This window comes from Balaenoptera ricei, chromosome 13 (assembly GCF_028023285.1).
Source record: "Balaenoptera ricei isolate mBalRic1 chromosome 13, mBalRic1.hap2, whole genome shotgun sequence".
Taxonomy (NCBI): domain Eukaryota; kingdom Metazoa; phylum Chordata; class Mammalia; order Artiodactyla; family Balaenopteridae; genus Balaenoptera; species Balaenoptera ricei.
The window spans coordinates 1879732-2023910 of NC_082651.1; the positions used below are offsets into that span (position 1 = coordinate 1879732).

The following is a 144179-nucleotide window of genomic DNA, read 5'->3' on the forward strand; positions in this document are numbered from 1 at the left end:
AAAGGGGAGAAAAGAATGAAGTAATTGGGGAGGTTAGGAGATGAAGGGGTTGTGTGTCATTTTATTTTGAGTTGAAAGAGACTTGAGAACATTTAAGTTTTATTGCAAAGTAGCCAATAGAAAACAATATATTGAAATTAAAAAAAGATTTCCTGCTGCAGTTCTGACATATTGAGAGCTTAGAAGTTGTCACTCCTACCCTTACAATAAGAAAAAATGAAACGAATTAGAAAGCAATGACTTTCTTGGATCCAACAAGGATTGAGATCTCAGGGCAGACCCCCCCCCCCCACCTGCCCCAAGTCTGGAGACATGGTTGAATCCAGAGTCACAGCCAAGATCTACTTACCTGGAAGAGAAGCTGTTGGACCCATAAAGTGGTAGGAACACCTCCACGGTTGTTTTGCTGAATTGCCGAGCCTGCATGTAGACTTGGGAAGTGAGAAGCTCACGGACCTCCACCTCGGGGGGCTCCCACACTTACGTGACTCTTACCTCCAGGAACTTATCAGATTTTCATGGTGAAGAGCTGAGTAAGCTCCCCTCCAGGCTTTGGCAGGAGGAGGAAGAGTTCTCCATAACAAGGACCTACTTTGGGGAAAAAGACCTCACTGGAGCCTCATCTGCCCCGGGGGAACGGCATTTCTCAGACTCCAGACCTCTCTTCCTTCCCTTTCTCATATTGGGGGGGGGGGGGAGGGTGAGAGACACTTGTGAAGGTCACGGGACCAATTAAAAGCTGAGATTCATTCATAATATTATAGAACAATTCCCCTCCCCACCCATTATCACCCCATCCGCAATTCTCCAATATAAGAGTGGATTACAGCTGAAAAAGCTGCAAGATGCAGACTCAGCTAAGGAGGCATTCTTACAGAAGCCCCCAAACAACACAGGAGATGAAAACAAGATGCTTAAGTAATTTGAAGACTCTGGCACCTACAACTAAAAATACATTAAATGCAGCCCAACTCTTATCCAGATTAACATAAAACCTCACAACAGAGGACTGTTCTTCTCAGTTTCTATCTGGCTTTTCACAACAACAGCAACAAAAGGAGAAGGCATGATAAAATGCAAGAAAAAGCAGACTAAAGAGACAAAACAAGCATCAGAACCAGACTCAGACATGAAACAAATTTTGAAATTATCATACAGGGAATTTTAGAATAACTATGATTAATATATTAAGGACTCTAATGGAAAAATTAGACAACATGTAAGAACAGATGTATAACATTAAGCAGAGAGATAGAAATCCTAAGAAAGAATCAAAAGGAAATGCTAGAAATTAATGAGAAAAAAAAAAGCTTGAAGATAGGTCAATAGGAATGTCCCCAAATGAGATGGAAAGGGGAAAAAGAATGAATAAAAATGGAACAAAGCATTCAAGAACTGTGCGGTACTTTCAAAAGGTATAACAAATATATAATTGTAATACCAGAAAGAGATGAAAGAAAGTGTGGAAGAAAAGAGATATTTGCAGTAATAATGGCCAAGAATTTTCCAAAATCAATGACAGACACCAAACCAGAGATCCAGGAATCATAAATAACATCAAGCAGGATAAATACCAAGAAGAAGGGACGGAGAGTAGATAGAATGATTTCTGGACATGGCGGTGGGTGTGAACCAGATTACAGGGGAGGTCCTAGACATGAGCATAAGTGTCAGTTCCCATTTTATTGGGGTTGGAGGACAAGACCATATGGATCCAGGAGTCTTGCTTAGGGTTGAAAAGTCCAGGTGATATCAGTCTGAGGCTGGGGTTCCCCCCCCACTGCTCCCCTTCTTCCTCTTCCTCCTTCTTTGGTAGCAGAAATAATTCTGACCGTGTGGTCAGGCTTAGGAGAGAGAGAGGGAGTTTTCTAGTTCAAGAATTATGGTGAAGTTTTATTGAGTATTGAGGCTCCCTTTGAAGGAGAAAACTTTATATTCATCATTCTGTGATTGCTGTTGCTGGATCTCCAAGGTCTGTCTACAGTTGGATGGAGACACAGGACTTCAGGATTCATTAAGGGAGTTCTAGTCGGTCAAACAGCCCAGGTAGTGGCAGAAATTCTGTGTGAAACTGTCTCTTCACTTCCCACCCCCATCTGCCCTGACCCCAGCCTTGTCCTCCTGGACCTTAGCATGAGTGTTCCTTCCTTTCATCCCTCGTAGTATTTATTCATTCTTCTCATGCAACACAGTTTACAGGATCCAGTTGCTTCTCATATCCTTTTTGAGAACAAAATATGGTGTAAAAATAAATATACAAATAAATCAATAATATGCATTATATACAATAACACTTGCATGACTTACATGCCTTCTGTCTCCTGTACTGTAAATGTGGTGGTGCGTATAAAGCAATCATCTGTGGACGGATGTGGGAGTGTTATTTTATTTGCTGTCCTTGCCCCTCATCATGAAGCCAGTCTTCTCACATTTGGTAGCCAGCTGAAAAGGGACCAATGTAATAAAGATCTAAGAAAAAAGACTTGCTTTGATACTTAGTGGGTGAGAATAGACTGGAAACACAATGCAAATGTGTAGGACAGACACCCCACAGGTCTCACACACACACACACACACATACACACACACACAGAGAAAACCAAGTCCACCACTGAATAATCCATCCAGGGGTGGAGGAGAGCATTTTGGGGAGAAGAACGCAGTTGGAAGCAGTAGGGGTAGGTGTCCTCCTATGCTCATATCTTGAGATGAGAGAGCTGAACAGCAAAATAGAATGCTGCTCAGTGCTCCGGAGAACCTAGGAGCACAGGGGACTTGCCATCCACTCTGCAGACAGCAGGCTCACAAATGTGATCGTCTAGCCACCAAGGTACAGAGCAGCCACCAAAGCCCCAGAGCTTCCCTGGCTTCTTGGGAAGCCAGGGATGGAAGACAATCTGTAAATTTCCCTGGGGCCTCAGCAGAGCCCTGAGTCAACGGAGAGACAGAAATGTCTTACCAGGAGCTAAGACAAGGTCACCAGGTAGGAACATGAGAAAATGCATCAAAAAATGTGGCGTGAATGGCCTGTGAGGGATACAGGAGAAAAACTCATTGCAACTTGAAGTATAAGCAATGCTGCCCGCCAGGGAAACAAGGCAGGGGTGGCGGGGGTCAGACAGCCTGCAGAGCCGCCTGGAAGGAACCCGCCTGCCCCCTGAGCGCAGAGTTCAGGCTGGCGGAGGGAGCCCCTCAGGGCACCAGCGAGGAAAGGGTGAACGGGAGATTTCGCTCTCTTTCCTTTCCCCTCCCTCCCTCCCTCCCCTTCCTCCCTCCCTTCCCTCCCTACCCTCCCTCTCCTCCCTCCCTCCCTCTCTCCTTTCCCTCCCTCCCTCCCTCCCTTCCTTCCTTTCTTATTTTCCTTTCTTATTTATCTCTGCTGTAGGACCTCTCCTGAGACTGTAAGCTGTAACCAAGGTGATGGTCGGGGCTGGGGTCGCCCATGAGGGCTCAGCAGGGCCAGGATCCATTTCCAAACTCACTTGCACGACTGCTGGAAGCATTCAGTCCCTTTTAAACTGCTGGACCGGGTCCTAGCTAACTGTCAGCCAACAGCCACCCTCCGTTACTGGCCACAGGGAACCTCCCAAACATGGCAGCTTGCTTCATCAGAACCGACAGGGGACAACCCACTAGCAAGAAGGAAGTCAGGCTCTGGTGATCTAATCATGGAAGGAATATCCCCTAAACACCGAGGTAGTATATGAGTGAGAAGTCAGGCACTCAGAGGAGGGGGTTACATGGGGCAGGGCCTGCAGCAGGAGGGTTCATTGGTTCCGTCTCAGGAGCTGCAGGCCACGTCCTTTCGTTCTGTACTTCAGCTGGATCTAAGGTGAGTTTGTAAATCACTGCATCATAAAATAAAAGCTGATGATCTAATTAATTGTTTTTATACACTGGCGAGAGCATAACCATATGCTATAGAAAGGCTTTCTTTTATGTAGAAACAGGTAACTGTCATTCTCAGGAATTACCAATATTGAGTGTCTTCTTTCTATCTTCCCTGCTGGCTTAGCACAGTCCTTGGAGCCGATCACGCTTCTGTCGGGATGCTTCAAGGAACAGCTAAACATGGATAGAGCTAGAGATTGTCATACTGAGTGACGTAAGTCAGACAGAGATAGACAAATATCATACGATATCACTTATATGTGGAATCTAAAAAAGGGTACAAGTGAACTTATCTACAAAACAGAAAGAGAGTCACAGATATAGAAAACAAACTTATGGTGACCAGGGTGTAACCGGAGGGAGGGATAAATTGAGAGATTGGGACTGACATACACACACTGCCATATATAAAAAGATAACTAATAAGGAGCTACTGTACAGCACAGGGAACTCTACTCAATACTCTGTAATGACCTGTATGGGAAAAGAATCTAGAAAAGAGTGGATATATGTATATGCATAACTGATTCACTTTGCTGTACCCCTGAAGCTAACACAACATTGTAAATCAACTAGATTCCAGTAAAAATTTAAAAAACCAGCGAAACAACACAGCAAAAACCTTGCTTTCCTTTTCTTAAATAGGCAACTCCTTCTCAGGACAGCATTTCAGAATTTCATAGCTCTTAAGTTTTCCTCAGTCTTCCTTTGACTGAGCTGATTCTTCACTTCCGCCTTTATGCAGTCAGGTTCAAATCTGCCCGCAGTGTGATGATTAATGGCTACATAAAAGCACAGCCTGAGTGGGTATTTGCCTGAAAGTGTTGTTTTGAAGTGGCTGCGAAACAAATCAGAATCGCCTTCAGGACTCTTAGAGGGAGGATGCATTAGGCCTCAGCAATGTTACCCTCACCGACCAGGTAAAAACCCCTTTGTTTCCGGAAACTTGACTCTCATTAATTCTTTAATTCTCTCCTCTCTCCCTTTCTTCTATTCACTCTTGCAGCTTTTGCTTTATTAGAAACATGCTTCTCTTCATTTGCTTATATCTTCCGGTCCTAGGAGCATAGTAGGTACATGCATATTTGCTGTATGAATAAATGATGAATCTACCCATCCTTGATGACAGAGTCTTCTAATAATTTGTTACATCTACAAAGACATTTGAAGCTTAGTCTAAAGGCAAACATGGCTAGTTGATAAAGATAATATCTGCCAGCACAGAAATATTATTAAATTAAAAATAAGCTTAGAATGATGTTTTGTGATGAGTTACGTTATCGAAATTAGAATACGTTTTGTAACTTCTCCTTTTCAACTACTTGAGCACTTTTGCTGAGTACTTCTAGTTCTGTTGAGTTTCGTTGTTGCAGATTGTTCTTTAGAGAGTTTTTAATTAGTTTTAATTTGGAAAAAGAACATTTTTGTGTTCTGTGATTAAAACTGTCAAAATAATATGAATAAAGAATATACTTCATTTGTACTCACATGGAAATTCATGATTACACTCATCTAATCTGTAAATAATTTTTTCCCCATGTCACTTTCTAATTATTTTGCACAAAGTTTTACTCATATTGGTAATGATTATGACAGGTCACTTGCAAGTTTATTTGGCATCTTTACTGCATGTTTTGCAATGGACTTTCCTTCCAATCATATTAATTTATTTGGCATAGCAAAAACATGTGGACGATTCCACCATCTTGTAACTTTGTGCTAGTTGGGAGATTATTATGTAATGTACATTATGAAAAATAATAACCTAATAATGTCTTAGGAGTTACTGCTGAAGATCAGGGCACACTTTTGACAAAGGGGAACCTGTGACAGGAGATGGAACTTCTTTTCTCTTCCTGCTCTCTGACTTTCCTGCAATGCTGAAATTCATAAGGTGTCTTAGAAGACTGTCCCACGAGATTAGCAATCAGTTATTCTTGGTGTCAAGCAATGATCAGCCGGGAGCGTTGCCTTATATTTGCTCTCCCTCCTTCTCTGTCTCAGTCATCTTTGCGGTCCTTCTGCTTCCCCATAATTTCATTTCATGATATATTAGTAGCATATAAGCTTTTGTGCTTATATATATACAGAATTTTAAGAATAAATTTTCTAAATTGGTTCTGGGGTTTCTGGAATCTGATTGGATTTAAAGACACTAATGACTCTATTTCCAGTAGTAATGAGAGCACCGATAGCTCATGGCATGGTCTGGCAACAGAGATACAAAGTATCACTGTTGGAGACTCCTAGTCAAACAGCTACAGGAAATAAGAATGTCAGTGAACATGTATATGACACTTTTGAACATTTTTACCAAATTAACAAGTATAATGAGGTTGGCTAGTTACTCCTAAGGTCACTGGACAAAGTGGGGGAAAGAAAGGGGTGGGGTGAGGTATTTGAATACCCAGCTCAAGTACCACAAAAATGACCTGAAAGCTTCTGTGACTACCCTGAAAGAGACCTTCGTCTCCTGTAGCTGCTGGGCTGGGATTACGGAAAATCAAACTCAGAATCTCATCCTGCAAAAGGCTGAATTACAATGCTAGTTGAGAAACCCCTGCATTCTCTCTCTAGCCTCCAGGGCAGGCACAGAATTCAGCAAACATCCCTTGAACAAAATGAAATACGTATTTGAGGTTATTCAAGTTTCCCTTTTTTCCCTCCAGTCCTATTTGGCTACTTCAGGTTTTTTTTTGTTTCCTTTCCCCCGACCTGGGGCTTTTCGGGACCTGCCTGATTCATACAGCTGTGTCTACAGCTGGCAGATGGCCCCGGATGGGAGGAGGAACATGGCACCCACAGCTCCCCTGGGAAGGCTTCTCCTCTCTGGGATTGTGTTTCATCTAGTTTTCTTCAATCCCATAACTATCCCCAGCCTTTACAATTAGACAATTTCTGTAAATTATCTGTTTTTTCCCTAAAGTTTGCAGAGGTGACCCTGCCTTGTGCAACCCACTCTATGCTACCTAGAAGTGGAATCCTTCACAAACACTTTTGCTTAAGCTTTAACTAGAGCAGGTCTCTGAATGCTGACTAGGAAAATAACTTTGGGGTACTATTAGCCTAGTTCTGAAAGTTTTCCTCTAAATATAACTTTCTTTTAAGTATTAAGGGCATCTATTAATAATCTATTTCTTCATTACCAAAATTATTAATTAGGTTTAGCCTCACAGATCCTTCTTTTTTTCTTTCTCTCCTGCTTTCTGCTGCTTCCATGCCAGTTTGGGCCTTTTATCATGGAAAACATATATGAAATAACTTCCCAACAACCCTTCTAGCCGTTAACTTATGTCCCTTGTCACCATGAGTTTTCAAACACAGCTTTCTATTTAGTTCAGCTAAAGACAGAAAGATTCATTAGGACGCATTGGAGAAAAGAAAGATTTTTAGCCAAAAGAAAAGATGTTTCAATGTCATATATTTTCCAACATTTCAAGAAATGTTCTTGGAAGCTGTTGTACTTCTGAGGGCAAAATTTGGGGACCAATTGAAGGTAATCAGGAGAAATAAAATTTCTGGTAATAATAATAATAATAGAGCTCTTAGGAGAAAGGAAAGCTCCCAAAGAAGACTTCACAAGATGCTGATTCTGCCACGAAATGAAGCTTTGCACTCCTTGTTACCAGAATTGTTCCCTGAAGGTTAAACTGTCCATGTCACGTATGTGGCTTTGACTAGAGAGTTACACCAGTTAATCCCTAGGAATTTTTCCCATCTAATATTTTATGACTTAATTAGACACAGGGTAGTGCTAAAGAAAGACAAGGGATTGGACCAGTTGGTGGTGGGAAAGAAGGGAGCAGGGAGAAAGAGAAGCCTCTTCAAAAATGCAGAGATTTGTTGAATATATAATACTTACATTTATAAATATATATTTCATGTTTATTTAATATATACAAATATGTGTGAATGCAGGTATATGTATGTGTGCATATATATGAGCATGTATATAAACACACATATATATATATACCTGTACATATATACATACCTTATATTTTACTTTTATATGTAAAAGAGCTTGGGGTTTATACATTATTATGTAACCTGCTTTTCCCACTCAATACATAGTGTTTCCACGTCATTACGTATTTTTCCATAACCTGATTTTAGTGACCATGAAATACTTTATTGTATTGAATTGGCCATAATTTATTAGACAAGACTCCCTTAATTGGACATTTGGTTTATGTCTAATTTTTACTTTTTAAGGAAAGGTAAAAATTGATGGACTTTATAGAGATCTTTATCCATCCAGAAAGTTTGCTGTTATAGTACAGAGTGTCATGTTCAAACGGCATTGCCCAAGTGGATAATAATGGAGTGTTTTTCACACCTCACTAGTAATTTTTTAAACAGATTATTTGAAAAAGGAGTAATTCTTTTGAATAACATGTAACTGGCAGGCCCTGTGAGATCCGGTTCCCTCGAGACACACCAGATTGTACACACAGTTGAGTGATTAGAGAACAACAGCAGAGCATGCCACGCGGTGAGGCAATAGCCTATATGCTCCCTTTGGGAGGAAATGATACTCAGGGATGAAAAGTTTATGCTATCATTCTACTTACTTAGCATTTACAAAAGCACTTGCTCTACGAAAAGATTTCTAAACATAAATTATTTTACCTCATTCTCATGAAACTATATTATCACCAATGAAAACAGAGTTTCCTACAAACTTATTCCCCTGGTTTAACATGGCATGGAAGTTCTGATGAGTGAAAAGCTAAAACTGTTAACTTTTTTGATTTGGTGCTTCCCTAGTACCTGCCTGATCTTCAGCATTTTTGTTATATTACAGATTCGATCACATAACCCTCCCTAAGACTGATTAGCAGAGCTAAGACCATTCTACAGAAATTAAGAATTGAAACATAACTACAGTGCAGAAACCCATAGTCTTACTTCCCATTTCCTACAAACAGAACCCGAGGCAGGAATTCTTGAGTAAGTAATTTTGGACAGGGGGAGTGAAAGAAGCAAGAGAGGAAGAATAAATGTTAGGAGAATATGCTGTTAGCTGGAGACAAGCCTCCCACTTAGCCTCCGAAAGGCTGTGCAGAATTGGTCCAACCTTGAGTCAAGGTCAAGCATTGGCAAGTGGCTTCTTTAGGGATGAGGGAGGGGACAGGAGCGTCACCAGTGAGGTGGCCCCTAGTCGGCAGAAGAGGGCTTCCCAGAGCTATTAGCAGCAGCCAGCCCCCAAAGCTCACCTGGATGGGGTTCCGACAGCACCTACTATGGTCCAAAACTTGCATCACTTTGACCCACTTCCATCTGACACTGAGTTTATGTCATCCAGATCCTGCCTCTTTAGGACTCTGGTTTGTCATGACTTTTGGAAAACTTAAACGAAGAGGATTGCTGGGACCATTACTGCACTCCTGAGGCCGTAATGCATGTCCTTTATCAAATTCCTCTGCCACCTGCTCTGGATTCCCTTCTCTGGCTAGTTGATCAGTGTGTCCTGCCTCGTGGACCCAAGCTTTCACTCCTGAGAGGTCTGAGTCCGGATATCAGTGCCCTCAGCAGTCCTTGTTCTGGTATTTGCCCGTTTACAGTTATAACAGGATATAGAAATAACCACGTGAGCGATTCTGTCATCTCCATGTTACCGGGGAGCCCAGCTCTGTCACAGCTTCTCCTCCCATCACCGTGTCCTACGGGGACAGCTACCCTTGAGCTCGCAGTGGACGGTGTTGGTGACTCACTCACCTGCACGTGTCTTGTTGCCTCTGGGAACTATTTAGGAAGAAAGGCACCTGGTAGGTGTCCTGAACTTACACCGTAGATCCGTTACAGCGTGCCTACTTTCTGGAGCATTTTGACTCCTTCTTCCACAGTTTTCCATGGTCCCTACTGAATATGGGCTCTTGCTTCTTCCCCTACTGAGCCACCCAGGAGTGTATGAGACCCTTTTCCCGGGGAACTTGCCAGGGTGTTAAGCCCTATGCCACAGTACAGGTCTCCACAGCGACACTCTTGTACTCACCTAGACGTCCACTCAGCCTGCCTCTGGAACAGCCCCTCAGATCCACACCCAGGCCTTCTCCCCTGCTTCCTTCTGGAACGTGTTTTCCAGGGATCGCAGTGTTTTCGGTGCACGATTGCTCTCCCCCGTCAGCAAACAGGCCAAACATTTTAAAAGATTAGTTTTATTGAGTATAATTGACATAAAAATCGCATATTTTTAAAGAGGACAGTTGAATAAGTTTTTTAAGGTAAGAAGCAGATTTAATAATATCACCTGTAAAGAGGTTGCAGGAAAATGGGTTGCGAGAGGACGGTCACCTCCCAGGTCTCGGCGATTCCTGGGTGGGGCTGCCAAGGGAGGGTCCTTGGCTGCGTGCAGGAAAGAATGAAGCCACAGTAAAATGAAAGCAGAGAAGCACATTCCATGGGCAGAATGTGGTCCATCTCAGAAGGGGAGAGCCCAGTTTAATAGGTTTTGACACATAGATAAACCTGAGAAACTATCAGCACAGTCAAGACAGTGAACATATCAACCACACTCAGAGGTATCCCCTCTCCCGACTGTGACCCCTGCCCCACATACTACCTGGCTCCTAGGTCACCACTGTCTGCTTTCTCTGACTGTAGTTTGTATGTTCTACAGTTTTCCATAAACAGAACCATGTAACCTGTACTTCTTTTTGTCCGGCTTCTCTCACTCAGCGTAATTAGTTTAAGAATCTTCTGTGTTGCCACGCGTATCAGAAGTTCATACCTTTTTATTGTTGACTATTTAAGTATTCTATTCAATGTATAACCACTGTTTACACATGCAGAATTGGTGATATTTGTCCCCAAACTACCTTGTGCCTGTAATACAGGTTACCATTTGTATGTATCAATAACCTCATTAGATATTACATAAACAGATGAAATTTAACAAAACAGAAGAATTTTTTTCTCTGAAAACAAATTATAACACCTTGGAAAGAATAGATGAAATAAAGTTGCCTTAAAATATTGCTTCTACATTAGGAACGGGCAGAGGAACATAGCATGCAGGGAACACAGTGTAGGTTTTAGGGTCTCCTCTGCACAGTTTCCTTGCAAGTCTGGGGGAGGCCCAACCAATGTGTTTTTATAAAATTTGTGAAAGTAAAATATTTCAATTTCAGTTGATGAAGGCCTGTGTGTTCCTCTCCACTTTGCCTTCAATGATGCTTCACCTGTAACTGCGAGGTGTTGGGATGGGCAGATACCAAGTTGTAGCTAAGGGGTTGTTGAGTGAGTTGGGGGTGCATTCACTTGGGTTCCATGCAGTATATTTGTGTGGTTTGAAGTCAGATTTCTTTTGTTATTGCGAAGCATCCTGCTGTAAGAATGACTTCCCAGAAGAGCAATACAGTTGTTGTATGGACTCACCAGCCAGGAGCTGGTCTGTAGAAAGTCTTCCAAATCCTTGGACCTGGCAAAACTCACAAAACCCCACAATAACAAGAGCATACCAAAAATCTGGATAATGTGTGTTGTCAATTCAGAGAGTATTAAGGTTAATCACTATTCCAGAAAACTCAAACAATCCATCTGAATTTGATAGCAAACCTAAAATGTTTATGTCATTACCAGTAATGAATTGTAAAGCTAAAAGCTCAATAATAAAAACAAAGTTTCCATCAATAATTCTAGAGGAAAGATAAAGTGATCTTTCTGTTCTCTTTGTAATCAGTGACATTACAATAGTTTTGTCATAAAGAAAAGCAATCAAAATTAGGCAGCCTAAAAGGGAACCGAAAATAGAGTTATGTCAAACAGTTGATTATTAAAAAATTCTATTTGGACAATTTTGTGATTTTGTGGTAGTTATTAGTTCTTTGAAAAATTTTATTTTGTTGTGATTACTTTTCTCCTTCTAAATAAATATGCACTTTCTTACCTAACTTTATCTTCACAAATTTGTATTGTTTTTCATAAATAGATCACACAATTATATCATTTTCAGAACCGCAAAACTTACATTCACTCTGTGAACAAGACAGCAGTAAATGTTTGGAGAGAAAAATTATAACATTTTGAAGGCACCTGTATTTAGTGAACAGGTCTTTAAAATTCTCATTCCACTTTAGGTTTATACCATTTTGATCAGCAGTGACACTTAAAGAATAAGCCTTGACACCACAACATAAGATTGGAAATGAATGTGAAGTAGTATCTTGTCATAAAACAAAATGTCTAAAGTTGTGAGTGTATCATTTTTAAAGATTCCCTGCTTTAATTAATATTAATTTATTGATTCAACTGATGATCAATATCACCTTAGATAAGAGCACATCTACTACAATACAATCGTGGCGTATTTACCATGTGATCCTTCCCGGCCATTTGACATTCCCCTCCCCCTCAGTCTCCATCCATCTCAACAAACTCCCTAAGTAATCTAGGTAACTGTAATCTAAACACACACACACACAGAGTTCACGTCAAGTGTGGAGCTTATGAATTGTCCTTCTTACGCTTCTGCTATATAGAAATTTGGAAACTTCCATGGATTTCATTCCATTCCATTTTTATACAACTTACCCAAACTCAGGGTAGGTGGAAAACAGATGAGCTGGAATTCAATTCCAGGGCTGTCTGACCCAAACCCCATTCTACTCCTGAGGGTCTCCAGCCTTCTCCTAGTAACGTCCATCACTCACTCACCTTTCAGCATCCTTCTAACCTGTTCACCATGACTAGGTTTCATTCTTAAACATGCGATGAGTTTGGTGATTCTAGATAAACTGTGTTTTAGTCAGTTGGGGCTGCCATAACAAAGTATCATAGACTCAGTGGCTTATCAACAACAGACATTCATTTCTCACAGTTCTGGAGGCTGGAAGTCTGATGTCAGGGTACCAGCATGGTTGGGCTCTGATGGGGACCCTTTTCCGGGTTTACACTGCTGGCATCTTGTACCCTCACAGGCAGAGAGCAGAGAGAGGGGTCCCAAGTATCCTTTTTTTATAAAGGCACTAATCCCATTCATAAGGGCTCCATCCTTATGACCTAATTACCTCCCAAAGACCTCACCTCCAAATACCATCACAATGAGGATTAGGCTTCAAAATACTAATTTTTAGGGACAAAAACTTCAGTCCATATCAAGCCTTAACAGCAAAATTGATAATGTAGTTGATAACCTACCGATGACCATCCTCTGCTAGGTAAATGAGCTGTTGAGTTTTAGGGAGGAACTTGTGTTTCAATGGAAAACTATGCAGGTTATCTTGATTCTAGCCTTTTATTGCCTTTGCACTATTTTACAGCTCTGTAAGTTGTAGATGACTGATAGCAATGCAACCTCTTGTCCGTAAACATACAGATTCATTCTTCTTCTTTCCCCATCATGAAGAGGCTCCTTTTGTATCTACCAAATTTATTTCAACATCCCTTTACTCCATTTTCTCTTATTCCTTATGATCCTTTGAATTGGATGCAACATTTTATCAATCCCTTCATTATTGAATTAAATAAAACATGTAATATGTGTTCATTTTATATGAATGATGACATCACTTCTTTTTGAAAATTATCCTTTAACAAAATATAAGCTAACCTGTGTGTCTTAAAAAGAAATTTTATAAAGTCTTCTTTCTGACCTCCGAGTTCTCTCACGTCCTTCCACCAGTCTGTATAATTTCTGTGTCTAAATGCAGCCTTATTTTTCTCCCAGTTCTAACTCTTGGATTGCACTGTCTCTCCTTTCTGTCAAAGTCCATGACTTTGTGACATTTCTCGTTCCTGTTTGGAGAGGAGAACTTTTCAAATTTACTTTGCGGTAAACAGCTGGACTGTGTTATGCACTATTTAGTTGTACGTAAATATATGTAATTACTCACATCTTGCATATTGAAAATTTCATATTGTTCTTTGAGATAAGAGCCACATAGAATATTTAAAAACCTTGGGGAATTCTGTTAGATCCAGGAATATGCTGTGTGTGGTTTGAGTGACAGCTTGCTGCCTGACTAACAATGGGAACAGTAAGATAGGTGTCAGACAGGAAGCAGTGAGAACAGTGGCAAAATTAAGTGTTTGATTTAAGGAAATATAATGTGTCTTTGTTAACAGACTGGTAGTTATTTAAACCGATTTCCTTCAAAGGCTGCCTAACCAACTGAAACAGAGAATGAAAACTGCACAAAGTGTCCTTTCTATAGAAGGGCTAAAGGTAGCTGAGAATGAAAGGAATTCCAGTTCCCCCATATACACGCTTATTTTTGTTAATGGCCAGGGAAGAGCCTCTAAATGTATTATATTAGCAAGAGCTACAGGGTTTTTTTTTTCCTGGCCAATTCCTGCTGCTTTTAAGGGGGTGTCAGTGTTCCCCCTTTTGCTCCTTCTCCGTTGTGCAGGCTGTCCGCACCTTGTCCACACCCTATCACTGCTTCAACGAAAAAAGTTACCCAGGGTTTTTTAAAAAAATGATGTTGTAGAAAAGTTTTTTAATGAAGCAAGCTCTCTAACAGAAATAGACTTTAATACCTTGAGGCTTTGAGCCAAGAAGAAATGGTGAGATGTATTTTCATGGCTGGTTGGTTTCTTATTCTTTTTTTTTCTTTTTTTTAGTCAGATGTGCCAGTAGGAAATTTAAAGTGTTCCTCTTGATGTAAAAGCCTATAGCATAAGAAGCTATTCCTACTTTGTGTGCAAGCCATTTCTTTTTCTGAGAAGTCCATAAAATCAGGCTGATAATTCACTAAGTGCTCTGTTTAAATTGAAGTCTTCTGCTTTAAAGAACATCATGTCCCGGACATTAGTCTTACTTTCTCTGAGTTCAGTGACAACCCCTCTTTTATCTCTGGTGTTTGTTAAATAACAAAAATTCAACTGAGTAAATTTTAAAGATCTAACTGGCTTTTTGGAACAATTCATGACTTGGGCATCATCCCATGTAGCAAGTAGAGAGGAGCTCACAGAGCTGTAGCTTGTGTAGGCAGGAGGGGAGGGAAAAAGAGAGAGGGTTTACCTCCCTGGCTCTGGGGGAAGGGAGGGGCCACGTGGCCTATCACCTCACTGGTGCTGACCAGAAACTTCCGGACTGATGGTTAAGACTGCATTCCTGGGGGAGGCTTAAACTGCAATTAGCTTAGGTATTGAGTTTCAGTTGTGATGTGGGCTTAGCACAAGTGACTCCATTTTGGACCCGTTGTCTCTTTTTTTAACCTGTATTTGTAAAGAACTCTGAGGTTGGTGTCCAAAATATCCAACCAGGTATCTGAGAATTTGACTTTTCCCCTATGGAGGTGAGAAATGGCTCATTGATTGGGTGCAGGTGAGAAAATAGCTTTTGAAAGAGAAGAAGGGAAGCTGCAGGTGGAGGGAGAGATGGGTCTGGTTCAGTGAGAGGAAGGAAGCTCAAAGGAAACAGGCATACCTGTATGCTACATCACCAGCGTAAACAGTCAGGAAATCAAACTCCGCTTTCCCTTACCGAAAGCACTGAAAGGTGACTTTTGTCCATTTCTGTGTCATCAAAAGCATCAAGAAATTTGATTTTTCAAAGGAAGCTAAAACAAGCTACTAAAGTCTATGACCATATTTCATGAGTATAATTTGATTTGTTCTATTTTTAAAATAATTTGTAACACACAAACCAGTTTTTGCAAAATGAAAAAAAAATCAACTCTTTGTTGTGAACAGGCTGTTTAACAGAGTAAATCCATTAAGGTACCTCACTATAGACCACTGTTCCCCTGGAAAAATTAAGTGATACCAATAGGAAGAAGTTCTCCATTAGAAAATGACATGTTACATAGATATGGATAAAATTCCAGAAGCAAAGGACAATATAGCAATTTAGGAAAGGTTGCTTATAATGCCCTGCAGGAAATGTTAACTGCCTCAATATTGGACTTCAGTCTTAGCTCATCAGATGTACTCTTCCTGGGCTCCCCTGGTGGCGCAGTGGTTGAGACTCTTCCTGCCGACGCAGGGGACACGGGTTCGAGCCCTGGTCCGGGAAGATCCCACATGCCGCGGAGCAACTAAGCCCGTGCGCCACAACGACTGAGCCTGCGCTCTAGAGCCCGTGTGCCACAACTACTGAGCCCGTGTGCCACAACTACTGAGCCCGTGTGCCACAACTACTGAGCCCGTGTGCCACAACTACTGAAGCCCGCGTGCCTAGAGCCCATGCTGAGCAACAAGAGAAGCCACGGCAATGAGAAGCCCGCACACCGCAACGAAGAGTAGCCCCCGCTCGCCGCACTAGAGAAAGCCTGCGCGCAGCAATGAAAACCCAACGCAGCCAAAAAAAAAAAGATTTACTCTTCCTTGCTTTTTCATTTTGCATCTGAACAGAACTTCAAGGGAAGTTAAAAAGCAGACACTTTTCACTGCATGTGATTTGCTGTCCTCTGTATACAACAATAGAGCTAAGACCTTTCTTTGCCTCTATTTTTTCCCAAAGAAGAAGTGAGTATTTTTTCCTTTGTCACTGGAGCTCATAAACTGAGTCAGCCGTCTGCTTTAGAGAATGGGAAATAAGACAGTGTTAAAATGTGAGCATTTTCTCCTATTTTCTACTCAGCCACGTAGTGTTAGCTTGGAAATAGGGCTGCACCCAGAGGGGCCTCTGAGACTGTCTCCTAATTGTAATTGCTTGTGGATGTTGGCTGTGTGTGTCTCTAACCAACTCTGTGTTTAGAAACTGGAATTTGCAGCTTGAAATTGGCCGCGGTGAAAGTATTTATGCCATAGACATTGACAAATGCTGCAAATCAGAGATTACCCTCCCTGCAGTGGCTTCCCAACATACTATAGCTGCAACCAGCTTTCTCTTTTAACTCAAGACCTATCTCAGGTGGAAATAGTCTATTTTATGCAAATAGGTTTCTATAAACCATAGTAATTCTTTTTATAAAATTCTCTCATTCCCTTTATTCAGAGGCATTACTTCTCAATTTCTTTTTGGCCCTTCCCAATTTTAGTCAGTTGGCTGTCTTTTCTTTTTGTTTACTTTAATCTCCAATAATCTTGCCTGTTCAGACTTTAGCCGTATGTTCCCATTTCAAAGAAAGTTAAAACAAGGTTTCCACACAAGTGGGAAACCAAGATGTCCTTCTCAGAAGCTGGGAATTTTTTTATTGGCATATGAAAATTGATTACTATCGTGCTTTCACCATCAAAAACTTATGATCTTGGTCTTTCCTCTTGCCTTTGGATAAGGCCAAAAGAGAGACATTGGCTACTTTGACAACCTTAAAGCAGACTCCAGGAATGTCACCAACAGCATGACCTCTGTGACCAAATCCAGCAACAAGATTGGAACAATTTGAAACAATTCTCTATCATTCTTAGCTACTTCTGCCCCAGTTGTGTAGAGAGAGAGATTTTAAGAACTGAGTTATGCAATTGTGAGGGCCAACAAATACAAAATCTAAAAAAGACCTTCCCAGGGACTTCTAGACTGGTGTTTGACAACATAGCTGGGTGCCATGGCCAAGCTGACACTTGTAATTAACCATCACAGTAGCTACTGTTAGACTATGAAGAAATATGTTTTGTATTTTAAATTTTCATTCCTCTCTTAAATACATGGAAAACAGTCTTACTGCTGTGGGAAAGGAATGATAAGCTGTTTGTCCTTTATAGGAGGTGCTCTGGGACCCAGAGTCGTCCAGTTCAGGTCTTTCCTGACTTATGGGGACTTTGCAGGGATCACTTAACTTTCCTGTGCCTGAGCTTGCTGATTACCCAAGGGGACCTCGCTGAATGTGGTCTGAGGAAAAGAGAAAAACTGCTACTCGGTGTTAATGGAGTCCATGATGTCTCTTCACACTCCTTTGAAGAAAGGGGCTATGAGAACACAAATGTGATTATTATGAGAGATTTAACACTTCCGTTAAGATAGGAACAGATATTTCTGAATTTCTTCTGAGGGCATTCAAATTAAAAGCATCTCTGAGCTACTTGAAGTGCTGTGTTGGGAATAATTACTGAAGTTTTTCTTTAGCCAGCCACTTATACACTCTCATAATTACTATCATTTTTCTGGCAAAAATTGACAATCAGATACTGAAAAAAACATACAGGACAAGATTTTTGATTAAGAAATAATAAGCTTGACAAATGTTACAACTAAATGTCTCCTTTTGTTTCTGATCCAATTTTTTTTTTAATGTGCTTTTTTTTTTTTCAGACATGGAAGAATAATTAGGGGAAAAATGTTGAATCTTAAAATTTCGTATGTTTGTGTTACTGACCATAGAAAATATAGTATTTAAGGCTTATTGTGATGGTTAACCTATCTAGTGACATTATTCATTTTATTATATACAGAATCCTATGTTGCTTCATACCAGGAAAAGTGGCTAAAATAATTGTCTGAATAATTCTATAAAAACAGATACCTATTTTTTTTTCAAATTTCCCCAAGTATCTAGGGAGGTGGGGGAACTTGAATCTAGAACCCACATTTTCAATGTGATTACTCTAATTATTCATGTAGACGTGACTTAGTTTCTTCTTATGGCTAACAAATGTAGATATAGACTTTTATTTCCCTGTGGTGAGAGATTTTAAATCTCATTCTTAAACAAGCTCTCATAAGAGCTTGTGTTTATCTGACAGCCACTTCTGTTTCGTTCTATGGAGGAGACTGTGGAAAGTTAATTTCTCACTGCCATTAAGTAGCAATATTAATTTGGTCTTAATTATACCTAATTTTGTATAGACATTGAGAGATTCGATGATCAGTTTATAAAATGAGCCTTCTTATATTTGATGCGTCCCTGAGATTTAGAAAAATACCCTTCCATTCTTACAAATCCAAAGAAATGTGTAAAGTCTCCTCACTAATAAAATTCGAAGTACCTTTGATGATTTTGTTTACTCCAGGCTCACATAAATGATGACAAGATGATTGCCTTCAGTCTTGTCAAACCAATTCTCCTTACAGACTATGAAGTATATTCCAGACTGTAAGGCCAATACATCTTGCTCCGTGGGCTTTTTACAACTTCTCCTCCTGCACTTATTCTCATTATTTTCTAACTTCTCATGCTAACATCCTGTATTACTCCACTCTACCGATTCTTACAATGGCTGACCTAAGACCTTTAACATTCTTTTTCAGGATTTAGAAATAATTTTTAATGGAAATAAAAATTACCATAAAATTCACTCAGAATATGGAAATTAAAGCTATGGAAAGAATGTTACAGATATTTAACTCCATTATTTTAGAGTTAAAGGAACTGAGATCAGGAAATTTGTTAAAGATTTCTCCAAGGACAAATATTTAATGTCTCATTTATTTGGACCCATGTTCCAGTGCTCTTTCTACTATCCCACCGAGACAATAAGTAGATAGCTATTTATCAGTTACTAATCAATAATAACTTATCACATTATGATCTATTCTGTTCAACAATCTATTCTTAAGTTCAGTTGGAAAGTGAGTGTTTAAGAGAAAATGTTAGGGAGTGTTTGGGGAGAAAAATATTAGAGGAATGAGATATTTAGTGTAGAAATTTGAATCTTGTGATTGAATAAATATATTTTATAAATAAATCAGACCAGGGATCAAATTCCAGCCTGACAGTGTGATGTGCTTTGCTGACTAACTCTCCAGTAAAATTGGTGAAAATTAGTTATTAGAAAGTCAGACTCTGGAACTGGTTCTAAATGCAAACAGAAAGTGAAGCAAAATTTATTCAAATATATCTATGAAAATTTGTTAAGAAAGGCAAGAGTCTGCGGTGTTTGACCCAAGATTGCTCCCTCCCTGTCATCTCTCCTCACCTCAGTGATACTGAGACTCCATTCCAGACTGCTGTAGTCAGGAACGCAGGCTTCTCTCTCCTCCCAGATCCAGTTTGGAGGGCTTTCTTCCCGGAAGGAGTAGAACTTTAACTCTTCTCATCCCGTCCCCAGCCACCTGTTGCCGAATCTCAGTTCAGGGAAAGTGCAGTTGAGGGATAAGGGCGTCCTTCCTCTGCCCTGCCCCACTCACTGGACAGGGGCTCTACCTTGAGTGCAGCTGAGATCCTGGGGCCAAGCTGCACTTTCGCTGGCTTATGAGGTGGTGTTTACATTCCAGGAGACAAGATGAGAGGATCTCAAGCTGCCGCCCCCTCCCACTCTCGGCCACTGAACTACGGCTCCCAAAACAGGGGCGTCACTCAGAGAGAACTTTGCCATTGTCCTCACACTAGCTCCAGACTCTTGGCTCAGACTTTATGCTAAGGGGGCCAGGGAGAATCAGCCCATAAAACAAATAGAATCTTTTCCCATCAGAATTGATCTCATTTACAACAGAATGTGGAGAATTTAGAACCTAAAGCACTGTCAAGAATGCTGGAGGCTGTGGTGAAAGACAAATGAGGGGTTGTTTGTAGACTGAAGACCGTACAACCTAGATTGTGTACCGGCTACTTCGGAGGATAGAACTAGGGAATAAAGAGCCCTCCTAGCGTCAGAGCAAATATAAAAAATGGACCTTAGAAGTTAATCCCTTAAAGATGCTGCAATTTGACTGGATTAGCTTGTAGAGCAGTTTAGGTCTCAGAGAATTTCTGAAAACAGTAAAACAATCAGCAACAATTAGTGGAGTTCAGAAGACCTCATGCTATACTTAGAACTTCCACCTTGTCCTGGTCTGTTAGGTGACCACTAATTTAAAAACAAAACTGATCTTAATCAGCCTTCCCTCTCTCTACATGACCCTCTCCAGAGGGCTTCCAGCACTGATACCAGTAGACCCCAATGATGAAAACACGGAGGCACTTCAGGGGAGTAAGAGAGTTCTTACAGATGAAGGGTCAAGGGCTTCCTGTAAGTCACTCTGTTCTGACAATAAGTAGAGTACCCTGTGTCATTAATGAATTTTTGAGATAAAAATAATGGGTCACTGCTTTATAAATGAGAACCAAAAATGTATTTCCAATGTCAGCTATCTTCTCCTTAGCAGGGCGTTTTTTTCCTTCAAAAAAATTCCAGTTTTACCTGAGTATTTAGGGCAACTGCAGGTGGGTCTTTTGCTAGTGTTGTTTATTGGTGCACATCGGTGAAAAGGAGCATAAAATAACAGAATATTGAAATGTAGCGACATGAGTGGCAGACACTGAGCAATCCTTGTGCAACGCAGGAAGAGTTTTTGCTGCTGATTTTATTTTATTTTTTTAATTTTTCTTTTTTTAACATCTTTATTGGAGTATAATTGCTTTACAGTGGTGTGTTAGCTTCTGCTGTATAACAAAGTGAATCAGCTATACATATACATATATATATCCCCATATCCCTTCCCTCTTGTGTCTCCCTCCCACCCTCCCTATCCCACCCCTCTAGGTGGTCACAGAGCACCGGGCTGATCTCCCTGTGCTATGCAGCTACTTCCCACTAGCTATCTATTTTACATTTGGTAGTGTATATATGTCCATGCCACTCTCTCACTTCGTCCCAGCTTACCCTTCTCCCTCCCCGTGTCCTCAAGTCCATTCTCTACATCTGCGTCTTTATTCCTGTCCTGCCCCTAGGTTCTTCAGAACCATTTTTTTTTTAAGATTCCATATATATGTGTTAGCATACGGTATTTGTTTTTCTCTTTCTGACTTACTTCACTTTGTATGACAGTCTCTAGGTCCATCCACCTCACTACAAATAACTCAATTTTGTTTCTTTTTATGGCTGAGTAATATTCCATTGTATGTATGTGCCACATCTTCTTTATCCATTCATCTGTCAATGGACACTTAGGTCGCGTCCATGTCCTGGCTATTGTAAATAGTGCTGCAGTGAACATTTTGGTACATGACTCTTTTTGATTTATGGTTTTCTCAGGGTATATTCCCAGTAGTGGGATTGCTGGGTCATATGGTAGTTCTACTTCTAGTTTTTTAAGGAACCTCCATACTGTTCTGCACAGTGGCTGTATCAATTTACATTCCCACCAACAGTGCAAGAGGGTTCCCTTTTTTCCACACCCTCTCCAGCATTTATAGTTTGTAGATTTTTTGATGATGGCCATTCTGACTGGTGTGAGATGATGTCTCATTATAGTTTTGATTTGCATTTCTCTAATAATTAGTGATGTTGAGCATCCTTTCATGTGTTTGTTGGCAATCTGTATATCTTCTTTGGAGAAATGTCTATTTAGGGCTTCTGCCCATTTTTGGATTGGGTTGTTTGTTTTTTTGATATTGAGCTGCATGAGCTGCTTGTATATTTTGGAGATCAATCCTTTGTCAGTTGCTTTGTGTGCAAATACTTTCTCCCATTCTGAGGGTTTTCTTTCGTCTTGTTTATGGTTTCCTTTGCTGTGCAAAAGCTTTTAAGTTTCATTAGGTCCCATTTGTTTATTTTTGTTTTTATTTCCATTTCTCTAGGAGGTGGGTCAAAATGGATCTTGCTGTGATTTATGTCAAAGAGTGTTCTGCTTATGTTTTCCTCTAAGAGTTTTATAGTGTCTGGCCTTACATTTAGGTCTTTAATCCATTTTGAGTTTATTTTTGTGTATGGTGTTAGGGAGTGTTCTAATTTCATTCTTTTACATGTAGCTGTCCAGTTTTCCCAGCACCACTTATTGAAGAGGCTGTCTTTTCTCCATTGTATACTCTTGCCTCCTTTATCAAAGATAAGGTGACCATAGGTGTGTGGGTTTATCTCTGGGCTTTCTATCCTGTTCCATTGATCTATATTTCTGTTTTTGTGCCAGTACCATACTGTCTTGATTACCGTTTTGCTGCTGATTTTAAAAACAGAACTTTCCTCCGGGTAAAATGAAGGGCATTCTCCCAAGTTGCTGTAAACACTTCGGAAAAGAACCGAAGGAAAGGAAGCAAATGCGATGACTTTGCTTTAAACCCAGTGGCCTGAATGTCTCAGCAAGTCGTCCCTGCAACATGGGTATTTTCATATTCAGAGACACAGGCTCAGTGCCAGACCACAGGTAAAGAGCCCGAGTCTCTTTGGCGCCCACTGTGTGCCAGGCGGGGTCCTAGGTGCCTGGCGCGCCCACCTGCACCCTCCATCACGGCAGGTGCACAAAGGTGCCCCCTCTTCAGATGAAGGGAGGAGCTTGAGGGTGGGTACCCGACGTTCTCAAGCGCACACAGCCAGGGAGCGTCGTGTTACTTCATTTGAATCCTAGTGAAAACACTTCACGTGGTTGTTTCCGTGTGATTTTATAGCTGAGGAGTCGTGTCAGGGAATTCAAGCGGCTCATCCGTGGACAGGTTTCCAGCAAGCGGCGGAGCGAACTGATGCGCAGCGTCTGCGCGGTGACAGGCGCCCCGTGACGCTCTGCTCCTCAAGGGGCGTCCAGATGGGCAGCGAGGTCGCACCTGGGAGCGTGTTAGGAATGCAGAGTCCCGGGCCCTCCCCAGACCTGCTGCGTCCCATCCTCATTTTAACAGCGCCCTCTCTGCCCCCCTCCCCCCCCGACCCCCAGGGATTGTGCAGCACACGAACCTTTGAGAATCAGTCCCCTCATCCTCTGCTCCCCTCAGATGCACAGCCTGGAAGCACGTCGACTACTTCAGGGTTTCACCTGCGCTTTCCAGAAGCCCCCTGAGATTGATAGACACTCCTTCCCTGTCCCCAGCCACAGCCCTGCCGGCCCCGCCCCCAGTCCCCACCCAGACAGCACCCCACCCCCCATCCCGTGTACAGAATCCCCGGCTCCAGGGAGAGATGAATCAAGTTGAAAGTTCTCTTTTCAACTTGACCGCGCGAAGCAGCATCGCCTGGTAAAAGCTACTGCTGGTTCCGCTGCGAGAGGCGCCCACCCACTTCCTCCCGGAGATGCCCCCAAAGAGCTCTTCAGTTCCAGACGGCGTCGGCAGGGCTTATGTCTGGGCTGTTCCATTGATCTCTATTTCTGCTTTTGAGCGTGTAGTCTGGCCCTCTGCGCTGTGCGCCCGGAGGTGTGCTGGACAGAGTTTTTAGTGGAGGTGGCCCTTCTCTCAACCTCATTGCCTCGAAATGTGCTTGTTTTCATCTGGATGAGAACTGATTGCAAGGCTGCCTGCCCTTTCCTGGCGTTTTCTGTAATGTATATGATATGACACGTGAATATGATTGGGCGTGCCCTACCCCCCCCCCCTCCCCCCGCCCCATGTCTGATCAAACCGTGGAGAAACACGCGTGCTGCTGCTGGGACGCGGGAAGAGCATCTCACAGGGGGCCCCTGCGACGGGGAGGAGCGCGTACACAGTGCAGTACACAGGGTATAACACTTTAAGGCCCCGCAGGATTGTGCTTTTTTAGATATGAAATAGTAAATTCTCCTTTAGCACTTTGTACGATGCAAAGAACTTTCTCATTGTCAGTTACAGCGTTCTTGCGATCTAATATGTCTACCTTCATTATTCTAGGGGCAGCAAATGTCACTTATTAGCATAGTTTCATTTTTGATTTTCTTAATGAGTCTAAGGGTAAAAATGTTTCCCTAATGGACAGAAGTGGCTGAAAATATACGTGACTCATAGTTTCTGCTCTGGATTGGTTAAATCATAGTGGTTGGACCATAAAATCTGCTTTGATATTGTCTCTTGATTTTCTTTATATTACTGAAGTTATATTTTGGTCTATTTTAGTGGCTTCATCTTTCATTGTCTTTTTGGCTCAATGTAAAAAATATCATAGACACTTTAGAGGCATTTCATTCCAACCTCCTCAGTTAAACCTCTTGTCCAGATATTGTAAACAGATAGTTTATAAGTTGCTCCAGTTATTTAGAGGCTGCTCTTAGTCAGATTATTCAGCGTTGCCTTACTGAGCAATTTCTGCAGAACTGTGGCTCAGTTATAATTCCAGGCATAAGAGTAGATTGTTATTCTTCTACCTTTAAGCCAAAGCCATTCTAGCTACTTAAAAACATAATCATAAATAAATAGTACACTCCAAAAGGATAGGGCTGTATCTTCAGTGCACATAGCCTGTCTAGCAAGTAGTGTTTTTTTTTAAATTATTAATTCATTCAGTAACTATTTACTGATTATCAGGCACTACGATAGGTTCTAGAGATACTATGAAAACCAAGATACATACTAATCATTGTCTCTCCTACCAAAATGTGGGCGTTACGAGGGCAAGGACTTTTTGTCTTATCCATTGCTCGTTCAGTCCTTGCACCCAGAAGAGTGCTTGGTACATAACTGTTCTCAGTAGTTCTGTTGAATGGGTGGGTGAAGTAAGGGAGTAATGCCAGTGGTCCAGTGTAGGAGACAAGTAAACACAACAAACATATGACACTATTTCACATCATGATAATGGCTCTGAAGGAAAAAAAAAAACTTTTGTTCTTTGTTTTTTAACATATGTCATAACCACTTTTGAGAATGTCTTTCTTGTTTCACTATGGCTATGAAAACACCAATGCCATTTATTTATTTATTTTTTTTATGGAAGAGAACATTTCTTTTTATAATTTGAAACAGTGAAATAGCTAATTGGAGCAGTTAAGGTGTGGTCCTTTAAGAAATATGGAAGAGGGCTTCTCTGGTGGCACAGTGGATAAGACTCTGCCTGCCAATGCAGGGGACACGGGTTTGATCCCTGGTCCGGGAAGATCCCACATGCCACAGAGCAACTAAGCCCGTGTGCCACAGCTACTGAATCTGCGCTCTAGAGCCCACGAGCCACAACTACTGAGCCTGCGTGCCACAACTACTGAAGTCCGTGCGCCTAGAGCCCGTGCTCCACAACAAGAGAGGCCACTGCAATGAGAAGCCTGCGCACCACAACGAAGAGTAGCCCCCGCTCGCCGCAACTAGAGAAAGCCTGCATGCAGCAACGAAGACCCAACGCAGCCAAAAATAAAATAAATAAATAAATTTAAAAAAAAATATGGAAGATTCATTTAGTCAACGATATTTAGTTAGTGCCTGCCAGGCACCAGGCACTGTCCAAGATTCAGGAATTCCAGCAATGGACACACAAATAAGGGAGATTCCTGGGCTCCTGCCTGCTCTGGCCGTCTCTAACTAGACTCTTAGGGTGATCCCAAGGTCACTTTGTGCACGTGTGTGAATCAGGACAAGCACAGGTCTAGAACTGAGTTCCCTTAAAGGGTCAGGGCTTCAGGCAGATACCTGGTGAAAACTCTTTAGGACACATTCAAGGTCCAAGTTACCCCTCAGCATGATAATAACAATTCAAATGCTCGCCTACAGCTTAGGGACCTAGACCAGTCCTGTTTTTACACTATCATTTAAAATCTCTGAGTTTTACTTTCCTAGATGGCAAAAAGGATGCCTAACCCAGTGGTCACCTAGAGATTCCTGGGTACCTAAGTGGTTCTTCTGCACGGGTTAGCAGTATGATGCTTTAAACATCCCTTTCTTGCATGTAATACTTAGTATAAATATCTAACTTATGAATGAGGCATAGCTTAAGTTCTGAGGGGGACAGAGAGAGTGCACATTTCCTAACTTCCCACAGGCTCCTACACGACACTCTCCCTTTTATTTCCATCCTTATTAACCTCTCTTCTATCCTCTCCTGCCTCATTCTTCTGCTCCTCTTTCCCTGTCACACTCGCGCCTTCTGTTAAGCACACATCCCCGGAATCCCATTTCTCCTCTTCCTCTTTCACATAATCTTTTTAGCATCCTCAAATTTTTAATTCACTATTTGTGTTTCACACAGATCAATTTTTAATACGCCTCTTCACAGTACTAGGTGGATGAAAGTCCCCCCTCCTCCCCTGCAAGGGAGCTTTCTCTAGTTTCCTTCCTCTATAAATCTATCATTTAATTCAACAATTATTGATTAAGCATTACCACATGCCAGGGACAGGGTATATATTGGTGGGCACATCAGACACAGCCCCTGTCTTCCCTGAGCTGATAATCAGAGGAGGAAGACATACCATAAATGCTTAGGGACACAGAAAATTCATTGAGATAAGTGCTCTGAAGAAGATGAACAAGGTAGAGATGAGCAGACCGGTGGGGGAGTCTGCTGAGTGTGTGTTGTAGAAGCAGACAGTGAAAGGCTGTGAAGAAGGTGGCCGCGGAAAGATCAAACCTAAGTACATGCAAGGCAGCAATGCCAGTCTGCGCGAAAGCTTTGGGGTAGCAAAGACAGGTCTTTTTAAAAGAACTGTCTACTGTGTCAGATTTTGAGGGGCAAATTAGAAGAAGAGAAATATGCAGAAATGCCTAAGGTATGAGAAATTCTCTCTCCTGGGACTTTACATCTACATTTCCCCGAGATGGTAGAGTCACATCTACACTTACAGCCCTGACCCTACTTGGGTCCAAGACCCATATCTTGCATCTGGGTTCCCTCCCATCATCCCCAGCTAAAATCAGCCTGTTCAGACACAGGTTCACTGTGTTCCCCTCACCAGCAGGCCTTTCCTCCAGGTGTCTCTTGCCATAAATAAGAAAACCTCCAATCTGGACACTTCCTTTGGGCCCGACTTCACCTCTCAGCTGCCTGTGTCCAGTTTGGCCTCAGTCTTGCTCTTTGAGTTCCTGACCTTAGGCTCTGGCGTCTTTTCCTCCACCTGTACCTCCTCTGTGTGGGGTCTGGTACCAGCAGCTCTCGCCTGGGTCACTGCACTGAGGCACTAGCTGGCCTTGTCTTCCATGTCTTTCTGCTTCAGTCTGTTGTCCTCGTGTTGTCACCAGGGAAATCAGGTGGCACCGTGCTCCCAAGCGAGATCACTCCTCAGAGGGACATGCAAGTCACCTCTGAGTCTTCCCACCTGCTTTCCCAGCATTGGTCCCTCCCCTGGATTCCCTTCATGCTCAGACACAGTGTACTTCTCTGTGGCCTGGGCACCCCGCTCTCTTTAATGTCACCATTCCTTTGCACAAACTTTTCTATTTTAACCATCTGCCTTTTATTTCTCTGCCAGAGGAGTGCCTAATCTTCCTTAAAGCCCCAGCTGAAATGTTTCCTCCCCTGCAAAGTCTGCTTTTGACCCTCTGCTAATTGTCAGTGAGAATTCCTTTCTCCCTTATCTGTACTTAAACTCTGTTTTATTTATCAAAGCAGTTTACGTGACCGAATCTTTCCCAATAGACTCTATAGTCCTGGAGAGCAATGCCAATATGCATTTATCTTTTATACCAGCACCTAAAATAGCGTCTTGTCTGAACTAAAACTTTTTTTTTTTAACATCTTTATTGGAGTATAATTGCTTTACAATGGTGTGTTAGTTTCTGCTTTATAACAAAGTGAATCAGCCATACATATACATATGTCCCCATATCTCCTCCCTCTTGCATCTGCCTCCCACCCTCCCTATCCCACCCCTCTAGGTGGTCACAGAGCACGGAGCTGATCTCGCTGTGCTATGCGGCTGCTTCCCACTAGCTATCTGTTTTACTTTTGGTAGTGAACTAAAACTTAATATGTATTTATTATATTAATAATATAGGATTAGGCTGTCCGTAGGAAACAGAAATTCACTGGAAAATCCCCTCCCAAACTGTAATCCAGGTAGAAGTCAGCCTTTCTTTATGGCATTATGAAATGATACAAAGATGTAATGATCCTAGAATCATTACTAAATGATTACTAAAAAGAAAACCTAGAACAAGTATTTTGTCCCTTAGGTTATAACCCCAGAAAATGCTGAGACTCCTTGTGACTCAATCTATTCCAGGACTTGTATACAAGGAAGCACAGTACAGAAACACTAAACGATGAAATGGCATCTATGCTAACCTGTAGCTGAAGCTCTTAGAGACCAGAGAAAGGGTTGAATTCATAGTAGGGCTACGTTTCTCAAATCCATGTCTCTCCTTCCCAAATATCCCCACCTTGGTCCTCCACATACTCTGTCCACTTCTATCCATTTTTAAATATTTATTCCACGGAAACACCTGCCGCCTCTCTTTAGACCTATTTGGTAGAGAACAACTTTGCCTTTTTAATGCCTTCCACCCATATCTATTTCTTCCATCTTCTCCTGATTTAAATTGCATGCAATCTTGGAACCAAACCAGCATCAACTTTCCATTATGTGGGTGAGAGCTCACAAACACGTTTGCCCAACTCCTATATTCCTTAAGCACTGCAAATTAAGATAGGTGCTTGCTTGGCCGAGTATAATTTGATTTTTTAAAAATAGAGTTGACTAAAATTCCAAATGAGAGAAGGGTAAAATTCATAACACATGTTGACTCTGATTTCTTTGTTAAATGAAGACAATATTTAAAAAATTATTTGACCATTTATATCCCTTATCCTAGATTTATATCATCTCACATAAACATTTGGGGGCAAGTTTTCAGTTATTTTTCTCTGATATGATGGTGTAAATCTGAATAGAAATTTCTTTGGACATTAATTTTCTCTTGCAGTAGGGGGGTGGATACACTCAGTGAATATGGCTTTTTACTTGTCTTATTTATCTTTTTGTGTTTTGTTTGGTTTCTTTTGTAACCAGTGGAAAGCAAAAATCAGGAGCATTTTTTTTTTTCTATGTTTGGCTAACCCCCATCTTAAAAGTCCTTTCATACAGCAGGTCATTTAAGAAAACAGCAAGTAGACACTTAAAAATCCATTGATAATTGCTTTCAGCTTTGTGACTCACACCCCACCCGCCCCCCAGGAAGTGCTCTTTGTGTTTGGGTTTTAATTTTTGGTTTTTCAAGCTGCCCTAAATACTCAGAGGCGAGCAGGAGGAAATGGCTGTATGTGGCATGTGTTTGAAGCCATCTGTTTGTATGGAATAAAAGATAACTCTTGAGGTGTCACTTTCATCACTGTTGATGGGCAGGGTAGCATTTGTTCTTCCCAGGCATCTCCTCGCACTGCATTTTCCATCAGTTCCCCCCATTCAGAGGATGATCCAATTAATGTCAGGGGTGGAGGGTTTGACAGCTTGCCAACACAAGTGTGATGCAACTACTCTTCTTTCCTTTTTATTTTTCCTTCTATCTAGGGAAAGAGGAAGAGTGCATTTTCAATCATAGAGAAAAGAATCTGCCAGAATATTTCTGGTGTCTTTTTGGAAAAATAAAGCTTGGGGACACATAATTTTTAGCAGTACTTTGATTTTTAAGGCAAGTATTTATTTACAGATTCATTATCATTTCTACAATTATCATTATTGGCTAATCAGTTGAATGATACACGTGTCCTAGATACGTATTATTTTTCTGCAAATGTATGTTGTACCAAGGATCAAAGATGAGTAAGACCTGTCTTTGACTCCAAAGGGCTCACTGACCAGTGATGAAGACAGAACTCCATAAACAGCACATAACAAACATGTTTGGAAACGTAACAAACATCATAACATACGTACTATAGAAAAATGTGTATGATATGCTAAGGAGGTAAGATGGGAGAAGCCGTGTGCTCTATCAAGGGTGCAGAAGAGGTGTTGCTTGGTGGAGATGGCATTCTGCTTGGCTGTGGAGGAGGTTCAAGTAGAGGAAGCTGGCATTGAAGATATTAAAAAACAGCTTGGGCAACATTGAGAGACATAGAAGGGCGTAACAGACTTAGGGCAGAGATTATTTTATTGAATCTAGGGCTGGGAAGGGGTGAGAGGTAGGACTGAGAAGTAGCATGAGCTGGTGGAGACAATTCTGTAACACGCTAAGCAATTCACATTTTCTATTGAAGGTAATGGAGAACCACCCAAGGTTTCTGAAACACTATCTGAAAAGTTCTAGTTTAATAGAAAAGTGAATGCAAATGAAGTGAGTTGTGGTAGTAGAGATTTGGGAACATGGAACCGGATAATGAGATACATCAATAGAGGACCATAGGTTTATTCTACAAAATACTTACTGAGCACCTCCTATGTGACAAATGCTGGGGATAACAAATGAATTTAACAAGGTTACTTCCCTTGAGAAACTCACAGCCCAGTGGAGAAGCTAGACTTTTAAATATGAATATAACAGTACAACTTGGCAATTCCTTGCTGGGGTTTTTTAAAAATGCCGAATAGAGAGCCACTGATTGCTATGAAGTGACTGGGAAATGTAACACAGGGGATAATATTTAAATGCTCCAGGTCAAATAGAAGTTTTCAAATGTAAAAGCATTGGGGTGGGGGAAGTAGAATGGGAGATTACAGTTCAGCCAGAATGGACAAAATGAAAAATAAAGACCAGAGATTCTGTCTTGAGAAATACGGCAGTTAATTTATGTTAGTTAAAAAGAATAAGAAAATGATAAGACTTAATTGCAGCAGGAAATATTAGTGTTATATATGTAAGAAAGAGCTTCCTGGGAGTAAAACGATACCCCACAAAGCTTACAAAATAATAATAGTAAATGGGAACTGAGTCGTAGCAAAAGGGCAAATGGGCCACGATTTTTACCTGTGTCCTTGAAGAGTTAACTGAATCACAAAGACAGAAACAGAAGGAATAGGTTGAGAAAGAAGAATGACTCACTGAAGAGGAATCCTTGGGTTCTGATCATCTTTTCTGGGTCTTGATACAAACTTTTATGATGTATATTTGTAATTCCTTCAATAGGCAAAAGTTGTCATATGCCTCATAATACATTCTTTGCATCACCCACTGAGATGGCACTGTACCAAAAGATTGTGATTGTTTATATGCCAGTCTCCCAGCTAGACTGTAAATTCTTGAAGAGAAGAAACACCTTCCTCACTCACATCTGCCATTGTAAATAGCTGCTCAGAATAAGCTATCAGTAAATATTTGTTGGATGCAGAGATTTGTTAATGAGTTAACTAATTAATTAAGCACTAAAACCATTATTCAGCTGGATGATTTTGTGTGTACTCTCCATGATGTGTGTGTAAATGCACAGTGTGAATTCAGGATTTCAATAAATCTAAGTTTTATCAGGTGATGATTCATTAGAAGTCTTTTCCACTGTCATCCATCTTGGGGAGTAAAAAACCAAAGTCCTTTTGTTGTTCTCAAGTGTAGGTTTGGGAGGTGAGCTGTCCAAGGTCTCATTGTGCAAGAAAACAAAGTTATTAATTTTCTCCACGTGCCCCTGCAATGATGTCGTTACTAAGGCTACGTAAAAAACTAAATCACCCACCAGACATATCTTACACTTGTCTCCTTTGATTCTTTCCTGCCAAGTGTTTGATGTGAGAGTTCCATTTTGCCAACAAATGGTATCTATTACCCTGAGACGGAGTTAATGATATACTAACCAGTTTAAAGCAAACTTCTCAGAGAAGGATGGAAATTTTATTGGAAGAATCTGTACCTAGAAAATTGAAAACTGAGAAACACATTGTCAGATTGAAGTTGGAACTTGCCTATGATAATTCCTGCTTGGGGGAGGATCAATAAGGCTGCTCTGCGTGTGCAAATTCATAGTGAAGAACAGCCACAGAAAATCACTTCAAAATTCCCATAATATCCCTCCTTAATGACTGGATTCTGCCATTAACGGTTCTCATCACATGGAGAAGTAAACACAGTAACTGCATCTCACATGAATAGCCAACCAGCATCAGAGCGGCAGAGTCATTATCTAAATGTATTTCGCATCGACTGGCAGAAGATCCTCAGTGACTCTAAGGATGATGAATTCTAACTCGGTTAAAATCCAAGGCAACAAAGGCTCTGAAGGTGGTCCTCAAAGACTCCTGTAGGGTGTAGTCATGTCTTGAGAAGTGGAATTAGAGATTTTTGAGGTATAGATGAAGAAGAAACCCCAAAGTGAATGTATTAAAGTCCTTGCACCTTGGTGAAATCTTAGTTTCAAGCCAGTAGTGTTCTCACGGTTTGGTAGTTGTTAGATCTATAAAGGGGAAAAAATTGAATAAAATTTTTTTGCCTTCAGCATTGCTGAATATGTACTGTTAGTCTCTCCAGGATGAGAGACATTTCCTGCATGAAAAACTTACTCATTTTCAAAATGAATTGGTCACGTGGAGGACACTGAAAACTGTACTCTTCCCCCCCAAAGCTGTCAGGATGGTGACATGCTTCCTGACGTCGATGTCATTTAGTTCAGATAAGTTTCTTGTTATAATTAGTAACACTGTACGTTTTCTGAAGAATTCACCTTACAAAACGTTATCCCATGCATTGTTATGCTGAAACATAACCACAGTCCCAGCTGTTTTATACTCCATTTAGCACATGAGGAAGAAAAGGTTTAAGACGGACCTACACCACGTAGGATAGGAGAACTGTAAGTGTGAGATCAGAGCCTCGTCAGAAACATGCAGAATCCATAGGACTTTCTCCTTCCTTGGTGTAATTTACCTGTTATACGTGTGTGGCTTGAAGACCAAGCAGAATGGGGAGAGGCTGGGCTTGCCTTTCAAACCTCCCTCTCCTGGTCCCTCTGTTACCGAAAGTGGGGTCCGGCTGCTCGCCGCTCAAAAGCCAATACTCAAGAGGCAGGGTTGGTGGAAAGGAGAATTTGCTTTATTTCGAAGGCCAGCAACCTGGGGAGAAGGCAGACTCATGTCCAAAGGCCGAGTCCCCCTTGACAAGCAGTGGGTAAGGGCTTTTAAAGGGGAGTTTCAGGGGTGTATAGACAGAGGGAGGGGGCTCAGTGCAGAAACAGCACAGGCAGCTCTGACAGGCATCTTGAAACTGATCATCGGTGGTCTGACCAGCGTTCTCTTGATGGTTTTAGGTACCGTTCATCTTCAGTTCCAGGGTCGGTTTGTTCCCATTTCTTTGGGGCCAGTTCTCAGAATTGTGGCAGCTCATGTCATGGCTACAGTCTGGTCATCATGTAGTTCACTTCTTCCAGCAGGTGGAGGTTTCAGTATCTACAAGACAGCTCACAGGATATGGCTCAGAATATTATCTAGAGCCCTAAAGGAGGAACTAGATGTTCTTGATTTTGCTTAATGACTACACTGTTATTATTTTGGCCTGTTTGACTGTTTTCTTTTGCTTCTATGTTTTCTCACTTCTCTGATTAAACTTACTCTTTGGCTAAAGTTTTTCTGCAGCAAAAGGCAGGCGGAGGACATGGGGTGGGGGAAGGACCCTAGCGTGCTGTTCCATTTCACCTCTGCTTTGACAGGCCATGAATTCATCCACAACATGGGTGTTGAGAGCCCCCTGGTCAGCACCCAACCCTGAGTTAGACCACCTGCCCTTCTCTCCTGGACCATTCTCACCAACAGCTCCCAACCGCAGCTGCCAGGATGATCAAATTCCCGGACGTCCCCTGGTCAGCCGCATGCTGGACCACACGCGTGAGGAGGGTACGGGGAGCTACCAGAACAGACCCTGATCACCTCTTGTACTGGTCACTTGTTAGCTCTATGGTCAAAGGCACTTAGTTCACACCTCTGAGCTGTGGATTCCTGATTTGTAAAACAGAGATTAAAATGCCTATGATGCAAGGTTTTTGTGTAGATAAGAGAATAATAAAGCAAATCACCTGTGAGGTAGAAAACATGTATTGGTCTCTGCCCTAGTTCCTGGCAAGGAGCTCCTGAAGCCTTCATAATTGCCTAAGCGATAAAATCACTGCGAGCATCTTTTGTTTTACTGTTTGGTGGTTGACCCCATTTCCTGCCACAGGGCGCCTGAAACCCTTGGAATTTCCTGGGTGATATTTTGTCTTTTGATGAAAGTGTCTTTTGTCCTAATGAGGAGACTCTGGGTGGCCTCCTGGGGGGCCCACTGGAAAGAACAAGACATGATTAGAAGCTTGCAATTTTCAGCTCCACCCATTCTCTTGAGCAGAGAGAAAGGCTGAAAGCGGAGCAGTGACTGATCATGCCTACGTGATAAAGCCTTCTTAGAATTCCCAGAAGTACAGGGTTCAGGTTGGCAAACGCACCCACATACTAGGAGAATGATGCAGCCCAGCCTCAGGGGACAGACGCTCCAAGGCCCAGGACCCTCCCAAACCTCACCCTACGTATCTCTTCATCTGGCTGTTTATCTGTGTCCTTTGTCAGATCCTTTAATAAACTGGTAAACCTAAGTGCTTCCCTGAGTTCTGTGAACCACTCTTGCAAACTAATTAAACCCCAAGTGGGGGTCATGGGAGCCTCAGATTTGTAGCCGATTTGTCAGACTCTCAGGTGGTAACCCAGACTTGCAGTTGACATCTGAAGTGGGTGAGAGCAGTTTTGAGGGACTGAGCCTTAACCTGTGGGTCTCACGCTGTCTCCAGGTAGTGTCCGAATTGAATTAAACTGAGTTAAACTGTAGGACCTCCAGCTCATGTCACAGAATTGCTTAGTGCGGGAAAAATCCCACATGTTTGGTGACCAGAGTGCCAGAAGTGAAGTGTTTTGTGTGAAAGTAAAGGACACACAGGAGGAAGACTGGTTTTTCAACACATTGCTGAACCACCGCCCTTGCGCTGCCATTGAGAGATGCGGGCTGATTAACCTCTAACTAAAGACGCATAGCTGATAAGAATCAAAAGGACGGCCTTCCTTCACTTCAGAAAGGAATCTTGAAGTCTTCAAAGAAATTTCAGCATAATTTCACTCTCCGTGGTAGGACTGGGGCCTCTGATTACGACTTCATTCCCCTTAAAAAGAACATGTTGGGCACCGACCGCATGTGAGGTTTCGGGCTAAAGAATAAGATATGGAGCCTGACTTCGGAGAGTTCATTGCAGCAGTTTTTCACCCATCGGCCGTGGAGCGTGGAGACCAGCTGTCCCCCAGCCTCACCACCTGGTCTCTCCTCCTAGAACTCCTCCCCCTGCGTTCTCTGATGAGAGAGGTCATCCTTTAAAGATCACCTGAGAACTCACCCTCTCCAAAAATATTCCATAACAGAAGCTTATTGGACATAACCCCATCCATACACCTGCTGCCCCAGAGCACACCGTGATTTAATTATACCCACTCACGTTACCTTTGTACATCTTCTTACACGTGTGTGCCAGCCCTACCGCGAGCTCACTGCTTCCTCCCATCACCTGGCATCGTGCTGTGCCCTCCTCACCAGCAAGCACGCAATTTTCGTATTGAATTAAGTTGAATTGGGCTACATGAAGGTGTGCGATATTTAACTTAGGTTTGAGACATTTCTAGTAGGAAAAACTGTTAAAACCTTGAGACTGACATTACAATCAGGTCACATAATCGGGTCCCCTTGAGAAGAATCCACCTTGAGATGCTTTAGGCGTGAAATTACACAGTAACATGGGATAAAGGTAGACAAGCTCGTGGTACACTTTTTATCTGAGGGAAAGGTTTTTTATCCACCAGCCCCTGTTTGTTATTGCCTTAACAGGAGGAAAACAGCTACAGATTTTGTGAGAGGCTGGAATCCTCAGACCTTAGTAATAGAGTTGGTTTTTTAAAGTATAGTTTTTGAAGTAGAGTTAATTTACAATGTTGTGTTAGTTTCAGGTATACAGCAAAGTGATTCAGCTTCTTGATTAACCAAGATGGCGGAGTAGAAGGACGTGCTGTCACTCCCTCTTGCGAGAGCACCAGAATCACAACTGGCTGCTGGACAATCATTGACAGGAAGACCCTGGACTTCACCAAGGAGGATACCCCACGTCCAAGGACAGAGGAGAAGCCACAGTGAGACGGTAGGAGGGGCGCAATCAGAGTAAAATCAAACCCCATAACTGCTGGGTGGGTGACTCACAGACTGGCGAACACTTATACCACAGAAGTCCACCCACTGGAGTAAAGGTTCTGAGCCCCACGTCAGGCTTCCCAACCTGGGGGTCAGGCAACGGGAGGAGGAATTCCTAGAGAATCAGACTTTGAAGCCTAGTGGGAATTGGATTGCAGGACTTTGACGGGACTGGGGGAAACAGAGACCCCACTCTTGGAGGGCACACACAAAGTAATGTGTGCATCAGGACCCAGGGGAAGGAGCAGTGAGCCTGGGGGAGACTGAACCAGACCTACCTGCTGGTGTTGGGGGGTCTCCTGCAGAGGCGAGTGGTGGCTCTGTTTCACCGTGGGGATAAGGACACTGGCAGCAGAGGTTCTGGGAAGTTCTCCTTGGCGTGAGCCCTCCCAGAGTCTGCCATTAACCCCACCAAAGAGCACGGGTAGGCTCCAGTGTTGGGTTGCCTCAGGCAAAACAGCCAACAGGGAGGGAACCCAGCCCCACCCATCAACAGTCAAGTGGATTAAGGTTTTACTGAGCTCTGACCGCCACAGCAACAGGGAGGGAACCCAGCCCCACCCATCAACAGTCAAGTGGATTAAGGTTTTACTGAGCTCTGACCGCCACAGCAACAGTCAGCTCTACCCACCACCAGAGCCTCCCATCAAGCCTCTTAGATAGCCTCAACCACCAGAGGGCAGACAACAGAAGCAAGAAAAACTATAATCCTGCAGCCTGTGGACCAAAAACCACAGTTACAGAAAGATAGAGAAGATGAAAAGGCAGAGGGCTATGTACCAGATGAAGGAACAAGAAAAAACCCCAGAAAAACAACTAAATGAAGTGGAGATAGGCAACCTTCCAGAAAAAGAATTCAGAATAATGATAGTGAAGATGATCCAGGACCTTGGAATAAGAATGGAGGCAAAGATTGAGAAGATGCAAGAAATGATTAACAAAGACCTAGAAGAATTAAAGAACAAACAAACAGAGATGACCAATACAATAACTGAAATGAAAACTACACTAGAAGGAATCAATAGCAGAATAACTGAGGCAGAAGAACGGATAAGTGACCTGGAAGACAGAATGATGGAATTCACTGCTGCGGAACAGACTAAAGAAAAAAGAATGAAAAGAAACGAAGACAGCCTAAGAGACCTCTGGGACAACATTAAACGCAACAACATTCGCATTATAGGGGTCCCAGAAGGAGAAGAGAGAGAGAAAGGACCAGAGAAAATATCTGAAGAGATTATAGTCGAAAACTTCCCTAACATGGGAAAGGAAATAGCCAGCCAAGTCCAGGAAGCGCAGAGAGTCCCATACAGGATAAACCCAAGGAGAAACACGCCGAGACACATAGTAATCAAAGTGGCAAAAATTAAAGACAAAGAAAAATTATTGAAAGCAGCAAGGGAAAAACGACAAATAACATACAAGGGAACTCCCATAAGGTTAACAGCTGATTTCTCAGCAGAAACTCTGCAAGCCAGAAGGGAGTGGCATGATATACTTAAAGTGATGAAAGGGAAGAACCTACAACCAAGATTACTCTACCCGGCAAGGATCTCATTTAGATTTGATGGAGAAATCAAAAGCTTTACAGACAAGCAAAAGCTAAGAGAATTCAGCACCACCAAACCAGCTCTACAACAAATGCTAAAGGAACTTCTCTAAGTGGGAAACACAAGAGAAGAAAAGGACCTACAAAAACAAACCCAAAACAATTAAGAAAATGGTCATAGGAACATACATATCGATTATTACCTTAAACGTGAATGGATTAAATGCCCCAACCAAAAGACATAGACTGGCTGAATGGATACAAAAACAAGACCCATATATATGCTGTCTACAAGAGACCCACTTTAGACCTAGGGACACATACAGACTGAAAGTGAGGGGATGGAAAAAGATATTCCATGCAAATGGAAATCAAAAGAAAGCTGGAGTAGCTATACTCATATCAGATAAAATAGACTTTAAAATAAAGAATGTTACAAGAGACAAGGAAGGACACTACATAATGATCCAGGGATCAATCCAAGAAGAAGATATAACAATTATAAATATATATGCACCCAACATAGGAGCACCTCAATACATAAGGCAACTGCTAACAGCTATAAAAGAGGAAATTGACAGTAACACAATAATAGTGGGGGACTTTAACACCTCACTTACACCAATGGACAGATCATCCAAAATGAAAATAAATAAGGAAACAGAAGCTTTAAATGACACAATAGACCAGATAGATTTAATTGATATATATCGGACATTCCATCCAAAAACAGCAGATTACACGTTCTTCTCAAGTGCGCACGGAACATTCTCCAAGATAGATCACATCTTGGGTCACAAATCAAGCCTCAGTAAATTTAAGAAAATTGAAATCATATCAAGCATCTTTTCTGACCACAACGCTATGAGATTAGAAATGAATTACAGGGAAAAAAACGTAAAAAGGACAAACACATGGAAGCTAAACAATACGTTACTAAATAACCAAGAGATCACTGAAGAAATCAAAGAGGAAATCAAAAAATACCTAGAGACAAATGACAATGAAAACACGATGACCCAAAACCTATGGGATGCAGCAAAAGCAGTTCTAAGAGGGAAGTTTATAGCTATACAAGCCTACCTAAAGAAACAAGAAAAAGCTCAAGTAAACAATCTAACCTTACACTTAAAGAAACTAGAGAAAGAAGAACAAACAAAACCCAAAGTTAGCAGAAGGAAAGAAATCATAAAGATCAGAGCAGAAATAAATGAAATAGAAACAAAGAAAACAATAGCAAAGATCAATAAAACTAAAAGTTGGTTCTTTGAGAAGATAAACAAAATTGATAAGCCATTAGCCAGACTCATCAAGAAAAAGAGGGAGAGGACTCAAATCAATAAAATCAGAAATGAAAAAGGAGAAGTTACAACAGACACTGCAGAAATACAAAGCATCCTAAGAGACTACTACAAGCAACTTTATGCCAATAAAATGGACAACCTGGAAGAAATGGACAAATTCTTAGAAAGGTATAACCTTCCAAGACTGAACCAGGAAGAAATAGAAAATATGAACAGACCAATCACAAGTAATGAAATTGAAACTGTGATTAAAAATCTTCCAACAAACAAAAGTCCAGGACCAGATGGCTTCACAGGTGAATTCTATCAAACATTTAGAGAAGAGCTAACACCCATCCTTCTCAAACTCTTCCAAAAAATTGCAGAGGAAGGAACACTCCCAAACTCATTCTATGAGGCCACCATCACCCTGATACCAAAAGCAGACAAAGACACTACAAAAAAAGAAAATTACAGACCAATATCACTGATGAATATAGATGCAAAAATCCTCAACAAAATACTAGCAAACAGAATCCAACAACACATTAAAAGGATCATACACCACGATCAAGTGGGATTTATCCCAGGGATGCAAGGATTCTTCAATATACGCAAATCAATCAATGTGATACACCATATTAACAAATTGAAGAATAAAAACCATATGATCATCTCAATAGATGCAGAAAAAGCTTTTGACAAAATTCAACACCCATTTCTGATAAAAACTCTCCAGAAAGTGGGCATAGAGGAAACCTACCTCAACATAATAAAGGCCATATATGACAAACCCACAGCAAACATCATTCTCAATGGTGAAAAACTGAAAGCATTTCCTCTAAGATCAGGAACGAGACAAGGATGTCCACTCTCACCACTATTATTCAACATAGTTTTGGAAGTCCTAGCCACGGCAATCAGAGAAGAAAAAGAAATAAAAGGAATACAAATTGGAAAAGAAGAAGTAAAACTGTCACTGTTTGCGGATGACATGATACTATACATAGAGAATCCTAAAACTGCCACCAGAAAACTGCTGGAGCTAATTAATGAATATGGTAAAGTTGCAGGATACAAAATTAATGCACAGAAATCTCTTGCATTCCTATACACTAATGATGAAAAATCTGAAAGAGAAATTATGGAAACACTCCCATTTACCATTGCAACAAAAAGAATAAAATACCTAGGAATAAACCTACCTAGGGAGACAAAAGACCTGTATGCAGAAAACTATAAGACACTGATGAAAGAAATTAAAGATGATAACAACAGATGGAGAGATATACCATGTTCTTGGATTGGAAGAATCAACATTGTGAAAATGAGTATACTACCCAAAGCAATCTACAGATTCAATGCAATCCCTATCAAATTACCAATGGCATTTTTTACGGAGCTAGAACAAATCATCTTAAAATTTGTATGGAGACACAAAAGACCCCGAATAGGCAAAGCAGTCTTGAGGCAAAGAAATGGAGCTGGAGGAATCAGACTCCCTGACTTCAGACTATACTACAAAGCTACAGTAATCAAGACAATATGGTACTGGCACAAAAACAGAAACATAGATCAATGGAACAAGATAGAAAGCCCAGACATTAACCCACGCACCTATGGTCAACTAATCTATGACAAAGGAGGCAAAGATATACAATGGAGAAAAGACAGTCTCTTCAATAAGTGGTGCTGGGAAAACTGGACAGCTACATGTAAAAGAATGAAATTAGAATACTCCCTAACACCATACACAAAAATAAACTCAAAATGGATTAGAGACCTAAATATAAGACTGGACACTATAAAACTCTTAGAGGAAAACATAGGAAGAACACTCTTTGACATAAATCACAGCAAGATCTTTTTTGATCCACCTCCTAGAGTAATGGAAATAAAAACAAAAATAAACAAGTGGGACCTAATGAAACTTCAAAGCTTTTGCACAGCAAAGGAAACCATAAACAAGACGAAAAGACAACCCTCAGAATGGGAGAAAATATTTGCAAATGAATCAACGGACAAAGGATTAATCTCCAAAATATATAAACAGCTCATTCAGCTCAATATCAAAGAAACAAACACCCCAATCCAAAAATGGGCAGAAGACCTAAATAGACATTTCTCCAAAGAAGACATACAGATGGCCACGAAGCACATGAAAAGATGCTCAACATCACTAATTATTAGAGAAATGCAAATCAAAACTACAATGAGGTATCACCTCACTCCTGTTAGAATAGGCATCATCAGAAAATCTACAAACAACAAATGCTGGAGAGGGTGTGGTGAAAAGGGAACCCTCTTGCACTGTTGGTGGGAATGTAAATTGATACAGCCACTATGGAGAACAATATGGAGGTTCCTTAAAAAACTAAAAATAGAATTACCATATGACCCAGCAATCCCACTACTGGGCATATACCCAGAGAAAACCGTAATTCAAAAAGACACATGCACCCGAATGTTCATTGCAGCACTATTTACAATAGCCAGGTCATGGAAGCAACCTAAATGCCCATCAACAGACGAATGGATAAAGAAGTTGTGGTACATATATACAATGGAATATTACTCAGCCATAAAAAGGAACGAAATTGAGTCATTTGTTGAGACGTGGATGGATCTAGAGACTGTCATACAGAGTGAAGTAAGTCAGAAAGAGAAAAACAAATATCGTATATTAATGCATGTATGCGGAACCTAGAAAAATGGTACAGATGAGCCAGTTTGCAGGGCAGAAGTTGAGACACAGATGTAGAGAATGGACATATGGACACCAAGGGGGGAAAACTGCGGTGAGGTGGGGATGGTGGTGTGCTGAATTGGGCGATTGGGATTGACATGTATACACTGATGTGTATAAAACTGATGCCTAATAAGAACCTGCAGTATAAAAAAACAAACAAAACAACTAATACTAAACTTTCATTGGGTTATTTGTATGGAAACATGTTAATATAAATGTTTCAGACATTACATGAAATTTCTAAAAATCTTATATTTGTATTTGTATGGAAATATGTATGGAAATATGTTAATATAAATGTTTCAGACATTACATGAAATTTCTAAAAATCATAAAAAAAAAAAAAAGTGATTCAGTTATATATATATATATATATATATATATATATATATATACTTTCCAGATTCTTTTCCCACATAGGTTATTACAAGATATTGAGTAGATTTCCTTGTGCTCTCCAGTAGGACCCTGCTGTCTACCTATTTTATATGTAGTAGCATATATATGTTAATCCCAAACTCCTAATTTATCTTCCCTTCCCCCACTATCCCATTTGGTAACCATAAGTTTGTTTTCTACCTGTGTGAGTCTATTTCTGTTTTGTAAATAAGTTTATCTGTATCATTTTTTTAGATTCCACATGGAAGTGATATCATATGATATTTGTCTTTCTCTGACTTACTTTATTTAGTATGATAATCTCTAGGTCCATCCATGCTGCAAATGGCATTATTTCATTCTTTTTATGCTGAGTAATATTCCATTTTATATATATATATATATATATATATATATATATATCTCACATCTTCTTTAGCCATTTGTTTTTTAAAGAAAAATTTTCCACTAAGTTCTGAATATATTAGATAAAGCTATTGTTTTAGTAATATACTTAATAAGATAATTGCTTATCTGTGACTGTGAAAGGAGCAATTTTTCTAGCAACTTCTTCCTGACTCACCCTTCAAAAGATATCAGGTGCAAAGTTTAGGACCATCTTGCCCATTTTCAGGTATTCGTTTACACCAGCCTTCTGAGTGCCACTATGCTGCGAACAGATTTTGAAGAGAACATGTAGGCATGTCTCTCATAGCTAGTACATCTCTCTGCTTAATTAAGAGATCAAAATAAGAACGAGAAAATAATGAACTATTTTTCAAAAATTTTTCAGGAAAAAAATACAATAATGAGGTCTTGCCGAAGTGCGTAGTTGACAGCCTGGGTGCCTCACTGATAAAGTTATTTCCTTGTCCTTTCACAGCCTTTCGCTGATGATGGTGTTTCTTGACCATTACAAACATTTTCTAGGTCATGCTGTTCATTTTGTATAATATTCTGAAAGATCAGAGAGAGATCTGCCTTAAATGAGGTCATGAAACATCAAGAGGAGACTCGGGAATGAGAACCCAGGGCATGGTGATGGTCACTGAGCAAGCGTAACAAGCTCTGCACACCCACCGCTCTGTGACATCCGACCCTTTACAACTGTTTATGGACGTGCCTCTAAACAGAGTGGGTGTCTCAGAAGCTACTCTTGAATGTTCTAAAGAGGATACTTTCTTCCACTAAAATAAAAATAAATCAGTGAAAATAATTTTTATTTCATCATTCCCAGGTGTTCCAAGTGTTTTTGAAGATGATGTCCTTGACAATGAGGGTCCTTTTGGTTAAATATGAGCTATGTTTATCACACACTATAGGAAGATATTGCAGCAAAGATATTGCAGACTCTGAGTGCCATTGAATGAGAAGCGAGTTCCATACCTCCACTACTAAGCTTTATAAACCAAAGAAGAAAAACTTACCACAACTTTCTTGCAGTTTATTGTACTAGCTAATTTCATATTCCTGAAATGCTTAAATCGGCTTGTCTGCTCTCATTTGCCTTTTTCCACTGATGCTCGTAATTCACCTTGTACCTGGGTTCACCATAATCAGACCATCAGCAAGTCTCACAGAACATTAGTGATGGATGGGTGAAAGTACCATACAAATCTGTCTCACTTCCAACTTCACCTTTTTCTCTATCCATTTTTTACTCTGATGTGATTTTGCTCTTACCACACACAACTAGAGAAAGGTCAAGTTAGAAACAAACAGGTCTTGAAGGAAGGTACTCAAAAACTGAACATATTTTAAATGAACAGGTTGAATTTGTTTTTTCTATGTTGACTCACATTCTTAGGACAATTTGTATGAACATGTATCTGTTACATTTGAATTTCAGATGAGAGGTAATTATAGGACCAGAAAGGAGACAATTTTAAATCTAGGTTAGTGGGAAGGTGAAGGGGGTTCAAATGAAAATTATTTTCTGATTGAAAATTAGATTAAGATTTAGTCTAGAAAAACATTAGCACTTAGCTTTGGGTATTAAGCTGATCAGATAAAACATAGGTTGTCTGATAAAATACAGAATGCCCAGTTAAATTTGAATTTTAGATAATGGTTTAGTATCAATATGTCACAAATATTGCATGGGACGCACATATAATTAACTTTTATTTGTTATTTATTTGAAAACCAAATTTATCTGGACTCCTGGTATTTCATTTGCTAAATCTGGCAGCCCTAATTAACATACTGAGATTTAGGCAGCTAAAGGAAACAGGCTGAAACTGAATTCAAGGACTTAAATTTTTTTGTGGTTACTCAGTAAATATTTGGTGAATAAATTAACATATTTAAAATGTGCAGGAGACACCCTGAATTTCAGAGGAAAGATCAATAGCATTTAAAGTTCTCAAGACTTGGGCTGGAGAAGTCGTTTCCATACAGGAAAGGTTACTCTTGAAAGGTTACTCAAATAGGCTTTACTTCAGGGATTTCTAAAATTGGGACCATGCTCCCCTCCACGGGGGAGGGGTGAAGAGTCACCTTGGCAAAAAGCAACGGATGATAAGCATTATAATAGAAAATATATAACCGAAGTAGGCCTGAAGGATGTGAGGGGTGAAATTCAAAAGCCTCATGCTGAGTGGAGAAAATAAAGGGGATTCTGCTAAATAATTCAAGCTCAGTGAAGCAGATGAGACTCCACTGACGATCCCTTACCAAGAGCCACTGATGTTTTAGACACATTTAGCCTCCACCTTCTTTCTGAGACTTAACGGGGCTGAGCTGGCCAAACAGACCCAGAGGTGACCAGAGACGCGGGGGTCAGGGCACCCGGTCTCAGGCTGCAAAATAACACCCAAAAGTCAATGCACATTCCTAGCTCATTGAGGCTGGATGACATGGAAAAAACAGCTAGGTAAGGAGTAGGACTTACCAGTCATCACACAGTCCCTGGAGCATCTTTTTTAAAAAAACAAACAAACAAACAAACAAAACAAAACAAAGTGCAGAATTGAAGAGCCCACATTATTCTGTTTTAGAGTTTAAGGGCTGCAGAGTCCGGTTGTCCTAAACGCTGGTGGAGGATGTGGGCACCACCCTCAGGATCTGTGGCCCACTCATTGTATTCCGCCTGTAACTCCAGGGAGTGTTCAGATACTGAAGCTTGTTTTCCTCTGTCCTGCCCTCGCTAGACCCTAAGGGGCATTACTGGCCTTTCCAAAAGTGACTGGTGTTCTTTCTTGCCACCCACGTAGAGAGCTGACCAAGGAAAATCATTTAGCTCTTTCCATTTCAACTCTTAACATTAGAGGGTTTTGTCCTCATGGGTTCCAGCAAGACAACTACTGAACAAAATGCCACAAGATAATGAATTCACAGTCTTAGCAGAATCCTTTATCATTAAAAATTAAAAATATCAGGGACCAAAACCAACCCTTAGGTACTGCTTTCTGGAGAGATGGGTAGTATTGAACATTCCGTAGTTTTAAAGTGTTCGCTTGAAAGGTTTGGAGAAAGTGAGATATTTCATTGCCCTCCGTACTTTGTTGCTACCCCACTTAACAAACCCTAGTGTCAATAAATCACAGAAAATCTCTAGTCCTCTACCTCTGAAAGGTATTGTACTGAGAACAGAAATCCACAGAGCAGTAATTACAGAGCAGTAGATGAAGTGGACTTTACAGGGGGACTCTTTGGGTATCAGGATTAGTAAGAAGAATAATGATAATGACAGCATTTATTGAGCGATGTTTATGGCAATCTATCAATGAGTACTTCCAACTATTCCTTAATGAAGTTACCTATTATTATTCCCATTTACCTAAGAGAAAACAGGCTTACAGGGAGGAAATGCTTCACCCGTTTGCAGCTAGCCGAGTCACCAAGACTGGCATCTTGACCTTTGACTCCAGACTGCGTGGTGGCCACCATTCCCACTAGGTCCCAAAGATGAAAGAAATGCCAGAGGAACACTCCAAAATGTTTATTGTTTGGTCTACCCTGATGCTTACTTGGGAAATATTTTCCAAGATGTTTAAAAAGTCAATAACCAGTTCATGAAAAAAACAAAGAAAAAAGAAACCTTATTTTGACTTAAGCCCATTATATATGCAAGGATAGACAGGAATAAAAGCTCACTTTGTGGATATCGAGGCTGCTTTCGGCTTAAACACAAAACAAGGCAACGCAAAACAAAAGCTGGCAGAGCCAGCAGTGAGTTGCGGGTAAGCTGCAGGGGATGGGGCACAGAGGCAAGGCAGAGGTTAAAAGGCTCTGACAGGCAGAAAGCTGGTGTCAGCACGAAGGGAGAGGGCTGCGAATCGATACTGAGTGAGAGGTTCCCACTGTGGAGCTCGTGTCAGGGTCCCCTCGGCCCACTCGGTGCCGGGTACCTTTGCCGAGCTCACCTGCTCACCCTCTCATTTGCCCTGGGCTCTGCCAGCAAAGCAGGGTCCCTTAGACGTGGGGACGCTGATGAGAGAGCGGAGCAGTAACGCCACCTTCAGCAACACGAGGTCCTCGATGATCAAATGCTTCCACCTGAACCTCCATACCCCCCAAATTGGCATGAATTCCAACGCAAAATCCTCTTGTTTATTAAAAATTGAAGGCAAATTCCTAGTCTCCTAAGAAGCTATGATTCTAATGACTTCACACCACTTTTACCAAGAGAATTCCCTGACAACCATACCTCGAGGGTTTCCTTGAGTTTTCTCTTTTCTGCCACCATTGCCAAATCAAGAGCTGTTTTGAACTAGCTGGGGGCTCTTTTTTTTTTTTTCCATCTCGCTTCTCACCATTTCACATCCCTGGGCTTAATGGAGACTTCCTTAAATTTAGATCTAACTTAGATCACTAGTGTCTATAACCTATATAACTCTTACACTGGGTTGAGCCATATGAAATTGACAATATTTGACTGTTTTTTACCTACAGAAATGGTAATAAGATTTAAGATTCAGGTTTCCCCTTTCTTTCACTTGCTAATTTCGACACCGCCAGGCTGCAGTTACATAAGTCAATGAGAAAGTCTCTGTCACCTTCCAAATCAATCCCTAAAATTCCCTAACATCCTCCCACAAAATCTTCAAGGACAAACTGCCTCACCCACACTCCCTCTGTTCACATTTTAGGGAATTTATTTATTTTCAGTCATTCGAGGCAACTTTAACATTTGAGGTCTCTGTGCCTGCAGCAGGAACCTGTATACTGTGCGTGGACACGAAGGTCAAGGTGAGCCGTGAGCTACTCAGGGATGCCATTTCAATCTAAAGTAGAGACACAAGCTTTCTCCATGAAGCCAGATGCTGCATCCCAGCTCAGCATCTGCTAAGGAAGGAAAAGCCCCAATGGGTCCTGTTCTCGGAGAGTGTGCTCGTGAGCCTGTGCTGCTTTTCCTCTCAGCAATGCAGGCGGCAGTAGGATTTAAATGCAGGGCTGTGGCCGGGAATCAGCAGTGCAGGACCTCATGGGGGGACAGCCGGAGAGCCTGTCCCAGAAAGCTGCACTTCATCCATGGATCCATTCACTTGCATCATCCTCTGGCACTGCCAGGGACATCCCAGCCCAGCTTTCTCTTACCCACACGCCTCCTCCCAGCCAGAGTTTTGCTGCAGTAGCTTTTGGAGAGAAGCCAGTCTACGCATCCATAGGATTAGACAAAGCAGCCCGAGTTAGCAGAACCAACGGCACTGTCTCGGGCCTGTGTTCAGAGATAAGAGGAACACAGCTAGACAGGGAGAAGCCACGTAAATATCCTAAAAGACCGTGGTTATTCGGATGAACATTTTAGGGGTATATGAACAGAAGAGATTGGAAAACATTAATAAGAGCTGGACCTTGAATCTGCTCCGCAATGGAAAACACAGGTTTAACTTTGATCCAGTTCAGACCCAATACCATAAGAATGTCACTGATCTCTCCTAGGTGGGCTCTGTAATTTATTGACAAGGACAGAAAACTTCTAGATATGAAACAGCCTTAATGTAGGACTAGAAATATTCCAAACTGGATTTTTTAAAATGTATATTTTAGGACACATTTGTCTGAGAAACACATCTTAAAATCTTAGAATATATAGTATCCTTGGAATGAGTTGTGCTAATGACATTTAAAAGCTTAGGCTTTCTATTTCTTTTTGAGTCAATCTTGATAGGTTGTATATTTCTAGGACTTTATCCATTTTTTCTAGGTTGTCCAGTTTGTCATTGTATAATAGTAGTTCATAATAGTCCTTTATGAGCTTTTTAAAATTTCTGTGGCATCAGTTCCAAGGTGTCCTCTTTCATTTCTGGTTATATTTATTTGAGTCTTCTCTCTTTTTCTTCAGTAGTCTAGCTAAAGGTTTGATGATTTTATTGATTATTTTGTGAAAAATCAACTCAGTATTGTCAATTTTCTATTTTCTATTTTATAGTTCTTTTATTTCCTATCTAATTTTTATAATTCGCTTTCTTCTACTAACTTTGGGCTTAGTTGGTTCCTTTTCTAGTCTCTTGAGGTGTAAATTTAGATTGTTTATTTGAGATCCTTCTTCTTCTTAAATTTAGACATTTATCACCATAAACTTCCCCCTTAGTACTGTTTTTACTGCATCACATAAGTTTGGTACATTGTGTTTCATCTTTATTTGTCTCAAGATATTTTCTCATTTCCCTTTAGACTTCTTCTTTGCAGTGGTTGTTGAAGAGTGCCTTGCTTAATTTCCATATATTTGTGAGTTTTCTCATTTTCCTTTTATTACTGATTTCTAGTTTGATTCTATTGTGGTTGAAAAAGATACTTGAAATGATTTCAATCTTAAATTTGATAAGACTTGCTTTGTGACCTAACATATAATCCAACCTGGAGAATGTTCTGTGTGCATCTGAGAAGAATGTGTATCATGCTGCTGTTGGGTGGAATATTCTGTGTATGTCTTGTTGGTCCATTGGTCTAAAGCATTGTTCAAGCCTGTCGTTTCCTTATTGATTTTATGTCTGGATGATCTATCCAATATTTAAAGTAGTGTATTGAAGTCTCTTAATATTACTGGATTGCTGTCTATTTCTCCTTTCAGATCTGTCAAGGTTTGGTTTATATATTTAGACAGTCTGATGTTGGGTGTAGATATATTTATAATCGTTATGTTTTCCTTTTAAGTTGATTGTTTTATCATTATTTGACTCTTGTGACAGTTTTTGACCCCGTGATCTTCCTGGAACGTAATTCTTATCTCCAGGATTCCATCACCAGTCTTTTTCTCTAATTCCCCAGTTATCTCACCTGCTTCATGACTTCAAATGCCATCTACATACCAGTGACTCCTAAAGCTGAATCTCTAGCTCTAATCACTTGTATCAAATTTATTGTTCTACCACCTTTTGGCATAAAATTTAACCCATTATATTTCACCACTTTATCTCCAGGAACAAAAATATTTTGCTTCCTATCTTGATTAATGATACTACCATCTACCCAGCTCTTCTGTTTATATGACTCTTGATATACATGTAGTCAGCCATCAGCCCTGTCCATTCAACATCCGAAACGTCACTGAGATCTTCTTCACTCTCATTTATGCTGCCTGGTTGATTCCGCATCTACTCTTGCCTAGACTGTAACAAATCAGTCTCCTGACTGACCTCCTGCCATTAGTACCCTGCCCCACCATTTGACACACTACCGCCAGAGGTTCTGTCCACAACACCTGTCTGCTTATGCCATCTCTTCACCTAGGTGGCTCTGGAGAAGGTGAGAGGCCAAGGTGGCATCTGTGTAGGCAGCTTTGATGTCTCCTTCCCCCACGCCAGGTCAAGAAACATGTTTGAAGGAATTATTTTGAGTAGGGAAAAAAATCCCTTTTTTTCCTGTATGAGTCTTTAAAACACATAGAGCCTCTTTAATAGAAGATTTGGTTTCAGCCATTGACATTGGAATCCTCTCTCCCCAGGTCCTACTCTCTGGGTCCTATGTCACACAACCCACCCAGCCCTCCCCCTGTTAGGGACACTCCATCAGCCCCTCGTGATACTGACGCCCAGACTGTAGTCTAAACCTGCTACCCAAAATAGCAGGTACCAATACATGCTAGAGGAAAGAATATAATTGCTAAAAATTGTCACTAACATTGGAAATCACTATATAGTCACTAATATTGCAAATATTTTCTACTACTCTGGAATAAATTGAGTATTTTTATGAAAGTAATAAAAAATAAAGCCAATTAACGTCTTGGATACATGCAAACTTTCTAAAGAAGACTAAACCATCTAATACTTTGATAAGTAAAAAGAAGCTAATTACAAAAAGTAGAAAATATAATTCTAATTTTGTAAAACGAAAGAACATAGAGGGTGTATTTATGAGTCATTGACTAAAACAATATAAACAAAATGTTGAGATAATTATCTCTGTGTGATGGGGTTATTATGGCAACTTTATTTTCTCTTTATTATTTTGCTGATTTCTCTAAATGTTCTACAAAACTGTGGTAATTGCATAATCTGTAAAAAGAAAACAATTAATGTAGAAGAATAATACATGATCCTGTGTTACTCATACAGTGGTGATTTATGAGTAGTGGGGTTGTGGATGATTTATACTTTCATTTTTATAATTTTGGCAGTGGTCTAATTTTAATTGTTTATGAAATAAGCTACTTATAATTCATGGAATAGATTTCACAATATAATTTAAATTTAAAAACAATAAATATTATTTTTATACAGAATGTGAGAAGTGTGTTATTCAGGGTTTCACTGAAAGGTAATTGCTGGGCTAATGGGACTACCTAAATTGCTAACCACCTCTTCTATTCCCTTAGAATTTTCTCTCCAGATCAGTCCCTGGGAAAAAGCCGAGGAACGATGAACAGGAAGCAGAATGGTGAATGCGGGGCTGGCTGGGGAATACTGAGAGTCGTGAGACCCCAGTGGGTGTCTAATATTTACCTTTTCTCACGCACTGTGCTCTTGCTGTGCTACAATGCCTGAGGGCTCACTTCTGGAAACTGGAAAGTGCGCAGCTGGCCATTCTACGACTGCTCTTCCATTCACCTGCCAATGGCTCTTCTCTATCTACCCTTCAGGATGAAGCAGAAAAGTAGAAGTTTGCAGCCTCTGGATGTTCCCTAAGCTCGGATCCCTCCCTTATGGCAGCACTGCCAGATCGGAGGTGGGAGATGAGGCAGTATCTCAGTGCCATTCCTCGTGGAAAGGACAGGCAGTGCTTTCTGCCTTGTGACCAGTGACCCAAGAAACAAATCTCATCCTTTGGCCCATGGCGCCCTTTTCTCCTAATTGCTTTCAGGCTTGGCAGAGCATGTTCAGATCTTACACATAAATCTTTTCTTGGTCCAGGACACAGGGAAAGTGATTCCCTTTGGTGCCTTATCCGGGCACATGGTCATCCTAGCCTAGCTTCCCCATATCACTAAGCACGTTTGTCAACTATCTGCCCCAAATCTGAATTGTTGAGTGATCAAGGAATGCAAATCAGTCTTGCTGTCCAGCCTTAAAACATAACTAGAAAGGTGAGTTGGAAAGTGCATCAATATATGTAGACAACATATATTCAAGGAATAACACGTCTTATGCACCATCATCAGAAAATTCACCCATCCTCATAGATTAATTTTCCTATACCTGAAGATAAAGACATTATGAGCATGGGAACTTTCATCTTCAGCATTTTTGTTGACCAGAACACATTACCCTGTACCACAGAGCACAGAGAGGAAGTTAACCTTTTAATGGACATAAAAGCATCATGATGAACATCAATTCCTGGGCTAAGCTGGGGTGCGATGTGCCTCCTTCACGGACTGTTGAAGAGGAAACACTTTCACTTACCACCTCTGCAGGTTCTGGGGTTTCTCGGTCGTGTGTGTGGTTAGGGTGAAGCAGTGGTGACCGTGAGCCCTGCTACGGGGATGCTTTACCGACTGGCCCTGACTGCGCTGCGCTTTTGAGTCAGTGCTGACCGGGGTGTCCAGCCGTCCTGACTGGACTGCTCCTGCGTTGTTTCCGTGGATACAGGACTTCCAGCGCTGAGACCGGGACATCCCAGGGGAAGGGGGAGCTTCGTCACCCAGTGCAGCCCGGTGATGCGGTGGGGGGATGGGGGGGATGGCAAGTATCAGTGCTACTTGCTCCCGTCACGTAGAGCTGTGGTAGTAGATGGCTGTTAGTTACTTAGTCGGTGAATTTAAATGCTTTTCCTTTCATGGGCAGTGCTCTCTTCCTCCACTGCCATGTCTTGCCGTTGCACTTCCCAACAGCTTAACCTACCATCTCCTCTCCTACTCGCTTTCCCTTCTGCCCTCCATCACCTCTGCTCTGTCTCGCTTTTCCTTCTTCTCTTCCTGCCGCTTCTCCACACCCTCCCTCCTGTTCTTTCCTCACGATGCTCATTTTGTGTGTGTGTGTGTGTGTGATTTTGTGTCGTATTCCCTTAGTTCTTTTTTAAAAAATTTATTTATTTATTTATTTATTTTTGGCTGCGTTGGGTGTTCGTTGCTGCGTGTGGGCTTTCTCTAGTTGCGGCGAGCGGGGGCTACTCTTCGTTGCGGTGCGCGGGCTTCCCATTGTGGTGGCTTCTCTTGTTGCAGAGCACAGGCTCTAGGCGTGTGGGCTGCAGTAGTTGCGGTGTGCGGGCTTCAGTAGTTGTGGCACGTGGGGTCTATAGCACAGGCTCAGTAGTTGTGGCGCACGGGCTTAGTTGCTCCGGAGCATGATCCCGGACCAGGGCTCGAACCCGTGTCCCCTGCATCGGCAGGCGGATTCTTAACCACTGCGCCACCAGGGAAGCCCATGATGCTCATTGTTATCCATGAGACTTCTGCTGTCTCAGCCTTCCCCGAAGTGAATCAATTTTATATTCCTTTCCTGCCAGAGATATTCCTTTTTTCTTAACTTAGTGAAACTAACACTGATGTCACATCATGTGCTCTTTGGCTTGCTGCTATTTTTAACCTTAGTCACTGCTTGAAGGCTCTCAGTTATGCTTCCAAGGGTGTTGCTGTTCTAGTGGTTGAGATTCTCAGGTCTGACCCCCAGCGAGGGTGTTCTCCAAAGTGTGGCCAATGACGTAACATTAATGTTTCACGAGTCCTTGTGGGTGTTACAGAGAAAAGTGGATTCATCATTGAGTAGGTTTGGGAAGCATGAGATTAAGAGCATGGAAATGGGTGTGTTCTGGGAAGTTTCTCGCCCCTGGGGTGTCCACTGTGGATCTCCAACCCGCATCACGGCGCTTCCTGACGCGCAGTGGCGAAGGGCACCATTGGACATCTCCGGGGCACGCCTACTGTGCAGTCACTGAACACAAAGGGTATCACGGAGTTTTTCCTGGCAGAAGGCAATACAGTGCCCTGAGGAAGCAACACCTTGTGCTAAATTATGGAAAGTCTTTGAATCAGGTAGAGGTGGAACTAAAGCAGCATTTCCAAACTTCCTTTATTCCAGGAACATCTTATGCAGAGGTGTTCTGAGGACAGCAATTTGGGAACGTGGTTGTAAAATATTTCAAAGCCTACGTAAACATTTCCTTCATTATCTGGTCACTGCTAGCATCTCCTCCTTCAGTGTTTATGTATTTTATAGGCAAATAAGAGGCTGAGCAAAATGTGCCACGTGCCATGTCAGTCGCCGCAGGCGCGAGGAGACGTATATCTAAACTCTCCCCTGTCCATTATCTGCTACCAAATTTTCTACGACTTACAATGTAAATTTAGATGACCAAGCAGCACTAAAAACAGGCAATACGGGCAGACCACGTGACCTACACTCCCCCCTCTCAGAGGGTCACAACGCACACAATCTGTGTCACAGGTTCTGGGGTGTCTGCAAAGCCTCCCATTTCACTGGGTCTGACCCTGTGCTTCCCAAACTTGTTTTACTATGAAATACTGCTCTGTTTACTGTCTAATACTTCATTATAATCTGTGGCATTAATGTCATTTTGGAAGCATTGGTTTAATATATTTTGCCTTCTTTCAAATTTACTTCCTCTAGGCCCATTGTCTGCAAAATACCACCCTTTCTACTGCCTGGCGGCACTTCAGGACACTTTTTTTTGTACATAAGAAGACACATTTGCTCCTTACTGGAACAAAAAAATACTTTAAAAATTGATTAATTAATCTCTTTCCAGAATGATGTGAGAACAGTTCTGCCTGGTGTAGAGTTGTTTTAGTTTTTATATCCAGATCTTTTCAAGTCCTTTTGTTTTATGGTGAGCTGCTTGGGAAACACTGGAGCAAATTGCTGAACAAAGTTTGTTTATGAATGTGATAGGCATTTATAATTATTGCAAGGAAAAACATATCTCTTCAGAAATAATACTGTCTGAGAACACACAGGTGGAAAACGTCTTGACTACACAGTGGAACAGATGGGTCGTCAATATTTCATAAAGTACTTTTCATATTCGAGACTTCAAATGCTTTATAAGTATTAGTGCTGTCTTCACAGTATCTCTCGTAGATAAGGCAAGTACGACTTAATAAGCCATTTCACAATTCGGAAAACTGAGTCACCTAAAAGCGTATTCTTTGACTCTTATTTGTTGAGAAAAATTAGTTGCAGGGATGAGCTTTGAACAGAAAGTGAGGTGCGGTCCATAAGGGAGAGCTGAAGAAGGTTCCAAAGAAGGAGAACGAACACGCTCGGGAGAGAGTGAGGCCCCTCAAGGAGGCCTCAGGTCCCAGTCACCTGGGAGCTTGTGGAGATGCGGCGCCTTTGATCGAGCCACCCAGGATTGACGCACAGGTTTGTGCGTCACCTAGCAACCTGCTGATGAAACAAGCTACTCGTGCAACTCCCCAGCACCCTGAGGTTTGAACACCCTGCAAGGGAGAAAGGGGCCAATGATCTTGGTGCTTCTGTTAAGTGTTGAACTGGGATGATGACCTGACGTGGCATCACAACAGAAGAGCAGCAGGGGGCCTTACCTGCGTTCTCTGAGGTGATGACAGGCCAGGTTTTGGTGGGACCATTTCTTTCCTTCCATTTATAGAGAAGAAGGAGGTGAGAACTAAGGATAGAGACTCCTGGAGATGATCCAAATGGCTTTAATGTAAATGCTGACATAAGAGGAAGACAATGAGAAAAAACACACGACGTGCTCCTGGATTTGGAGTCCATAGAAAGGTCAGCACCAGGGACATCTTCCTGAAAGTGAGGCCCAGTGAGGAACACGGACCCTTCAACCCCAGACGTGTTCCCCACTAGCTTAGCTTTTCCCAGTGTAAATAGTCATCCACGTGTTGCCTGGATGAACAAGGTGTTAAAAATGAGAGTCTTTCTGAAGCAGCCAAGGTCCAAGTACACAACAGATGTGCTGCCTGATACTCTGTCATCTAAGGTGAAGTGTCAGGTCACTATCAGGGCTTGTGACCTTCGGCCCAACATGTATTTCAAAGTATAAACTCAAGGACTGTTTTTTAGTTCTTAGAGCGCCCTGCCTCAGATAAAGGAGAAGGGTTTCGCGCTGAGGCCTGGACCCAGGTTTCTTGAAGCTTTTGCTGGGGCAGGCTCCTCAGTAGGGAAGAGTCTGGGGGGCACGCTATGCTGTGAGAACTGTTCTGAGGAAGCAGCGTGGACGGGGCAGCTGCCTTGGAACTGGGGTCTGCATTTTGCACGGATGGGTCAGTTCTTCCAGACTCCGGGCTTTCTGCAAGATTCTCTCTTCTTGCTACATGCTGTACAGACAAAGCCAGATGGCCTCCCCTGCGGGCCTTGAGTCAGGCCCGTGGGCTCCTGTGAGGTCAGTTCCCACCTAGATTCTTGATCGACTCCTTTCCTTCTTGTTTCTGGCACCTAAAAATATCTTTTTTTTTTTTTTTTAACATTGATATATATAGAAATACTATACACAGTTGTAGCTAAAGTTCAGACTCTGACTGTTATCATTCCTCTGCTTGAATCTTGTTCCTGACATTCACTTGTAATATTTTGGACAACATAAAAATATCTCTATGCTTAAGTTTATTCATTGTGGGATTACAATGACAGATCATTGCAAAGACAGTACAGAGAGTTCCCTGACACCCCACATCCATTTTCCTTAAGTGTTAACACCTTACATTAGAATGGTACATTTACCACAACTGTTGAACCAATAGAGATGCATTGTTATTAAGTAAAGACCATATTTTATCCAGATTTCCTTAGTTTTAACCTAATGTCCTTTCTTGGTCTCAGGATCCCACCCAGAGGACTGTGTAATGTTTAGTTTTATGTCTCCTGAAGCTCCACTGGGCTGTGACAGTTTCTGAGATGCTCCTTGTTTTTGATGACCTTGACAGTTTTGAGGAGTGCGGGCCAAGTATTCTGTAGACTGTCCCTCAGTTTGGGTTTTGTTGGATGTCTTTCTCATCATTAGATTGGGGTTTGGGGAAGGAAGACCACAGGGGTAAAGTCCATTTCATCACATCATATCAAGAGTACACACTATCAACATGACATCATTGTTGTTGTTGACCTTGATCCCCTGACTGAGGTCGTGTGTAATGCAATGTGGTGGCCTAGATGGGATTCTTGGACAGAAGAAGAACATTAGAAAAAACATAAGGTAATCTGAATAGAGTATGGGCTTTAGTTAATAATAGTGTATCAGTATTGGTTTATTAGTTGCGATAAATATACCGTACATAAGTAAGATGTCAGCAATAGGGTGTGGGTATATTAGGTCTCTTCTGTATTATAGTTGCCATTTTTCCTGTAACTCAAAACTATTTTAATTAAAATAAACATTATTTATTTATTTAAATAATTAAATAAAATCACGAAGGAAAAGAAAATCACCTGTGCTTCATGTATTCAACGCTTTGCCCTGACAAGCACTGATCTGTTTTCAATCTCCATGGCTTTGGTTGTTATGAAATGTCACGTAGTTGGAAACACGCCGTATGTCGCCTCCTCAGACTTGTTTCTTTCACTTAGAATGATGTGAATTTAAGATTCCTCCACTTTGTCGCATGGGTTGACGGTGTATCCTTTCTTAGAGCTAGATGATGTTCCATTGTACAGATTCTGCTTGTTCACCTACTGAAGGGCATTTTGTCTGCTTCGAATTTTTGATGATTATGATTATGGCTGCTATAAGTATTTGCACGGAGATTTTTGTGTGGACATACGTTCACCAATCAGTTGGATAAATACCTAGGAGCATAATTGTTGGGTCGTATGATTATACTATGTTTACCTTTGTAAGAAACTGCCTTCTGAAGTGACTGTACCCTACTGCGTTCCTACCATCAAGGAATATAAGTTCCTGTTGTTCCCCGTCCTCTCTAGCGATAGGTTTTTTTGGGGGGATTTTAGCTCTTCTAGTAGGAGGGTAGTGTATTTCACTGTTATTTGCATCACAGACTTTTTGTGAGAATTAAATGAATGGTTGACATATAGTTTTGTATTGTTATTGTATTTTATCCAAGATTTCTATGTGTTTTAGTGGACTGAGTCTTGTGCACCATGTACATGTTTCCTTCATGTAATTTTTTTTGCCATTTAGCACGAACTCAGGCAAGGCCGCTTGTCACGTCTCTCTACAAGTTATTGTTTCACTGACAGACATCCCCCAAATTAAACCTTGGGGATATTTTCTACTCCTATGGTACCCAGTTCTCCGAAAGCTCATCAGTACGTGTTTGCTGAGCGATCCGGTTGATGATCCGTTTTTTTTCGTTCTTTCATTTACCCCATCTTCGTTCCTCAGCCCTCTGTTTTACACTGAGTAGTTCGAAGGATTTAGGATTCTGAAGATTATTCAGGTGAATTACACACACACAGATGAAGATTGCTGGCACCGTCAAATCTGCCTGCAGGCATGCTGATGCCGTGCATGTTGCCCTTGTCTTTTGCTAGTTTGTGGTGAGTCACCGCCTGCCTCATCATGACAAAATGACGAGTTTGTTAAATATGCCATCCTGTCTCTGAAGTTTTGATTTATTGTAGCTGGTGCAATGCATCACAATACCTGTTCATCCCTTATCGAAACTGACATCGACACACTATCATAGTCTTTTCTGATTTTATTTAAAAATGCAACAATTATTAAAAAATGCTTTCTGTCAAGCAACGTTTCAATTAACCACTCCAGAGCTCTGCTGAGGGTGGTAGAATTTAGATTTTTGTCTACTTACATTAAAGAAATGGGAAAATTGTGACAATGTGAAGTCTTCAAGGTAAAACAGCACAGTGTCCAAATTTATTCAGCAAACAAGTATGAACGTTCCTTATCCAAAATACGAGACGTGGAAGCAATAGCTAAATAACATTAGCGGCTGCTGTTAGCCCTGGCAAAGCAGTGGTGTGGGAAATTCTTGTCGACTTCTCACGGGGGAAAATTAGATGAAAGCAATGCTCTGATTCACTGTAGCCAAATAAACTTGGAACATTTTGTGCACTCCTATAGTTAATGAGAAAGCTAGCGTTTCCTGCTATGTCAAGACAGACCTGCAACAGGGAGTAAAGGCTAAATCTAGAGTCTGCCGGGACTTTGTATCTGCAGCAATTCAAACCTTCTCTTCATTAAAGTCATAGAGATGTGAGTTCTCAGTGTTTCAAAGAACTTATAGAAAAGAGCAATAGAAAATCAGGTTGGTTGAACTATGGCCATTACATCATGGGTATTGGAAAAGCACTCCATCCCAGGTAAGGAGATGAGCTTCATTCTATTAAAAGATTGAAGCCGAGAGATAATCTAGTCAGAAATAGTATATAAAGGAATTATTAGAAAACAAAAGACAAACAACAAAACATCGATAGAACTACCTCATCTGTTATCCACCTGAAACAGCAGCAACTCACATAAACTTTTTAAAAGTGAATAGATCAAAAGCTGAAAATACAGAGGAGGCTTTTATTCCAAATAATGGTGTAAGCTGGGATGGAAGAGATTAACCTATTATGTCTGCAGTAAGATCAAAAATAATTTTTTATACATGCATTTTCTGAATTAACTCTGATACTGCTGAGATATTAAAAAACACTTTGAAGAAAGCAACCAACATTTCTGTGTTTAGTTCAGGTGACCTACTTTGGACCCAAGTACGTGTATAACAAATGAAAAAGACAATACATGAAGGCAGCATTATAGTTGAGATTTTGTACACACAAAACCCCAGAAAATCAAATTTGTGGTTCCCATGGCAACTGTAACTCTGCCACACTGCACGTTATAGTAATCACTGCAGTGAGCTCAATAGTTATAGTTGCAAGATATTTTGGGCTGTAACTCCTTATTTTCCAATGCTTGCAATAATTTTTAGAAAAAATTCTCTTTCAGGGCTCTAACTTTTAAAGTTTGTCTCTACTGAACAGTGCACAATATTAGAAAGTTGTTGAAAGACTCCTGTGGAAGAGAAGCCTGGAAGTTTTCTTTTTCAAATGTATATATATTATATATATATTAGTTTATATATATACTATATATATTTGTGTATATATACATATATATATAGTGTTTGTGCCTTTTCCTTGCAAGGCACTGTGTGAGCACAAATTGGTAGTATAAACAGTGTTGTCACCCGGTAACACAGAGTTTATATATATGCTCATACAAGAAATACACAGAGGCAAGCCCCTACACCTAGAACATGAAATATAGTAGGCAAATCCATGTAACTTTGCTGGAATAATAAACAAAGATAATTGCATACAAAAGTGTCAGAGGAGTGCAAAGAAAGATGATTTTTATCTACATCTTTATAAAGAAACTGGATGTCATGTTTGGGAAGGTGGTGCTTGATTATGACGGTAGATTGCAGGCTTCACTACCAACTAGACTCTGAACTTGGCTACTCTATGGACACTGCCCGTTGCTTATCCATTGCCCATCTTTTCCTCCCTAACAGAACACCAAATGTGTCTGGATCTCTAGCTTTCTCCAGCGGATCCCAGATGACACTGACTCACCCCCAGCACTGGGAGAGTATCCGTTTAGCTGAGTCAGCCAAGCTATCCCATTCTCTTGCCCTCAAGTGTTCTGGCCTTGGACACGTGACCCAGTTGTGGTCAGTGAGAAATGAGGTCAATCTCAGGGGGAGTTTCTGGGACAGGTTCCTTGACCCTAAGTCTTGGGCCAGGAGGAGATAGTCTTCGCCCTTGCGCTGGCCATTGCCAAGTCCAGCTGGACTGCCTGAACCAGCCTGAATATCAAGGTAGAGGGTCCAACCAACACCAAGAACGTCAGAGGAGAAAGGGAACGAGGGAGGGTGTTTAAACTCATCATGAGGGACACGCACCGTTCTGAACCCTGATTTTCCCTTTGGTGTCCCCATTACAAAAGATACTAAACTCCTTATTTTTAAGTCAGCTGAAGTAAGGGATTTCTATTATTGGCTGCCAAAATCATCCTTCTTGATACCATAAGTCATTAAATTCTCTGAGTTTTAATTTCCTCATTTATTAAACATCAATAATAATATTTCCGTGTCTTCCAGGAAATCTGTACAAAATACTATGAATTGAAAGGCATTATACAAATGGGAGGCCAATTAAATTGACCTTTGTACATACATTATTTATATCCAGTGGTGTGCTAAAGGCAGCTTGTACCAGCTCACACAAGCCAATTTTCAAATTTTTAGGAATTGTGAAAGCTAGTTGACATCACATAGGTTAAAATCAGCTATGATGGGCTATTTCTATTACAGGAAAATGCTACATATTAAGGCTCTTCTTTGTTTTATGTTTCTTTACTGCGGAGAGCCAGTTGTTAAAAATGTACCAATATGCCATTATTTATATCTGTCTTGGAAACTAAAGGGTGACGACCTGGGATGTCTTGAGTATCCCAAAGAGAGTGAGAACTTCTAGTTTTAAACCATGCTTAGTTAAAGGGTAGTCAATTTCCTTTAGCATCTGTCCTCTGTTCAGAAGTCCCCTTTCTTTCTATTTTTCCAAGACCCTGACTCCTTGATATCATGCCAGCCATTCATGCCCTAGCCCAAAAGGAAATAAAGGGAAATATTAACAATAATGACTATAGGTAATTCCCATCTTCATCTTCATTCATCCACCAAATATACACTGAGGTCCTCCTACAGAGGGCCCTGTAACAATGGGCTGAACATCTGGTGTAAGATAGAAAGTGTTCAACACCTGTACTCAAGGAACTCACATTCCTACAGCAGAAGACACATAATGCAGAAGTTGCTTTAAGAACACAGATATTTCAGAAACCCAGCCAGAAATGGTCAGGGAGGCTTCCTGGAGGAAGGAGAGTTTAGTAGGTTAAGAATAAAGCAAAAGGGGAGAGAAAGCAAGACATCTTCCATTCAAGAAATTCTAATTTATCAGCTGTCTGGTGACCTGGACACATATAACAGATGGTTGAGAGAAGAGAAAACCAACAGCAGGACAGGAGTGGCAAATAGAACCAAATTTCACATACAGTATAATAAGCAGTGAAAATTATCTATGGGATTTATTACCTAGGGTGTCACCACTGATCTCAGAGCAGTTTGAGGGAAATCATGGGCATGAGAGTCTCCGTCACGATAGATGGTCATGAATTAGACAGGGAGTTGCAGTCTGTGCATATCTATATGTATATACATATATACGTGTGTGTGTGTGTGTGTGTGTGTATATATATATATATATATATATATATATATATATATATATATATATATAAAATCACAAACCATGCATATGTGTGTGTGTATGTGAGAGACAGAGAGATGGACCTGGGAGATAAAGAGATAGAAGTAAGAGAAAATAATTCATAGGATAAGAAGAGGAAGTTTGAGCAGGTGGCAGGGATGTGAAAGGCTCAATCTTAAACAGAGAGAAGGATATCTTTTTCTCCAGGATGCAAAAGGAAATGGTAAATTTTTGTGTTGACGTGGATATATTTGTAAATTAGGTGCGTAAGGTGTTGGGGAAACCAGAGATAAAATCACCTAGGAAAACATGTAAATCCAGAACGGTAGAGAACTAACATAAAACTGAATCAAATGCATAAAATGCATCATTTTCATCACAGGCAAGGGGGCAAGACTCTTTTTCTTCTTCTTTTCTCTGTTTTATAGGATTGGTTTTGTGTTTTGTTTTTATTTCATCCCTACCACTTGACACACGCACCCGTTCACCCATATTCACTCTTTTGAAAACATACACACTCTATTTCTGTCTTAGTGATTATCATTAAAATTCTTATCATCAAAATCTCATAGTTATTTCAAGTCTAATCAGTATCTCCAACCTGCTCTAGAACAATAGATGTATTTTAGGACGTTTTAACTTTGGTCAAACACTTTTCCCCTTACATTTATTGTTGACCAGTATTTTAGTTCTATCTTGTTTATTTTTATTTTTTAAATTAATTTTTATTGGAGTATAGTTGCTTTACAATGTTGTGTTAGTTTCTGCTGTACAGCAAAGTAAATCAGCTCTACGTATACATATATCCCCTCTCTTTTGGATTTCCTTCCCATTTAGGTCACCATAGAGGATATGTTTATTTTTTAAAATAAATTTCACTGAGGTATAATTTACACACAATTTAAGTGCACAGTTTGAGTCTTGACAATTATGCACAGCCGTGTAATCACCAGCCCATCAAGATACAGAGAATCCCCAAAAGCTTCTACCTTTGAGCCCCTCCCCAGGCAAACTCCACCCCGTCCCTGGCCCCAGGTGACCACCGATCTGCTTTCTGAAACTCCACGTTAGATTTCCTTCTTAGACTTTATATAAATGGAACTCATCCTTCATACAGTACATACACATTTTAGTTTGACTTCTTTTACACACTATAATCACTGTAATGTTTTTGAGGGTTATCCACATTTCTGCTTATAACAATAGCTTTTCCTTTTTATTGCTAAACAGAATTCAGTAGTATGGATGCACAGTAATTCGCTTATCCAGTCACCTGTTGATGGATATTTGGGGTGTTTCCAGTTTGGGGCTATTATGAATCAAGCTGCTATGAACATTCATGTAAAAGTCTCTGCATGGACACATGTTCTCATTTCTTTTCAGTAAAAACTCAGAACCTGCTGGGTCATATTGCCAGTCTGTGGTTAACTTAAAAGAAATTGCCAAACTGATTGCAAGATGATTGTACCATTTCATACTCCTCCCACCAACACGTGAGCACTCCAGTTTCTCCATATCTATGCTCACATTTGGAATTTTAATTTTTAATTTTAGCCATTCTACTGAATTTTAGTGGTACCACATTTGGGTTTCTATTTATGTTTTCTTAATGCTACTGAGCATGTATTAATGAGTCCATTTGGCATTCAAATATCTTTGAATGTTCAAATCTTTTGCCTATTTTTTTATGGAGTTGCTTGTCTTCTTATTATTGAGTTGTGAGAGCTCTTTATGTATCCCTGATACAAGTCCTTCCTGAGATGATATATATTGCAAATATTTTCTCTCAGTCTCTGGCTTGCCTTTTATTTTTTTAAATATAGTGTCTTTCAAAGAATAAATGTTTTAATTTTGATAGGGCTTATTTTATTGTTTTTCTTTTATCATTCATGACTTTTAAGTGTTGTCTATGAAATCTTTACATACCACAAAGTTACAAAGATTTGTTGTATTATTTCCACTACTGCAGTTTAACTTTTATGGGTAGGCATATGATCCTTTTTAGTTAATTTTGGCATATGGCGTGAGGTAAGGGTCAAGGCATACTTATTTATTGTCTGTACAGATGTCCAGTTGCTCCAGGACCATCTGTTGAACAGATGACCTTTCTCCACTGACTCATAGCACATAGTGAGGACCAAATGAGCTAACACATGTGAAGTGCTTAGACAATTGCCTGGTACATAGTAATTGCACAATAAGCATTTACTACGGTCTTTGGTGTCTACATTCCGTCTTGCAAATTCAACCTTTTGTCCAGCGTTGCACACTCTTCTCCTGAAATACTTTCTTTACAAAGTCCTTTAGAGAAAGTCTTTTGATGATCTGTTTTCATTAGTCTAAAAATGTCTGTATTTCACCATTCTTGCAAGACTTACTGTGAATAGAATTTGAGGTTGACGGCTGCTTTCTCTCAGCACAATTGAAGATACTATTTCTCCATCATCTGAAGCATCTTCCAATATCTGACGAGAAGAGCAGCAAGCCTTTCCTTTGTGGTAATCTGTCTTCTCTCCCTTGTTCTTTTATTCTCTCTCTTTCTCTCTCTGTCTTCCTTGTGTGGATTTATTTTTATCTGGAGTCATTAGACTTTCTGGGTCTGAGGAACAGGGTTTTTTTTTTTTTCCTGCTTTTATCTTTTAAGTGCTTCCTCTCCTTTATTCTTTCCATTTTCTTTATCTAGAATTCCATTTAGACATATATCAAACCTACGCATTTTATTTTCCATTTCTCTCTCATATTTTCTCTCTCTGTCTCTCTAACCTGCTTTATGGGGAAGTGCTTCACATCTAACTTTCAGTTTACTACTTCTTTTATCATCTATGTCTGATTTTAGGTGTACTTATCCATTGGGGATTTCATTCCAATGGAAATGTTCTGTTTCCAGAAGTTGTATTTGAATCTTTACCAAGTTGCCTTGGTTATTTGTGAGAATAAATTGTACCTTGCTCATATATCCTATTTTCTCTTTTACAGCTTCAAACATTTAATCCTACTTCTTTTATTTAGTATCACAGAGTTCCGAAGGCTGAATCTCTCAGTTAGTGAAGATCTGACTCCACGACTGTTTGTTATTTCTTTTCTCACTCATGGTAGTTTGTTTCCTTGTGTGTGCACAAGTGTGTGTGTGTGTGTGTGTGTGAGAGAGAGAGAGAGAGAGAGAGATTTGATTAAGAGTTCATCATATTCTGGCCACTATCTGTGAAGTGTTGTTTTGAGTTGAGCATGCAAATCTACTGAGGTTTTGCACCCTTCCAACCCAGGAACATGCTGTGATCAGAAGGCATGTCAGCTCAAAATTTAAAACCACATAAAGTAGTTGTGGCTATAAATGAATTCTCAGGTAGATTTTTCTCGCCAGAGCCAAACCCAGATGGATTAATGCCATTTGAATCTCCCCACATTGGCAAGAAGATTTCTTTCTAGTCTATTTTTTCACAGAAGGTGTAGCTTATCAAAGTTCCTGGCTCTTTGTGTGAAGTTTCCCTTCTAAATCCCCATTTTTCTGTGTGTCAAATTACCGTCTCCTCTGCCCTGCGTGGACCTTAAAGCCCAGTCACCTTGGATCACAGCGACCCTCACACATTTGAGGGTAGCAGAAGCTTCAGTGGTATTTTGTGGCTTTTTTGTAGCAAAAAAAATGTTCTCAATTTCCAAACTTGCTCTGCCCTTATTGTCTCCAATCCAGTAAGTTGAGTAAAGCCTCCAGCATACTGAGCCCAAGTACTAAAAATTATAACTGATTCACATCTAAGTGGTAACAGCTAGTAGCTAGTCAACCTTTCCAGAAGCATTTGGATCTTAGACTAAGAGTGTCTTAGCCTGAACCAAAAAAAAAAGGTCTCTAATGAAGACTTTTCTATAGATACATTCGAGGGGAAGGAGATTTCTGGAACCCACACGTTTTACCAGCTAATCCTTGTTGTGCAAGGAATGTTTCATCGGAGCCATCGCATTTCTCCTTCACATGTGCTGTGGTGGAGATCATGGCACCTCTCCTTCTAATGTTAGTTTCTTCACTAATCTGTTCAATCAGTAAATATTTATCAAGTGCCAGCTCTGGGCCAGGCACTGAGCTGGAATAGTGATGAGAAAAGTAGAGCTTGGTCCTTTCTCTAGTGAAGACTATGGCCTCATGAGGAAACAAAGAGGCTGATAATCACCTAGATATGAAAAAATGTAAAAGGACCCCTGAGAGATGCTTTGAAGTAGACGCACCTGTGCTAGGAGAGCCGTGATGACAGATCCCAGGGTCAAAACCAGCTCCTTGGGCAGTGACGCCAGTGGCAACATGGGAATAGTGAGGCAGTCTGGTGAGCGCGTACAGAGGTGAGGGTGGCTAATGTGAAGGGAAAAGAAAGAGTGATGGAAACGATGCAGCCAGAGCAGCTGGGTCACGAGGGGAAGACGTTCCTCTATTTTCAGTCTCTTCTTAATCAGAAGACGAGCATCGGGCTCTACACTAGAGAAAAGGGCGAAGGGAAAAAAAACCGTCATGGTTAATGTCACCAGGACTTTCTTTCCCGTGAGAATAATTTAGTTGTCTTAGTCATGTCTTAGCCATGGCTGTACCATGACACCCCGTCTTCCTCTCTTTTAAAATATTAAAAGACATTGTGAACCTGAAATTAAAGGAATCTGATCAGTGAGTCAAAATCCTTTCGTATTTTCTCACATGCAAATTCTGCAAAAGCAGCCAACTGAAACTTTGCAGGGAAAAGCTACTTGAATCCATTTCATTCCTCAAAGAATGTGCAATCAAAGGGTCTGTCTCTCTCATTCAGCATTAGTCCTGGTCCAAATGGCAGCCGAAACAGTTAATCAACTCGTCCACTGGGAAAAAACTAACATTTAAGGATAAAGGAGCACCAATTTTACAATAATCGTGCATCTATCCACTCATTTAGTTAGTGAAAATTGTTCAGCAACTACTATGTGTCGGGCTCTATTCTCTATCCTAAAAAGGAAAGTTAATTAACTTCCAATAGTTTTATTTTTATTAGCAAATTTGTCAAGGTCTGCCAGAGCTGTCATCCCTCCAATAACAGCTTGTACCAAATTCCTTTCACCCCCTGTTTAGTGAAACAGCAAACTAATGGACACCAAGAATACAGAAGCCAAAGCAGAGATGATTGCTCATGTTGAATTGTGTTATTCTGAGACAGATCAGGGACATTTCAGGCCAGCACAGGGGTAATTAGTGGCTGGTCATGGACACCCGGGTATTGTATCAGTCTGAGTTCTGTGCTTGTCTCACTTTTGGAAATGGCTCAGAAACAACCTGCATGCCTGTCAATGCTCTGTGAGCAAAATTTTGTACAGGGGAAGAGGAGAGAGTAAATATCACAAAAGTGGTCACTTCCTGGTCCACAAATTTCAATAAGTTTCCTCCAGATGGACTCCAGCCTCACCTTATTTTTGTACAAGAAGTTAGCTGAAATTAATATATGGGCTGACAGTTCAGCTTAAAGTCAAAAGGAAGAGATCCCAGGAACAAATACTGGCTTAAAAAACACAGAAAGAAACGGTTATGTCTCTACATTCCTACTGCATTTTTCTATTTTCTGTACCCAACCAAGACAAAGAAAGTGTGTGCATTACAGGTGTGGTTCCACTACAAAAGCATATTTGGATTTACCCACTTATTTTTCAGCTGTAAGTTGCCTAAATTCCAACATCTGCAATCCTGGCTATTGATTGGGGCTGAATGGGCTCAGCTTTTATAAGGAGAAGTCATTTCTGTCCATGACAATCTTATGTTATCTTACAGTTAAATCTATCTATTTTATTTTTCCCTTGGCAATAAAGAGAAATCATGAACGCATCATTTCTGATTGTCCTCAGGCAACGTGGATCTGACTGTTCCCTGGAAACATTTAAACAGAGAATGTTCTCATCTGCAGTGAATCGTTTCTGTGGAGTCATCCCTGTATGCTGGGGAAGGGCTTGGATGACCCCCTCGAATCCCATCCAGCAGCAACCTTCCTGGTAAGTCTAATGGAAGCATCTTTCCTCTGAGCTGCTTTGTGAGAAAAGCAATAAGCCGTGACTCCTATGGTGGTTCCAGAAATGGAATTGCTGCCCACAGAGCACTGTTTTCTGTCTCTCTAGGAGGGTAGCCTCTCGCCTTTGTAGGAATTTGCAGTAATGCAGCTAACTGCAAAGAGGCAAATGCTTACCAGGATTTTCCCTGCCACAAAGCCCTGGACCTTGGCAAGATTATTTTCCTCCCACAGTGATGAAATAGAGTATTAAATGCATATCTCAAAATGAAAAATGCGATAACAATCCCTTCTTAGCCGGTTGTTTATAGAAACTTTTCATTCTGGGTTCATTACTGATCTTTTTCTTTTAATTGAAGGCAGATAAAATTAGAGATGCATGACCCCATGGCAGAGAAGGTCTCTTTCTGTGAAAAATGGGAGATCTAAAACTAATATCAAATAGAAAACACTTTCAGATCACAGATAACATCTCTTACCAATTTGTATCTCCATAAGCTAAAAGAATGGCTGATATAATCACATATAAATGATATTGACCAGTGGACAGAAATGTTATTAAAGAAAGACAAAGAAAAAAGTTTGGGAGAGATGGAGACACTTTTCACTCTGTAGCTCGTATTTGACAAGAGTCTCTAATATAACACTTGTGGCAGCAGAAAGGCAGAGCTGTTCAAGTGCCCTCCCCAGGGCAGGGCACTGCCGAAGTTGCCTGCAAGGTGGCTTTGACCATGGGCTAAGCAGCTGGTGTGAGTGTGTGCATGTGTGGATGAGAGAGACGAGGCAAGTCACTTAGGATTCGTTTTAGAACTTTAAAAATATGGACCAGGCTTTGGGTTGTGTGTGTGTGGTTTTTTTTTTTTTTTTTTTTGAGCCTTTAAAAGCCCAACAGAAAGTATTGCCAAGGGCCCTCTGCTCTTAATGCTGAGATAGGAGCAAGCTTACAAAGTAGCAAAAAGCCAGAGCTGTGCTGGAGGGGAGGGGGCTGGACCACCTCCCGAGGTGTCGATGTAGTCATTTGAAGTGTCCAGTCCTTGAGACATGTAAAATCATAGAGAAGCAGATTTTGGTAGGAGTTGTGGAGGAGTTAAAAAGCCAAAAGCTCAGTTTTGCAAGTTAATTTAGAGACGTCTATTAGCTACACAAGTGGCGTGGGCGTGGTTGGAAACAGGAGCTCTGGGGAGAGGGCGAGGCTGGGGATACAAATCTGGGAGTTGCTGGTGTGTAAAACGCACTTAAAGGTGTGACCCTGAATGAGATCATCTTAGGAAGGCAAGAGACTACTTAAAGGAGACGGGAGGTGGGGACATTTATCTCTGAGATGAGGAGGAACTGGGGAAGGAGACCGAGAAGAAGCATCAGCCAAGGGAGGGAAACAACTAGGAGAGATTGAAGTCAAGACAAGAAAGAGTTTCAAGAAGCAAAGAGCGACCAGCTGTGCCACGTGCAGCTGAAGATGAGTGAAGGTGACCCTTGGCTTTGGAAAGGTAGGGCTGGCTGGTGGTCTTGCTGAGAAGTGTTTTTTCACTGGCACGCTGGGGACAATGCCTGACAGAATTGGAGGCGGAAGACAATAAAAGAAGAAGGATGGAGACGGTTGAGTACACATGGCCATTTCAATAGGGGACCCAAGCAGGCAACCAGATGGACACACTAAGTTGGCCACAGATGAACTATTCTTGTAGAAAATTGACCCATTGGAAATTGGTGATTCAGGAGGTCCATTTGATTTGAAGACACAAATACTGTCCATGAGGAAACGGGTGGAGAAGTTCTCCAAAGAATTATTCAGTATTATTGCATCTGAAACACAGCCATGGTGAAACCAACCACAGACAGTAGGGTCGAGTAGAGGGTCTCAGACATCAGGATGTAATATTCAGATGCGGATAGACACTCAGCTGAAATGATACTAAAAATGAGTGAAAGCAGAGAAGTTAAGCAAGATGGCCGGGGCAAAGTGAATTTGTTCTGAAAGAAATTTCAGTGGGGCTGAGTTCTAAAAATCAGGGCCAAATTTGTACTTCCAGTTCTGTCAATGTTAAGGAAACATGAATCAAAAAGTTAAAATTTTGGTGTGATACTCCCTCTAAAAGGATAAGCCTACGTGGGGCTACAGAAAGCAGATGCCTATCAGATGAGGTGGAAGGTCGTAGGGCAAGATCCTGCCAACAAAATTTCCAGGGTACTGATCATAAATGTGAACTTTGACTCATTTATTTTTCTGGACTTTGAAGCACTTGCTGGAAGGGTTAATACCTTAACCTCTTACCAAGTAAAATCTGAGTGAGGGTTAGTCTTACTCTGGTGGGAACTTTTTGTAGCTCATACTAATTACCTGGGAAGACGTTAATCTGGAAGGAAAGAGAGGGCAGAACCGGAATCAGCCAGGTCTCAGTGTTGCTGAAGGCGGGTCAGTCCTCCCGCGGCTGCCCCCTCCTCAAGGTTTGGATGTAACGGGAAAGCAATGAAGCAGATAGTCACCAGGGAAGCTGAGTCAAAGCACAACAAAGTCACCAGGGATTTCAGTGAAAAAATACAGGAGCAAGAAATGTTGTTTGTTGTGTCGTGAAACTCACAGCCTTCCATCTGGATAGCCCCATGCTTTGAAACGAAGTTGCCAGGAAATAGTTAACTTTGCATATCATTGAATTAGATGACTAGGGAATCTTCACAAATAAGAAATAGAAGAATAATGTTGTTCATCCTTTTTTGTTTGTTTTGCTTTTTAAATTGTGATGGAATTTTATTTGAGGCTTAGGAAGAAACCTTGAACCAGAAAGAGCTAGCATGCAGCAGGTATAACGCCTTTCAGAGAAAATCTAATATCCCATACCTCATAATAAACAAATACATTTTGCTTCTAAAGGGAAAAAAAAAACCCTGAGTTGTTTATTTTGTCTATGGGGATGTTCAATCCATAGACCCATTTTTCTTTGAGCATCTGTGTTTTCCATCACCTTCAACACCCATCTTGATTTTTCTCTTTGACTTCAATGATTCTTCCTGGTTTTCCATTACTATATCCAACTTTCACTTACTTTTCTGCATTCTGGTTTCACCCTAAGCCTCTGATGCTACGTCACCTGGTTACACTAACTGTAAGATATGCTCCCTGCTCACAGCAGGAGCTGCAAACAACACTTCTATCCTGTTTATACTTATTTTGATCTATGAGGCAGGCAGTTTCATTACTTTGTTTGTATAGAGTGTCTATTAAAAGTCTACAGTACTTAGATTCCTCTACTCTACCTTGATGAAAGTACACTTTGGGGGTAATTCCTATCCGTATGTTTCTTTCATTTTATGGGACTCTTTCTTCATATAGGAAAGATTAAATTTACATCAAAATGTGGGAGAAACAAATCCTTTAAGAACAGCAAAAAACAAAAGCAAGACAGTATGTCTGTATCTTAGAAGAGTCAACTATTCCTATATTTTAATTTCACGTCTGGTTTTTTACCTAATATTTTGAAGGGTAAAATCTACCCTCTAGCTTGACACTCTAGTTTCCTTTACATGTTATGGTAATTCCTTCTGCTTCCACATTGCTTTCCGCATTTTTCCTGATTTCTTCATCTTCTAAAAGGATGCATTTTACAGTTTTGTTATCTTAAAGGTTTCTTTGTGTTTGATAAGTTTTCTTTCAAGGTTATCATCTGTCTCTTCCATCTTGCTGGTTTCCTGTGCAGCTCTCAACACACGTGTTCCTGTAGGAGCTTTAGAGCCATAGTTTTACATTCTGTCTGGACTTATTACTTGGACACCCAACAGGCTCAACGTAGCATGTCCGAATGATATCATCATTTGACTCCCAATCTAGTCACTCACGCTGATTTCCTTACATCTGTCAGTGGCCACACAGGGAGTATAGCTGGGCCAGTGCTGCCATAACAACCACCAATGAGATACACACACTAAAAGCAGTGTTTGCCTCTGGGATGAAGCAAAGAACGCAGCCTTCAGAAGCAGGAGCTCTTGATCTGGGGTACTGTCTTAGGTAATGTAATACCATGGGAGGTACGGGGAGACTCCCAACCTAGAAAATAAACTCTAGGTGAATTCCAACTTAATTCCCATCCTACTGGTCTCCTGAAATCACCAAATGTGACATTCTTAATGTGAATCTTCATTTCTTTCCAAGAATCCTTGCTGTAAATGAGAAAACAGATGACACCTAGGAATTTATCCACCTTAGACTCTTATCTACAGACATTTACACACAGGAATCAAAGCCTAAGAGCAAGACGTCAAATAGAAAAAAACCCTATGGAAACAAAATTAATAGAGTGGAAAAGAAAAACCTTGAAATAAATAGTCCTCATCAAAAAGTGAGATATAATCCATTAAAAAAGAAACCAAGGAGGAGGAGGAGCAGGAGGTAAAGGTAGAAGAGAAGGAAAAGAAGAAATAGATGGGACAGAAGTAGTTAATAGGAAGGAAAGAAATCTCTCAAGGGTTCTTGGAGCTCTAAAATATTGTTGTGGAAACAAAAGACTAAAGATTTAGTGAGTGGATAATAAAGGGTCTTGGTGAGAAAATAATTTGTAAGGAGGAAACGTGTGTGAAGGAAATAAAAGGTGGGTATTGAAAAAAAACATTGAAATATGGACAATAAATTTATAAGTTCTAAATCCACCTCTAGGAGTTCTAAAAGCCGGGAAAAAAGGTATGTAAGTGATGAAAACATCACAGAAACTTATAGAAACATAAAATAAAACTTAAAAGTGCAGAGGAACGAAAGGGTCCACAGGGTGCAGAGCAGACTAACTAAATTCACATCCTCTGTACAGTCTAACTATATGGCAGATAGTAGGATTATAAAACATAAAGCAGCTGCCAAGAAATTATTTCTGAGTACTCAGAGGCCTAATGTAAAAATAATTGTCATCTGGAACTAAAATTCCACTGGATTTTAAGAAAGCACAGGAGGTGGCTAAGTTGGAAGGAAAAGTAAAAGCATGTCAAAAATAGAGTCTTTCAGTGTGCATTGTGGAGAGACACAAAGGAATATGTAACCAAAACATATTTTGTATAAAGCTTCTGAAAATAATAAACAAAAGAAAAACAACTCAATAGAAAACAACCAGGCAAATGGTATAAAATCACAATTCACAAAAGTCCAAGGGCCAACAAACAAGTAATTAAAGAAACAAAAACCATATAAAAAATGACGAAATAGTACTTTTTGTTCTCCAGATTTCAAAACTTACAAATTATACTGCTTAACACATATTAAGTGCTTACTGTGTACGTGGTCCTGGAGTAAACGCTCCAAAGACATGACCTCACTCAGTGCCCATGCTAAGCCTGTGTTATTTATATTAACATCCTGTCTAAGATTGTGGAGATTTTCCACTCCTCCAGAAATCCTGTCACCTCCTCTGCACAGCTGAAACTCTTGGAAGCCAACTCAGAACGTGTTACATCCACTTCCTCACCTCCTTTTTCTTCACTCGTCAACTTACAGCAGTCTTGTCTCTACCTCCAGTGAAATTTTTATTTCCAAGCAAACCACTATTTTATTGTTCTGATTCCTACGTTTCAGTCTCATCTTTACTGGCATCTCCAGATGTTTGACATTGTGTTTTTCTTGAAGGACCTTCCTCCCCGACTCTGTCCCAATGTTTGCACGTTTCTCTTGACCTCCTCTGCTCAACCCCTCACCCCCCCTTTCTCTCTTTGCCTTGTCCCCTACCTCCCAAGCTCCACAGTGCTCTCCAAGTATTAGTTTTAAACAACTTTCCTTAAAATATACAGACTCTTTCAGACAAACATATTATTACATCTAGATATAAAATGAATATGCACAGAAGACAATTACATTTCTTAAGATAAAAAAATAAGTACGGCAGCTATGACCTTAGCCCACAAAATCAGACTATCTCGTATTACACTTGTTCATGTTCAAAAATTATACTCTTAACTATGATGGTTGTTTTGGTATAAATGGGGCTAGAAAAAGAATACAGCACAGTAACTTCCTGACTTGCACCAGGATAATAATCTAGTAAATGCTCCAAGAGAAAGAAACTAATAAAGAGAAACAAGATTTTATCATTAAAATCATGAAACACTCAATTTACCTCCATTTTTTTCAAAACTGGTCATGGAACTGAATCACAGTCTTTTAAAGGAACGCCTCACTGGACCATCTAATACTATATAGTGCATCAAAAGTTCAGAAATAACAGAAGTAAAAACAATAAATCACCAAATAATAGTTAATAAAAGTTTACTGTGCACACACCAAAGAGACGGTTTGCATCCTGGGAGCACACCAACCAAAACAAGGAAAGAAGCTCTGGGATATATTGTTATAAAGCAGCTTATATAGTGAAAAGCAGTGACTGCTTATTCTTCACAGTGATTGGTTATAATATTAGAATTTTCTTAAATGATAGGAAATCGGTTAGTGTTATCTCATATCAACCTTGGGGAACACAAGTTTTCCTCATGATTTACAGAGGCATAAACAAGAAATGACCCAGGTCAAGGTAGTCTTGCAAAATAAGCTAAATTAAGCTTTGTTTGTATGACTAAAATGGTATTGTACACTCAGGGAATTTTCAAGGCTGGTCGTCATTTGTTTTTTATTTTAACACCTGCAATCAAGCATTCTTGAATGCTATCTGTATAGGTAGCAAGCTTCAGAGGCTTTAGAATCTTGTCATAAATTGTTGACTTGCTTAGATCTATATAATTGAGATAAATAATATCTCAAAACAAACACAGCAAAGGGCAATCATTGCTTCTGTCATTGATTGAAACCCAGGTTAACGGTTGAAAAAAGTTTGAGAAATATTAGACTCTATTGTTCCAGAGATGCCTACAATAAATAATTTCTTACCGTCAAACTGCAGATTCTATAACTGTATTTAGTGTTTTTAAATCTCCAGTATTAAATATGAGGATTCAAGGAAGAGAAATTAAAATTCCCAGAAATTCTTAATATTAAAAGTTACTCTTCATTTTTTGTAACTCTTTATTTTTGTATTTTAACATAACAAGTGACTGTGATGCTAGGCATTACATCGTATTTCTGTGGCAGAGTTTCACTAAACCTTTTAGAGGTTTTCTTTAAAAAAATTATAACTATATATAATATAATAAAAGCATGGCTTATTAACAAATATATTTTGATGTATTTTAAAATAATAAAAACCAGAAATATTCAAAATATTCAAATAGTAAAAATATTTGGAAATACAGAAATGATCTCTACTTGATAGAGACATTGTTTGGCAATAAAAGCAGTAATAGCAGGGAATATTGATACTAAAGACAATTTTGTAAAAATTGAAAGATAATACTACAAATATTTAATATTAGAAGATTTCATTACCTTAAGTACAAAGGATTAATTGCCCTATCCTATAATGTTGATCTTTGTTTCATGACAAATATCCCAGATATAGAAAATGCCCCATTTTGTGTTGAAGTTGGTCTCGTTGTTAAATGCGTCCCAGAACATCTTCACATTGAGCTTTGCTGTCTTGCTCTAATACTGGGTTTTTGGTTGACATCACTATCGCTTTTTAATTCAGATTTCAGATCAGTTTCTAACTCCATGTCACAATATTTCATAACCATATTATTATTTTTTTTATCTCTTCTGTTCAGTTATTGACAGAGAACTGTAGCCTATAGCTAGCAAGGTTAATAGCACTCCACGGAATCTCCTAATGAAGTCGCCAAATTAAGGACTCTTTTTCTTGCTTCCAAAGCTTGCTATTCGTTGGAGCAGTACTCACAAGAGTCGTACAAAATATACTGTGCATATAAATGTATTAATATCTGTTTTATTTGCAAGAATGCTTCACCATTAGCAGTACACAGAGCCAGAAAACACATAATATGGTGACAACTACATGAGAGACGAATTAGAACAGGATGTCTTCTCTCTCTGTGTTCCTAACCTGGTCCACGGAAATGTTGACCTTCACCGTCAACTGAGTATCAGCTCTTGCTTTTGACTTGTTGTCAATAGATCCCCCTGAACAGGTAAAATCTCTATGTCGCTTGTTAAGTTTTATTTTTTATATGAAAATTATACTGCATTTCCTGTTTTCCTGATTTATTGAAAGATTTCTCACAGGATTTGGGATTTGAAAAAGCAAGATCCCAGAAAATTCTGGGAAGGAATTTGGACACAGAAGCATTTAACTATGTTTACACATATGAGGACCATCTGTTTTATAACATAATATTTAACTTGAAAATGTTTATTGTAAAAGCCAGTAGTCCTTTCTTCTTCTTTCTCAACAGGTATTTATCAAGTGCTTATATGTAGGAGACATTATCCTAAGTACTTAGATGAAGGAAAAAAATAGAGTTGTATGGAGCTTTGAACTCTGGTGGCTCCAAGGAGGCAAGGTGGCTTAGTAGTACATAAATTAGGACATAAATTAATATAAGAAGAGTCTTAGCAAAGAAAGAAGTAGAGATAAAACATAATAGGATATCAGTGGAAGGTGAGTTATCACAGCTCTATCTATTCCATGTAGATCCAAGTATCTATTCCAAATGGCACCTTTAGATAAGTGATAGAAATGGTTTAGAACAAGTTCTTAGCTCTCTCTGTCTCTCTTTCTCTTTCCATTTCTAATCCATTTAATATTAACTCTTAAATGTCAGCCCTGGGTCTGCTTTTGTGTCTGCTATAGTAGCATTTAGCAGACTAAACCTCCCAATGAAAACAATTAGAAAGCGCATAAAATCTCACCTAATCTCTGTCTATAATATTTTGTATAAATGTATAAATATAGTATAATGTATTATATGTACTACTATATAATATACAATACTGTTTACAATATTGTATATTATTACATAAATAATACAATATATCATATATTATGTATTATTATATATTATATAATATTATTAGCTATGTATCTCCAGACTAGATGGACAAAGATTGCTAAGAGATGAGCTCACATTTCATAGTTAATTTTCTGTGGGGGCCTTTCCTGATTGTGAGGTTGGATCAAGCTTTGCCCAGGTAAAGGGTCACTACTTGGTAGTGGAAAAGATAGGTAAACAGGCAGAGTTTGGGCAGTCATGAAACTGAAAAGGAATAAAAAATGGAGAATTGTCTGGCTAAGATCCTGTTGACCAGAGAAGGGTGGAGAGCTAATCTTGACACAAGACAAAAACAATTTTTCTATATAATATCAGCAGCCAATTGGAAATGCCAATTTTTAAAATGCCATTTTTAATAGTGTAAAAATCATAAAATACTTAGGAACACATTTTGCAAAAGAGATATAAGAACTCTACACAAAAAAATTAAAAAGAAACATTGGTGAAAGAAATTAAAGAAGATCCAAATAAATGAGGAGCTATATACTATCTGACTTCAAGACAATATAAAGCTATAGAAATCAAGACAATGTGATTTTTCAAGCATGAAGAAGAACAAATAAATTAATAGAACAGTATAAACAGGACATAAAGCCCAGAAATAGAAACAAACTTAGTCATTTGATTTTCAACCAAGGTGCCAGAGCAATCCAAAGGAAATTGAAAGTCCGTTTAAAGATGGTGATGGTAAATCTGCACACCCGTAGGAAAAAAAAAAAAAACAACAAACTTTGATCCATGCTCCACCATGTACACAAAATTATTTTGAGCTTGATTACACAACCTAAATATAAAAGCTGAAGTTATGAAGACTTTAGAGGAAAACACAGGAGAACTTCTTCATGACATGGAGGAGGAACAGTCTCTTGGCCAGGATACAGAAAGCAATAAACATTACAGGAAAACAGTGACAAATTATACTTCATCAAAAGTAAAAGCACCAGCATATCAAAATACATCCTTAAAAATACATGGCATGCCATAGAATGAGAAAATATTTTCAAAAAACATGTCTGACAAAGGATTGGTATTTAGAAAATATAAAAGTTTCTTATAATGCAACAAACAAGCAATTATAAAATCTTAACAAAAGATTCGGACAGACACTTCATACGGAAAGAAATACAAATATCCAATGAGCATATGAAACATCAGAGAACATTAAGTAAAGGGGAATGAAAATTAAAACCATAGCAAGACTGTTGGCAGGAATGTAAATTGATACAGCCACTATGGAGAACAGTATGGAGGTTCCTTAAAAAACTAAAAATAGAGCTACCATATGACCCAGCAATCCTACTACTGGGAATATACCCTGAGAAAACCGTAATTCAAAAAGAGACATGTACCACAATGTTCACTGCAGCTCTATTTACAATAGCCAGGACATGGAACCAACCTAAATGTCCATTGACAGATGAATGGATAAAGAAGATGTGGCCCATATATACAGTGGAATATTACTCAGCCATAAAAAGAAACGAAACTGAGTTATTTGTAGTGAGGTGGATGGACCTAGGGTCTGTCATACAGAGTGAAGTAAGTCAGAAAGAGAAAAACAAATACCGTATGCTAACACATATATATGGAATCTAAAAAAAAAAAAAAAAAAATGGTGCTGATGAACCTAGTTGCAGGGCAGGAATAAAGAGGCAGACGTAGAGAATGGACGTGAGGACACAGGGTGGGAGGGGGAAGCTGGGGCGAAGTGAGAGTAGCGTCGACATATATACACTACCGAATGTAAAATAGTTGGCTGGTGGGAAGCAGCCGCATAGCACAGGGAGATCAGCTCAGTGCTTTGTGACCACCTAGAGGGGTGGGATGGGGAGGGTAGGGAGGCTCAAGAGGGAGGGGATATGGGGACACGCGTGTGCATATGGCTGATTCATTTTGTTACACAACAGAAACTAACACTGTATCGTGAAGCGATTATACTCCAATAAAGATCTATTTAAAAAATAAATAAATAAGTAAAATGGATAACCAACAAGGACCTACTGTATAGCACAAGGAACTGTGCTCAATATTATGTAACAACCTAAACGGGAAAAGAATTTGAAAAAGAACAGGTACATTTATATGTATAACTGAATCACTTTGCTGTATACCTGAAACTATCACAACATTGTTAATCAATATTTGCAGGGCAGGAATAGAGAAACAGACGTAGAGAATGGACATGTGGACACAGTGGGGGGAAGGAGAGGGTGGGACGAATTGGGAAATTAGGATTGACATACATACACTACCATGTGTAAAACAGAGAGCTAGTGGGAACCTGCTGTACAGTACAGGCAGCTCAGCTCGGTGCTCTGCGGTGACCTAGAGGGGTGGGATGGCGGAGTGGGGGGAGTGGGAGGGAGGTCCAAGAGGGAGGGAATATAGGTATACATATAGCTGATTCACTTCGTTGTACAGCAGAAACTAACACAACATGGTAAAGCAACTATACTCCAATTAAAAAAAAAAACTATACCCCAATATAAAATAAAAAGTTAAAAAAAATAGCTCATGGTATGTGCTGATCTTGTCTATTACATAACCTCTCTTGACTTTGTTTTCCCCATGGTGTCTATTTCATAGGGTTGTGGAGAAAATTAGATAAGGTGCCTCATCCAATCTTAGGACAGGTGAACATGCACACGTGCTAAGATCACTGGGCATTAATACCATCTCCATGACCTCAGAGAGCTCTTCCATGAAGACCAGCTCAAACTCTGCGAAATTCTTCATAAATATAAAGTGTAGATGTTGTTTATTAATGCTTGTCAAGCCAATGATCTCTTGCCTCAATGGCAATCCAAACCGAGGCTTGTCAAGCACGGGGACTGAACGTGGAAAAGAGAAGAAAAAGCAGATCAGATGTAGAGTTTAGGCATCGCCTGGGTTTCAGAAAGTAAGAGCTCTCTCCGGGAGCCGCCCAGGGAATGAGGTGACCCTCTATTATTCTACATTGTATTTCATGGCGTCATTCCTGAGACTAAAGTCTCTAGTGACATTTCATTTAGAAAGCAAGTCGCCTGAGCTGAACCTCGTCCATATGCACGCATCTGGCTTCAAAGAACACGGCCCCTTATTTACACTTTCCAAGTGACTGACCAGGTGGCTTTAGCACAGGCCACAGAACTCCTGGAAGTTACAAAAGCTGCCTGTGCTTCAGACAAAGGCAGCTGCCGAAAGTTCTCGGGTTTACGCGAACTCTCTGCCACTGTCGGGCCTCCTCAAACAGACAATATTTAGTATGCAAAAGGTTGCCTCAAAATAAGCACTGCTTTTACCCCCAGCAGTGAAGGACAGGACCCCCACGGGAGGCCAGCGGCCACAACGATGTTCTGTCTGAGCCCAGATCACTCTGTAGAAGGTTGCAGTCAAGACTGGTCTGGGCTGACATTTCAACACAAGGGACCTGAGACACAGCTACCTTTCTTCCTTTACAGAGTGTAACCAAAGTATACTCGCTCAAGACACTGCTCTGAAGACACCCAGCAGACATTTTCCCGTTCCTTTGGCGGCGGGACACTATGATAAAGCGCCCCCCGCCCCGGTTCTGTCTGTGATCAGGGGTCAGCAGCCGGGGTTTAGCCCTGTGCTGTAAGGATGCCCAGCTCCAGGCCCGTGTTCCGGCTGGGGGGAGGGGGAGGCCTTGCTGTTAAATCACCCATCCCCCCACGCAGGCCTCTCCCTGCGCTGGGTGCTTGTAAGACACCAGCCTCGGGGGGTATTAGGGTGCTGCACCTGGGGCTGCAGGTGCAGGATGGGACACTTCTGTCAGCAGACTTTAAAATAAAGACGAAGACACAGCAGGCCTGTCTGTCCACCGTTTCAGGAGAGGAGATAAAGCTGTCCTGTTCGTGGTTTAGTGGAAAATGTGTGACATTAACCGTTGGGGGTGTGATGAGTGCAGGCTCCAGAATGTTCTGTGCAAACCCCTCGGCCTTAGTACACACTTTCCCTCAGAGTCAGCGGTCCCAGGGGAGATTGCTAACGAGACATGAAGACAGGTCTTACGCTGTCATCTATGGCTGGCAGACTCTGACGTTACCTGGGTTATTTTCTGCAGGAGTTCTCAAAGCCTTGACAATGCTACGTACAGGGTGCGGCCGAAAGGCGGTTGTAGAACATGCAGTGCCACTGATGACACACGGTCCTCCCCACAAAGCATCCCGTGTGGTCCTCAAACAACACTGTGGACACACAGACTCAGGGGGACCCTGAGAAAACACATGTGGGGTAGCTGATAGAGTCCCAGTAACAGAAACAGGCTCCAGTCAGCTGGGACAATTGAGAGCACAGGCTTCAGGCTTAGTCCCCAGATCCCAGGTGGGAGCTGTCTCATAATCACGGGGGATGGGAAAAGCCAGTGTCCAGATGACTGTCCTTGGGTGGGAGTGAGGTCACGTCTCCCTGGATGTCCAGGGAGTTAAGCCTGCGGTTGCACTAAGCACACGGGTAAAGAGGAAAAGGAACTGGGTTCTGACCCAGTCCCTGAGCCTGCCCTGCCTTGCAGCTGCCCACAGGGCCCCAGGCCCATGGGTCCATTGTCTGTCCTGGTGGGAGGGATACTTCTGACTCCCTGGATAAAACGAAGTGCAGAGAAACGTTCAAAGGAGCCAGAGAAAATTAAATTCTCTCCTTGGACTTCTGGCTATGTGATTGGAAGGACTCTGGGCTTGGTCTTAGGAGACCTACATGGTCATTTCCTGATCTTTATGATGAGAAGATCACTTAAGAGAATCTCCAGGGTACCTCGAAGGTGAAAAATCTAAAGCTCTGTGTCGGTATCAGACCACGTGTGCTTACCTTGCCTACTCAACCTCGTTGCTGTTTGTTGAGTGATAGTTACCCTGTGGTCCATTAGGAAAGGAGAAAAGGAAATAGAAAGCATGAGTTTTACAAGGAATTTCCAAGCTTCTCTGTGCAGTGCACCGTTCAGAGAAAGCTATAGCGATGCTGGCGTATTCCCCGATGGCGTGCCATGGGGTTAGCACAGTGGCACTCACACCATCACCAACTCTTGTCTACAGCCATCGCCCTTTGGGGTGCTTAGGGAACAAGTAGGAATTCCCCCCTTCCTTCCCTTCCTCCTTTCCTCCCTTCCTCCCTTCCTCCCTTCCTCCCTTCCTTCCTCCCTTCCTCCCTTCCTTCCTTCCTTCCTCCCTTCCTCCCTTCCTTCCTTCCTTCCTCCCTTCCTTCCTTCCTTCCTCCCTTCCTCCCTTCCTCCCTCCCTTCCTCCCTTCCTTCCTTCCTTCCTCCCTTCCTCCCTTCCTTCCTCCCTTCCTCCCTTCCTCCCTTCCTTCCTTCCTTCCTCCCTCCCTCCCTGCCTTCATTCTTCCCTGCCTTCCTTCCTCCCTCCCTGAAATAAAATGAATTAAATGAATTAATAAGATAAACCTATAGGAAGTAATCAGTTTCTTTCAGGGCATGATTATGAAATTTTGTATGCTCTTGATTAAGGCTTGTGTCAGATTTCAATGCGAGTTGAAGCTTTGCACTCATATACTGTAGAGAAATAGGAATTATTACCCTCCTGATATAACCAAAAGTACTGGACTGAGTATTCTAGGATTAGATTTAAGTGTGGCAACGGCACGCGGCCTTACAGCTTCTTGGTAACCGCCACGTCCACGGAAACACACGAGGAAATTTACCCAAACACTGCTCTGTGCTGCTGATAACAAAAGTTGGTGTTTCAGAATCACCTTTCATCTTGAGACTCAACTTCCTGTGAAATCTAAATAGCCCCTACACTCCCAAATGGCATTAGTGCAGCAGGATTAATACATCACATGCTATTCTTTGCACTGTGTTGGCAACAATGTCCTCAGGCAGTTGAATTGTTCATTTTGCTAGTTAATACAATTGTGATAACCTTCACAAATAGTGCATCTTACAGGATGCTCCCACCACTTTACATATTCAATCTTAATGGGTCTGACATTCTATTTTGTAAAGGGTTATTTCCAGTTATTAGCAAAAAGAATTCTATTTAAGCACTTGATATCATTGCTGAGATGTGCTTACGAGGTGATAAAATGGGCATTCTATTTCCCCAACAGTCTCTCTGAAGATGCTCTGTAATAAGACAGCCATTTCTGAACGGGTGTGCTCTCTGACTGGCTCCGTACACCCGACCCACTTCAGAAAAGCAAACTGAATGTGGTTCACTCATCAGGGAACAATATTCTACAACCTGTCAGAGAATAAAGCGCTGGAGTCATTGCATTCTGCTGCCAGAATCCAAATATCAGGACTTAGCTGGTGGAGAGAGCAGGTGTCACTTCTACGCGGGGACTTGAGGAAATACCAGATGCCCCTGATGCCTCTAAAATAGCCAGGAAATAATAAAAACTCTCAAATGACCTTCACCGTTTGCTACGGGATATGAGTTCACATTAGAGGTTCATTCTGTGGGATGAAGGTCTCACGCCTTTGGAAGGGCTCTACTTACATCAGATCAGCCTTGGGTACCTGACACTGAATGAGGTCAACTCTCCTGAGAAGAGCTTTTCCTGGAGGAAGTTCAGGAGAAGCATGGGGCTACTGGTGGGTATCTAAGGACCCAGAGCTCTCAGACCCAAAGGGAAAGGCCACTCACACCTTCTGACAGGATCCCACTCTCATCCAGGGCAGCCTTACCAGGGGCTTTCCGCGACTCGCTGCTTTAATCTGAGGGCTTAACAGCCCCATGGCAGGAGTGCCTTTTAATGCGAGCCACTCCAAAAGCACTTTAAAGACCTCTTTAGAATAAATACTATAGAGCTGAAGTGGCACTCAGTCCATCCCACACAGCTGCGTGTACACACACACACACACACACACGCACACACGGTTATTCACCATTGTCCCTATAATCAACCTCAGTAGTTGGCAAACTGCTCTAATAAATGCTGATATTTGTCTACGCCCACGCTGCTTGGCTCATGGCACACGGTTCTGACTCACCACTGCGCCCCTGAGCCCAAAGCACCCACGTTTGCTGTGCAACCTAGAGGTTAGGGTCTGGGGCAGGTGGGCAGCATCTTGGGATACAGGAGCACATTGTGATGTGAGGGTGGGGGAGGGGAGGTGTAAGAAGAGCAAATAGCTGACCAGAAGACCTCCTTCTTGATTTTTGTTTGTTTGTTGGAAAGGAACCATTAGGAAACATTTTAGCGGGCTGACTTCAAAGATAGATTTGGGAAGCCAAAGGCCACTCAACAAAAATGCAGAATTCTAGACTAAGCTAGAGAGCACAGCTGCGCCTCCTCCCCGGTCTCCTCACTGATCCTTCCTCCCTGGTCCCCATAACACTCCTGCCTCTGCTCCAGGGCCCTGTGTCTGCTCCAGGTTACACCAGGAACGGCCAGCGGTGTTTCATGCCGGGGCCCTGGCTCTGCATCTTTTGGCGAGCTGAGGGTATCGGAGCGCGTGACATCTGTGCTGCATAAACAGCACTTCTTCTCATCTCACGTCCTTCTCTCAGCTCTGACCTCTTGAGCCAGTGGTCTCTTAACCACGAGGAGCCCACCTGTCAAGTCAGAGCATCACCCAGGTGCCTGGCCTGGTTCTCAGAGCCGGGAGCTCAGGACAAGGAGGCCTGACCTTACTGCAGGTGACAGCCCACGCGCTGTCCACCGAGAAGGCCAGCACGCCCATCGCAAGCCCACCCTCAGCTCTGAACTTCCGGGGAGCACGAGGGATCCCCAACAGCCTCTAACCTGGAGTCCAGGTGCTGAAAAGAAAGGATGGGCAGTGAAGCGTAAACACATTGCTGTTACTACAAATGCAACCCAAAGTCTATCTCCTGTGGGTGGCGTGTCCCACTGAGGGATGATCTTGGCTGTGGTTGAAAGTAATGTGCACTTCCTAACTCATTCCAGGAGGCGAACATCATGCTGATACCAAAACCAAAGCCATTCCAAGAAAGGGGAACTGCAGGCTAATACCTTTCATGAGCATGGGTACAAACATCCTCGGCAAAATTCTAGGAAAAGAAATCTAACAATGATTAGAAAGAATTACACAGCACAACCAAGTTGGATTTACCCCAGATGTACAAGGCTGGCTCAGCATCCTGAAATCAACTCTTGTAATCCATCACATCAACAGACTGAGGAAGAAAAGTCACGACTATCAATAGATGCAAGACATTAATAATAGGGGAAATGCAATGGAGTACGGGGAAACGTTTGAAAATATAGGTTTTATTGTAATTTAGATAAAGCAAGGCCAACAGACCAGGAGACGATTGCCAGTGAACCATAGTCTGTTACATTTCCCAAGAGCAGAGGGTGCTTCTCCTCCCTGAACCATGGGAAGCACTGGGGTCTGTGAAGACGCCGGAGCTGCCAGCAAGGGGCTTATTACAATTTCCATACGAAGGAACAACAAGGCAGGGTAGGCAGGCTTAGAATCAGCTGGTCTCAGTGGTTCCGGTAGGCTCTGGGTCGTGGGACTGTCCCTAGCTGTGCAGGACCTGCCGCGGTGTGATGAACTGTCCAGAGCGGGGAGCTCGGCAGAGGAGAAGGTGGGTCGGGGTGTGGACCCTGGACCGGGGGTTTGCATCTGGAAGGAGTCGTTTATTCTCCAGAACTGACCAACGCTGGTGGGGGGGGGGGGCGGTCTCTCCAGGGTCAGCCAAGCCCCTGATGCCAGAGCATCAGATACAGGAAACAAGAGACGCAATCGTTAGAGGAACTCGCTGTACTTTCCACTTATTTTTCTGTCAACCTTAAATTGTTTTGAAAACAAAAGTCTATTTAAAAAAAAAAAGTAATGTACAACGAAAGACACATTTTAACAAATTAGTCTGGAATTTCCTATGTGTTTCAGAGCTAAAAGAGGCACGTCATGCCTGGGCCTTTGGGTTTAATCCTCTCTCCCACATCTCTTTAAAGGGTGGTTGCTAGACCACGTGCCAAAGCAAGAATCTACCCTACCCTCCCTCCAAACTATGTAGGAAGGACTGAAGGGGCCTTTGATCCTTTGAAAGATATAAGCAAATAAAAGTGTGGACTGAACCGGTTCATCTGTACCATTTTTCTGGATTCCACATATATGCATTAACATAGGATATTTGTTTTTCTCTTTCTGACTTACTTCACTCTGTATGACAGTCTCTAGGTCCATCCATGTCTCTACAAAAGACCCAGAAATAGAGACACAGATGTAGAGAACAAACGTATGGACACCAAGGGGGGAAAGTGGTGGTGGTGGGATAAACTGGGAGATTGGGATTGACATATATACACTAATATGTATAAAATAGATAATAAGAACCTGCTGTATAGCACAGGGAACTCTACTTCGCTGTACACTAGAAACTAACACAACGTTGTAAAACAACTATATACTCCAATAAAGAAAAAAGGAAAAAAAAAAGCGTGGACCGAGCGTGTGGTGTGGTGATACGGCAGCACTCGGGCTGCGTCTGTAAGGGGTCTTCACTGGGATCCGCGATCAGAGAACCTCAGTGCAGCTCTTACAGGAAGGAGCAGGGGTGGGACACGGAGAGGGTGCACCCCCTGCTGTCCCGGGTCTCCTAGACAAATGAGCTTCGCTCTTCCTTCTCGAAGTCTTGCTAGTTAATACTTCCGGTAAAATATTCAGGCTCGTACACACTTCGCAGCTTTAAGTACATAGCCTTTCCCCTCTTCCCCTCCCCTGCAGAGAGAGACGGAGACAGAGAGACAGGGGATGGTATTTCTTTCCTGTGATTCTCGGCTCTGGTTTCCCAGAGTTCTTAAAATCTCCTAATCTCTTGACATTAACTTGGAAACACTTTGGCTGGCAGAAATCCCTTTTCCGATGCCTTTCACATAGCTCTGCTCGCGAGGCAGGAAGAGGGGTTAAGATGCTGGCTGACAGGCAGGTTCTGTTCTGCTGGGGTGGAATTTTTTTCCATTAGCTTGTTTTTGTTTTTAGAGAACATCATTGGAACCCGTGAGTAAGACAGCTGTAATTCCTTCTTGGAAAACTACATCTTGCCGAAGGAAAATGACGGAATCTATACAAGCCTCGCTCCTTTCTGCTCAGAGAAGCCCTTGTCCCCGAGGGAGGAAGATGTGGGTGTCTCTGAAGGGAAAGAAGGAGAAACCCTTAGCTACACTGCACCTTAAGGCAGGCTGTCTTCCTCCCAGTGGCTATAGGGTCCTGAAAGCCTTTGTGTGTAAAAGTCCCTGAAAACACTGACAGTCTCCAGTTCTGGAGGGATGATTAAGAGGAAAATTGAAATAGATATGGAAGGACAGGTGGGGAAAGTACAGGTCTCTTGTTAAAAACATCTTTTTAAAAGATCAAGAAAAGAAGGGGTTCCAGGAATCAGGGCCCCCAGGAGGTGGGCTCTGGTGTCTTGCTGGGGCAGGAGAAGGGGCGGGGAGAGGCCCTGGTATTGTGCAGGTACACGGGGGCTGCTCCCTCCTCTGGCCTCCCCTCCACTCCCGTTCATTGCACAGCAGGTGGAGGCACGCCCCGGTGGTGGAGATGTGTCTCTGAGGACGCCCCAAGCTGCTAGGACGCGGGCTCCCTTTTCCCCGCAACGCATTCTCGGTAAAGGGCGCCTCCTGTAATCAGGAGCATGGGCTGGGCTCAGAATCCTATCAGATGGCAGCAGGCTCTTAATCCGTGTCTGGGGCTGAAGATGAATAACATTACAGATGCCTGTGTTACGGCCCCCCATTCGCTTTCCCTGCGTTTGCTTGTCACGCGAAGACCTTATGAGGAGCTTTCCTTCTCCAGGAAAGCTCAGACCCCAGTGCCGCAGGGCTGGGTGGTTTCTGGGTAGGTGCTGTTGCCCAGAAACAGGTGGTGGCCACTCCTCACGCCTGCAGGGACCTTTCCTTTCCTTCCGTGAAGCTCTTCTATCTCCTGGAGTCGTCTTCATAGGGTTAGATGCATTCTGTGTTCATCATTCATGAAATTCAGAAGGTGGAAGCCATCTTCGTGTCTTGGGCTACCCTGAAAGCAGAGGTGCTGTTGCTGGGCGACCAGGAACCCAATTCTTGGCTCCACTGATGGAAGGAGACACGGATGCCGTCCAGTGTACACGGGATGGAAAACAACCCATGAGAACATTGCAGAAGGGGGCCTGGCCACGCAAGAGCCGGGGAAGCTAGTGAAGGGAACTGGGACCAAGATGTTTGCAGCAGGGCCCTGGGGGCTCTCATCCAGCTCTTATTTTTGTGTTTTGTTTCCTCTTTTGATGGAAGAGAAGGATTTGAGAGAAGGGTAACTCCAGGAAGCTGCTTTTAACAAACTCAAAACTGGAACACTTTCCCAGGGAGTTACAAGATACTTCAGGAGTTCCTGCTTTCGCCTTTATTTTTGCTTTTTTGACATTTAGTCTCATTTCAAAAACGTTCAATTAAAATACTCGGCAAAGACATTCTGTTCATACATCCCATCCCCTGTGATGGCAGGTCCCAGCTTCAGACCTGCAAGCTGAATTTTTCAGCAATCATTTTGTCTCCTAACAGCATTTAGTTGCTTTTATCTCCTTACTTTTGATTAAAAAAAAAGAATGTTTCTCTTCCACGTGAAACTTCATTTCACAAAAAAGACTGACGGCAGATGTTGAATCTGGAAGCTCTTCCACCAAGAACGACAAAAATAAAGAGTGGTGCTGAAAGCTGCGCTGCATGAAATCCTCTCTCTGCCATACTTTCCCCAAAGCCCTAACTGGCTCTAAAAAGATATTCTGAGAACAGAAATTGGGCATCGCACAGACAGGCTTTTATGCAACGATCAAGCGATACCTCACCTCCTGTGTTTTCCAAATAGACAGCAGGGCTGTTTTCTCCAAAGTGAAAGAAAATATTGGCAAAAATCTCACATTATCTGGTCATTTTCAAGGTCACTCACAGCCCTATTATCTACTGCTTCCTAGTAGCCCGAGGCATGGGCTCAGAGGGCAGGAAAATATCCTTTAACCTTGGTCTGTAAAGGCATATTGCTGGACTTGGCCAGGGTAGAGACAGGCAACCACAGACTTCTTTCTTGATGCAAATAAGGGGAGTCAGTCCCTTTGTTACCAGTTGGTAGCTGACATTGGCATGTACAGCAGCAGGTAGGTGCTGGCACAGAGCAAACAAAATGGCCATTTTAAATGTTGTTGTTCCGTTGGGGCGTGTCCACAAATTGGAGTAGCGAAATCAAACCTCATGCATAGTAATGAGCCCGGAGGTTGAGTTTAGAGAGAACACCCTCTTGTGTTAATGCAGACGGGCAGACATGGGAATGACCTTGGATGCAACACAGAGATAGTGAGACAGAGAACAGTGGTGAGTGCAGGGGGCTCCTTCCAAAATGCTCTCACCCACTGTGTGTCGCTATCTGTGATGGAATGAAGGACAAGTCAGAACAACTGCCTGCACTTCTCTTTGCCCTGATTACTTTCACCAAGGATGGAGAAAAATACGCTCATGGGAGACCTTGAGGGGCGGGGAAGATATCTCCTGATCGACACGGATGATGATTTCACAAATGGAGACCCTAAAATGTCCCCTGACAGTTGATAATTCCATGAAAGTCTGTTGTCCAGGAACACTGAGACCGACCTGGACCTGTGGGACCGATCATCTCATGTTCACATCACAGAGTGTGACAGCGGCAAGAACGCATGCGTAATAACCTGGTTTCCATAGTAATCGAGGATTGGCTCTCAGATCCTTAATTTAAAATAATAATGGCCAACAGTTATTGAGCCCTCACTGAGTGCCAGCTACTATAACAGGTACCTTATGTATATCTAATATCACAACATGACCATGAAGAGTAACTATTTTTATCTTCATTTTAGGGAATAGGAAGCTGAGACCTGGGAGGGTAAATAAACCACACAGCTAGAAAGTGATGGAGAAGAATTACAAACCTAAGCAATTTCACTTTAAAACTCATGCTGTTAATCACTACGTTAAATTTGCTGTCATCACAACTTTACAAACGTCCACAAATATATCTAAAATTACAAAAATTTGAAATGCTTTGACTTTGATTTTCCAGTGTTACATTCTGATTTGATAAGTCTCCAGATTATCTTCATTACTTAATTTGACTACGTTGTGTTAGACGTTCATGAAAATTGAAGAACGCTAGAACCTTGCGTTTCTTAAAAGAAACAAGTGAATACCCTCATTGACATCATCCTAATCCTTCCTGAGTATTGACTGAGCTGAAAATATCTGAGTGCTGGTCATGAAGACCTCACAGACCCCTTGCTGATGGAGTTTATCCACTTCTGATGCCACTTCAGGTGTGAAAATGTGAAAAGTGTGAATCACACAAATGGAAGTAAGTTGCTAGAGACCAGGCTTATTTCACCAGCCGTACTTATGCACATGGCCCGAGCCTTTTAAAGATGGTACGAGCTATTTCCCTTAGCATTTCCCAGCCCTAATACCTGAAATGTGCTTTCCACAGAACTGCACGCTTAATTGACTATGAGCTACATGGAATATTTGTCCTTCCTTGATAGAGGGAGTCCGGTTACTCCACCATGTGCTTGTGGATGGCTTCATTCATCCTGACCTTGTACACTATCAATGAGACAGGGGTGCAGAGCTGGGTGATCCTCTGCATAACTAAGGACAAATGGAGCATTTAGGGTAGGGGTGGCTGCTGTCACCAAGGTGTGAAATGACTGAAGCTTTGGTGTGATTTGCGTAGCTGGAAAGAAGCAAAATGGAGACCGGAGCAGTAGCCGTGAATCGTAGTTGATCTTTTTACTGATGTTGGTGGCAGATTTGCAATTCTATTTTCCATTCCATATAAACTAAAATAAAGGGTTTTGCTATCAGGCGTCAGGCAGAGGTGCTCATAGACAAACTGAGCTTGTCTTAGTGATTTTGTCTTTTTCTTGCTATTTGTGGACCAAAAAAGCAATATTTAAAAGAATATCCATAATATCTACTTACCCGGGAATTTCTGTACCAATGTATGCTAGGCACCAGCCACTAAAAAGGGGGAAGAGGGGGAGGTTATTAGGTCATGCAAATCACTTATTAAATCATCTTATTTCATCCTCTTGACAACCCTAAGAGTATGTAGTCCCACTGCCACCAAGTACAGGCAAGGAAACTGACCTGCCCGAGTCAGTGACCTGTCCGAGTCCCATAAATAAAAAAATAGCATAGCGGACCTTAACACCTGTTTTACTGGCCTCAGGGCCCACTCATGGTCCTGAGCACTATTGCCCTGGTTCCATAAAACGAGGAATTGACCCTGCAGTGGACGACAATATGAACTGAAGGATTTTTCAAGGCTAAGGATATGTTTACTTATTAATTAAAAAAAAAAAATCTATCTAGATGCTATCACATGCAGGCCATGTGCTGCAAGCTGAAGATATACAATCACAGCATCAAAAGTAGTTCATAGTCATTGAGAACTGACTACGGGCCAGACACTTTAATTCTCTATCTCATTTAAATCTTATAACAATACTGTGTGGTAGTTACTGTTATCTCCCAAACTATTTTGTCTTTTTCAGGTAAAGTCTTTATAATTAAGTTTAAGAGAGAGAGTAATAAAACATAATTTAACTAGACACAGAAACCTGATGGTGGGATGTCCACAAGTATAATAATTAATTTTATTAATAATTATAATAAATAATATATTATTTATTTATATTTATTATCTATAAATTATAATAATTAATAATATTAATAATTAATAATTAATTTTCCATTGACTTGATTCCTTTAATTAATAATTTAGTCATTACAATTATAATATTTATTCTGACTTAATAGGATTAATTTGTAAGATTCTGACATTTTTTGGACGCTCAGTCTGAGGATCACATCAGTTGTTTTTATGGTTCTGATTACTCACATGCTTGTTTTCACAAATTTTAAGATTCCCTGAACTAAATACATTCTTAGTGTTGTGGACATGATATTTGAATAGAAGGCACACATGTTTTCTCTCCACCTGTAGATATATTAGACGTCATCACTGTACTGAGAGAACATCGCTCCTGACCCAGGGAGGTAGTGACGAAAAATAGCAATACAGGACTCTTTCAAGGCCTCAAACAATTTTGTTTACATATAGACAATGGAATATTACTCAGCCATGAAAAAGAACGGAATAATGCCATTTGCAGCAACATGGATGGACCTAGAGATTGTCATACTGAGTGAAGTAAGCCACACAGAGAAAGACAAATATCATATGATATTGCTTATATGTGGACTCTAAAAGAAGCGTACAAATGAACTTATCTACAAAATGGAAATAGAGACACAGATGTAGAAAACAAATTTATGGTTACCCAGAGGGGAAAGGGGAGGGTTAAACTGGGAGATTGGGATTAACATATACACACTACTACATATAAAATATTCAATAGATAACTAATAAGGACCTACTGTAGAGCACGGGGAACTCTACTCAATACTCTGTAATGGCCTATATGGGAATAGAATCTAAAAAAGAGTGGATCTATGTATACGTATATATAACTGATTCACTTTGCTGTACACAGGAAACTAACATAACATTGTAAATCAACTATATTCCAATAAAAATTACAAAAAAATTTTTGAAGATAAGATAGTTTGGTCACTTGCTCAAGGCCAATGAAGTTGCAAGTGGCAAAGTCAAATCTCTGCGAGGCCGGAATCCAAGGTCTTCAATTTCAAATTAACAAAATGAAAACTCAGGAAGTGGCATGAAACTGGATGGGCATATCGAGAATGACTAGTGTCAGTGTTGAGACCTGAGTCTGATTCAAAGAGAGTTTATGCTGTGATACGGAACCATCAAAGGATCTGCGTGCAGTGTAGATACATTGATAAGGTCTATGTTTTACTTTTTTATGCTATAGGCTTATGGTCAATACAGCCTAAATTTCAAGTTCTCTGTTCAATGGTGGTAATAGATTTTTATAACTCTCCACTCCTCAACCAGTGATCCATTTGTACCTGATTCTTCTAGCTGTTTGTAATATGAATCCCCTCAAACCCACTTAAACTGAGAAGAAAAATAGACAAGCTCTAGATCCCACATCACTGTCTCTAGATGCTCAAAAGATGCCCTGAAAATATTTCTCTCATGCACTCCATCTCTTGTCTCTACTTTGCTCTTCAGGTGACGGCAAAGGTGATTCACAGGCTTACCTGGTCCTTGGTGTTCATGACCAGAATGAGATTCGCTTCCTCTTCCTGGGCTCGTATGTCTACCCGGTGAAGTGGTCTGCTTGGGTCACATGCCCACCCCTGTTCCAGTTCCCCGGGCAAGGAGGATTCTGATTGGCCAGGAGAGGAGGACCACTTGGTGGTCCTGCCACATCAGGGAGGGGTAGTTCCCAAAAGGAAAAATGAGTATTCTCTTCCTTCACCATGGAAACAGATGCTGGGTGGGCAAAAAGTAACAGACGTCCTCTATCAGGGCAGATGCCTCTATGACCAAATGGGAACGGCAAGGAAGAAACCCCATTGCTCACCCCTGATTCCCCACACGACCTTCCTTGGGCACAGGAATCCCACGGTTAATGACTCCTTTGGGATAGGACATTGAGGGTTCTTTTTAAAACGACAAATACGTTATATGGGAAGGCAGACACAGTAAGGCATTATCACCCACTACCAGTTTATTAGGAAAGAGCTTTTCAGATTGTCCACTGGACCTCCTCGTTTTGCCCAGGGCAGGCTCTCACGTTCCTGAAATGGTGGGGACAGTTACTAGTCGAAGAAAGAAACAAAATAAATTGACCTTTGAGGAGCTTCATTGTGCGCCACGGACTCACTAGCAGATGGCAGTGAACTGAGAAATCTTGGCAGCATTTTACCCCTAAGTTGTAGGATGGCCTCAGGAAAGGAGTGTCTGGACATGGGAGGTACCGATGCTGGCAGCTTCATATTTAATACCATGTACCCAGCACGATGTTGGGCATGCTGCCTAAATTATCTAACCTGACGTGCTCAAGAAAACTGTAATGCACACACTTCCATTATCCCCATCTCATGATGGAGGAAATTAACTAACTCAGGCAACGTCATGCATCTATTAAGTTGTGCAGCAGGACGGGCCCCCAGGACTCCATGACTTCAAAGCCACGTTAATGCCATCAGGCTGCACCAGTGCAGATGCTATGAGAGAGATGCGTCCATCCAGGGAGAGTCCCCATAGACAGAATCTGGGTGTCCTTCCAGCCCGGAGGCCCGTGAGTCTGTGGGGTCTTCAGAGATTTTTGTGGGAGAAAGTCATTATTTGCATGGTATGTGGCTCTCTCCACTCTCCTTTATCCTCATCACTGGAGATTACATGTGTTAGCAAGTTCCCTACGGGAATATTGTGTGGGCGTGAGAACAGCATAGAGGAAAATCACCAGAAGTTCATCACCAAGGCCAGCTGAGGGCTGGAGCCTCATCCCCTGGCTGTATTGTCTTTGCGGAGCACTCACTGTGGTCATGATGCTACAGGCCAAGCCCCTGCATGAGGGCTACGACCAGGTAGGTCACTGTGTCTCCAAGTGGAAGAATAGCTCTAGCTGCTGGACCCGCCCTCCCATCCGTGGGAAAGCTCTACTGAGATTGCACCCTGTATCCTACCCTACCTGTACTGCTAGTCTTAAGGTTAGGGAGGACTTTTTGTAAAAAAAATACGATGATAGATGTAGGTGTATTGACCTTGGGAATCTGGCTGAAAACCTATACACTTGCATCATCTGAAAAGCCTACACCCTGTATTTGCAAGTTAATACTTTTTATATTTTCTTAATGTCTACCTACACCTGCCCAAATTCCCATTTTTCACCTAGATCTGGAATCCTGGACAATTTTCCTATAAACTAGTAGGTGATGTTTAGCAGCTGAGTAAGTTTTATGTCATAATTAACCTGGGGTTCACAAACCACATGCTTTTCAAGCAGGTGCAAGCACCCAAATGCACATATATATGGAGATGGACAAAAAGTTTGCACAAAATCATCTGTAGGAAATATACATTTAAGACACGCAGGGTAACTAGATCCCTACCTCACTCCTTAACACACACAGAATAATTCTAAACAGATTTGAGATTTTAACATTTTTGTTAAATTCAACAAGTTTTGAATGGGAGTCCTTTCTGTGGGTGACAGAAACTCAAGGACCCACAAAATAAATGATTGATAAATTGATATGATAAAGAAAATTCTAAATGGAAAAAAAACACTAATAAAGCAAGACAAAGCCAACAACAGAAAGAAAGAAAGACAACACCTTTTTAAAATAGGCAAAAGTATTTACAGGCAATTAACAAAAAAATAAACATCACTGATTACTAATATTAAAAATAATTCAACGGAGGGACTTCCCTGGTGGCACAGTGGTTAAACTCCGGGCTCCCGATGCAGGGGGCTGGGGTTCAATCCCTGGTCCGGGAACTAGATCCCACATGCATGCCACAAGTAAGAGTTCACATGCCACAACTAAGGAGCCCGTGAGCCGCAACTAAGGAGCCCACCTGCTGTGACAAAGCCCCAAAGCAACCAAATAAATAAATATTTTTTTTAAAATGTTTTTTTAAAAAATAATTCAGCGGAATACTACTTGGCAATAGGAAGGGGCAAATAGGTTGATGCATGTATTAGGCACCACTGTATGACACAACATAAGGGCATTCATTATGCTGAGTGAAAAGCTGATGTCTAAAGGTTACATGTTGAATGATACCGTTGTTATAACATCCTTGGAATGGCAGAACTGGAGGTGGAGAGTGGCTCAGTGCTGCTGGGAGGGCAGGGATGGGGTGGGGTGGAGGATGTGATCAAGGGGGTAGGGTGACAAGGTTCTCTGTGCTTCTCTGCCTTGGCTGTAAGGATGGATGCACAGATCTGCACACGAGATCCAAGCACATGCTGGAAGAGAACAGTTACCCATACCTACCACACACACAAGGTACGTGTGAAAACTGACGAGAACAGTGTAGGATCTGTAGTCTCGTCCACAGCATCATACCAGCGTCCGTTTCCTGGGTTTAATATTATACTGCAGTTCTAGAAGACGTCACTTTTGGAGGAAGCTAGGTGAAGGATTTACAGGACTCCACGCACTATTTTTGCAACCTCCTTGTGCATCTGTATTCATTTCAAAATAAAAAGTTTACAAAATTAAATAAAATACTCAAATCCAACTTGAAATGGAAATTAAAATCGTGAGATGCGGATTTTTACTCACCATGTTGGGAAAGTTTCATAATAGTCCCCGTTGGGGGCTGCTATGGCTGTATTGAGACCCCACCACACGGTGAAGCCCTAAACCCCCAGGACCTGCCAACGTGACCTTATTTGGAAACAGGCCCCTGCAGACGATCAAGGTAAGATGAGGCCCCTAGGGTGGACCCTAGTCCAATGGGACTGGCATTCTTATAAAAAGGGGAAATGTGGGCAAAAAGACATGTAAGGGGAAAAACACAGGGAGAAGACAGCCGTCTATAAGCCAAGGCATGTCCCAGGTTACTGGAGCTGGGAGTGGAGTCTGGAACAGACTGTCCGTCATAGCCATCAGACAGAACCAGCCCTGCCAACGCTGATCTCATACTTCTACCCTCTGGGGCTGTGAGGCAAGGCATTTATACCGCATAAGCCACCCAAGTTGTGGTACTTTGTTACAACAGCCCAGATATCTAATACAGGAGGAGTACAAGGAAACAGACCTTTCATATACTGCTAGTGAGAATATTACATTGGTGCAACTTCCTTGGAAGGGAATTTGGTGATATTTGCCAAAATGTAAAATCACATGTCAATTGACTTCATCTTCAATATCGATTCTACTTCTGGAACTTCATCCTAAGGGTATATCCTCGTATTTCTCCAAAGATGCATTTTTTAAAATGTTCATTTCAGTCCCGTATTTAATAATAAAATCCCTAAAATAACCTGAGTTCCATCCATAGGAAAATGGATAATAAATCTAGTGACTCCAAGCAGTGTGATACCCATCTATATCAGCAATTCAAAAATCCAAACATTCTGGACACTGAAGTTTTAAAAAGAGGTTGCAGTGTACACATTTGTTGGTGAATCTGTTCTGTGTTGTTGATAGCTTTTATTCATTCCAGTCAGTGTAAATTTGTTACACTGAAGAAATATCAGTATGGTTGAAAAAGAAGTGCCTCCCCAGACCTTTCTGGGAATTTATTATAAGGAGTATTATCTTTCCAAACTTTGAAAAATTGTGACTACTGAAATACGTCTGACCCTAAGGATGCGGAATAGGGGACTGTGGGCTTGTATTCACAGCAGTTGAAATTTATGAAATAAATATATGTGGTGTTGATGGGATATTATTACCTGATAAAAAGCAAAGATATAAAATAGTGTGTATAAAAGTTCTTTGGGTAAATGCTTCTATGTGCATAAACATAACTGGAAAAATATATAAAAACCTAATTCTGATGTTTTACTCTGGGAATTGGGATGGATTCCGCCCTAATTCTCTGCCAAAACTGCCCTCGTTAACTACGCACTGAAGTAAAGCAGGTACGTAGCTCCTTGGGTTCTGGCTTCGGCACGAGGCTTTTAGTGGTTGAGAAACTTGCTCCCTCTGCTTGACCCTGGCAAAACTTAACCCAATTTATCTGACAATACATACTTTCTAAAATAATGCCTCCTGGGTATTAATAAGTTGCCTTCTTTGGGGATTAATATACATTAAATAAGCATCTCTAAAGAAGTTGATAAATAGTATTAACATGTAAAGGAAAACATATTAGCTTATTAAGCTCAATATCACCAAAAAAATAGAATACTTAACAAATACTACTAAAAGAGGAACGTTGACAATAGCAAATACACACACACACACACACACACACACACACACACACACAGCCCAGGAGGTTGTAAGAGCCCATTAGTAACAATGGAATATCATTTCTTACTATTTTGCCTTCACATGTAGTAGCTTGACAAGGACTCACTTTAATTGAATTGAGCCACTGAGCCCTTAGAGACGGTCCATTAAGAATGCACACGATGGGTTATTAAACAGGTGTAATGAGGGAATTCCCTGGTGGTCCAGTGGTTAAGACTCTGCACTCTTGCTGCTGAGGGCCCAGGTTCGATCCCTGGTCAGGGAACTAAGATTCCACAAGCTGCGAGGTATGGCCAAAACTAAAAAAAATAAAAAATAAAACAAACAGGTGTAATGATGCAAATTCACTCTTGGAGGTTTAGATCTTAGAGATAACAGAGGTCAACCCTCTCAGCTTCAGGATAGGGATTGTGTTTGTTTGTTCATTTTAACTTCCAACTTCATTCCGGGATCTGGGACATTGCAGAGGATGAGATTATAATCTTACATGGAATAATAATATTATCTGGCTGATATAGAAGAAGAAGCCTTTACCTTATTCTGACTTTTTCTGGACATAAACTAGCTATTGGCTCAAAGCCATCTTTCACACTTCCTACTGGTGGTCCTCTTCTTTATCCAGGAAGCTAATTATATTCATATACTTGCTCATGGTTTGGCTTTAAAAATCTCCATTTCTATGCTATGTCATTAAGATACTCTATGAATCCTTAATCCTTTCCTCACTGACTTTGATATGATGTCGTGTTACATCCAGTTACGTGTTTCTTTTTTCTTGCTTTATTCTTTATTCTGGTCTTATGCACTCCCAGACCCATCTCCTGCCCCATGTGGTCAGTGCCTTCCCTCCCCCTTCCCTCCCATTTCTCTCCCTCCCTATCCACATCCTGCCCCGGCCACACCTGTGCCCCCAGGGCCCACCATGCCCTTGGCCCTGACCTTCCCTCTAGGAATTTATAAGGGAGACATTGACAGACCACAGCCTGTCCTGGCTCTGCTCCTTCTTCTGTTTCCCTATTTAGTTATTTTACAAGCAGACTTCATAAAATCAGCTAAAAATTCGCCTTTATTCTTTCATAGATCACACAAAATTCCTAAGTCTCTTTGTTTGTATCATCCGAATGTTTAGATTTTCCTACAGTGCCACGTGATACTTTTCTGAAAGAACCAAACTGGCCTGTAAACTTTTTTTAGGAACATTGCCGCTGAAAGCATCATTGTGACCACGGGGATCGCCTGAGCTGCCTGCCTCCAGCTAATTCCCTCCGGACACGCCAGCATTTCCCCAAATTTTGTGAAAGTTGTATTTGAGAACCTGAACACTACACAGCATTACAGACACATCAGACGCTGTACATGCTTTGGGACTATTCCTCCCTTTTCTCACAGCTGTGTGATCCGGAGTAGCTAAGGGGCACTGCTGCAACCGCAGGATCCTGTCAGAAACACCGTGGTCCGAAGACAGCATTTCTCATCCTTGGTTCTTCTTTTTCTCTGCCAGCTAGGTTCCTGCGGTCCCTGACTGTAGCACAGCCCATGGGGCATCTGATCAGCTCTCTGCCCAAGCTCTTTCTAAGAGGGTCAGGCTATGTGGACTTGAAAGTCAAAACACTAGACTTTATACCCAGCCTGTCATTGTTTCCTTCTGGGCTGCCAGACTCTGCCGATGTCTGAGTTCCTGTGATTAGGCTTTTCTGCGGTAAAGCCCACAGAGTCCCTAAATGAAAGGGCTGTCTTAGCTGTTGTAAATGAGAACCCCCAAGTTAAAACGCCTAAGTCTTTTCCCCTGTTGCCTCTTCACCTATTTTCCCATCTCTTTGAAGAGCATCAGTGTCTAGGCATTGAAGAGAAACCTGGAGAGAATGCAGACAAATATGGTGAGTTTGTGCGATTTGGGAAACAGGCCAAATACAAAAGGAACTCAGGTAGATTAGCAATACCTGTACGAATGAATACGTGTAATCATTTCATCTTAAAAGTAAATAAAGCTTATTCGTGTGATTGTAGGTTAAACATCATTATAAAGGTATTTTGATGAAGTTGGTAATGTCTAATGTTGATGAACTTGAAAGGAAGCCTCGGATGTTCTTATACAGAGATTTTGGGGGATTTATCAACTCCAGGGGATCTTGATAAAGTCCGCTGGTCTTCAGCCCTTTTTGTCAAGGAGCGAACAGGCCATCCACAAGACATTGGGAAGTGTGTTCAATGTGGCACTTGGCCTGCCATTCGTCTGATTAGCTCTTCTGGAGAATGGTCGCATACTTCATTTCTTAATGTAAAATTGTAAGGTGGTATACAACATTAATTCATTTTGCAAACGTAGAGATCTCCAGTGCAATGCGAGCCCTCACTGTACTGGAACCTCAGGGACATTTCTGCAGAGCCATTCTGGACTGACCATAATGCCCAGTACAGCCCCTTCTGCCCCTGGACGGGTCCTCACACATCCTGGGACGCAGCCAGAGCAACTGTGACTGTGGACATGTCCGTCTCCTACTTGGACTGTTACTGGGGGGCTCTGCTTTATTCCCAGCGTCTAATGCAGTGCCTGCCACGCTCGTGTAATTCCTTAAAATGAAGTATTTACTGAATAAATGAAGAAACGCTTATTCCAGGCAAGTGCCTCTTAGCAGGTCAATACCACGGCTCAGCTCTTTAGGAATTGTGGGCACACAAATGAGGTACGTTCCTGGCTCAGCAGCTGTTACATCCCTGGGTGCTTTGACAGAGATACCATTTCTCTGGTCCAGGCAACAGGATATGAGGTCTGGGGGCAAGTCAGTGCCACAGAAGCCACACGCAGTCAGTGAAAGGCTGTGAAGATAAAACTGCAACCAGACTTGGCTTCTGGGGGGCTTGTGGGGAGTCTGCTGGGAGGTCGTTGCCTCTTTTCTCAGTAATGGTTTATTACATAGAAAACATGCAGGAAGGAGCCCAGTTTTCAATCTCAGTGTAACCACTTCGTGGGTCTATCACCTCATAAGTCACTTAACCGCTCTGAGTCCCCAAATCCTTATATGTTTTTATAAATTTATTTATTTATTTGTATTTTTAATTTATGGCTGCGTTGTGTCTTTGTGGCTGCGCACAGGCTTTCTCTAGTTGCGGCGAGCGGGGGCTCTTCTTCGCTGCGGTGCGCGGGCTTCTCATTGCAGTGGCTTCTCTTGTTGCGGAGCACAGGCTCTAGGTGCGTGGGCTTCAGTAGTTGTGGCACGTGGGCTCAGTAGCTGTGGCACGTGGGCTCAGTAGCTGTGGCTCGCGGGCTCTAGAGTGCAGGCTTAGTAGTTGTGGCGCACGGGCTTAGTTGCTCCGCCGCATGTGGGATCTTCCCAGACCAGGGCTCGAACCCGCGTCCCCTGCATTGGCAGGTGAACTCTTAACCACTGCGCCACCAGGGAAGTCCTCCTTATTTGTTTAAAAAAAAAAAAAAAAAAAAAAAGTAGTAACTGCTTTATTTATTTATTTATTTTTAAAATTTATTTATTTGTTTATTTCTTTTTGGCTGTGTTGGGTCTTCGTTTCTGTGCGAGGGCTTTCTCTAGTTGCGGCGAGCCGGGGCCACTCTTCATCGCGGTGCGTGGGCCTCTCACTATCGCGGCCTCTCTTGTTGCGGAGCACAGGCTCCAGACGCGCAGGCTCAGTAGCTGTGGCTCACGGGTCCAGTTGCTCCACGGCATGTGGGATCTTCCCAGACCAGGGCTCGAACCCGTGTCCCCTGCATTAGCAGGCAGATTCTCAACCACTGCGCCAACAGGGAAGCCCCCATAACTGCTTTATTTTTGTCATTAAAAAAATAAATTTCATAACTGATTGTTGTAAGGATTAAACTTCATGAAGTATGTGAACATTCTTAAAATAATCGCCAGACATTTTTTCATTGCTCAGCCAATAAACATAAATAGAATCTGAATCTGAATGTTGCGTCTGGGGAATTTATAGTTTCTTTATAGGAATATAACGGCCTCAGGAAGGTCCGTAAGAAAAATATGATTTGTTTTGAGGAAATATGCGTTATAAACAATTTAGTGGAATGCACCTTTTCTATAAAAAGCATCATTTAGTGATTGTCCGCTACGCAAAAGAGGCAACTGTTTCTAAAACCACCTGTGCTTAGGAAAAGGAAGTAAGCTTTGCAAGATCACGTCAACTGGTGACCAAATCAGGAAAGTAATTTGAGAGCCTGGATTCATGGACATGTGTTCAGCTGTTTGATTTATCCTGGAGGTGAAGCTGGAGCCAGTGGGGATAAGATGGTTGCTTCTATTTTTCTCAGCCCTGGAAGTGGATGCCGGAGCTATGAAACACACCGGTGCTTGTCCTCTTTATTCATTGCCTTTTCCTTGTTTTGCTCCCTTTGAAACATTAAATCTGTAATTTTTTAAAGTTGTTATTATAATATGAATGAAAGGCATTCTCTCTTCTCCATCTTCTGATTGCTTGAAACCACATAAAAGCAAGTGAATATGATGGGAATTAAGTCTTGGCAGTGGGTATTAGGTTGATGTATTGATTTCAAGTTGCTATTAAGGAAATAATTAAACCATGATTTTGTTGGTGATTTTATTTGTCTGCTGTGTGTGAAGGACATTTATTCACATTAGTAGAACATTAATTAATAAATTTCTATGCTGTTATATAAACTGGGGTCCATCTAAGCAAAAAAGGATAGATTTGCTTATCTAACTAGATACTATTAATTTAAGGGGAAAAAAACAACAACAGCAAAATTCCTAATCAGCAAATAATTCATTTCAAGCCAATGAGTTCTAAAAGGCCAAACGGTTGCTTGTGTTTTCTTTCTTTCTTTCTTTTTTAAATAATTTCAGCATTTAAATGTTTTTTCTTCTTTTGCCCTTACATTCTCATTGGAGTGTGTTTATTTTATTATCATGGGGCCTGCAAATATTTATTTTTAATACTCTAGTCTTAGAATAAGAAATGATATTCAGCACCAAGGCATGCACACTTACTTAGCATAAGAATGTGTTCTGCTTTAAAAGCAATTGCCTGGGAAACAGCAGTGCCAGAGCTAGAACAATTTATATTGGGGAAACTTGACTACATGAAGACACTGAGTGCTGAATTATCAGAATAATCCTGAGATCAGGATGGTGTCTTCCTATGCTTGCCTTTCCTTGCTTATCTCTGCCATGGTCATGCTGTAGTCATATTTTGATGATTTTGAATTTTCAACATCTTAGTGCATTTGCATTTTCCCTATTTTCAAGATAGAGATCGTGCTGTGTTATAAATACATTATAATGGTAATGTCAGGGTAAAGAAAACCCCCCTTTTTTTTTAATCTTGACAAGATTTTTGTCTTTCAAGTGGGGGTTGAAAGAGTAAAGATGGATTATAATTCCTTTTCTTAAAATAATGAAGAACATATTTTATAAAAGGCATTTAGAGCTGCAAACTAGCATCTATAGCTACCATTTGACTTTTTTAGTGTATTAAAAGTAGGATTTTGGGGAGAGGGTGAGAAAAGCTTAAATATGGAATTAAAGAGTTCAGTGCAATTTCAAACTATAAAGAAGAACGTTCTTACTGTTTCCAAGAAAGAAGATGTCATTTTCTCAAGATTCCACTTCTTTCTTGTATACAGCTTTCCTCTAGTAAACTATTCTTTAAACTTTCTATTGGAGGATAATATTCATTATATCAGTGAGCATGTCTGTGTAACCAGCACCCAGGCACAGGACACACCTGTATCCCAGGAGTCCCCGTAAGCTCTAGCAGTCACTACCCTCCCCACAGTAACCACCACTGACCTCTATCAACAGACTGGTCCACCTGCTTTCCTACTTTACATTCAAGGAGTCCCACAGTATCTACTTACCACTGACTTTTTAAAAATTGAAGTATAGTTGCTTTACAGTATTATATTAGCTTCAGGTGTACAGCATGGTGTTTCAGTATTTTTATAGATTATACTCCATTATATGTTATTACAAGATAATGGCTATGATTCCCTGTGCTGTACAATATATCCTTGTTGCTTATCTATTTTATACATAGTAGTTTGTACCTCTTCATCCCCTACCCCTATCTTGCCCCTGCCCCTTTCCCTCTCCCAACTGGTAACCACTCGTTTGTTCTCTATGTCTGTGAGTCTATTTCTGTTTTGCATATACATTCTTTTGTTTTATTTTTTAGATTCCATATATAAGGGATATCATACAGTACTCGTCTTTCTCTGTCTGACTTATTTCACTAAGCATAATAATCTCTAGGTCCATCCACATCACTGCAAATGGCAGAATTTTTTGGTTTTTATGGCTGAGTAATATTCCATTGTACATATGTACCACATCTTTATCCATTCATCTGTCGGTGGACACTTGGGTTGCGTCCATATATTGACTATTGCAAATAATGCTGCTATGAACATTGGGGTGCATGTATCTTTTCAAATTAGTGTTTTCATTTTTTTCCCAGTATATTCCCAGGAGTGGAATTGCTGGATCATATAGTAGTCCTATTTTTAATTTTTTGAGGAACCTCTATAACATTTTCCATAGTGGCCGCACCAATTTACACTCCCACCAACAGTGAACAAGGGTTCCCTTTTCTCCACATCCTGGCCAACATTTGTTATTTGTAGACTTTTTGATGATGGCCATTCTGACGGGTGTGAGGCAACATCTCATTGGGGTTTTGTTTCGATTTCCCTGACGAGTAGCGATGTTGAGCATCTTTTCACGTGCCTGTTTACTATCTGGCTATCTTCTTTGGAAAAATGTCTCTTCAGGTCTTCTGTCCCACCTCCCACCCACTATGCAAGGAGCAAATCTCGGAAGCCCCTCCCCTCAGAGGCAGGAGCCTCCTTTGAGCTGAGCCTCACCCCTCACCTGGCAGCAGGAAGATTTAACACCCGAAGGCAGCCAGGCTACTCAGCGCTCCCCTCCAGCCCTCCACTCACAGTCAGTGACGCCCAGAGGGAGGCTGAACCCTCTCACCTTCACGGCATCAGCAGGGGGAGTCGGGTTGGCGGGGGGCAAGGTGTGAGGGCTGGGACTCGGTGAGGCTGCCCTGCCCCCCCTCCTCCCCTGGTGTCAGCGGGCCCCACTGAGGAGCTGAGCGTCCGCCTCAATCCCGCAGCTAAAGAGAGTGTTTTCTGAGTCAGCCCTCAGCTTCCCGTCCCTGGCATCAGTGGGGGGCCCAGCGGGGAGCTGAGGACACACACCCACTGGGAGAAAACCAGCAGTTCAAGCAAGTGCTCACTTTCGCTGGGAAGGTTAGGCATCAGTGGGGCCCGTCTGTAAGAATTTGGACAGAAGATTGTATATCCCGAGTTAGATGACTGACATAGATTTTCTTAGATTTAATGTTATTCCAATAATGTGTTGCATGTAGAAGTATTGTGACATTTCTTAGAAAGGATATAATTCATTTAAAAATAGATAGGATAATTAGCCAATAATTATTCTAATGTGTTTAATACTTACCCCAGTTTTTTGGATATTAGATTGGCGATTTAATCCATGAGAATACATTAAGGTTGATTGAGGAAAAGGGCAAGGATGAAGGGCGTGACCCTTCAATAATGAAAGTAGAACAGGTATGAATATTATACCCCTCTGTAATATCATGTTTTATGAGAAAATTGTACGTATTTGACTTTTGGAGTTTTCTTTAGGGAAGAACAATTATTCCCTTTAGGAATTTTCACCTCATCCAAGTTTCAGTTTGAGTTTAATTAATTCACTTTTGGAGACAATTCAAAGTAGAAAATAGAGAAAACTATACCATCAAATATGAGATATTGAATAGAAAACTCACAAAGGAAGATACACAAATGTCTGATAAACACCCAGATCTTGATTTCTAAATATCATTCTCCAGTAAAATGAAAAAGCTTTCCTTGGATAAATGAGGCCACAGTTGGGACAGGGAAATTCTGAGATGGTCCTGGGACATCTTATTGCACCAGAAAATGGAGAAATGCTGAAAGGATAGTGGGAGGAGGTCATAGGTCACAAGGTCACAAGGTCACAGGTACTAACATGAACAGGTTTGCCCTGGTCACTTTTGGGACAATCTGAACGTAAAAAGAAACAATTATAGTAATGGATTAGCACCCACTGAATAATAAAAAGTCATTAATACATGACGATATAAACAAGGAAAACAAACAACCAGATAATAAAAAATGAAGAACAGTAAGCTCCTCCTCACAGTTGAGTGTTAATATAAAACGAACGGTGGACTTGGAAAATTATCAGTGTGTTTCAAAACTAACAGGTTATTTAATGTAGAATTGGATATTTACATGTTAAAATGACCTCCCCACAAATTATCACCACAAAAAATTACCTAAAAGGGACAATAGTAACATTATTGTAGGGAAACCTGGCAAACACCATCTTAAATGACATCATGTGCCCCCTAATAGGATGTTCCGGGAAGGATGTAATGTCACCCTGATGCCATTCCTGCCAAAAGACATCACCTAATCATGAGGAAGCGTCAGACAAATTCGAATTGAAGTACATTCTAAAAATCATTGGTCTGTACTCTTACAAAGTATCAAGGTCAGGAAAGATATAGAAAAGCTGAGAAACACCTCGAAATTAAAAGAGACATGACAACTAATTGAGCTGTATGATCCTGCATTTGATCCTAGACTAGGAAAACAATAATTAAAAACCTATAAACTATAGTTTATCAATAAACCATAACTATGGGGACTAGTGAAAAACTAACATGGACACAATAGATTAGATCATTATATATTAATCTTTCTTAATTTTGTCAATTTTGCCAACGATATCAGCATTATATAAGAGAATGTCCTCATTCTTAGGAACTACTTACTCAACTATTTAGGAGTAAAGGGACATGATAATTCCAAAAAGTAATTCAGAAGAAAAATACCTATCTATATATTCATATGTAGATATAGAGAGAGAAATTTATAATACAAATAGGGCAAAACAGAAACACTTGGTGAATATGGGTAAAGAGTATAGGAAATATCCTTGTTTTATTCTACCAACTTTTCTATGTTTTAAATTCTATCAATAGAAAATTTTACCAGAAATGAAGGAATACAGCTAAAAGCTAGAAAAAAACTACAACGGTAACACTTCAGTCTTCATCTCACTCCACTCGTCCCCAGCCTTTGACACAGCTATCATTCACATCCTTGAAATTTTCTTCACTTGGCTTCCACAAACCTATATTCATCTTCTTTCCCTCTTCTTTCTATGGATGCTCCTTCTTTGTCTACTTTGTCCTTTTCCTCATCGCTCCAACCTCTAAAATTAGGTGCCCCCGACCTCTGCTCGTTGCTGTCAACGCCCATGTCCTGTATGATCTCGTCCTGTCACATGGGTCCCCATGCTGACCACCCCAAATGCAAGTCCCTGGGCCCCTTACCCAACATTCACACCCGTCCATCCAGCTGCCCACTTGACCCACCTGAGCGCTCAGGAGGCTTCAAACTACATGTCCCGAGTTGCGTTTCTGCTACTCACTTTCCCTGTACCACCCTGATATCTAGATTGTTCTCCTCTATCCTTCCAGCTGTTTAGAACAAAACCTGAACGTCAGCCTTGATTTCTTTTTTCTTTCATATCACATCACAAAATCCCCTTGGAATCTTATTACCTTCTGTCCCTTCGACTACGATATACCATCCTTCAAGCTACCACCATCCATGCCTAAACTCTTTCAATATATTTTTTTAATTTAATATCCTTTCTCGTGACATTGACAATGTATTCTCAACACGGCAGCCGGAGCGATCCTGTTAAAATACCAGTTATGTGACGTCATTATTCCCTCAATGTCTCCTCTCACTCAGGAACGAAGGAAAGCCCTCACTATGGCCAGGAAAGTCCTCCAGGATCCAGGACCTCACCCCCTTTTCACATGCCCCTTCATTCTGCTCTAGCCGGCCTGGCCTCCCTGCTATTTCTAGGACACCTGGGCATCCTACTGCCCCACAGCCTGTGAACCAGAGCATCCTTCCCTCAGACACGTGCACGATCACCCCACACTTCCCTCGGGTGCTTGCTCAGAGGAACCTCACGTGAGGCTCCCTGGTCACTGCGCACCTAGCCCTCTCCCCTGCCGCATTTGTTGTCCTTAGAATTATGTAGAATGTGGGTGCGAGTCTCTCGTCTTCTGCCTGACTCTCCCACTATAACTATTTACAGAGGCATCTTTATGTGTTCCCTCACTGTTTATGAGCTCTAGCACATAACAGACATCGAATATTTATTGAATGAGTGAATAAAATCTTCAAACTTAATTTTACCTTTTAATATTGTGAAACTGGACTATTGCAACAAACTCCAGCTTCTAACCTCCTCCAGTTAACCTATTACCAGATTAATAAGCAGACTGGGACCCACACTCTTCAAGAACCCTTCCGTGATGACCTATTAAAATAATCCAACAGCTAATTTACATGTGTCTCCCACGTGCCAGACACTGGCTAGACACTAGAAATAAAATATGTCCAAGACTCTGTCTTTGTCCCCAAGGACTTCAGAGTGAAGTAGTAGCAGATGAGGCTGTTAAGTAATATATAGCAAAAAAATAAATAAGAAAAACCCTCATATAGCGGGGAATTGGATGCTGGGTCCTTCAGTGTCAATGTACATCGTGTCCAGGTTTCCACTGCAACTGGCGATGGAAACAGTATCACTAGAGTTCAGTTCCTGCTCTCATTTTCCACAATGATGCTGTGGGGTGTGAGATGGTGAAAGAGGACCCAGGAAGCCATGGCTCAGGAGCTGAGAGCAGCAGATTGTCTGCAGGGGGAAGGCGTAAACAAAGGATGAAGGGCATCGCTGAGTCTGTGCGTAAGATCCAGCCAAAAGCCTTGGCATTGTCAAATGGGAGCTACGGCAACAGTGTCACACGTGTATACCCTTTCCAGTCCTTAAAATAGCAGCTATCTACAGGAGCTCAGAGGCAAATGGGCTAGGTCTCTTGGCCCCCGATCTACATTCCCAGGCTGTTTCTTGGCCGAAATTCCCCCGAAGGTCACAGGCAACTCGACTCTGTAGTGGCAGGTGGAGATCACGCGACATGAATTGTGACTTTGATGTCTTTTCTTTGGGTTTTGTTCTATGAGCTTTCCAAGCAGAACAGAGTTGAAATGATCAAACCAGTGGATTCTGTAGTGTAGCTGCTGTTATGGAAATAAACACATGAATATATATATATATATATATATACACTTGTACACACACGCGCGTGCACTGAAGAGGCTTCCCGCTCTGCTCGTGGGAACCGCTAGAGCAGTGAGAAGCTGTCTATATGGAAATCCTGACGTCCGTGCAGCCACGTGCTGCACCTTGCAGGTGACCCAGTAACAGCTGGAAGTGCAGGAAAACCCGAAAGTGCGTGGTGAACAAAGAGGAGTGCTGAAGAGAGGTGGGAGAAGCACAGCCCTGGGTAATCAGCGCTGAATTACCTGGGGTGTGTTTGCACGCAGTGCTGCCGGCAGCTCTGCACGGCGCTGATTTAACACTGCTTTACTCTCTGATCCCGGCTTTTCCGTTTCTGTGGCTTCTGTGTGCCATTGTCCAACCTACAGAAACTTTCCTCATCTCCGGGCAGCTGCTTTTCCAGGTGGCGCAGGTCGAATTATTTTGGAGCCGAAAAGTGTGCACGTTTCTGTTTCGGGCCGTCAGGTGCCTCCCAGCCCCCAGTCCCAGAATGGCCTTGACTCCCAATGTGCACAAATAGAGCAGCTCACGCGAGATGGTTGAAACCGCACAGTTGGCTCCAGGGCCAAAAATGAAACTCGGTCTCCTTCTGTAATACGTCTATTGTCTTTTATTTACCTCCCGCTTTCCTCACTTTTTCCCTCCTGAATCCTGGGGCACCCTGAGCTGCAGTCGGGGGACAGCTGTGGCACGTCTATTAACTTCGCTGGGCACTAACCCACAGGCGGTCCTGGGCTCACCGTCTGCCGTCTGCTTGAACTGGGAGACCCTCTCCTCTCTCACTGGCACAGGGTGTACCTATGGGGCTTTACAGAAATGAAATGAAAACCCCATAAACATAGTCTAGCCTGGAGGCTTATATACCATTCTAACAAAGGGCAATACATTTGTGGAGAAGTGAAAACACACAGGAAAAGGGTTTCGAATTTCTAGGGGCAGTAAATTGCGGGAAGGTAAACATATGGGGAAACTAATGTAAGATCAGGGTTACTTTTGTAAGGTTTATCTGTACAGGCCCGTCTCGGTGCCAGCTTCCTGTCTTCTTCGTGGATTTAAGGCACTCCTCATTTCTAGAAGTTCCTTTCTTAGTCCAATAAGGGAAGCTCCAAGGAGGCTTATTTCTGCATATGTTGATTCTCAATTGCTTTCAGCTCAAAATAATCCAAAGTGGCATACTTGAGAGCAGTGTATTCTGGTCCCTTTCGCTGTCATGTGGAACTGAGAAATGGAGAAACAACCAGAAAGAGCCGTAGGATGAAGGAAGGGCTTGTGTATTAAAGGTGAGAAATACTGCACCATAATGGCAATAAATCAAGAAAGAGGAATTGATTGTGTAAAAGACAATAATAATAAGATGTAACGCAGGAGCGAAGCCCACGAGACGGTGCTGGGGTGGTTTCCCCCACAGTGAGGAATGGCAGGCACGTGCCTACTTTGTCCCTCTTTACAGGAGGGGAGGGGATGCAGGAGGCTTGGTGGACTTTGTGGAGGGAAGATGAAGAAGTTCCCCTTTCGGTTGCTTCTGTTTTCTTGGTAGAAGACAAGGTTCTCATCTGAGAGGGGAGCATGTGGGCCTTACGCTGTGATGACCCAGGGGTGCAGCACGAGCGGGACACACAAGAAGCCTCTTGGTTGTGGCTACGTTAAGTGACGCTTTTTATATTTAGCCTGAATTGTTTCCTATCACTATCCACAGCCCCTTCCCAAATACACACGTACACACACGCGCGCGCGCGCACACACACACACACACGCAGCTGCCATTTTTCAATTCAGGCTAACCTGAGGCTCTGCCATCTGTGGGGAGATGCCATGAACAGCCTTAGCAAGAGATCGTCAAGCCTTTGCCAATTTTCTGCTTAATAAAATCTACTCATCTCCCTCCCTCTGTCTCTCTCTAAATGGTGCCTCTGGTTTCACATATAACCTTTTCTCTTGCAATAAGTTGATGGTACAGGTGAACCTCCTTTTGTGGAAACCAACCGTGGCACCCCTTCTGAGAGGGTTTGGATAATAATTTTAATAAAGAGCAACAAGCAGCCTTTGTGCAGTTTCTCAGAGGAGGACTTCTGTAACCCAATTTCTAAGGAAAATAGCTTAAATCGACTTGGTTGTCCAATTATTCTGGGTCTACCCTAGTCTCTGGCTGCTGGTCAGGTTTCTACAGTTTTGACATTTGAATATGTCACCCTGTGACGAGTCAGAGACCAGACCTGGTTCAACCACAGGCGAGAGAGGGATTGGTATGAGTTCAAGAATAAGGTAAAACCTGCTCTGTGGACAACCACCATGGCTTGTCCTTTGGGTTAATCAGTTCGACTGTGCCTCTTTGAGCTCCTGTGTGGGATACACAACATTATGGAAAATCAGCATAAAGTCATTTCCTTTCTGCCTTGTTACAAAATTCCTGGAATCTTCATCTGTTTCATTTTGGGTCTTTTTTTTTCTTTTTCTTTTGTGAGAATCAGCATTCTCAGCTAAGGGTGATAACAGCTTCATAATGCTTTACCTAACAGACTGGTTCTGACTGAAAGACACATCCATTTCAGCCACAGATTTAAGAAGAATCCATTTTTTTCTTTTGGAATTGCTTTTTATTTCTCCATTTTCTGTTGCACCTACCAAGACCTTGATATAAATGTCGTGAATCAGGCACAGTTTATATTTGCCTACCACCTCCCATTGAATGAATTTCTGAATGAGCTTGTCCTTTTTTCCATTCCTTGAGACTGCCAGTTGACATAAGACAATCATGGTGGCATAGAATAAGTCTTTCTATTCCTCCTGATGCTCTGGTTGCCCAGATACCCATTCCCATCTCATTTTGTTCCCTACTAGTCATCTTCATCTTCGTCTCTTCTTGGTACTTTACTAGAGAAAGTTGCATTTTCCTGATAAATACGTTTTACATTTTAGCTCTCTTTTTTTTCCCTGTGCTGATTGGCCAAAAGGAAAGTGAAAGAGGGCTTGGGGCCAGGGGCCCAGCTGCCACCTGACTTCACCCACAGCCCTGCTAGCTTTTTTCATGTAATATAGTATGTGATATGTCATGATACAGTAGAATAGAATAGAATAGGATATACTGTGATGGACTTCAGGGTATGCTTGTATTTGAAAGAAGTCATGATATACCCAGGTCATCTCTGCTTGGCCTTTTCTGGCTCTGAACTTCTGTTCAGAGACCCTGGGTTCTGACCCCTTTGACTATGAGTGCACCACCCATCAGACTGGCTCCCATGCCCTGGAGGGAGGCCTGGCAGATAGAGACATGAGCTGGGAGTGAGAAGTACAGACAATGCGAGTTCTGACCTGTCACGCCCACCAGCCAGCTGGGAGACTATGAGTAAGTTATTTATCCTGCTTGACCATCAGCCAACTTAGGTTTAGAATGAAAGATGGATTCTAAGGGTCTTTTAGACTCTTCCCTCGTAAGGGCTAAAGGCCTGGAAAAATAATGTGTTCCAGGCAAGTGTTCACTAAGTGTCCTGCCAAGATGACTGGCCTCTGTTTCTACTTGTCACGCCAGAAATATCTGAGCCTTAAAAGTCCACAATGTTAAGAGCCTAAGCATTAACCTTCTGATATAAGTTAACCTCAAGCAGCACTGATTTCCATAGACTGACAACTGTTTAGGTCAGGAAGAACTGTTCCATAATTCATAGCATTGGCAAACTCAACCTGGATCAGATTCTGTAAAAATATTTCAGCCAATTATGATGAATTCACTGAGGGAACTCCTAAACACACCCAGGACAGTGCATGCCTTTCAAATGAAAAATAAATGAAAATCTCTCCTTCAATGAAGAACTGGATTCTAAGTTTTAAACTAGAGAAAGGCAGCACTGTTTAATAATAGGCTGTAATTAAAGAGGCTGCAATGGCACAATTTATTAATGGTAAAAGCAAATTGTGAGTGGGTAAAAGTTTACTTATTCAAGGAACTTTTGGTTATTCCCAAAGGTTAGACATATATCTGAAAGTTTTATTTTTAAAAATATTCTTTAATTTGGGATTGAAAATTCCCCCCCTGAATCTCTCACCTGTCCCCTCTACTTCTCATCTCCAAAGATGTCTGGATGGAATTTGGGTTCTTCAGTTACAAAATATTTGAAAGCCACAAACCTGCTGAGCCCCGTTTTTAAAAGTTATTTCTGAAAGGAGCCATGCAGCAGAAAGTCTAAGGGTGCATCTATCTCATATATACACATATCTGGCTAAGGAAATGGTATTATTGTGGAGCCCAATTGAGACCATCAGGTCTGAGATTATAAGTGCAAACCTCTTCCTCATGTATGGCAGAGGCGTTTTTCACTTAAAAACAAATAATCAAAGAAAAATTTTAAATAGATCCAACCAAGCCTCAAATCTATACCTGTGGTTTACAAATGAGGACAATATTGCCCTGTACTGGACATCTGGCACCATCTGGGGACAGTTTGGTTGTTACAACTGGGGTTGGAGGGCAGGTGGAAATCTAATGGGTAAAGGTTAAACATTCTGTAATTCACAGGAATTATCTATCAATATGTCAATAGCCAAATGTCAATAGTGACACTGTTGGGCAACCCTGATCTACACACATTGCTTGTGACAGTGGGTTGGTGTCCAGATACCTGGAAAGTGACTGAAAATTTAAGAGAATACCAGCATTAGGATGTTAAAATCTGATGTGTCATGATGGGATTGTGTGTACTAATCTCAGAGGTAAATTTTTGCTCTCTAACTTTCTTTTTATCTTTTCCTAATGGAGCTTCATAATAATTCTTTCATACTCCATGCAACCAAGAATCAACAGCAAAAGCTAATCAGAGCGCCTTTTTCAAGGGATCTTGAAACAATCCAGATAAAATCAATTATATGCTAATGTTCCATTCAGAGTCTTATATTTTTGCAATATCTTGTCACCCATCTCATCACAACATTCATCTGAATTTTATACCAAGCTGAAGTAATCTTCCTTGGTTACACACAAATAATTTTTTAAAATGAAAAACCCATAATCTAAGTGAGAAGACAACTAACTCAAGGTTAGTCAGAAGACAACTAGCATGGTATTACAGATTAACAGTTCTGATACTACTACACGTGTATAATGGATTTGAACAATTAAACAAATCAATGCCAGATGGAGGGAGTTGGGTTCCTCATTGTTGGAGTGTGAAATTTCTGTTAAACAAGGGAGAAAAACTAGAATGAATCATTTGTTCCTAAACTAGATGCAGAGGCATCAGTATGAACTCATGTTTAACCTAATATAGATACAGATGAATAGATTAAATAATTTATAGATATGTGTGTACACATGGGTTAGTAAACATACATGTATTTTCTAGTTCTGTCCTCTGAGAGAGCCTAGACACAGTGACACTGCATTAGAAATGAGCACAGTCCTTGGTTTCTAATGTCATTCTCCAATAAAGGGAACCAGGGCTCCTTAGAGAAAGCTGCTTCTAGGGCTGGAGAAGGAAATGTACAAGGTGAACTGGGGATCTTTGTGGTTCTAGGAAGTAAGAAAGTCCTCAGCAAACAAAATGATGGCAGCATGTGAAAGGGACACAACAGCTAAACTGAAAGAGCTTGCAATGACCAAAGCTGGAACAATCTGAACAGCAAAATACAGTAGTCCTGGATTGTAATGCAAAGTATTACATAGATATCCACGAGTCCATACTGAAATGGATAGGAATCGATGTCAGCATCGTATAGCCTCTGTCCTCAAAGAGGAGACGCACTAAAGATCAATGCACAACAGCGCTAAGGGGAGCAACTCAGGAACAATCGTGTGTTAAACAAAGAGAGAGGAATAAATAACGGGATTGCTCTTATGGCAAAGAAAAAAAAATTCAAAGTGTAATCCATGAGAAATGAGTCGTAGGATTGTCACCAATATTATTTTACACACAGTAGGAAGATCCTAAACAGGGCTTATTAATTTTAACCACAATTAAGGTAAGCATTCTCTCATTTCTCATCCAATAAATATTCAGTGAGCATTAAATATGCAACAGAGGATAAAACAGGTAATCATTTTCAATATATTTTGACATTTTATGTACACAACTCTCTGCCTATGAATATACGAGGGCAAGTTTGAAGAAGCTGCCTTGACAGTTAGGGGTAAATTCCCGCTCGTGGGAGACTCATAGTGATGATGGGGGTCAGATCGAGGCTGGTCCCGCCGTCCTTGACGTGTTTACATGTTTGCTTCTAAGTAAGCAAATAAGGTCATGGTTTCTCTAGCCATTTAGCTGGTTAAGGGGGAAAAAAAAGATCGTGGCCGCCATCACTTCCTCTCACTTTCTAGGACAGAACTTGAACATTTGGCCGAATCCATCAGCAAGGGCAGGGGTTGGAGGATTGCGGGGGAAACATGGTCTCTGGCTGGAAAAAGATGAGAATGAGAATGGATTTGGAACCATTCTTGATACCTAATATGATAGATGCATTCTGGTGTGGACGGCTTGAAGTCCGCACCACAGCGCATCTGTCATATTAGGCATCAAGAACATGCCTTGGTTAAAATGTCTCAGTGAGTATGGTAACTCCTTTACTTTCTGAATACATTATTTGAGCAAATTAACCCCTTTAAACCTGTTTCTTGTCTGTCTATCTATATCTATCTATCTATCTATCTATCTATCAACATCTGTCTATATATCATCATCTATCTCTATATTCATATACTTTAATATTTATTTGATTTAATATTTAATATATAATTATATAAAATGACATTTAATATTTAAAATTTATTAGTTAATATATGTTAAATCATCACATTAGGTACCTTAAAAATCACATTGTACAACCTAAATACATACAATTTTTATTTGTCAATCATACCTCAATAAAGCTGGGATAAAAAAACATAGAAAAGTAATAAATACAAAAATAAAAATAAAACGGGACTAATAGCATTCCTACTGTGCCAGTTGAATTTACTGCTCTCAGCTGGAAATCCATCCTTCAGTACCTGCTCTGATGTAATGGACGTTTCCTTTGCGGTTAGCACAGCGTGAAGCGTTGAGTGTGGAGAGAGCTGGGGAGACACAGCAGAGGAAGGGGCTCCTCTTCCTGGTTCCTGCGCAGAGTTTGCTCTTTTCTGTGCCCGTGGCACTGCCAGTTAGCTCTGCATGTCTGCGCAGGCACCCTATTCACGCTGCCCCTACCGTGCCCTCAAGCAGGTAGCCTCTCAGGGACCGCACAGCCCCACCTCGGCTCGGGAATCACGGGCTCCAGCTCACAAGTCGTGGACACACCAGCGCCGCTCCTATCTTGTCCCAGCAGTGGCACCCCAGCTCCATGTGCACACATCCCACCTGCCTCAGTTCACCTGTTCCCCAAAGGGTGCTAGCCGGGGCCCTCGTAAGATGGACACTGTACCACAGTTCCCATGGCAATGCTGCTGTGACCTCGAGCAGGACTCTCTCTGCATACCTGCCCACCACCTGCGCTCCCATGTGCCCGAGATGGTGGCGTCCTTCTGTCCTGTGACTCTGCTTCGACTCTGGCAACCCAGCAACTGTTTCCACTGTGCAGTGGGCTCCAACCCACTGGTCAAATGAGGTCTGCACCCCAGGCTTGAGGTAGGCAACCCTTCCAAGTTTTCCTTTCCTTAGATGCTCCCCCTCAGCTGTACACTACTTTTTAAAGTTCCTTCTATATCTTTAGTCCTCTTATAATTGTTTTAAAATTCTTTATAGTAAATTTCTATTCAAATTACTGTGAAGTTTCTTTCTCCTGATTGGACCCAGACCAATGCACTCAACTTTTAATGATTCTGTGAGTATTTAATAAATGCATTCAATCTAAGCCCCTACCACAATCCCTGGCCTTTATTTAGTTTCTGATAACACCATCATCACCATCATTATCAACATCATAAGCCTTATTTTCACCATCATCAAGAGCTGCAGAAGTGGCATGGATTCCTTTATTCAGATTATTACTTATGGTTTTAAAAAAGGTGTTTGTTACAGACATAGAAGGCAAACTTATGAAAACTAAGTATTTGGTACTCCTAGTTGTCAGTTCTGAGTTCCTAGAACACTATCATTTCTGCAGTGAAAGTCATGTACTTCTCACTTGGATTAAAAATTTTGTTAATTACTTTAAAAAAATTTGTCTCAGTAGACAGAGGGCCACTGAGCTATTCAGATGACCTCAAGTGCATTTTTTCTGTTTAATTTTCAAATAATATTATTGAGAGAGATTTGTTTAAGGTTAGTATATATTGTTTGGACATTTAAATATTGATGCATCAGACATGTATCTGAGGTATCAAGATGATTCTAAAGTATTTTGGTGTAATTTTGTTTTCAAGGCTTAATGCAGGTGTTCTGGGTACTTAATTTGGGTGTTTAATAAGTGCTCAATAACTCTAAATGGAGTTTGATGAACTTTATAATATTTCCTTATAAATATCTCATATAAAAAAAAAAAAAAGAAAGCAAACTTATGGTTACCAAGGGGAAAAAGGAAGGGGGAGGAAGAAATTAGGAGTATGGGATTAGCAGAGACACGCTGCTATATATAACATAGATAAACAACAGGACCTACTGTATAACACAGGAAACTATATTCAGTATCTTGAAATAACCTGTAATGTAAAATAATCTGAAATATATATATATTTATATTATTATCAGTCATATACTTATATAACTGAACCACTTTGTATACACCTAAAACTAGCACAATATTATAAATCAACTATACTTCAATTAAAAAAAAGGTATTTGTTGAGACCTACCTAAACTTGCCTTTCATACCCCTTGGCCCCTACCCCTGCCATAGCCACTGTTGATACTGTGAAAATCACCTTCAATACCACTGTCAGAGGAATTCACTTCTAATAATTAGTACGACCAAGGCAAATCAAATTGCTCTATAGTTCAGTGTCTTCATTTAAAAAAAAGCCTTATAAAGCCTGCCTGCCTCCCTGGGTGAATAAAATGAGTTAATTCTTTATGTAACAAAGCTTGGAGTGTGAAGTGCTGTCCCTATACAAGGCCTTATTACTATGGGACGATAGTCCATTTAGAAAGAAGGGTCCCCTGTAGCAAAAAGAGTTCCCATCTTAGCTGCCTTTTGATGAAAAGTCAGTATAATGGATTTTAGATGATTCACTTTTTTTTTTTTTTTTTAGATGATTCACTTTTGAATACAAATCAGCTGCACCATGAATCTTTTTTTTTTCCTTGAAAATTTTACTGTGTCTTTCTGTGTATGAAAAACTCATGAAACCTGAATAAAAGGAGAGGAAATTCAGTCTGGATGTGCGGGAATTTCCGTAAGTACTATAGGGGGTTAACAGCTAAGGTAATGAAATATCCTCTTCATCAGGACACGAAAGGCAAGGTCATACCTGGCCCTTCCAGGTGAATGAGAGGGTCACTAGGGACCAGGATGGATCAAAATGAGATATTTGCATCTACGATGTCCAGTGGAACGAAGCATCATGTTCAGGCTGATTGGGTCCTTATATGCATCCTATCATTGTCTTATTTACTTCCTTTGTAAACATTGCTCACACGGCATGTATATTATACAGCTCCACCAGCAAATTGTGGTGTGCGCTTAGTGTGTTTATTAAGTAAATTAAGCACAATCTAGGTCATTATCATTTAAAAAAATTAACTCACCATCTACTACATACTGAATATCTTTTACTTGCTCTCAAGAAACTCATAGTGTAATTTGACCTGACAAATGAATCATACTCCATGGTATAAAAATGTGCTGCAGGAAATTATATGTAAGGGGGAAGAACAATGGACCCTCCTGCACATAAATGTGACCGTGAATATTTAATGGAGCAGGAGACTAATGTTGAGTTGCTAATTGCTTCCAAAATAGGTTAGACCTTATTCAATAGAAGCAATTTTTTTTGTGTTTTTATAGACATTTTGATGAGTTTGGGTATGTAACAGAGAGCCTGAAGGTGAATCACGGGATAAGAGCTGAAGAGAACTGACTAACTGATCATATTGTCTGAAAAGAATTAGGAGATATTGGAGGAGATTCGGCAGGGAGATGGTAAGGAGGGAAGTAGAAGTGAGAAAAGAGAGAGGGCCAGCCAGATTCTAATGGCTGCAGCATCTTGGAATATGAAGTTGCCAGTAAGCTGTGAAAATCTCTGATGGTGATTAGACAAAGAGTTTGGTAACTGCAGGGCTCAGATTACTTGGGTGCACATTTCTGGTGTGAGAAATTCTATGTTTCATTTCAGGGACTAGATTGATGCAATGACTGTTAGAAATAATCCAGGATAATGAGAGTACATGCAAGAAAAATAAAAACAGATAGTCTAAATGTCTTGATCTGACAAGATATCAAATGGCAGAAACCATAAGGGCCAGAAGCAGTGGGTGACTTATTAAAAGCCCTGAAAGAAAAAAACAAAACAAAGCTGCCAAACAAGAATCTTGTAACCAGCAAAGCTATGCTACAGAAAATGAAGAAGAAATTAAGAAGTCCCAGATAACCAATAATAATCAGATAATCAGATAAACAATAACTAAGAGAGTTCATTGATAGCATATCTATCCTACAAGAAATACTATAAGCAGTCCTTTATTTTGAAAAGAAAGAACATCAGACATTAACTTGAATTCATTAAAGAAATAAAGAGTACCAGTAAAGGTAATTACACAGGTAAATACAAAAGGCAGTAAAAATACATTTTTTTGTCTGTAACACTGTTTTTCCCTATTTGATTTAAAATAAAAATGCATACTGCAATAACTATAAGCCCAAGTTGATGGAAACAATGCATAAAGATATATTTTGTGACAATAAGTGGGGAAGGGAGACCACAACTATACAAAGTTTTTTGTATAGCATTGACTTTAATTTGATAGTAATCCAAATAAGATTGGTATAAATAAAGATGTTGACAGTAATCCCCAAAATAAACATTAAAAACTTTAAAAATATACAGTAAAATAAACAGTAAGGGCATTAAAGTATTCACTAGAAAAATATCTAGTTAACAAAGAGGGAGGCAATAACAGAGAAATCGAGGTACAGAAAAGACATGGGATGTATAAGAAACACATGATAAAATGTCATACATAAATTCTACCTTAGTAATTACACCAAAAAAAAAGGTAGATTGGCAGAATGGATACAAAGACAAGATCCAACTACCTGTTGTGTAGAGGAGATAGTTTATATTCAAAGGCACAAAAGGTTTGAACATAAAAGGGTAGAAAATGATACACCATAAAACAGTAACCAAAAGAGAGCTGGAGGGGCCATACTAATATCAGTAAGAACAGGCTTAAGACAGCCACTAGAGACAAGGACACACTGTAATGATGAAATGACCAATCACCTAAAAAAATATGACAATCATAAACATATATGCACCAATAACAGAATCCCAAAATACATGAAGCAAAACCAGACAGAAATATAGGGAGAAATAAACTAATCAGCAACAAAAATTGGAAACTTTGACAAACCACTTTCAATAATAGACAAAACAATTAGGCAGATGATTAGCAAGAAAATAGAAGACTCAAACAACTCTGTAAACATAGACCTGACAGACATGCACAGAACACTCAACAACAACAGAATCCACATTCTTGCCGAGTGCACATAGGACATTCTTCAGAATAGACCGTATGCTATGCCACAAAACAAGTCTCAATAAATTTAAAAGGATTGAAATCATAAAAAGTATGTTCTCTGACCACAAGGTAATGAAATTAGGAATCAACAGCAGTAGGAAATGTGAGAAACTTACAAATTTGTGAAAATTAAGCAACACACTTCAAAGTAAACAATGAGTCAAAGAAAAAATCACAAGGAAATTTAGAAAATAATTTAAGACTAAAGAAAACAAAAGCACACTGTACCAAAAATTATAGGATGCAGCAAAAGCTGTGCTGAAGGAAATTTGTAGCTGTAAATGACTAAATTAAACAAGAAGAAAGATCTCAAATAAATGACCTAGGCTTTCATTTTAAGAAATTAGAAAAGGAAGAGAAACTAAATACAAAGCAAGAAGAAGGAAGGAAATAAGAAAGTCTAGAGTGGAAGGAAATGAAATAGAGAAAATCAGCAAAAGCAAAAGTTAGTTCTTTAAAAAGATCAATAAAACTGGCAAACATTTAGCTGTACTGACCAAGGGGGGCAAAAGGACTCAAATTACTAAAATCAGGGAAGAAAGAGGAGACATTATTGTTAATCTTACAGGAATAGTAAGGATTATAAGGAGATATTTTCAAAAGCATAACGAGTCGCCACTACACACCCACCAAGATAAAAATAATTTAAAAGTTGGACAATGCCATGCGCTGGCTAGGATGTGGAGAAATCGAAACCCTCATGCAGTGATGGTGTGAATGTGAAATGTCACAGCCACTTTGGAAAAACACTTTGACAGTTCCTCAAAAATCAAATGTAGAATTACCATATGAATTAATTTCCCAGGGCTACCAGAACGAAGTATTATGTTTTGCAACAACAGAATTGTATAGTCTTACAGTTGTGGAGGCTGGAGGTGTGAGACCAAGGCGTCCACCGGGTTGGTTCCTGCCTAGGGTTCTGGGAGAGGATCTGTTTCTTGCCTCTCTCCAGGCTTCCGGTGTTTGTTGCCATGGTTGGTGGTAATTGGTTTGTAGACACATCCCTGCAATCTTTGCCTTCTTGTTCACGTAGTGTGTCTGTGTCCAAATATCCCCATTTTATATGGACACCAGGGCTACTCCAATGACGATGACTTTATCTTAACTAATAACATCTGCAATGACCCTATTTCCAAATGAGGTTGCATAAGGGTTACAACGTCGACATATGAATTGGGTGTGGGGAGGTAGACAAAATTCAATACCTGATACCACATGATCCAGCAATTTCACTCCTAGGCATATGCCACTCCAAAGCATATACCCATGAAGACATATGTTTATGTAATAACTTGTAAATGAATGCTTATAGCAGCATTATTCAGAATAGCCAAAAAATGGAAACAGTCTAAATGTCTATCAACTGATGGATAGATAAACAAAACATGGCATAACAATACAATTGAATATTATTCAACCATAAAAGAAATGAAGTCCTGATACATGCTACAATGTGGATCTACCTTGAAAACACTTTCTAACTGTAAGAAGTCAGACACAAAAGGCCTCCTATTATGTTATTCCATTTTTGTAAAATGTTCCGAATAGGAAAATCCATGGAGATAGTAAATAAATTACTTTTTTGCTACAGGAGGCTGGATAGGTGAGTAGGGAGTGACAGTAATGAGTGTGGGTTTCTTTGGGTGCTGAAAATGTTCTGGAATCAGACAATGGTGATGGTTGCACAACCTTGTGAATATATGAAAAACCACTGAAATGTAAACTCTAAAGTGGTGAACTTTGTGGTATTAGAATTCTATCCCGATAAAAATAAATACATAAGTATCTTGATTCTGTATGATTCCCTTCCTTAGTGAAGCCCTTAGCAAATCCAGCTGTACTTACTGCCCTGTGTTTCAAGGGTCTCCCCACTTCTTTTAATATATTTCTCTTTTGCATAAAGTAGCTCATGAACATTATCTTCTTTGCAACCCAATAATTTGTAATTAAGAATGGAATCTTGGGACGTACGTTCAAGGCAGTTTGAAATGAGTAGCTCTGTGCCGTGGAAGACTATTAAAGTGTTTTGGGCAAGGTCCAGTGTGCCCAACCTGTCTTGTAGGAAGATTAATGTGGCACTGGCATGGGCATGAATTAGAGGCATGCCCTTCTTGCCCTTAAATTGCTCTGGGGGCTATTTGTCAAATGCATTACTTTCCACAACTGCCACATGGAATTTTTCATCTGGAATAATCTCCAGGGATCTGAATATGGGTGACAGAAGAACTATCTACTTGTTTTGATAAAAGAAAATCCCTGTCTTTCTTCAAATGTCCTTTTTGCCGGATGGGAAATTCTGTCAGAATCACGGCATCAAGCTTCAGAGCAGGAAGGAAAAGTTTAGCTCAATTTTCTCATTTTCAGATAAGGAAAGTGAGGTCAGGGGGGGTTAAATGACTTTTTCAGAGTTATAAAATAAATTAATTATTTAATATTTGGCTTAGGAAAAAAAAACCTGTGAGAAACCTGTATATCTTCAACCCAATTTTATTTCCTCTTTATTTTCAACCTTCAGTGATTCTGAATAATTTATCTTCAACTTGATTTAATGTGCTTATACTTTATTTTTGCTCCTTGAATAAGTTTTATTTTTCTTTATAGATTATAATCTTTGAAGTTAGACCCGTTATACTTTCCTCATTTATTATTTAATTCTTCACATGGTTTAGGATATTATTTTACCTGCAGTTACTGCTCAGTGAATGTGAATTAATGAGTGACTGGATATGATTCAAGTCACTGGATATAATTCAAGACGGTACAGTTTCAGTGCCTAGACTAATACCTTAATTTCCTGAAAGCTCTCCTAAGTGTCGTACGGATTAGTGAAACACTGGAGAACGGGACGTGTTCCAGGTTCACAGTTCTTACAAGGGGAGTTCTGAGGTTGCATGTACGTGGGCAGTAGCTGCACAGAATTAGTCAGGTTTTCTGGTCCAGCACGGCAGTTTCTCAGAGCTTCTATGCATCACGATCCGTCATGAAACTCCCAACATCACCGACCCGTCTTTGGCCACTTCTCACGGAACAGCTTCTGAAAGTCGTGTTTTATGCAACATACTTTTGGAAATGTTCATCTATCTTTTTTATCTTCATTTCCAGATTTCTGTATTTGTTAGGGATGATGGCAGCAGAGCAGATGTGTCTGTTGTTATCTTTTCTAGTCCCCGATGACCCTATTCCTTCATCTGGAAGCAGCAGAGCTTCCAATGAAGATGTTTTTTTCATTTTCTGAACTTTTCCATAAACGGTGCTGAGTGAAGTGTCAGCCCTTTAAATCAGTGATTTCCACGCAGTAATAAAACTACCCAGGCTATTTTGTGATAAGGTTTTCATCTCTCAAGTAAGAGCTTATAAAATAAATCAGAAAAATACACTGCACTTCTCATAAAGCTGAACTCATTTAATTTAAAAATTAAAAATTTTTTTAAATTTAAAAATTCTTATTCTGAGGTCATGTTTTTTGCTGTTTGGTGTGTTAATTTTCCTCGCTTGTTTTTTCTTACTTAGTAAAATCAAAAGTTGGTAATTTGGTTCGATTCCCTTGAAAGATTTTTCAAGGTGTTTCTGGTCTATGACTCTTCCAAGCTGGAAACCACCATAGTAGCTCATGACTGGGCAGGTACTTTCCTGCCTTTCCTGTTTGAATCTGTGGTCTTGTGAACATTTTAATATTTTTAAAATAATTTACAGTATTAAAACTTGAAGAAAAGAATTTCAGTCCAACTGATTGAATTTTTAAAGTGAATTTTTAAAAAGCATATTCAACTGACGTAATTGAAGAGACATGTAAGTTAGAAGGTCCCAGACTTAACTCTGGTACAGGAGTCATTCCTTTTCTTTCTTTCTTTCCCTCTTTCTTTCTTTCTTTCTTTCTCTTTCCTTCCTTCCTTCTTTCTTTCTTTCTTTTTTTTCTTTCCTTTTCTTCCTTCTTTCCTTCCTTCCCTCTTTTCCTTCTTTCCTTCCTTCCTTCCTTTCATTCCTTCTTTCTTAAAAATTTATTGGCAGTTCCTAAATGGCTTGAAAGAGTTGGTGGAGTTAGATTTTTTTAAAAGTTCTTTGTTTCTGAGAGAACCCATCTAAGTAAATTTTGGTCTTTATTTAACAAAAACATATTAATTGTACTTCAAAACTGTTCAGACACTGTGATACTGAACTTCACTTTCTCCTTGTAGAGAGGAAGTCAAGAGAATGTCAACTTACAAAAAGCTAAAATTTTATGGTTCAACATATTTTCCCAATGTATTAATAGTGAAAACTGGTATGAGTATTATTTCCTCTGTCACACACCTACAGGTAATGAGAGGAAGACACATTCAGACAATGGGTGAGAGTGAACTTCGAAACAGATCATCCACCTGACCTCCCTGGTTGTAAACAGCAAGGGCAGCCATTGCCCCTGATGTCTCAGGAGACAAAAAGCCTTGGAATATGCAAACAAATGTTGATTCCAAGGCTCCAACAACAATGACTCTTATTCTTATTGAAAGGTGGAGAAGTAAAATGGGATTTAATTGATTCACAAGTTATCAGAAATTTTACTTAAAGGTTACTCAGCAGGATTTGGAGAAAACATGGAAAATAGGGCAAAAACCATCATCACCCTGGAGCTGGACACGTCATTGGTTTTCAAGAGATGAAGGAAAGAAGATTCTGCTGACAGCAGCCCCTTGAGCCTGGTGATAGACGTGGAAAGGATTCTGAGTTATTTGTGAGCCTATTGACACAAAAGCAGAGACTACTAAAACAAAATACTGAATCAATAATAAGTAAGGAAAGAACATTTTGATTTCACTTATGGCTGGATTACTCAACTGATGGGGAAAAAAATGGTGTCATGGACACTGATGACTTGACCACCAGATGCTGGGCATTTCATAACTTCCCTGATGGCAGCCCTATGGAGAAGACTGAGAATAATTACACAATTCACTGACAACATTCTTTGAAGTTTGAAAAAAAACATTAGCATTTGTCTCAATGTTTTTACCTTACCTGTTCTTCAACTTCCCATTTCTGTGTCCCATGACTTGTCACCTGGTACATGCCCACTCCATCTTTCCTCCTGTGTGGGATGACAAGTTTTCTGTTGTTTCCATGTTGTGTGGTCTGCCTTGTTCATTGTATGCATTAAAAATTTAAGGATGCATTGGGGATATTTAATAACTCATCTTCCTACACTGGAAGAGAATCAAACCTTAAAAGTTCTCAGTTTTCACCAACCTTACATCTTTTCAGATCCTGTGTCTCAGTAAGTTTCTGTCAGAAAGAAGGATATTGTCAATGAGGTTTATCATGATTTTTGTCACCCTACCCGCACTCTATCTCTGTAAGTCGTCAGCTACGTGTTTGCCAGTGGCGGTGAGCGATGATGCCCCAGTAGGAGAAATTCTTGACATGGACATAGTTTCCTGAGAAAAAATGAACAATCGCTGAGTGTTCAAAAGATCTTTGTTCTAGCACTGCATTATAATATGAGGCAGAATGCCGAAACCTAAGCTAAAGAAGGAATTCAATTCCTTACAACGCACTGTCTAGATCAAATATGTCTGAGTATAAAGATCAACTCTGTTAGGATATTTTAACTATTGGAATAAGACCCAAAGATTCAAGCTTTCATGAATTAGATTAATTCAGCAGAGGAGATTAGGGTCTCTATCTCTAAACCCCTCCCAATATGCACACACACACACACACACACACACACACACACACACACGCACACACACTCCAGCTAAGTTTCTGTTTGATTTAACTCATATGCACCTAGCAGTTCCCTCCACCAACAGGACCTACCATGAAAAAATTCACATCTGCTAACATTTGTCCATTAAATGCTATTGGGCAAATGAGCAAAGGAATAGGAATTTCAATATATAAGTGGAGAGCAGACTATGGCATTGTGCCTGCCCTCCTAACTCAGAATGCAAATATGTTATTGAAATTCTTCATGGCTCTTTCTCACATCACTATTTGAATTCCAGTCTAAAATTGAGTGAAAAGCGTCACAGTGTGACGAGGCAGAGGAGAATCAGCTCCTGGGAACTGCAGTGGTCCTGCTGGAGACTTCTGTTCTGCTACCATGACTCAGGTAGTAATAACTCTGGCAAGCACTCACCCAAGTTCAACTCCATGTGGAAAGTAACATGGAAAAAAGCTTGTCTGGGGCCAGAATTATGCCATTTGTTGCTTTCATGTTCTTTGTTTTATTTTTTTAAAGTTTGTAAATTAATACAGGCAGATATTCAAAGATCAAACAGTACAAAAAGTTTATAGTGAAAATTAGCCATTTTTTCCCCTACCACTTCCTACCTGCAAACCCACTCCTCAAATGATCACTTTAAGTTTTTTCTTTTTTTTTTTTCTGCTGGTATTGACTGTCATGTTTCTAAATACCGTGCTTCTCTGCTGTTTCTTGATTTCTGTTTTAAATGTCATCAGGTTCTGGAGAAATATCGCATGGGTGGCTCTAGGCTAGAGGTTAAAATCCATCCGTTCATTATCTATAGAAGCGATAATACCAATACCATGTAGTCAGTGAGATCATTAAATAAAATAACACATAAATAGTGTTTGGAACAAGCCGGGCATGTGGTAAGCATTCAATATGTGTAAGTTGTTGATTTTGTCATTAATCACAATTGCCTTGTTTTTCCAGTTGATTCACTTTACAGCCGATGATGATGTGTTATCCTAACACTGCCCCCATCATGTCCTATCTATCAGGCACTATAGATCATTGCTTAAGACCTATGAGATTTTCAAGCGCTTATGTGTGAAAGCTGAAAAAAAAGGGGTTCCAAAAAGTAGGAAAACAACAAAAATAAAATTCATAACTGCTCAGTTAATTGTAAAATACGACATTTGTTAGCTATTCATAATTATCTATAAGTTATAGGCAGTAAGGGTGCATTTCACCGTGTCATGATGTGAATGGGGCTCTTCAAAAGCCATATCACATTCTCCCAATGGCGCCATGTCACATCTTTTGATAACTAAGCGATAATCTGTGTTCTTATTATTATCGCTGATAGCAATTGTGTGCCATGAAATTTTTATACAGCATTTTCTTCTTCACTATCGTAAACATCTGCCTAACTTTTTCAACTGCATGCTTTTCCAGGTGACTTTTCTTTCCAGTCTGCCCTACCAGGTCATCTTTTCCCACAAGCGACCACCCCTGCAGAGGTGTCTGCCCCAGGCTCTCCCCCCACCCCACTCATGCAGACCACGCCTCAGGCTGGGGCACAGCTGCTGTCCCAGGACATCCCTGTATCCCTTATTGGGTTGACCGGGTGCGGCCTCCAGTCTGTGTCTTCCTCTCCCTTGTTCGAGCCCCTCGTTTCTTTGAAAGCGCATCTTTAAGCAACTTCTTAAGAAAGAGTAGTGGGAGGCGAACTTAAAAATGTAAATTTGAAAATGTCATGGCTTCACACTTCAGAAGAGATTCACTACATACATTTCTAAGACAAAAATAATTTTCCCTCAAAATTTGGGAGATATTGTTCCACGATTTTTATCACCTGGTAATTTTGCTGAAAAATTGACAGTCAGCTGATCGTTTCCTTGTAGGCGATGTACTTTATTTTTTCTTGCAAGAAGGTTTGAGAACTATAGCTGCATCCTTGCTGTTCTGAAATTTCTTGATGAGATTTCTTTTACTCGGATTCAATGATAAATAATTCTCATTAACAGAGAGAAACAAACCCAAGCCCAAATGAGCTTGAACAATAAGGGAATTACATGCTCCAGTAACAGAGACATGGGTGCCAACAAGGGCTCGGTTTCTCCCTGTGTCTCCACTCAGCCTTCCAGCATCAGGTCAGGGGACCAGGCTGGCTGCCACCAGCTCCCAGCTTCCTTGTTTGGGGTCCAGCGTTCCTCATTCAAGTGGTTTATCTCTGCATTCCCAGAAAACCTGGGAGTCACCAACTGAGGCTGCATAAATAGCGTTTTGAACCAATCTCTGTAGCCAGAGAGATGAAATAGACTATAGCATCCAGCCCTGGGGCTGGGGGTGGAGTCTGCTTCCCGTGGACCACAAGGTCCCCATCAGAAATAAAAGACTGTCGGGAAGGAGAGAGGGGAAATGGGGGCTGGGAAGCAGTCAGCTAATTTCCATGAGACGTTTCCTTTCTTTACCCCCATTTTTATTCAGGACACCCAATGGAACCTTGTAATGTAGAAACTAAAAACGTTTCTTTTATTATTTCTTAGGAAAATCTGTCTGCTTCTTTTCCTCTCTTGTTTCCATTTGGAACTCTCATCAGCTGTTTCTCATTGTTCTTTCCTCCTCACTTTTTTTTTTTTTTTTAATAAATTTATTTATTTATGGCTGTGTTGGGTCTTCGTTTCTGTGCGAGGGCTTTCTCTAGTTGTGGCGAGTGGGGGCCACTCTTCATCGCGGTGCGCGGGCCTCTCACCATCGTGGCCTCTCTTGTTGTGGAGCACAGGCTCCAGACGCGCAGGCTCAGTAGTTGTGGCTCACGGGCCTAGTTGCTCCGCGGCATGTGGGATCCTCCCAGACCAGGGCTCGAACCCGTGTCCCCTGCATTGGCAGGCAGATTCTCAACCACCGCGCCACCAGGGAAGCCCCCCCTCCTCACTTCTAATACTGGGTCCTTCAGTCCTTTTGTGGCTAAAACAATAGTTCACCAAGGGTCCTCGGGCCTTCATGTCCACGTCTAAAACCCAGACAGGCGACCTGCCCAATGGATAGGAATTGAAACATTTTTAGTCGAAGGGAGGGAACTGAATGTGTTTCATGCAGATAAGTACAAATTAATTTGCTCCAAACAAACAAAATCACTGGATCTTAATAAAGATGTTAGCTGTTGTGATTCCAGGAAACACTCAGCACCCAGGCCCTTAGCTTAGACCTTGCTGGTGCTCGGGTCATTGTTTCACATCTTGCTGTTGTCAGCTGGTAGCTCTGAAGGTCTGTGGAGGTGTCATGGTCCCATTTTGGCTTCTACACATACTGGAAGTATTTCCTTTTTCCTGTAATAATGTCCAAGCTAGGTTTGCGGTGGTGGGGATTCTGATACCACCCATTCTGTCAGTAGTATTATCTGGATTCAATCAGTAAAAATGTGGGTTCCCACCAACTTAACACATACTTGCTCTCCAGGAGAAAAAGGTGAAAGTGATCGGAACTGCAGATGTGAGGGGCTCTGACAGGGAACGGGTGCGTTTCCCTCTTGCAGAGCATGGATCTAAACTTCACAAACTGATGTGTTTGTACTTTTCAACATTGTGTTCCAGAATATAAACTTGTTGAAGGAAGTCCGTCCTTAACTTTTATATAGGATATGCAGCTGTGAAGGTAACAGAAGGAGGTCCTGCGCCTGACTCTGGTTGGAAGGTCTGGCAGATGGCCCCACATCTAGCCAGAGTGCTTGAATCATTGTGCACCCAACTCAGTGGGCAAAGCTTCCAGCTGGCCAGTGTGATCTGCTTTGAGGCTGACCACCAAGTCCACGTTCTTCCAGAACTGCTACTGCCCCACCCCCAATTCACAGACCATCTAACCTGCTCTGAGCAGTGTTCCTGATGCCACCTGCAGCCCCACGGACCCCGTCTCTCTCACACAGACTGCAGCTTATTCTTGCCCGTGGTTTCTCCCATGGTTAAGTCCTAAGTGAGATGGGGAAGAAGGGCAACAAAGCCGCCTAGAGAATCATTCTTTTCACTTCTAATTCTGCTTCCTCACTGGCCTTTGAGTGAAACAGGTTGCTTCGGGGGGAGAGTTAGGGCACTAATTAGTGTTTTGAAATCCCATTCAAAACCAGGATAATAAGACTCTAAATTCCCAGCTTTGCCTCCGAACTAAATCCTTGAGATATTTTGAGTGGTTCCTTAAGTTCTTTGTTCTCCACTCAGCATTCATTCATCCTCTTGGTCTAAATTACTCCTTTTACTCCAGGATAGTTTTAGAATTAGGAAGGTGTCTCCGAAGATGTGATGTGCAATTTTCAAGCAGGAAGAGACTCAGCTGCCCTCACCTTTCATTTATCTCATAGCAGCCGCCAATGAAAAAATTAATCTGCTTTTCATTAACGTTAAAGAAATGAGCAGGAAAGCATGAAGGCACTCCCACCCCTGCAGTGATGCGGAGGGATTCACGGAGCAGGTCACAATTTTGTGCTCTGGTTTTCTCCAGCCCTCAAAGGAAATGATATAGGTAGTACATTACCACCTGTATGTCCCCTAGAGGTAGACTGAATGATGATTTGAGTGCATCCAGTGGTTGGGCACAAAAGTGCTCTAGAAAAGCAAAGTGTTATCTCTAAGCTTCTCCTCAACTTGCAGTTTATTCAGACATGCTCTTCTTGGGACAGAAACAATAGTTTAACCACGTCCAAGAGCATAGACGTTTTCCGTGGGCATTCGCCCAGCTCCTCTCTCCTGGCACCAATCTACAGAATTAGGTGCTATTAAATCTATTTTAAAAATATTGCAGAATGCCTAGAAGGAGATTGCAACATTACTTTATTAGACTTCTACTAAGTCTTCAAATTTCCATGTGATTACACTACTGCTATAGATTAAGAAATACTCCCCATCCCCACATCCTTGCTGTGGTGACCCCGTTCACTTGAGAACCGACAATCCCCCAGACTTTTCCCACCAGGCAGCCCAGGGTAGACACAGCCAACAATGCTCACTGGAAATCAGAAACACTCCCCATAAATTCTTAGCATGTAGTATCTGTTTCATTATTTGGGGGAACAGAATATTCACTTGTATGACTTATTAATTACAAAGATTGTTTATTAATTAGAAATTTAAAAGGTACCTTTGCACTGGAGAGGTCTGACAGATACCCCGCCTTTAACCAAGTTATTCTACTGAATTTCACTAAGACTGGGACAGTTGATATCACGTGTCCAGATATGATACATTATCACCAACGTGATATTCTTGCCCAAAGTGTTTAACATGAATCTATACTTTAAAAAAAATTAGAGGATATTTTAAAAAATAACTGGCCTTGACTCCTTAAAAATGTCAGTGACATGGAAGATAAAAGAAGTAGGGAGACCGTCTTGGATTGAAAGATGTTAGATGTCAGGCAATGATTTGATCCTGGATCTGGGCCATAAAAAGCTATAAAGTGTCTTGCAGGGAACATTGGGGAAACGAGACTAATGACTGTGTATCATCTAATCGGATGCTACACATACTGTCACCTGTGGGTCTCTTGCCGGTGGTGGTGCTGAGGTTATATAGGAGAACATCCTTGTTCTTAGGAGACACATCCTGGATCTGGAGTATTGATGAGAAAGGACCACGATATCTGTGGCTCACCATCTGATCATTCAGATGCACATGCACACACACAGGTGGTAATACGTTACCAGTTATTAACGTATTAATAATTATCAGATATGGACAAAGTGTATTTGAGTGTTTATTATACTAGTCTTTCAGTGTTTCTGTAGGTTTGAAAATTTTCAGAATAAAAGTTGGGGGAAACCTGTTACTGCCCCTGATAATTTACTTGAGGAGATAAATGGCTATATTTATTCAATTTCCCAAATCCTTAATCTTGCTCACAGGCCTTGTGGCAGACCATCATGCTCTTGCAGGTAAAGACAAGAACGGCATTTGCTTAGTTCAAACAAATTAACAGTTTTATTGAGATATAAGTCACATACCATACAATTCATCCTTCTGAAGTGTACAATTTTGTATTTTGGTTTCTTACTTTTAGTATATTTGCAGAGTTGTTTAACCTTCACCATTATCTAATTTTAGAATATTTTTTCACTTGAGAAAAGAAAATCTCATACACATGAGTAATCGTGCCCTGTTCTCTCCCTCCCCCCATCCCCTGCAGCTCCTAATCTACTTTCTGTCTCTGCGTATTTGCCTGTTGTGGAACTATAAATGGAAACAGTGTAGACTCTGGTGAATGTCTTTTCACCAAAGACTTTGCTTTCACTTAGCACGATGTTTTCAAGGTTCATCCATGTTGTAGCATGCATGCAGTTTTTTCTTTTAATTGCCAGTTATATTCTGCAATATAGATATACCATATTTTGTTTATCCATTCCTCGGTAGATAGATATTTGGGTTGTTTTTATTTTTTATAAATTGGTAGTTGCCAGAGTCCACGGGGTGGGGGAAGTGGCAGATGGTGAGCAAAGGGCACAAATTCCCAGTTATAAGATGAATAAGTTCTAAGGATCTACTGTACAGCATGGTGACTATGGTTAACGATACTGTATTATATACTTGAAAGTTGCTAAGAGAGGTCTTAAACGATCTCAACACACACACACACACACACACACACACACACACACTCACACACACACACTCACACACAAATGGTAACTATGCAATGGATGTGTTAACTAACCTTACCGTGGTAATCATTTCATAATGTCAATACATATCAAATCATCACAGTGTATACCTTAAACTTACACAATGTTATATGTCAAATATATTTCCATTAAGGTGGAAAAAATTAACAAAGGACTTGAATAGACATGTATCCAAAGAAGATCTATAAACGGCCAATAAGCACATGAAATAATACTCAAAATCATTAGTCATTAGGGAAATGCTAATCAAAACCATGATGAGATACCACTTCACATCCACTAGGATGAATAAAAAAGGCAAACAATAACAAATGCTAGCAAGGACGTAAAGAAAATGGAACCCTTATACATTGTTAATAGGATTGTAAAAGGGTGCAGCTGCTTTGGAAAGCATTTTGGCTGGCATTCAAGATGTTAAACATAGAGCTTCCTATATGACTCAGCAATTCCATTTCCAGACATATACCTCAAAGTGATGAGAACATACTTTCACTTAAAGTTTGCTTAATTTTGCATATAAATATGTTTCCATAATCTTGTTGTATTAATGTCAATCATGCAATATGTACGTGCAAGAATATTCAACCCTTTTAAAATAAGAATATTTTATTTGGGGATTTGTTTTAAAGTTCAGAGTTGTTTAACTAGACATCAATAGATACTTAAAGAAGACTGTGCTGTGAAGAATAAAAGCAGACGCAGTAGCTCACAGAAGAGACAGTATCACAACCAGCGGCTTCGTATGTATGCGTCAGGGACAGACATTGGGACCGATGAGACTGCAGGTCATACCAGTAACCACACTTGGAAACTGAATAATAGGATCGTTTATGAGGCATTTCTAGAAGTAAGAATCAATTGAAAAATGGATTGCCTGCAAAATAAATAATGATAAAAAAAACAAGTATACCTATTACTGAAAGGTCTATGTAGGAGAAGGAACAATAAAATGAAAGCATGAAACACAGTATATAATAAGACCAAAACAGTTGACCTTGAAAGACTGAAATGTGGACCCCTCACCCTCTCCTACCACAACCCAGAGTGAGATGATCAGAGGGTGGTAGACCCAGGTGCTGGGGAGCGAATTGTGTCTCCCCGACCCACTCCCAAGACATTCGTATGTAGAATCCCTAATTCCCAACGAAGGTGTTTGGAGGTGGGGCCTTTGGGAGATAATTAGATTAGGTTTAGAGGAGGTCATGGGGGTGATGTCCATGATGGGATTAGTGTCCTTGTAGAAGAAACACCAGAGCATCCGTCCTCCTTCACCCCCTCTTTCCCTCCCTCCCTCTCCCTCTCTCCTGCCAGGTAAAAACACAGCAAGAAGACAGCCATCTGTACACCAGGGAGACAGCTCTCACCAAAATAAATTACCTGACCCCTTGATTTTGGACTTTCCAGCTTCCAGAACTATGAGAAATAAATGTCTGTGGTATTTTGTTTTCAAAGTCCAGGCTAAGACGCCAGATGAGGAAATGCTAGTGATATTTTATGACAAATGCAAATATCAGCGTCTGGGAGACTTAGACCAAGTGGTAAACACTGTCTGTCTTTCATTCTCAGAGCACATATTTGATTAAATGTATATTGACTGGTTTTTAAAGTTGGACCTTCTATTGACAAAAGACCCTCAGGGAGTGTGTCTAATAAAGGCTCATTAAATAGGACACCGGCGCACAGCAGCCTCGTAACGCAAACACAAAGAGAGCATCGCAACGCAGACACTGTGGCCAGGCTTGGATCTGGACAGGCCGCTTAGAGACGGGGGCGCTTCTGTGTGGAAAGCAAAACAGTGACGGACTGTGTCCGCCCAGAGCAAGCGGGGGGCTTTCTAGTCCCGGGACGCTGAGCATCACTGTGGACTTCTAAGTGCTATTGACCCAGAGAACCGAATGGAGCACCGTTGTTCTGCAAGCCTGGCATTCACCGTGAGAGGCCCCTCCAGCTCTTGCTCCTGATATACACGCTGTCATGTCCTGCAACCGTGACAACATCTGTATCCACCCCCATCGTAATCCACAACGGGGCCCAGCGTCCGACATCGCCCCTCCCACTGTGAAGTTTACACACAGCGGACGTTTATCGCTTCAGGCGAAAATCCATGTGGAACTTGATCAAGAAAGCGGCGTTTTATTAACTGAAAAACTTTAGTTGTTAAAATTATAAGAATGAAACACGTTGATTTTTAGAAAACATATGAAACGTGTAAGGAAAAATACACGTACAATTCTCCAGCAATCTCATTAAAGGGAGAAAAGCACGACCAAAAATTCTTTAAAAATCTTTTTTCCACCATGGATTATAAAGTTCAAATTTCACTAAACTCAGAAATCTGCTTGCATCAAAGCCGTATCACTCAGAATGATTATATTACACCGAATCATTGTTCTGGGCTCTCAAATGCCTCTTTAACAAGGAAGAGATCCGGGCGCATTTTTTTCTCCCGTTGCAGAATTAAGCTTCTAAGCTCCCGGTAGCTTCTCAGCGGTTCGGGTCATAAGCTCTCTTGAAAACACCTAAGGCCTGTAAGCCCTGGAGGTGGGAGCATCGGCTCGGGCTGAAATGCTAAATCCCGGTGGGACAGACACCACATTAATTCACTGTCTTCAGATTTTCCACGATTGTTTCAGCTCTGGAGCCAGAGCCTAGTGAACATATAAGGCAAATAGAATAAGTGCAACAAGGACCAACAATCATTTTTTTCTAACATCTTTATTGGAATATAATTGCTTTATAATGGTGTGTTAGTTTCTGCTGTATAACAAAGTGAATCAGCTATACGTATACACATATCCCCATATCTCCTCCCTCTTGCGTCTCCCTCGCACCCTCCCTCTCCCACCCCTCTAGGTGGTCACAAAGCACCGAGCTGATCTCCCTGTGCTATGCGGCTGCTTCCCACTAGCTATCTGTTTTACATTTGGTAGTGTATATATGTCCATGCCACTCTCTCACTTCGTCCCAGCTTACCCTTCCCCCTGCCCTTGTCCTTTATTCCTGTCCTGCCCCTAGGTTCATCAGAACCATTTTTTTTTTTTAAATTCCATGTATGTGTGTTAGCATATGGTATTTGTTTTTCTCTTTCTGACTTACTTCACTCTGTATGACAGACTCTAGGTCCATCCACCTCACTACAAATAATTTCATTTCTTTTTATGGCTGAATAATATTCCATTGTATATATGTGCCACATCTTCTTTATCCATTCATCTGTCGATGGACACTTAGGTTGCTTCCATGTCCTGGCTATTGCAAACAGTACTGCAATGAACATTGTAGTACATGACTCTTTTTGAATTATGTTTTTCTCTGGGTATATGCCCAGTAGTGGGATTGCTGGGTGGTATGGTAGCTCTATTTTTAGTTTTTTAAGGAACATCCATACTGTTCTCCCTAGTGGCTGTATCAATTTACATTCCCACCAACAGTGCAGGAGGGTTCCCTTTTCTCTACACCCTCTCCAGCATTTATTGTTTGTAGACTTTTTGATGATGGCCATTCTGACTGGTATGAGGTGATACCTCATTGTGGTTTTGATTTGCATTTCTCTAATGATCAGTGATGTTGAGCATCCTTTCATGTGTTTGGCAATCTGTAATCTTCTTCGGAGAAATGTCTATTTAGATCTTTTGGATTGGGTTGTTTGTTTTTTTGATATTGAGCTGTATGAGCTGCTTGTATATTTTGGAGATTAATCCTTCGTCAGTTGCTTTGTTTGCAAATATTTTCTCCCATTCTGAGGGTTGTCTTTCTGTCTTGTTTATGGATTCCTTTGCTGTGCAAAAGATTTAAACTATAAATTATATATGCTTCCAAAATATATTCTCAATCAATTTTGATTCTGTTGTCTCCATTAAAAAAGATAACCTATTGCGGCACACAGGCTTCAGTAGTTGTGGCTCGTGGGTTCTAGAGCACGGGCTCAGGAGTTGTGGCTCACGGGATCTAGAGCGCGGGCTCAGGAGTTGTGGTGCATAAGCTTAGTTGCTCTGTGGCATGTGGGATCTTCCCGGACCAGGGATTGAACCCATGTCCCCTGCGTTGGCAGGTGGATTCTTAACCCCTGGGCCACCAGGGAAGTTGCCACAATGAGAAGCCCTGCACCACAATGAAGAGTAGCCCCCGCTCACTGCAACTAGGAAAAGCCCGCACGCAGCAACAAAGATCCAACGCAGCCGAAAACAAATAAATTAATTAATTAATTTAAAAAAATAACCTGGGGATAAGCTATAAGCACCTCCACCACTACTCACTTTGGTGCTCATTTAGATCTAAGTGACTTGTGATTTTCAAAGGCATTTGGAGTCACAGGACCTCTTTAACTTTGGAAAATCAAGTAGAAGTGTTTGTGTGTGCTAGAAAAATGCTTCTCAAACTGTGTGTGCCAAAATAACAAGTTTTTTTTTAAAGTTTTCAACTTTCACAAAATATATAAAAATCAAATTATTAGAGAAATGAAAAATATATATAATAAAGCCCCTAAGTTTTTTATTAGATTAAACAGATATAAACTTACTATCAATGCTCAAATGACTATAAAAGTTTTTAAGGTTCGACTTTTTGCTTATCTTACCTCAGAATGGCAACTTCTTGCAGACCAGTCCACAGGACCACACTATAAGCAACCGAAATAATTTCTAGAGTCAAAGGAAAACACTCTTAAGGAGAAAAGCTTGACTCTTTTTAAGAAAAAGCATTTAAAATTCATGACACTTTTTAGCTGTCAGAAAGAAACTCGTTTCCATATTTAATCCCTTATCTGGTGGCTTTTACATCTTACACCCAGATTCAGTTCTGCAAAATGTTTAGTGACTCATCAAGAACAAAGATTTGGAGAGTTTTGTGTGAGCCAAAAGAAGATGTAACATTCATGGCAGAAAATGTTCTAAATATTCCGATAGCTTTTTAGAAATTCCTTATACATTTTTTCTATGATCTGACAGTTGAGCAGAACATCAAATATTCTTAAAAGAAATAAATGGTACGAACATTTTGATCCAGATTTATTTTACCATACTTGCGAAAAATGATCCCAATTATCTTTTTTCAAATTTGTCTGTTCTGCAGGGGTATTTCCTGTCCAATAAAGACTGATTTAGTTTTTTTTTAACTTGATGGATCTATATAGCCAATGCCAAGAGGAAGATTTTGAAATAGGCTGCTAAATTTCAGACAATCTGAAATATAGTTTGAACAAATTCCTTTTTAAGCTGAATAATGTTTAATAACTTTTGAGATTGAAAAACTGCTCAAATTTTAACCTCTTTTTTTCTTAGCTCTTTCGACCTGTCCCAAACGAGAACAAGTCAGGGACCACATCTATACTGTGGACAAAGAATCCCAGGGAATATATCCAAAAAGGACAACTTGAACACAGCCACATCAGATGATAAAGTGACAGCAGACTTGTTTCTTTCTCCTGGTATTTCTACCAAATCCAGATGAGTGACAGATGCAGTTATATCTGATACCCTTTATGGTGGTTACTAAATTTTCAGAGTCAGCACCGATCTCTATGACAGCACATAAAATGTGTTTTTGCTAATTATGGTTGCGTATAGGGTTCACCAGAGAAAGAAATTTGCACACACACACACACACACATTCTTAAAAGCCAGCAAATAATATCTGCCAGGCATTAAACTCCCAGAATGTTCTTCTTTCCTTCTCTCTCAGCCCTCACTCAGAGGTATCGGAGAGGTGATTGTGAGATGAGGGTTTAAATCTCAACCCCTTTCTGTGATGCACAAGACAGTGTCCCTGGCTGCACCTTACCATGTCCTCATGTTCTCATGTGATGATTGAGAGTAGTCTTTGACCTTCAAGAATTTAGCAAATATGACAACATTTAGGTGGGTCATGACAGCAACATCTCGCTTTTCTTCGTACCCTGAAGATCGAATTTCTGCAAAATTCCTTTTTGAAAATTCTTCCTTCTGAAGCTCATAAAATACTTTTTAAAAATAGAAGGTGCATATACGTCTTTTACGGTAATAACCTATTACGGAACCCAAGCTTTGGAGGCATGAATCATTCATACTAACGTCATTCTAGATTTTTCTGTTTCTCTAACTATTTTCTATTGCTCATGGAACTCAGTACTCTTGCATTATTTGGATTTCTCTTTTCCCTGCTCCTTTCCACATTCTGGATTAGTTTGGTTAACAATGGAGGCTGATTTTCTACTTTTATAAAGTGGAAAACTCAACTGAAGTTTCAGGGTGCAGACATCATTTTTCTCCCCATTTACCAGGATGATGATGATGATTGATTTGCACAATCACAGCTCACTGCTTTTCCTGCTCATGGCTTCATCCAGATCCTTTTCACAGAACCCTATAGTTTTTCTTATGCAAGATCCCTACACGCTCCCACCCCCAGAGGTTGTCCAGCAGTTATTCTTGTCTGTCAGCCCAGCCATGCTGAGGCTATTACTTTATAACATGTTGACAGACGTAATTTCAGCTGTGCTTTAAGCAGACCCTCAGCCATAATCAGACCCCTGAATTCTTTTTACACTAAAGATCTACAGGTGAAGCATGAGTCCAAGAGGGCCCCAAAGTCTAAAATAACTCAAGAACACCTATGTGTAAATACTTTGCTGATACACTGCATGAATGTATAATCTATTACCCAAACCAGGACACCTCCGGGAGTGAAAGGGTCACTATTAATCATTACACAGGGTCCACAAGCGTAAGCACAGCCCGGGAATCTGTAGCATGAAAGAAGTCACCACACCACTCCCACTCAATTTATTATCTACTTTATTTACACATAGGCACCTTATACAGCTTGCAAAATCCCATTTCTTACAGTGTTTAAGTAACCAGATCATTTCAGTTGCTTTGAAGTCAAGAACTAAAGACTGTACTGAACACAGTAACAGACCTGGAAGGTTTCCCTGGACTAACTGCTGCTGCCTTTGCTCATTGTGGCTTTCATTACGCACTCATGTCATCTGCAGTTTGCTAGTTTTAGCCTTAGTTTGGCATTTTCACTTCTAATTCTGCTTCCTCACTGGCCTTTGAGTGAAACAGGTTGCTTCAGGGGAAGAGTTAGGGCACTAATTAGTGTTTTGAAATCCCATTCAAAACCAGGATAATAAGACTCTAAATTCCCAGCTTTGCCTCCGATTCCATTGTATATAAATGTACACACAGCACTTCTTTATCTATTCATCCATCGATGAACAGTTGGGTTGTTTCCATATCTTGGCTACTGTGAATAATGCTGATAAGATTTTAAAATGGAAATTTTCCCCATAAACACCAAATAGAAAGGGAGGGAATCAAAAGACAAGGTCTGCATGACACAAAAGAATATTAACGAAGGGACAACGAAGGAGAGCGCTGTCTTTATTTCCTGGAAGTTAGCAATCGTTATTTCTTCATCCGTTTCCTTCCAGTTACTTATTTTCTATTCTTCTTGAAAGAAGAATATTCTATAAATGACAGCACTTTTCCTTCTCTCCTCTGTATATCCTACATTTTCTACCTTTTTTCTTCCTTCCAAATGTCTCCAGGGCATGTCCACTAATTTGTCATTAGCAATTTAGCCTGTTCATCAGAGTCTTTATTGCCATTGTTATAGTTGTTAAACCAAACGCATGACCTTTCTTCTTTATAACTGCGTGTTTTTCCTTCCTGCTGCCCTTGCCCCGTTTTACATCTTTGAGAGCATTTACTACGCTTATTCTCAATGTTTGATTTGGTTCATTGATTCCGCTTCTTCTATTTAAGATGGTTACGTGAGTCATTTTATTTTGGTGTGTCCTTCAAATGCCCGAGCTCATCACTGTTGGCGGAACCAGCCCTCCCAGCCTAGGATGCGTGAGCAGAAGTGGCGGAGTCAGCCTCTGGCTGTTGTGTCCTGTGTGATTGTGCGGTTGTGGGCTGAGTCCACTAACAGGAGGGAAAGGAGCTCCAGGGAGCCCCAAACCTTCCATTCTGAGCCACAACTACTCTCCCTCCAGCCCCAGCTACTTCTACAGTCTTTACTTTGGCTTCTCTAAGGGTATATTTTTTAAAAAGTCTTGGCATCCTGAAGGTAGTGTTCGGAGAGGATCCAGCAACAGGTGGGGAGTGTCCACATTTTCAGGAGTCTCAACCCAAGTCTCTTTGATTCCAGAAGCTCTCTTTTCCCATCACACCTGCTCTCCTGATAGTCCAGTACATTCTGACTCTGTTTCTTGAACTTTTCAGTAGAAAGAAAACCCCAAAGATGTGTCAGGGTAAAAGAGAGTATACCCGTGTTACATATGAAGGAAGAGACTCTAAAACTAAAGATACCTCCAAAGCTTCCAGGACAGAAATCATAAGAATAACCCCATCCCCATTCCCAACTCTGTGCCCACTTATCTATGTAGCAAAAGTTATATTCAGTCCAATATCGAATGTTAAGAATGTCAGTCACAGAATATTCAGAATATATTCCCCTTCAGCCCAGGACTATACACATTCTTTTTAAAAGACTTGAATAACTGTGAGTTTATTATACACCCTGGGTTAAATTCAGAAATCAGGGTTCCTGTCCTATTAAGGGAGATAATAATGCTAGCAGACGTATACAGTATTAAGTAGCTCAGTCATTATTATTAATCAAATAATTACGAAAAGAACAAAATAGCAAGATGTTGGTAACATCCCTGCATTGGCTCTGGCCATGATGGAAAACCCAGGATAGAAGTTTCATCAGCCCTGGGAGAGGAAGCTGAGGGCTCATTGGACAAGGAGCATTTCCACTGGCCACCTTTTCAACGTGTGACACCTGAGGAGAGACTTGCGTCCACTTCAGACACATCTGTTCACTAATTGTTCCTAAAGTGCTCCCCTCCCATGTCAAAGGGGCTTCTAAGATCTTGATAATTCACGTAGAAAGAATGGATTATCCACAGCATCCATACTCCTAGTCCTTCATCTATTCCTATGGCAACCAGAGAGCTGGTCTTCCCACAATGCTACCGCTCCACTCTGCACACATCTTACCACCTCCCCGACCCACTCTGTATGAGCAGCCACTGTACCCCCTACTGATCGGCCACCTCCACGTCTATAAACATTTACTGAAGTGACCAAGACAAAATTCAGGTGGCTGAAACTGGTTACTCCTTACAGGTCCTAGAGAGTAAAGAAAATGGCATCATCTAGTAATGCGAATTCTGTACAGATCATGCAATTAAACATTTCAATAAGGTATTTAGCACAGATTGCATGTTGTACCAATTTCTAGATGAACTCCTATAGATAGCTCTCTTGTAAAGACCTGGCCCCTATCTCCTGCACTTTTCACATTTCACTTTTAAACTTAATAATGCCAAGCTGCCTGTGGAACCTGTTTTCTAGCTCTCTCCATTTCCCAGGCTCCATTCTCCTCCTGGAATGCTTTTCTCGGCTTTTCCATCCGGTTAACACATTGCGGAAAACCCAGCCTAGGGCATCTCCTCCTCTGAAGCCTGTTCTGAACCTCCCAGTCAGGCCACGTGACTTGCCTCTGACCTTCCCCAGAACCTGGGCTAACCTCTCTGCCTTCACTACATGGGATGGAAACCACCTGTCTATGTGGCAGACTCTCAACCAGACCGTGAGCCTCTCCAGAGGAAGTACCTTGGCTTCTTCATCTTTGCGTGACCCACACGCAGCTCACACACGCGTGTCTCATCGGTGGTGCTCCGTGAGTGATTGCTGACCTGAGCTAGAGCTGACAGCAAGGGAGGCGTAGATGCTTCAACAACGGCCTTGAGTCCACCTTCACCTGCACTGGACCGTCAGCCGCGCACAGTTGCTACCTTTGTAGGTGCTATACCTGCACCAACCACTCCAGGTCTCACAGGTGTGCCCCTACCTCCTCCTTAAGAAATCTCAAATATGACGCAGAGGAGAAAGAGAATCTTATGAATCTCTGTGTCCAAGAGACACGTCTGCTCCAGGATAAAGTGTTCTTGGAACAACTGAAAGGCACTGACCTTTGCAAACCATCCTCTGAGACTAAGTTGATGTTTTACTAGAAAGTAATCCTCCTCCAGATTCAGACTTCTCTTTCCTCTTTCCAACACTCCAGTCTATCCTTGGGTACAAATCTTGTCAATCCCTTCTTATGTATATCTTAAAATATTCTTCAAGTTTCTTTGAGGCTCAATCCAGTTATTTAAAAACTCTGCTCTGCAAACTATTATATATAGGATGGATACTATATATATATTTGGTTCCCTGTTCTATATATGTCCTACTATATAGCACAGGGAGCCATATTCAATATCCTGGGATAAACCATAAAGGAAAAGAATATGAAAAAGCATGTATATATATGTGTGTGTGTAACTGAATCACTCTGCTGTACAGGAGAAATTAACACAGCATTGTAAATCAACTATACTTCAATAAAATAAAATTTTTAAAGTCTGCTCAAATGACTTAATAAATAATGGAGAAGACAGGTAATATACAGAGTTCTCATGTAATTTCAAATTTGTCCTAAGATCTCTTGACCATTCCACCAAGAGAAGAGCCAGTTTCTAGTGAGCTGGGGTCCTTGACCAGCTTTCACACTTTTCCCCTTACTGGTTCAGTTTCTCTGTCATAAAATAGAAATGATGGTTCCACCTTTATACACGTATCTATGGCGAATCTGATTATTTTATCTCCTTTGCTGGCCAATAACTGTAGCTCAATCGTATGGTATTTGGCATTGATTTTAAAACAGGCAGAAACACTGACTGCTGTTCTTAATTTCAGATCACTTCATGCTTAAGGCCGTAGTCAATACCTACTGAGATTCAAGGATTAAATGATTCACAAATGGGAGATTTCCAATAGTTCTACTATTTTCGGTTAATTTTTGAAAGTGTATAAAACATGTCACCATCAAGCTTTTACAGAGAAAAACTAATGAATGCTAACTAAACCTTGGATAAGCCACAGAACACTCCAGGGAGGGTCCTGATCTAGAGTGTCCAACCAACTGAGAGCAGAAATACTGATTCTACTGGAAAATGCCAAAGCCATGATATACTTTTGACCTAATCTTTCTACTTATTTTTTCCCTAAATGTTGAGATTTTGAGACAAACATTAGGGTGGTACAAAATACCAGCCTTCTCTCCAGCTTGACAGGATCTTTCCTTGCCCGAACAAACCTTCTCTGACTCTCTTTGAGGCATTTTGATAGCACTTAGGCTTCGTAGAGTAGTGAAACTGAATTGCACAAAGGTGTAAGAAAGTCATTTATTTCTTTTTGGCGTCGATCAACTATTTTCCCAGAAGTACTAGCGAGCTCCTTTACTACATTTTTGGATCACTGGAAGCAAAATTTTCTTCCCTTTGTTTTCTTTTTGGGGACCAACACTCCGAATGAGCTTGGCCTCCTTATGCTATGAACTGACAGCCAGGGTCCACTGTTCTTCCTCAGGCCCCGAGCCAAGAGCTTTATGAACATCTTCTCCAAATGGTGCGTGACTCTTTCACCTTCTCCTTCCTGCTTGTGCACATGCATCTATACACTGTACATTAT

At 41.1% G+C, this 144179-nt stretch overlaps 1 non-coding gene across 1 annotated transcript; it reads left to right on the forward strand.

Annotated features, from left to right (window-relative positions):
• Nucleotides 1-97698: 97698 nt before the first annotated feature.
• TRNAK-CUU (transfer RNA lysine (anticodon CUU)) lies at nucleotides 97699-97771 on the forward strand. The gene has a single exon. It is a non-coding gene; the product is annotated as a tRNA-Lys (tRNA).
• The last annotated feature ends 46408 nt before the right edge of the window (nucleotides 97772-144179 follow it).